This window comes from Arvicola amphibius, chromosome 1 (assembly GCF_903992535.2).
Source record: "Arvicola amphibius chromosome 1, mArvAmp1.2, whole genome shotgun sequence".
In the NCBI taxonomy this organism is placed as follows: Eukaryota; Metazoa; Chordata; class Mammalia; order Rodentia; family Cricetidae; genus Arvicola; species Arvicola amphibius.
In genome coordinates this window covers 149,857,302-149,993,974 of record NC_052047.1, presented here as the reverse complement: position 1 = coordinate 149,993,974, position 136,673 = coordinate 149,857,302, and the positions used below count along the sequence as shown (strand labels likewise).

Below are 136,673 nucleotides of genomic sequence, written 5' to 3'. Positions count from 1 at the left end.
GCTGCGTAGAGAATGTCCTCTGGCCCAGCTGATGGATAGTGAGACGGACATGGTGCGACAGATCCGGGCTCTAGACAGCGACATGCAGACCCTGGTCTATGAGAACTACAACAAGTTCATCTCGGCTACAGGTGATCCCGCTGGGAGACACTCCTCCCAGCCTTACCTCTCCCCTGTGCTGAGAAAAATGGATCAAAGGAAAGAGACCCAGATCATAATTCTGTCCCAACGTTAATCCGCTGTCACGTCTGTCCTGGTCTGTGTGGTTAGACTCTTATGGAAGCGACGGTTACTATGGGAGGGTTGTCCTAACGACCAGAGGGAGGGAGGAAGGATAAAATGAAGTGAGTTTATCTAAAGTGTTTAGGAAGCACTGAGGAGTTTCAGTAAACTTTAGTTTTTGTCTTATTTTTTACATTTATTTATTTTGGATATGTGTGTATCCATGCATGTGTAGCGGTCAGAAGACAACTTTCGGGAGTCAGTTCTCTCCAGCATGTGGGTCCCAGGGATTGAACTCAGGTCATCAGGCAATTAATTTTTTTTTAATTTTATGAGTAGTAACTTTTGTTTCTGGTCAGTCTGCCTCGAGGGTGGACTTGTCACTCCCATCCTTACTCCGTCCTCATTCCTTATGATTTAGTAATGTTTAATTATGTGTGTGGGTATGTACGTGTGAGGGCAGATGTCCTTGGAGGCCAGAGACCAGAGGTGTCAAGTCCCCTGAAGCTGGGCTCCAGTCTCTTGTGGGCTGACTGACATGGCGCTCAGTACTGAACTCAGGTCCTCTCTAAGAGCAGTCTGCACTCCCAGCTGTCGAACTGTCTCTTCAGTCCTAGTGCCTGACTGCTCAGGTCTCCTCCCACTGCCTTTTAGCTTAATTTCAGAAGATATACACTTGATGTTTGTGTAGTAACACTAAACCGCACATCCGGGAGGCAGGCCACAGAGCATGTCATGTCTAGGGGCGTGTTTCCTTACAGGTAGTACTGTTCTCCCAGTGTCACAGTGGCAACTAAGTAGCACATCCTTGCTGCTTCTTTATCTGATTTCGAGCAGGTTCAGTGAGTAGGTGCTTGTCTGTTAATGCTAGCCTCAGATGAAGAGAGACAGTGATTTCTGTGCTGAGGAATTTTCCATAGGAATTTTGCCAGTGTTACATTTTCTCATTTGTTAGAGTATGTATAGTGTTTGACATTTATCTGTTGCTTAATAGAGATGACTTGAGTATTTTTTAACTTTTTTCTAAGGAAAGGAAAACTCATAAAGTGAGTGTTAGGAGAGCTGAGCTCGCTAACCCACAAAGACTAGGCTTGGCAAGATTGCAGTTTTACATTTCCTCAAGAAATACACTGGTATTGGTGACAGTGTCTGTAATCCCAGCATTCCAGAAGCTGAGGGAGAGGGTTAGCATGAGTACAAGGCAAGACAGAGCTACATAGCAGTGGATTTGAAATAGCAGAAGAGCTGGCTGTGGTGAGAGACAGAAGGGTCTCTGTGAATGTGAGGCCAGCCTGGTCTACCTCTGACTGTGAGGACAGCCAGAGCTGTGACACAGCTGTTTAAGAAAAGCCCCCCCCCACACCCCCCCCAAAAAAAAAGAAGGAAAGAAAGAAAAAGAAACCAGAAGGATGAGCAAACTTGAAGATAGGTCAGTTGAGATGATGTAGTATGAAGGGTAGGAAGTAAAAGAAAGTTGAGGGCTGGAGAGGTGGCTCAGAGGTTAAGAGCACTGGCTGCTCTTCCAGAGGCCCTGAGTTCCGTTCCAAGCAACCACATGGTGGCTCACAACCATCTGTAATGAGATCTGGTGCCCTCTTCTGGCATCCAAGCATACATACAGACAGAACACTATATATATAATGAATGAAGAGAGAGAGAGAGAGAGAGAGAGAGAGAGAGAGAGAGAGAGAGAGAGAGAGAAGAACAAAGTGGGCACAACAGAATACCCGCATAATTCAAACAATGAAGAGGTAGAAACAAGAAGTTTAAGGCCAGTCTGAGCTTTAAGAGACTCTGTCTCACAACAAAACAAAACTTTAAATAGATTGTGTGTAGATATGTACCAGAATATGGACTGGAGGTATACCTCAAGAGTTTGCCCAGCAAGCAGAAAGTCCTGCATTTGACTCCCTGCTTTTGCTGTTTCAAGTACCCAGTGGGGATGGCTCAGCAGGTAAAGATGCTTGTTGCCATGCCTAACAACCCAAGTTCAGTCCTTGGGACCCATGTGGCTGAGTAAGAGAACCAACTCCCAAAGGTTGTCCTCCGACCTCTACATGAGAAATGTGGAGTGCACAGGCGCTCACATCCATTACATAATCACATGAATGGAAAATAAGCTCATGGAAAGATGCTCCATATTGTCATTGATTAAGGACATGTGGCTTCTCTGCACACCCACTAGTATTGCCATAATTACATAAATAATAATGTTGGTTGGGATGTGGAAGATACAGAACCCTGATAAAGTAGCAGTGGAAATACAGAGTTGTACCCCCAGTGCAGAAAAGCTTGGCTAGTCCTCAAAAAGCCCACAAAACCCCAAAATCTTTGGCAGTAAATCCTATTGAAAATTAATAGGCTTCCAAGCCAATTAGGGCTACCTAATAAAACCCTGTCTCGCAGACAAAACAAAAAGCAAAAGATCAACAGGCTTTTGGAATATACTCATAATGTGGACGCCACAGAGGGAACACATCCACATAGTTAGCAGCCAGGCCAGAAAGCAACATGCCAATGGCTGGGATGGAGCTCAGTGGTAGAACACTTGTCTAGCATGTGTGAGACCCAGCCTTGCCAAAGGAGTCTTGTTGTTATGTTGTTGTTGTTTTTGTTTTGTTTTTCAAGACAGGATTTAGAGCCTGTCCTGGAACTTGCTCTGTAGACCAGGCTGGCCTTGAACTCACAGAGAGCTGCCTCTGTCTCCTGAGTGCTGAGATTAAAGGCGTGGGCCACCACAGTCCAGCCAAAGGAGTCTTTCTTACCAAACACTGGACACTTTGTGTTTGTTTGGACATGGGACAGCTTTTGTTTTCAGTCGAAGGTTCTATGGCTGTGAAGTCAACAGCAATGATGGTATCTCAATTTGGTCTCCTTCCTTCCTTCCTTCCCTCCTTCCTTCCTTCCTTTTTTTCTTTTTGGTCTTTCGAGACAGGGTTTTTCTGTTATAGCCCTGGCTTTCCTGAAACTTGCTCTATAAACCAGGCTGGGCTCAAATTCACAGAGATCGGCCTGCCCCTGCCTCCCCAGTGCTGGGACTAAGGGCGTGTGCCATCACCGCCTGCCTGTGTTATTGTATTTACACAGCATCTTACTATGTAGTCCTACCGGCCTGAGACTTTAACTGGTAAACTGTCAGGTTGATGCAGCAGGGCTGGGTTGTCTTAGGACAGCCCTGCTCCCCGCTCTGCTGCTCATGTGTAACTTCTATCTTACATTTTTATTTTACCGCTACCTTCCTTGCTATGGCACTATGAACTCAATAAGAATGGGAAGGACGAGGAAGGTGGAATAGACTAGAGCACCAGCCTGGCATGTGAGAGGCCCTGGGGTGGGGGCAGGGTGAATGCTGTGGTTTGATGGATTGTGTGACTGATGTAAAGAGTTCCCTTTGCTATTGGTGCCAACTTCTTTGTGCAAAAAATTACAAAATCTCTTTTTTGCATTATGATTGTTAGCTTTCTGAGTTTTGGTTTTGTTCTTTCTTTTGCTTATTTAAAAAATAATTTTTTTGTGTGTGCTTGTGCATGTGTTTGTGTGTGTGTGTGTGTGTGTGTGTGTGTGTGTGTGTGCCTGAGTGTATGTCCATGTACCACATGCATGTAGTGTCAGCAGGGGCCAGAAGAGGGCATCAGATTCCTTGGTACTGGAGTTACAGCTGGTTGTGAGTTAACATATGGGTGCTGGAAATTAAAACCAGGTCCTTTTTAAGAGCCATAGGTGCTTTTATCTGTTGAACCATCTCTCTGGCCCCATGTGTAGACAGAAGTTTCTGTCCCACCCAGTCCCACAGCCATTCAGTCCCAAATAAACACACAGAGGCTTATATTAATTATAAACTGTTTGGCTTACTGCTCAGGTTTATTACTAATTAGCTCTTACAGCTTAAATTAACCCATAATTCTTGTCTATGTTTAGCCACATGGCTTGGTACCTTTTCTAACTAAGTCATTCTTATTTTGCTTCCTCTGTATCTGATTGGAGACTGACTCTCTGCCTTTCCTCTTCCTAGAATTCTCTTAGTCTAGTTGCCCCACCTATACTTCCTGCGTGGCTGCTGGCCAATCAGTGTTTTATTAAACTAATATGAGTGACAAATCTTTATAGGGTACAAAACATTATTCCACAGCACTATGTTCTTCATGTTTTTAAAGTAAAAAATAGTTGTAAAGGCTGGCAATAGTGGCTTATGCCTTTAATTCCAGCTGCAGGAGGATCTCTGTGAGTTCGAGGCCAGCCTGGTCTACATAGTGCATTCCAGGTCAGAACTACATATTGAGGCCCTGTCTCAAAACAAAAAAACAAACAAACAAAAAGAATAGGTGTTAAACTGGATGTGGTGCTTGAATATAATTCTGGCACTTGGGAGGCAAACACAGGCAGATCACAGTACATTGGAGACTTGCTTGGTCTACATAGCAAGTTGCAGACCAGCCAGGGCTGCATAGGGAAACCATGTCTCAAAAAGCCAGAATAGAAGTAAATGTTAAGCTTGGGTTAGGGTTGTGGGTAGACTGGGTGGTGGGATACAGGAGGCTGAGGTTTTAGATGGAGCAGTGTCTGGTGATGGTCAAGAGACGTGGACTAGTGGAGGCAGAGGTAAGAATAGGTGGAGGTAAGTGACCAGTCACAATGGGCCAAAGGCGCATCTGATTATCAGTGTCCAGGCAGTGTTAGGAAGACTAGGGCAAGAGGAGACCAAGAGGTGTGACAGTAAGTTTGGCAGCAGAAAGGTGAGACATGGTCTTCTAAGATGGGATTTGAAGAGGGAGGCACAGATGGTCTAGAAGCATTAAGGGGCCGAGGTGAAAGGGAGAAAGGGGAAAGGGAAAGAACTTTGGAGAAGATACACCATGTTTTAGAAGTCCAGTGAAAATCTGGGCCATTTGGGAAGGAGGTCGGTCTGAGTGGGCAAGCTTCCTGCCTGTCATGCTGCCTGTAGAGGGTGTCCCAGAAGGGAGCAGACAGGTGCTCCCTGTCTTTGCAGAGCCTTTTGTTTTTATTTTTTCAAGATAGGGTTTCTCTGTGTAGCCCTGTCTGTCCTGGAACTCACTCTGTACACCAGGCTGGCCTCAAACTCACAGATATGCACCTGCCTCTGCCTCCTGAGTGCTGGGATTAAAGATGTGCACCACCACTGCCTGGCTCAGAGCTTATGTTCTATTAAATCTCAAGACTTCCAGTTGGTGTGAAGCGTCTCTGGCTGTTTGATGTTGGGACGGGAGAGATTGGTACCAGAATCCTGTTCTTGGGTTTACGTCTAAGGGTCTTCAAAGAGTAGTTCTGCGCATCCATCATCCTGAGGGATCAGGACAGTAAGGTGAAGTGGGAGTTTCTTCTCCATTTGGCCAACCTGGGGTGACAACTGGTTCTCCACATTTGGAGTCCTAGTCAATAATAGCTCCAGGATTATATATGAAAGGACAAAGGTAGGGAGCCAAGAGGAGCATGCAGCAACCTCTGTCAGTTAAGGGGGTCCTGGAATCCTGAGGTTCACACATGCAAGCTCAGGTCTGGTGGATATTGATAGTGATGGGGATCAGTTCCCTTCCAGAACAAAATGGAACAAAAAGAAAAAAAAAATGGAGAGCAAGTTTGGACAAAATGGAGTCAGTCAGGGTAGTGATTGGGTGTTTTTATTAATTTATTTTTCAACATTTTCCCTCTGATTTTAAGGGGTCTCCCCTTTGCATCAGGTATAGGGGTAAGCAAAGTTTGCTGCACCGTCATAATCCTCTTGCCCATACATGTAGTGGCCAAGACCCAAGCCATTTCATGCAAATCGCTGGTATCAGTGAGAGCCGCACCTTTCTGCCTTGGCCATTTCCGTATTTCCCTCTTGGTACTTGTCCTTCTAGACACCATTCGGAAGATGAAGAATGATTTCCGGAAGATGGAAGATGAGATGGACCGGCTGGCTACCAACATGGCAGTGATCACCAACTTCAGTGCACGCATCAGCGCCACACTACAGGACCGCCATGAGCGCATCACCAAGCTAGCAGGTGGGCTGTGGACCGGCCCGACCCTGTAGCTTGCTCCCCTGAGCTCTGCAGCTCACACGCCCTTCCTGTCCCCTAGGGGTGCATGCTCTGCTGCGGAAGCTTCAGTTCCTTTTTGAGCTGCCATCGCGCCTCACCAAGTGTGTGGAGCTGGGTGCCTATGGGCAGGCTGTGCGTTACCAGGGTCGCGCCAGGGCAGTGCTGCAGCAGTACCAGCACCTGCCCTCCTTCCGCGCCATCCAGGATGACTGCCAGGTCATCACAGCCCGCTTGGCCCAGCAACTGCGGCAGCGTTTCAGGTGTGGTTTCCGGCCTGGTTCTTGTTCTCCAATCACATCAAGAGTTCCCCCACATTTTGTTTCCCTTGTGAAGTGTCTCTGGCTGTTTGGTGTTGGGACGGTAGAGATTGGTACCAGAATCCTGTTCTTGGGTTTAAGTCTAAGGGTCTTCAAAGAGTAGTTCTGCGCATCCATCATCACCCCACCAACTGTCTTCATTGCATCTCTGTCCCCACAGGGAAGGTTGCTCGGGTGCCCCGGAGCAGGCCGAGTGTGTGGAGCTGCTGCTGGCCCTGGGTGAGCCGGCTGAGGAGCTGTGCGAGGAGTTCCTGGCACACGCTCGGGGACGGCTGGAGGAAGAACTGAGGAGCCTGGAGACTGACCTGGGGCCCTCCCCTCCAGCGCCCGACGTGTTAGAGTTCACCGACCGCGGTGGCAATGGCTTTGTGGGTGGCCTCTGCCAGGTGGCAGTGACCTACCAGGAGCTGTTTGCAGCTCAGGGCCCTGCTGGTGCAGAGAAGCTGGTAGCCTTCGCACGGGAGTTGGGTGGCCGCTATTTTGTACTGGTGGAGCGGCGGCTGGCACAGGAGCAGGGCGGCAGTGACAACTCACTGCTGGTACGGGCACTGGATCGCTTCCACCGGCGCCTGCAAGCACCGGGGGCCCTGCTAGCTGCTGCAGGCCTTTCAGAATCGGCCACGGAGATTGTGGAGCGAGTGGCCCGAGAGCGCCTGAGCCACCATCTGCAGGGTCTGAGGGCTGCTTTCCTGAGCTGCCTGACAGATGTTCGCCAGGCCCTGGCGGCACCTCGCCTGGCTGGGAAGGAGGGCCCCAGCCTGGCTGAGTTGCTGGCCAATGTGGCCAGCTCCATCCTGAGCCCCATCAAGGCCTCTCTGGCCTCTGTGCATCTGTTTACTGCCAAGGAAGTGTCCTTCTCCAACAAGCCCTACTTCCGGGTATGTCTCTCTAATCTTTGGTTATTCTTTCTGCGGACTGGCCCTCCCGCACCCTTTTACTAGTGCATGGGGAACTGAGGACAAGTCACAGCCCCACACAGTCCTTTCCCGGCACTCTGGATATGGATGTAGGTCCATAGAAGGCAGTCTGGCAGAGAAAATGCCATGCAGCTGGGCTAAAGATAAAAGAGTGCCAGGGACCTGACTCCTGCCAGCCCCACCACCTGCAAGGCAGGGAAGCAGGATGAGGCTATCCTTTGGAGAAGGGTTAGGGCAAAGGGCCAGGAATAGCCCCATGCTCTGGCCTTGCTGAATCTCCTGCCTGGAGAGAGGACTGGTTGTGGATCTGGGACTCCTTTCACAGGGCGAGTTCTGCAGCCAGGGAGTGCGTGAGGGCCTCATCGTGGGTTTCATCCGCTCCATGTGCCAGACGGCCCAGAGCTTCTGTGACAGCCCTGGAGAAAAGGGAGGTGCCACGCCCCCTGCCCTGCTGCTGCTGCTCTCTCGCCTCTGCCTGGATTATGAGACGGCCACCATCTCCTACATCCTCACACTCACTGATGAGCAGTTTCTGGTGCAGGTGAAACGGCTCAGGAGCGGGAGCGGGAGCTAACGCTGGGAATGCAGGAGGCAGGATAGTCTCTTGTTGCCAGAACCAGGCTGGCAGTCTGTGTCTTTCCCAGGATTTGCTCGCTCACCTCCTAACTGTCCCTGGCACCTATACCACTGTCCTCTGCTCTCCTGGTAGGATCAGTCTCCGGTTACCCCTGTGAGTACCCTGTGTGCAGAGGCCAGAGAGACAGCTCGGCGACTGCTGACGCACTACGTGAAGGTGCAAGGCCTCGTCATATCACAGATGCTACGCAAGAGTGTGGAGACACGGGACTGGCTCAGTACTCTGGAGCCCCGGAACGTGCGCGCAGTCATGAAGCGAGTGGTAGAGGACACTACAGCTATTGACGTACAGGTGCTGCTTCAGGCTGGCTGCTAGAGCCCACATGCGTGTAGGGTCCTGGATAGCAGCTCTCTAAGGGCCAAGCAAAGGGGGTCTGACTGTATCTATATTGTACCACCAGAACCCCCATTTCATACTTATGGGAATGTGGAGGCCCAGAGTCACCCAGAAAGTTTTGGCAGGGATGGGCTGAAATTGGGTTTCAGACTAATTTTTGCCCTGCCCTTGTTCCACTCCGCTGATTGTGTAAGTGGTGACAATACCTATGATTCTTAAACTAGTAGGTAAGGGAATTTGCTGCTTCTAGTACCCAATGCTCGCCTTGCAGCGCCTCTTTTCACCACCAGGTGGGGCTCCTGTATGAAGAGGGTGTCCGTAAAGCCCAGAGCAGCGACTCCAGCAAAAGGACCTTCTCTGTATACAGCAGCTCTCGGCAGCAGAGTCGCTATGCGCCCAGCTACACACCCAGGTCAGGCTGGGAGGACTCCTCCCTGAGGTAGACAAAAGAGGGAGGGTGTGCAAAGTGGGCTCTGACTTCTTCCCTCACCTTCCAGTGCTCCGATGGACACAAACCTCCTGAGCAATATTCAGAAGCTGTTCTCAGAACGCATAGATGTGTTCAGCCCTGTGGAATTCAACAAGGTCTGAACTACCTTCTCGCCTAGATCCCAGGGGGAAGCTTGGCTCCCATAACAGTCCAGGGAGCCCTCATCTGAGCAAAACTGCCACCCTGGCCATCTAGTCTCTGTCTCTAGGGCTTCTAGGCAGTCCAGAGCAAAACCACCTTGCCGCTCCAGCCTGGATGCTGACTTCAAGTCTTCTTTGTCTTGTCTCCAAAATAGTCCTGAGTCTTCAGGGGTTCCCCATCACATATGGATCTCTGCCCCACTGTGGCCCAAGCTCAGGGATATCTTTCCTCCATTTTTACTTTGTAGTCAGTGGAGACTGCTGCCCCATCCCTGATCCGACCACTGTGGCTTATCTGCCCCTGCACCTCCTGGTGGCAACATTGGGTTCTCCCCTCTTCACCTAGGGCCTGGAAATTTCTGTCTTTGTTATTTCCCTAGTCTCTGTTCAGAAGTTAGGTGTATGCCCCTCCCCCAAAGCCTGCAGTTACTGAGCTGCATCCCTGTGTGCCCACTTGCAGGTGTCGGTGTTGACTGGCATCATTAAGATTAGCCTGAAAACTCTCCTGGAGTGTGTGCGGCTGCGCACCTTTGGGCGCTTCGGGCTGCAGCAGGTGCAGGTGGACTGCCACTTCCTGCAGCTCTACTTGTGGCGCTTTGTGGCTGATGAGGAGCTAGTGCACCTGCTGCTAGACGAAGTGGTAGCCTCAGCTGCCCTGCGCTGTCCGGACCCAGTGCCCATGGAACCCAGTGTTGTCGAGGTCATCTGCGAGCGCGGCTAGGCCCTGCCGATGCCGTCACGAGGCAGCCCCATCGTCCTATCCTGCCCTCCCAGCCTGTACCCTGTCCTCACCCCGCTGGCGGGTGTCTGGACCGGTCTAATAAACTTGTGTGTCCTCCTCCCTCTTGCCTGAATGGGCGGGATCTGCCAGGGGTGGGGTTTTGACTCCGAAGTTTCTGAGGCGACAGCGAGGTCCCGCCTCCCAGCACTGATTGGCTACTGTGCTGGGCCCAGGATGGGCAGGGGGCGCGTCCATTTAAATATTGCTGGAAAAGCGCTGTAGCTGTCTCACCTCAGTGTCCTGACTGAAGCTTAACCAGGCCATCAGGATGGGGCTGGATATGTTCCCTTGATCGTTTGTGAACCATCGCTTCCCGACAAAGCAGAGATCATGACTCCTCGTGAGGCCTCCCAGGCCCCACTGGAATTCGGGGGGCCATTGGGTAAATGGGAAGATTGGGGGTGGAGGCTGAACCGATGCCACTTAACGAGAGCAGGGTAGGATACGAGCTAGAAGGCTTTTGGGAAATAAGGAGACAGAAGGGCGGGGTGTGCAGGTGGCAAAATGTCTGCAGAAGAGGATGGACCGGTGCTGGCAGCCGTATAGCAGGGAGTTGGTGGAATGGGAGGCATTTGGAAGAAAAAGCAGGATGGTCTTTGAGAGGACTAAGATGAAAATCAAGGTTGGAGTATGGCGCTAGGAACCTGCTAAGCAGGCAGGAGACCCAAAGCGCCTGTGGACTTGGGAGTGCTCTGGGGAGCGATCATGCGACACAGTGGCCCTCTCCTCAGGCGTCACGGCGATGCTGCTCCTGCTGCCTGCCACCATGTTCCATCTGCTCCTGGCGGCCCGGTCGGGCCCGGCGCGGCTCCTGGGCCCACCTGCTTACCTGCCTGGGCTGGAGGAGCTGTGGAGCCCACGGGTTCTGCTGCTATTGTTCATCTGGCTCGGTCTGCAGGTGGCGCTCTACCTGCTCCCGGCGCGCAAGGTGTGCGCTCTAACACCAGGGAGGAGGGGACAGGGAGGACTCTACGGGGGGGAAGACCTCCCCAACCCTTATACGACCTTTCCTATGCCCGTAGGTGGCCGAAGGGCTGGAATTAAAGGACAAGAGTCGTCTGCGCTACCCTATTAATGGTGCCTGGGGCTTTCCCATCCCGTCCCTGAGTCTGAGTTATACAGGTTGGGGTGGGTTCCGAGTCTAGCGGGAGGTGCTCTGATGACACGCTCCCCTGTGGGAATCTCGCGTTGCTACTCTGTTCCAGGGCACGTCTGCGTGCAGTGTGTGTCGTTTGTGGAAGTATGCTGCTACTCTGTTTCTGTGTGTGCGCGAGCGTGGTCTGTGGAAGGATCAACTCCAGGGTTTACTGTGCTGTGGTAGCTGTGGACGTATGCAGTCCCAGCACTCACTCCTCTGTGGTTCAGGCTTCCAGGCTCTGGTGCTAACAGCCGTGCTGGTGGGGCTGGGGATGTCAGCCGGGCTGCCCCTGGGAGCACTCCCTGGAATGCTCCTGCCCTTGGCATTTGCGACCACTCTCACCAGCTTCATCTTCAGCCTCCTTCTCTATGCGAAGGCTTTGGCAGCTCCTGTCTCTGCCCTGGCCCCTGGAGGAAACTCAGGTGAGAAGGGTTCTGGTGAGGTGGGGGTGAGACAGAGGGGATTGCGACCAGTCCTTCACTCTCTGTTATTTCCCCAGGAAATCACATTTATGATTTCTTTCTGGGACGGGAGCTGAACCCTCGCCTTGGTTCCTTTGACTTCAAGTATTTCTGTGAGCTGAGGCCTGGCCTCATTGGCTGGGTATGCTGGCATGATGGGTTTAACTATGCTGGTATTGGGCCAGAAGGGCAGGGTGGGCTAGCATTGTTGGGTGGCCAGCAATCAACAATATGTTGCTTTGTCATGAAGTTACGGTTTTGCTTTAGTATTAAGACCAAGAGGGGTTTTAATACCAAATCTAAAAAAAAAAATTAGATAGAGAACATTTGGCTACCACACAAAGTCCCTAAACCACAAGACTAAATATATACAGCATGACAGCGATGACAGATTCTGTGGGGAGGAGGCTGGGAGAGCATGTGGAGCTTTGGATGCCGTGGTCAAATACAAACTGACTTCAAAGGCAATGACCAAGTACTGCTTGAAGGCCAAGGCAGCTTGGTTGAAGGCCAAGGCAGCTAGGGCTCGTCGGAGTTAACTTGTCACTGGTAGCCTTAACACCATGGCAGCTGTTCTTGGGTTAAGATCATACATCCATGGCCAGTTGGTGGAGAGTTCCAAAGAGACTCAGGCGAGGCCCTGCTTTTACCTGGGAGATCTTACACAGAGGCAGGAGTGCCAAGTACCCTCTATGAATCTGAGTTTGGGTTTGGTCTGGTTTTGAAACAGGTCTCACTAGGATAGCCCAGGCTAGTCTCAAAATCAGGCTGTCCTCTGCTTCCCTCAGCTACTCACATGACTAGGATGACAGCAGGCCTGGTCCACCATGGGTCTGGAGACTGACCTGCCCACACACCAGACTCGAAGGTTATTTTCTCACCGGAGAAACAGGATGGAATGAAGTTTTCTTCTAAAATTACGATGAGGACTAGGTGGTGTTGCACACCTTTAATTCCAGCACTCAGGAGGCAGAAGCAGGCAGATCTCTGTGACTTCCATGCCAGCCTGGTGTACATAGTCCCAGGCCAACCAAGGCTACTTATTGAGGCTCCCCCCCCCCTTTTTTTTAAAATTAGAGGTACCCTTAATGAAAGTACCATGCCAGTATTACCGAAGAAGTTACAGTTACAGTACCCAGTCCTCTGAAGCTGCTAAAATGAGGGTGCAAAGGACAGGGTCACAAACAAATCTTAGCTCTGTAAGCATTGCGCTATTCTTTAAAAAGCAACTCAAGGCAGGCCTATCCCCATTTTCACACGGCAGTGGCAGAGTGAGCTTTAGCAAGGCTGTGTCCTCTGCCCAAGTGCAGTATAGGCAGTTTCCCCCTGGATCCCTGTGAGCCGACAGCTGAGAAAGGGAGAGGTTGATACTGTTCCACTCCGATGCTCCCACCCAGAGACAATGGCCCTGTCCCCACCTCCCTCAGGTCATCATTAACCTGGCCCTGCTGATGCAGGAGGCAGAGCTGCGGGGGAGTCCTTCACTGGCCATGTGCCTGGTTAACGGTTTCCAGTTGCTGTATGTGGGGGACGCCCTCTGGTATGAGGTGAGGTGGATCGGGCAGGGGAGGCGAATGGGATCCTGAGGATGTCATCTGGACTAAGCCAGGGTGTCTGGGTCCTGTCCCTGCAGGAGTCTGTCCTCACCACCATGGACATAATACATGACGGATTTGGCTTCATGCTGGCCTTTGGAGACCTAGCCTGGGTACCTTTCACCTACAGCCTGCAGGCCCAGTTCCTGCTCTACCATCCACAGCCTCTGGGGTTGCCCATGGCCTTGCTCATCTGCCTCATTAAGGGTCAGTAGGAGGCCTTCGTTCCCCTTCCTCTCATACTTTATTCACTACCATTGGGTAGGTACGGGCGCTGATGTTCCTCTAAAGCGGGAGCCAGCTCCCAGGTGCCATAACACAGCCTAGGATTTGGACAGGCTTGTGGTCAGGGCTAGGCAGAAGACTTGGACTTCCACCTCACTTCCTGATCTTACTTTCCCTCAGCTATTGGCTACTACATCTTCCGTGGTGCTAACTCCCAGAAGAACACATTCCGAAAGAATCCGTCTGACCCCAGTGTGGCTGGTAAGCTGGGTCTCCTGGGGAGCGGCAGGGCTCTGTGGCTTTCTGCTTCATTAGCTGTCTTTCTCCAGGTCTGGAAACCATCCCTACTGCCACAGGGCGGCAGCTGCTGGTGTCTGGATGGTGGGGTATGGTTCGTCACCCCAACTACCTGGGAGACCTCATCATGGCTCTGGCCTGGTCCCTGCCCTGTGGTGAGTGGGTTTGGGACTGGATCAGTGTGGTGACAGAGGCTGTCTGGTGTACCTAGTAGAGGGCTGATCAGGGACTGGAGATGTGCCCAGGGCCTCACTAGGGACACGGGCCTTTTACCGATGACCCTGCTGCCCTGTGCGCCATTAGATGTGAAGGCCTGTACAACCTGGGTGCTGGCTCTGATCGCGTAGCCTCTTCCCTACAGGGGTATCCCACCTGCTGCCCTACTTCTACGTCCTCTACTTTACGGCGCTGCTGGTGCACCGCGAGGCCCGAGATGAGCAGCAGTGCCTCCGCAAGTACGGTCGGGCCTGGCAGGAGTACTGCAAGCGTGTGCCTTACCGAATCCTACCCTATGTCTACTGAAGCAAACCCATCTAGGCGGCAGGCCTGAACACAACTCAGGGGAAGGGATGACCAGCCTCAGAAGAGGTTTGAAGCAAGGAGCCATTGCTTCCATACGGAAATACTTTGACTTGTTGGATAAATGTTTTCAACTTTGTGTTTTTCTTCTGTCCTGGGGTCAGGTTTTTGGAGGGTGCAAGCAGAGGTGGAGGACAAGCTGACTAGGGAAAGCTGAAAAGCGGTTTGTGGGTCCAGAGCCTGAGTGGGTGGAACTGGCTTCTCTGAAGTGGACACTTCAGGGGGGTGTAGCTTAGTTTCAGAGCATGGCTTAATATGCACGAAGCCTCTGACAGTCAACACTGCAGAGTGACTAACACCTGTAATCCTAGCACAGTCAAGGTGGAGGTAAGCTCAGTTCAAGATCACCCTCAGCTACGTACTAACTCCACGAGAGCCTAGGCTAGGGCACTGTCTTTGAAGAAAACAGAGGTACTGCCAACATTTGGGCAGACCAGTGACATCTTTATTAATAACAAAGACATCCATCTCAGCCAGGAAGCTCCTCAATTAGAGTCCTTGGAGCAGGTGGCACAGGGCCTCCCCAAAGCTGTTCCAGCTCCCCAGTAAGGGTTGCCATCTCCTCAGCTGTGACTGCATGATCTCGGTGGGCCCTGGCACAGTCTAGAGCCAGTGGTGTGAGGGCAGCTTCATTTTCGTTGGTCCAGGCCAGCAGGAATTGGCACTTCTTCCGAGCCCGGTAAAGGCGATTTCGCTCCTCTCTGACCACAGCCTGTTTTCGGGCTCGGCCCAGGGTCTGTGCCAGGTGCCCCAGCGCTCTCAGCGTGTAGCCTTTCTGGTTGACAGGACCCTCGCCCAGCAGAATGCGAGCAACCTCTTGCATAGCACCCCGCGTACCCAGGGGTCCAGGTGGGTGTTCGCCCGCTTCCAGCACGTGGGCCGCAGCCTGCAGAGCTTCCTCAGTAGAGTTAAAGACTTGCTGGGTGCCCAGGGCTCCAGAAACATCGAGAAGCGTGGCACAGAAATCAGAGAGCAGAGCGTCGTCGTCCCCTCCGTGATAAAGGGCGAGAGTGTGAGCATAGGCGAACAGCACATTGGGCAGCAGGAAGCGCACGAGCGGCGAGGCCGGGCTGCGGCTCAGGCTGGCCAGTGCTGGGATATGGGCGGGCATCGAGGGCGGCCCAGCGGCCGCGGGGTCTTCAAGTGGCAATGCGGTGCCGGCATCATCCGCAGATTCGGGCGCGGTGCTCGCAGGGGCGGGCTCCGGCTCCGAAAGATCCCTGCCCGCGGCACAGTCCAACTCCACCAGAAAACGCGGGCCGGCCCCGCGGTCCCACCACCACGGCCGCCAAGGAGGCAAAAGGCGTCCAGCTTCGCCACGGCTCAGCAGCCGCTCGAACGCTGCCTTCTCAGCCGGTGCCAAACCTTCCCAGAGTCCGGAAAGGCCGCTCGGCCGCGGGTCGGGCCTCAGGCCTAGTTCCTCGGGCTCATCCTCGGTCTCGCGTTGTTCGCGCAGCCGGCGCAGCGCGCCCGCCAGACGGCTGGGGGAGGCACTCCGGCCGCGGAGCTCCCGCAGCACCTGGTCGCGGTAGAAGTCCTCGGCGCAGGAGCCATGCGTCCGGTAGCAGCGCAGCGAGCAGTAGGGAGCGTTGCAGCGCGGGCAGGTGTAGCGCGCCGGCAGCGCTTCCCCGCCTGGGCAGAAGCCGCAGAGCCCTGCGGGCTCCATGGCAACTGGCGCCGCGTGTCTGACACCACACAGCCGCCGCAGCCCAGCCACTTCCGGCGCTTCTTCGGTTATTTCCGCCTTTGTGCGTGGGGCGACGTAGCCGCCTTTCAGCACATTCCCGAGGCTTCTCGGTAACTTCCGGCTCCCGAGTAGCCCTTTGGGCATGTGCAGAAGCCGGTCAATCGCTTCTCAGCACTGTGGCTCGCAGTTATGTCGTTAAACGTTATGTCGCTGATCCCAGCTTGTTTCCCGTGATTTTACCAAACTGTGCAAAAATAAACTACCTTTTAAACAAAACCAACCAACAACAGAAACTCAGGGTCGCCCGGAGGTGGTGGTGCACGTCTTTAATCCCAGTACTCTGGAGGCAGAGGCAGGCAGATCTTTGTGAGTTCGAGGCCATCCTGGTCTACAAGATCTAGTTCCAGGACATTCAGGGCTGCTACACAGAAAAACCCTGTCTCGAAATGAAACAAAAAACAACCCAGGGTTTTAGCAGTGAATAGACACACAGTTAATCCCAGCATCAGGTCACTAGAGGCAGGCTGATTTCTGTGCGTTCGAGGACTACATAGTTGAGTACCAGGATAGTCAGAGCTACATAGTGAGAAAACAACAAAAAACCAAATTATTATTAATAATAATAAGTAAAACTCCACAAGAATTAAATCGTAAACCACTCGGTAACGAATCTGGAGATAAAATACAAACCAAATCAACATACAAATTGAGGCCAGTCTGGGACTACATGAGACCGTCTCAACTACAAAGCAATAAAAAAAAAAATGGGTAACCCGCCCAAGATGTGCTGAAAAATTTTTTTTTCTTTCTGGGACAGGGTTTCTCTGTATTAACAGCCTTGGCTGTCTAGGAAGTCACTTTGTAGACCAGGGTGGCCTTAAATTCAGAGGCCTGCCTATCTCCCAAGCACTGGGATTAAAGGCATGTGCTGCCACCACCTGGCTTTTTTTTTTTTCTTCCTGAGACTAAGTTTGTATAGTCTTAGCTGTCCTGGAACTAGACCATTTTAGCACTTAGAGGCAGAGACAGGCAGATCTCTGTGAGTTCAAGGTCGGCCTGGTTTACAGAGCAAGTTCCAGAACAGACCCCCAAGCTTCAGAGAAACCATCTTAAAAAAACCACCACCAACAACAAAGTTTAGGGGGCTGGAGAGATGGCTCAGCGGTTAAGAGCACTGCCTGCTCTTCCAAAGGTCCTGAGTTCAATTCCCAGCAACCACATGGTGGCTCACAACCATCTGTAATGAGGTCTGGTGCCCTCTTCTGGCCTGCAGGCATACACACAGACAGAATACTGTATACATAATAAATTAAAAAAAAAAAAAAAAAAAAAAAAACAAAGTTTAAATGGAATGGGGCCTCCCGTAAGGCAAAGTTACTCCATGGTGCATTCCAAAACAGTAGGTTCCAAAGCATAGACGAGAGTGGGGTCTGGGTGTACCAGAAGCCCATTGCTCGGGTGGAACCACAGCTGTGATTAAGCTAGGACAGATAAGATCAGGATGCCAATGAAATCAGGCAATACCAATTTGCAAAGCTGAGGGATCCCATGCTCCTTGTGCTTTGGATTTGATACTACTGCTGGTCCCAAATTCAGTGAAGACCAATTCACCTTCTCTAGAAGCCCTTCCCTCCCTTCCATCGCTGCCTCCACAAAACAAGTTTAAACACTAAATGTGTTTTGTTGGTTGACACAGGGTCTCTGTGTAGACCAGGGAGACCTTCACCAGCCTCTGCCTCCCCAAGTGCTGGAACTTGGGAGGTGTGTACTAGTACCGCCCAGAGAGCTGGTTCTCTTTTACGCTTCCTAACGACCAAGATGCACTTCACTAGCCTAAGAGGTCTATTTCTTACTAAGGCCTCACAAATGAAGAAAGCAGTAACATGTTTGGAGAAAGGGGCTTTATTAGACTGCCAGAATCACAATAGGACTTAGGAATTAGCATTGGGGCCCTTCTTCTTGCCAAAGGTGGGCACAACGTTGACAAAGCGACGGTTGTACTGCATCCGTCGCTTGGCCCGGCCTGTCTTCTTCTTCTTCTTCTCCTGTTTGGCCACCTGGGAAAGGGAAGGACTTGTAAGACTCTGGTTGACCTCTCCCACGCCTGGCACCCTTCCCACCAGCAGCTCCTCTCCATGAAAGAATGCAAACAGACAAGTCAAAGGCCTTGACTTTGCTGCAACAGGAAAAACAAAGTCCAAATACCAACTCTGGCACGCACCTTGGGAGTTTGACCTCTCACTTTTCCAGCACGGGCCAGGGAACCATGAACTTTACCTGTGTAGGGGTTGGAGAAAGGCAGCAGGTAAGAAGCAATGCCCTGCCCAGAACAACTTACTTACATAATCTTTAGGCTTCTAAAGACAAATCTGGGTCCCCAACAAGGAACGAAACCAAGCTGCAGAGGCTGGAGATGGGGTCACAGAATAGCTATCCCAGGTTGGTTCCCATCTCAATGTCACTATGGCCAGTTTATTCAGTGCTGAGGGTTTGATACTAAAGCAAGAACTCTATATCCTTAGCTAACATCTACATACAAAACAAAGACTAGAGCACTCTGAGAACCTTGTAATCCCGATTTTGATTATTACTGTCTTTCCTTCTGATACAGTTTCTCTGTACAACAGGCTGACCTTAAACTCAGAGACCTGCCTGTCTCTGCCTCCCAAGTGCTAAGATTAAAGGCGTACACGCCTACCACACAACTGGATTTTGAGTGGGGACACTGAGAACCAGTCTGGTTAAAGACTTTAGTACCTTTTAGAACCAAACCATAGAAGACACAAGTGTACTGCTACAGAAGTGAGCTTTAGTTACATGCTTTAGTTACACACATCCCATTAGTTCACAGCAAAAAAGCAGTTACCTCCCAGCATGCGGCCAGCTACTTCCAAAGTGGTCAGAGCTTCCACGCCACACTGGCCTAGCGTGGCCTCATCCTCCAGCGGCGAGCCAGCCAGAAGCAGGACTTGATCCTCCGGGGCAATGCCTTCCAGTGAGGTCACATGAGCCTACAGACAAAAACCCAAAGTTTAAAAGTAGACAAGTTTTAGCTGAGGTCCTGGGGATCAAGAAGCACAGTTAGGTCGAGTCAAAGGGCTTTACACACTTACTTTGATCTGGGCGACCGTTTCTTGGCCGGTCACCTCGAGGGTGTGTAGTTCCTGGGCGCGTACGAAGAGCTGCATGTTGGCGACTGAAAAAAGAAAGGTTTCTGAGAGAAGAGAATTAGCGTCCCGGAAGGCAGGCGGACGGGGAGCGGCGCGGGCATGCGCGCCTTCTCACATGCGTTAGGCCGGGCTCGCCAAGGACCTGAACGCGATCGGAGACAAGTCCGCGGAACAGCCCTTGTCCTCCGACTTCCCCGCACCTCTGAGCCCGCAGACGGCCCGCTCTCGAGTGCAACAGGGCCAGCTGCCCCCCGAGTCTCACCTAACCCGCGGACGCCGAGGCTGCTGCCGCGAAGATGGAGTCAAGAAAGAGGAAGAAGTGAGGGCGCGCACGTCCTCACCGCCTGCTGCGTGGCACGTCACTGGTGCGCGACCGCGCTGTTGCTAGTATTAGTACCGTCCACCGCCGTCCTAGCCTGCCCCCTTACGCAATACGCAGGCGTCTTGCTCTGTGGGCGGAGCGCGCCGGAGGGGCGGAGCCGAGCCGGTTGCGCGCGCAGATGGCACGCGCAGTGAGTCAATCAAAGATGGCTGTGACTGTCTTCCGACCCGCTCTGCGAGACTGGGGGTATTGCCTCCGGTGGCGCTACGCGCTTCGGCAACTGGTGAGAGTTCGGAGCGGAGGGCAAAAGACTGTGTGTGAGCCTGTTGCTCATGATAACCCTGATCTCTGCATGCCCTACGAGGCCTAGGTTTTCCTGTATACTCGTGTTGACACTTGTCTGGAGGGTATGTGCAGTGAGGAGAGGGCTGGTGGCAGACACTGGGTATTCCGGGTTTTGGAATAGGGCTGCCGCATACCTCGAGTTGGTTAGGACCGAAAGCAGCTGCCCGTCCCGGCTCGGTGCCCGATCGGCTCAAACACCTTATTCGGAGCTAGAGAGTTCCAACACCATGTTCAGAAGAAATTGCTGAAGAATACTATATTGACTGGTCTTATGATTCATTGGCTTTTCTAAATATGCTGTTTGCTATTTGAGTCCTGGAGAAATCTTGGGATCAGACGTTTGAGCTGTTTCTCCAGTCCGTCTCGGTACCTTGCACTCTGGAAAAGTGTCGGGTGCTTTTCCAGCGCAGGTCTTTTACTTACGCTGTTCCTTCCGCTTGTTTCTTTACCGACTAAAGACCTTCCCTGTTGTGTGAACTAATGGAAAGATGGTTTGTTTTGCTTTAGAGCCAAACCCAGGAGCCTCCTGATAACCCCAGCTTTGTGGAGTCTGTGGATGAATACCAGTTTGTGGAGCGCCTGTTCCCCCCTACCAAAATCCCAGAGCCACCAAAGCATAAACATTATCCCACTCCCAGTGGCTGGCAGCCTCCAAGAGGTGAGCTGAGTGATGGGGGCAGTTTGAAGGCTGTAGACCAGGAAGGTCCTTTGCCCCAGCTGAGTCTTTGGACATGCAGTGAATTTAGGAGTGCTGTTCAGATGTAGGAGGATTAGTATTGTCTCATCCCCAGGGAAGGGCCCAAGAGTAGAACTCTATTTTACTCTGGTGAATTCTTCCCTCGTAATGAGAAAGCATAGAGAAAGAAGACCCGTGTGTTTGGATTTCTCTTCTTCCAAGCCAACTGACCATGTACAATAGAGAATGCAGTTTAGCAAAAGGTAGTCTGTGTTTGAATTCGGCTTTGCCCTTCATTGTTGGTTTGACTTTACTAGTCATTTAGCTTTTTCTAACCTCAAATTCAACAAAATGAGTATAATCTGCTCAGCATATAAAACCTTTTCTACCAACTCCAGTGTGTGATTATGCTTATAAAATCCCACTGCCACTACAAGGTTTAGGCCAGCTGGAGCTCAGCCTCAAAAACAGCAAACCAAGTCGGCTGGAGGTGGCACACATCTTTAGTCTTTAATTCCAGCACTCGGGAGTCAGAGACCAGCCCGATCTAGAGAAACCCTGTCTCAAAACAAGAAGAACCCTAGCAAACCAAACCAAAAGAACCCCTTTAATTCCCATCTCTTTGTTACATAAATTGTCAACCTCATTGGGTTAATGGAAGAGAGTAGTCTTCTAGAGGGAGTTTCCCCAGGATCAGATCTACTCTAATATTTTTATTGTTGTTTTTCTTTTTTTTTCGAGACAGGGTTTCTCTGTGTAGCCTTGGCTGACCTGGAACTTGCTCTGTAGACCAGGCTGGTCTCAAACTCACAGAGATTCATCTATCTCTGCCTCCTGAGTGCTGGGATTAAAGGTGTGGGCCCCAAACTCAGAGATCCACCACCTTCACTCTGCTGGGATTAAAAAAATGTGCCACCATATCTGATTTTTTTACCCCCTGAGTTGGGTTTCCTTGTGTAACAGCCTTGGCCATCCTATAACTCCATTTGTTGACCAGGCTGGCCTTGAACTACAGAGATCTACCTACTTCTGCCTCTTGATTGTTGGAATTAAAGGCGTGCACCACTTTCCTTGGCTTCTGCTTTTTCTTTTTGAGACAGTGTCTAAGGTGGCCCAGACTAGCCTTGAACTATCTGTATATTCTAGGCATGAACAGTCATGCCCAGTGCTTCATTTCTTTTGAGATTTAAATGGTAGCAGACCTGGGTGGGATCTTAAAGCACTAAGGGGAAAATTAGATCCTGGCTATAAACTGAAGGACAGAAGGAAGTCGGAGGTAGTTTTCTCCAGTAGGATTTAACAACCCTCCATACAGCAGACCTTGTCTGTCTCAAAGCAGACCTCCCACCCACACACCCTTTGTAGTTTTTGTGAGGGGAAGGAGCCTTGGCTGAAGCCTAGGATAAGCTGGCTTCCTATACTGTACCCCTTTACAGATCCTCCTCCCAACTTGCCCTACTTTGTTCGACGATCCAGGATGCATAACATCCCTGTCTACAAGGACATTACACATGGCAACCGACAGATGACCGTGATCCGTAAGGTGGAGGGGAACATCTGGGTAAGTGACTTGGGTCTGTCCTGATCCTTCCAGGCTGGAGGGAAGGAGCTCTGGAATTGGAAACTGTTGACTGGAGTTATCTTTCCCCAGGCTCTACAGAAGGACGTGGAAGAGTTTCTGAGCCCACAGCTGGGAAGAACACCCATCACCCAGGTTAATGAGGTGACAGGGACTCTTCGAATCAAGGGCTACTTTGATGAGCAGCTTAAAGCCTGGCTTCTTGAGAAAGGCTTCTGAGATATGATGATCAGCCCCATGGCAGTTCCTCCACAGACTGGCATTCAGAGAGGAAGTTGATTTGGAGTCTCTGGAATGGGATTCAAAAGTACCTAAAGAGCTTTGAGATCAATCCTTGCTTTCATAAAGAGGAAAAAGACCTGGGTGTTTAAGTGTCCACTTGGGGAGAGCTATTCAATTGTGGGAGCCACAAGACAGTCAAGCTAGCAAGAGAGACATTAACTGCTGTCTCTTTAAACACTGTGGTGAATTTCTTAGGTGAGCCATTCTGGAAACAGCCACCCAACCCTGTTCTGGGTACTTCACAGGACAGACCAGTTAGGGACATGCATCCTTGATTTTCTAGTCTTGGTAGCAAATGTGGGAAACATACACAGACAACACAGGACAGTGACATGGACTGCAATGGACAAGACGGATAAAAGGGCATCTTAGGTTCTGAGTGTGTATAATAGGGTTGGGGACATCACCCTGCTGTCCTGGAATCAGCTATATAGAAATTTGAAGACAAGAAAATGAAGTCTTTCTGTCCTGTCTCATCCAATATCAGCCCCTTGTCCAACTTCACCATTGAATTGGTTAAGCAGCATTCAGATCCTGGCTGCCCTGCTTGACTTCAGACCTAAGGTTCTCCATGTGGAAGATGGATATCTAGTTGTTCAGTGACCTTGGCATCCTCATTCCAGGGGACCACAGATCAGTCATGAGTCTACAGGCTGAGCAAGGGAAAGGAGCCTCGCCCTAAGTTACAAGCTCCACCAGTCATTAATGCAAGTTTTTATTTGGCTGTATATACAATTTAAGCTATTAAAATTTGTACAATATTTACAAATTAAATAATCACCTGAAACTGTCTCCAGAAACTCCTGTAACACATAACCAAAAGGAAGAAAGACAGAAGCAGCTAGGCTTTGGCTCCATTGTCCCTGCATGGCCCAGAGCCTGTTCTAAACGGGAAAGTTCAGGTACCTAGCCTCACATCTGCTCTTCCTTCCTGGGGTCAAGCATTCAAATCAAAAAGACAAAAGTAAGCCCAAATCCACTAGGTACAGAAGTAGTTCCAATCCTGAACTCGAGTCCCATGGGTTGGAGGTGGCCTGCCTTGGATTCTGGGGAGCAGTGGTTAAGGAGCAGCACACACCCTCAGCCAGGCCCACCAGGCAGTGGCTGCTGGGTGAGATGGGGGGGAAAGAGCCTGGGGAGGGGCAGGACAGGGTCCCTCAGTGCTGCCCGCCTGTCCCCCCACCCCCAGGCACTCCTTTCCCTGAGTTGTGTGGTTGCCAGTAAGACATGGAAATGCCACAGGGCTTAGGGGGCACAGCCACCATCACAAAGGGGCTTCTGAGATTGGGGTAGAGGAAGGAGACCGGTGTCCGTCTAGGCAGGAGGGTGGGGCAGGTCCTGGTCTGTCTTCAGCCCCTGGGGTCTCCACACTTGGGAACAGAAGTAATACTGTTCGGCACTGCAGCATGGTCCCACACTCACAAGCAGGGCCTGGAGGGGCTTCACCTTCTTCCAGAAAGCAGAGAGGAGGCTTCCCAGAGGTTGAGCCGCTACTTTCAAGGCCCCAGCAGAACACAGCACAAGTGGTAGAGGAAGGTTCGAGCTGAACATCTCCACCTGGCTGCCAGGGCCATCGGGACGGATCAACTATGAACCCAACCACTTTTACTTGGCCTCAGAGATCCTGCCACTTCTTTCTCAGATGGGGGTTACTCCCCGGTACAGACAGCCGGAGCTGGCACTTGGTGGCAGGATGTGTTCCAGAGAGGGCCACTCGAGAGCAGGGCCAGGTCTGGGCAGTGTCAGTGGGCAACAGGGGACTCCAGCTTTTGCAGGCGACGCCGGCGGAGTTCTGCAGCGTCAGGCTCTCCGTCCTCAGGAAGCTCCTCTGCAGCGCCCACCGACTCAGGAGCTGGACAGAGAGGTCACAAGTGGAACCCAGAGAGTCCTTCATCCTCACCCCTCAAGGTTAATCACACCTACCCGGAGGCTTCTCAGCTTCAGGGGCTGGTGAGGAGGCTCCTGGGGATGGGGATGGGGCCTCAGAGCTGGGGACGCTGGTGGAGGGGGCAGCAGATACCACTGCAGAGGCAGCCTCTTCAGTGGGGTTGACTGAAGTAGCTGGCCTGGGGGGCCTGGCAAGAGAAGGGACAAAAGAGGCCTGACCTTGGCATCCTGGGTTAGACATTTTCCCACCATCAAACACTACCACCACCACCATGAGCCTTGCAGGACAAGCTCTAAGGCAAGCTATCTTTGAATTCTTGTGAAAAGCAGACCTAACTGCACACATATGGGTTCGAGTCTCAGGTGACTTAGCCCCATGGATTGTAAATCACTTGCCGGCAGAGACAGCTGACCCGTGTCGTTCTCAGTCTCCACCTAGGGAGCTGGGCACCTTAGAGGGTGTTTAGTGGGTAAGCCAGAGTGCTCAAGCCTTGGACTACAGCTACCTACCAGCCCTTTGCACATGTCCCCTATGACTGGGAATTCAGTTTCTCTTCCACCCCTATTCCAATGTAAAGCAAGCAAGCAATGAGATTAGCACTTGAACATGGAAGAGGCTGGCCTGAAGTGACTTTCTACTATCTGCTCCCTCCCTGAGTGTCAGGCATGTGTAAGGTGATGAGCTGTAGCAGCTAATGTTAGGAATAACCGGAGTTTAGAAAAACGGGACTAAATTCCAAAGTCAGCTCACTAATAAACACTGGCTCTACACAGCTGTGGATGCACATCTTTGAAGGATGAAAGCACTAGGCATGACCAAGAGCTCCTGAACGCGCCTGTAGATAGGTGGCCTGAGGCAGCAGAATGTATCACAGGTACAGGGAAGACAAATGTCACAAACTACATGGGACCTTTTTTGAGCTCTAGAATCTGGCATGCATACCCTAAGGAGGCCAGCACAGTGAGGTACTGGTTGATTTGCAGCATGGCGGCATCCAGTAGTGTGTGTATGTTCCGCAGACTCTGCAGCCGGGCCTCCAGGTGCTGCCGCTCATGGCCCTCCAGTGCCCGCAGCTCCTCTGGGGTCAGGCCGGCAAAGCCCGCAGGGGGCACAGGCATTGGGGGGAAGGCTGGCAGGAGGCAGAGGTCAGTTTGAGCTACCTGGGCCTGACCTCATTACCCTGAACATCCCAGAGAGTAGCCAACTTACCAAAAGGTGGAGGCAGGGGCATACCCATCCAAGGAGGAGGGAAGGGGAAGCCTGGGGCAGGGGCAACCTCTGGGCCAGGGGCAGCACCAGATGCTGGGGCAGAAGTACTGGTGCCAGCAGCTGTGGTGGTGGCTGTTCCACTGGGCCGAGAAACAGCTGGCAAAGCACAGAACAAAAATCGGTCTCCAGATGTGGCTCTGCTACTCCCAGCTGCCTTAGCATGCAAAAGGCTCACCTGCACTGGTGGACGGAGGAGCTGCAGCCTCTCCTGAGCTTGGGGGAGGTGGGACTGGTGGAAAGGGACCCATTGGGGGCCACAGTGGGAACATGCCTGGAGGGAAAGGAGGCAGGAGGCCCTGGGGGACTGCGGAGAAAACGGCAGTGAGAAGAGGGGTGAGTGGGAGTTCCTACTCCCAAGCCCGATGTGTGGCTAGGAGCTGACCTCCACGCCTACAGGCCCCGGAGCTTACCACTGGCCATTTATCTATTTCTCATCTTCTCACCCCTTCCTGCCCAGAATGAGCTTCTGGAGGGCAGACATTTGGAATTCCCCAGCTTTGTCAATACCCAGCCCAAGGCAAGTACCTGAAGGCAGGGAAGGTCATCTGAGGGCAAATGAACCACTTACAGTTGGGAGGCTGTGGCAGCAGTGGTGGAGGATGAGGAGCAGGGGGTGCTCCTTGGTCAGCAGGCTCAGGGGGTGGTGGTGACTGGGCTGGCAAAGATGCTCGCAGGACATCCATACGGCAGGTCGGGCAGGTCTGCTGCCGCTGGAACCAGGAGCGCAGGCAGCTGGGAGCAAGATCAGGCAGTGGTGAGCAGGTCCCCATGAGCCTGTGCCTAATATGTAGTCCCCAGACACTGTCCCACCTGGTATGGAAGATGTGGTTGCAGGGCAGTCTCTTAGCGCCTGTCACCATTTCCTCTCGGCAGATGATGCAGACGTTGTCCATTGCCTGCAGCTCCTCGGGGGTGGCATCTGGGTACCTGGATAACATGTCAGAGCACATGTCAGCACCAGAACCTGCAGCAAAGTGATCAGGACAGAGCTTGGGAGAGTCGCCAGGATGAGCCCACTTACAATGTGTTCATGTTGCGGATGGCTCGGCGAGACATGATGGCGTCTGTCACAGCTTTCTTGAACTGCCTGAAGAGACAAGTCCATGAGTGCAGGCAGGCAGGTGGGGAGAGCAGTCTGGGACAGGGACGGGACAGGCTGGACCCACCTCATAGCCAGGTACATGGGCCGAATGGCGAAGAGTGGGAAGGTGTGCACCTTGATCATGATGGTCATGAATGCCATGTACAGCAGGACTTTGATGAAGCCTGGGGAGGAAAGGAGAGCACAGCTGGCCACAGAGCTGCAGGCACGCAGCATGCTGGCGTGGATCGGGAGAGGCCCCGGCTCCTGTCACCTGTGAACAGCTCCGTGTAGAGCATGTATACAGCCTTATTGTCCCAGGGGTTCTCGCTCTGGAGGTCCACGGAGTGCAGCACATACTTGATGAAGATGGTGAGCACCATGGTCATCAGAATGGCATACTGGAGAGGGACACGAGGCACATGTAAGCACCAGCATCCCCTTGCTCCAGCCAGGCTTCAGTACAGCAGGCACCAGTGGTGCCAACACAGGCTTTGGACACAAGTGGGGTCCTCCCAGCCTATGACTAAAGCAACTGGCTCAACCTCTGTTTGCTCATTTGTAAAACAAAGCATCAACTGTCACCTACAACACAGTTCTGCTGAGTACGAGACGGAACTCATGCATATAGTTCAAGGCCTAGCACGTGGTAAGTCCCCAGCAAATGTGAGCAGGGACGCATCTCCTGGGTGATCTACCCAGCAAGTTTCTCCTATCTACCCATAGCCAGCTGTGGCAGCAGCCTCCAGGAAGGCTGAGGTGCCCAGATCAGGAATCCTCTATTAGCAGCCTTTGTTGTGCCTTCTGCAATCATTTAGCAGTGTGTGAGGGCAGAGGAAAAGATGGCTGCTCCCTGGTGGCCAGTATGGGGGTGGAGACTCCGCAGGTGCTCAGGAAGCCCTTGAAGGACTGCTCACAGCACATGCGGATCCACCTCAACTGTGTCGCCCCCCCCCCCACTCAAACAAGTTTTACCTCAAAGCCAAACACCAGCTGCACAGAAGCCCCCCGGGTGAGGATGCTATGATAAGCGTGGCTGACAAAGAGGAAGTCCAGGATACCCAGGAGGAACATAAGAGCTGTGGAGACCCCCAAATGGAGGAGGAAAGTGAGGTTAGCACTTCCTGCTCTAGGACAGCCCCACCCTCACGTCCACCATGGCCACAGACCCAGCCATCTACTGAGATGTGTACACCCAAGTGGAATCAGCCCTCTGGGAGCTGCTTTTGCCCAGGCAGGGTGTTGGGGCAACCCAGGCCCAGGGGAGAAGGCAGAGAGCTGAGGGCCCAGGCAGTTTAGAAGCCTTGGAGTGGAACAGGGTAGAGACTATGCAAATTAACTTCTTAAATTATCTTTCCTGTCCAGCTGTCCCAAAGGGCGCCAGGGTTCTGGTTTGGACTCCTCAGTGGTGCCATGCCCCTCCAGCAGCCCCCTCCTCTTCACGAGTCTCACTTACAGACAATGCGGCAGTGGAAGAGCCAGGAGATGTTGGGGCTGCGCTCCATCTGCAGCAGAGCAGAGAGGGACACCATCAAGATGCTTGGGGTCACCCTATGCCCCAATCCACCAGATGGCCATCGGCCACTCCCAACTCACAAAGTCCACACGGTCCTCAGCCAACCAATGGAAACACTTGAGGAAGAGGAGGAGAGTAAAGAGCGCCACGAAGCGAGGACTGAAGTCATCCCGAAAAACAGTGAAGGCCAAACAGGTTTCGGTGACAGCGTACCAGGACCGCTCCAAAAGGTGCTGTGGGTTGAGCATGGGACGACATGGAACCCAGTCATTCTTTGCCCGGCTCTGGACCCTGTCCTTTGGGGCCACCAACATATTACCTCCATCTCCGCTGCCCTCAGCTGCCCAAAGAACACCTTGCCCATCACTTTGCCCAAGAGGAAGACAAGGACAAAGGCCTGGATGTACAGGACCTAGGAGTGGGGGAAGTCATAGTTCGAGGTTATTTTCTGCTTTCTTCGGCCCGGGGCTCATCATTCTGACATGCTCCCAAGTCTTGTCATAGATTATTCCAAGTTAGGCAGCCAATGGCTATGTCTCCCCTACTATGACATATAACCCTGTCTCTGACCCACACAGACATTGCCTTCCCGCCCTGGGCAATCCTCCCTCACTGAGCCCTGAACTCACTGCCATGCTGGGGCTGGACTTGGTCAAATACACCACAGTGGGGTAGAACTGGTGTTTGAGGTAGTAGGCATGAGCCACCACTGCCCCAGTCAGCGCCAGGCTGGCCGCCATCATCACTGCGGTGCGGAACATTGCCCTGGCCCAGAGACCTGCACAAGGAAAATGATATTTGTCATGTCCATGCTGTGCAAACCTAGCACAGTCCCTGGCCGAGTGTCAGAAGTAGGGGTAAACTCTCACTTCGCCCTGACAGCCATTAGATTCAGAACAGCATATACTCCCCATTTCACAAGCAAGAAACCAGGACTCATAAGGGTTAAAGGCTCGCACTGATGCAAGGCCTGGAACTTGGGTCAGTCTCGTTTCAAATCTAGGGCTCTTTCCACGCTGCCTGCCAAGCCGCCTCCTCTAGGGAGTCAAAGAGGCAAAGCAGCAATGTTGGGAGGAGGGGGGCTCCTGCAGCTGACCCTCTGTGGGAGCTGGGATGATAAGCTTTAGAGGCGGGAACACTGGGCCTGGCTGGGAGAAGGCAAAACGCAGACAGCACAGCCTGGGAGGCGGAACCACCGGTGACAGCTGTGTCAGGGTGGTCAGCGTAGACGCGCGCCCAGCGGGGTACGTCAGTCTGGAACCCTGGCACCCCCCCCTCCCAGCCCCCGAGCAGTGTCCACTCTGAGCACCGGAGAAACGGCCGACCAGCAGGGTGCAGCGGCGGAACCGAGAGCCACCCGGTCGCCTCGAAGCCGCGCACCTGTGAGCGCTAGGAGTTGCAAACGACTCAGGCGGGGCCCGGCCTCTGGAACGGTGGCCGCGTCGCCGCCTGAGCTCTACAGCCATCTGACAGGCCGAAAACTAGCGGCGGAACGCTGGGGGACGGGCTGATCTCGGTGACCCCAAAGGGCAAGGTCCTGGTCCCCTACCCCCCACCCCAACCACAGCCTGGACCAGACTTCGGCCCACTCACCAGGAGCCCAGCGCCGCGAGCCCGCTCAATCACCGCGACTGCGGCGGCCGCTCCGGTTAACAACACTCCCCACCCCCTGCGAACCGGAACTTCGGGGGTAAGACACCTCACTTCCGGCGGCGCGGGGCGCGGCGGAGTGGACTGTACCAAGTGCACTTTGCGCGTAGCGATCTCGCCGGTGCTTCCGGGCCCGCGCGCACGCAGCCGGGACGAGCAAGAGATGGGGCGCGTGGTCGCGACCAAGAGAGCTGCGGGAAAGGGCTCCCCCCCCCCCTTGTTAGTCACCGTAGTAGGATCATCACCCTAAACCCCGGCAAGACTCCAGCTGTCAAAGTGTCTGGAAGCTGGGACATTCTGCGGGCCGAGCCATTTGGAAGGGGGAGGAGAGCGAGCAAGACCCAGGCTTTACGTCAGGCATAAAAGAAATAAAATGTGTCAGCGCCTCACTCCAGGGACAGGTACGACACGGTGAGCAGTAAAGTGCTTCCTGGGAAAACTGGATGCAGAAAACAGACGTGTCTTCCTAGGTCACTTCCCCAGTGCAGTTTGGGTAGGAGTTGGGTCCCGTGGCTACCGCTGATTGGGTTTGATAAAGTAACGCGGACCAATGAAAAAAAGAATGAAAAAATTCTGGCCTATAGAAAGAGAACAGCAGGTGAGTGGTTGCTAGGGTCCATAGACAGGGTTGCTCTGGGCTCGGTCCCACCGCAGCCAGCGGCCGACCGAGAAAGCGCAGTCAGTAGGTAGGGGGTCCCTATCCTGCCTGGGGGAACGCTTGCCGCGCCCACAAAGGGAGCAGCGCTCGGGTGTGTCCGGACTGACAAGAAGCAGAGCTCCAGTTCTTCCGAGGCTTGGGTGGAGAGTTCCGTGCGGAGAAGTTGACCTCAGCACCCCAAGCGCTCAATCAGCACGCGTGTTCCTTCCTGGGTAGTAGCCACGACCCTCGGTTCTGAGCAGTCCGCTGTTTCAGTCTCAATTTAGGGCTCAGGCAATCACTGTAGTCGCGAACAGAATGGAGACCTAAAGTGTCTACCTTGTGTCCTGAATTTTTCCTTTGCCAACCCATAAAATCGCTCGTCACCCAAGTTTATCATCTGTGTGTGTGTGTGTGTGTGTGTGCGTGCGCGGGTACCTCCCGTTTTTAAGGCGGACTCACTGCAGACTCAGAGACTTAACAAAGCCTATCCTAGGAGTCTTTAGGATCTGACTGCCCTAAGTCCCTGTGCTCTTGGTCTCTGCCATCTTCTCCACCACCCGCTGGTCTTATCGCAGTGTTCTCAACCTTCCTGATGCTATGGCCCTTTAATACAGCTCCTCATGTTGTGGTGACCCCAACCATAAAATTATTTTGATACTACTTCATAGCTATAATTTTGCTGTTATGAATCGTAATGTAAATATCTGATATGTGACGCCCCGTAAGGGTCTCGAGCAACAGGTTGAGAGCCTCTTGCTTACAGATTCAATTTGTAACTAGTCCTAAATTAGCTCATCCCCCATACGCCTATCTGTGACCTTCTATTGGCTCCCTCCAATCCTACAGACTCAGCCTCCCCTATTCTTTTTAATTTTCTTTTTTGTTTTGTTTTGTTTGTTTTTTTGTTTTTCAAGACAGGGTTCCTCTGTGTAGCCCTGGCTGTCCTGGAACTGTGTAGACCAGACTGGTCTCGAATTCACAGAGATCTGTCTGCTTCTGCCTCCTGAGTGCTGGGATTAAAGTCATGCACCACCACTACCCAGCATCTCCCCTATTCTTGAAAATCTCCTAAATTTTGTTACCACCCCCATATATATACATACATATATGTGTGTGTGTGTGTGTGTGTGTGTGTGTGTATATATATATATATATATATATATATATATTCCTCTGCCCATCCTTTTATTTAAATGCTGTATCCATGTTGGCCTCTTTTCTTATATCATTTCCAGTGCTTCTATGGATTCAACTTTTTGGGCTCCAATACGGTGAGGTCTCCCATGTCCGGCCTCCAGCTCAGGTCTCTTCAACTTTTGAAGTAATTCAGTGAGCAGAGCATCGTGGCCAGCTCTTGTAATCCCAGAAGTTGGGGCTAAGGCAGGAAGATCACTAAGTTTGAGGCCAGCCTGGAACTATAGAGTGAGATCCTATCTCAGAAATAAACGAGGGCCATCGAGATGGCTGTAGGGTTAAAGCACTTGCTGCGCTGACTTGAGGAGGAGACCTGGTCAGTTGTCCTCATCAACTTAGACCATGGAACCCAATATGGGCAAGTTCAGCAGAACCGCCATATATGGGCCACCCATGTTTCCTGCATGTTTCAGCATTGCCAGGGCATAAATTTCAAAATTTCAGTCTAATGACTGGAGCCCAATTCCCAAGACCCATACGATAAAAGAATGGACTCCCAACGTTATTCTCTGACCTCTACAGCCTTTTAAACCAGCTGCTACTCAACTTTATCCGCTAGGGGGCGCTCTACCCATGTGTATGAAACTCACACACGTAATTCTAGAACTGAGACAGGCAAGAGCCATCCAGCCTGTAATTCCAGCTCCCCTTAGAAGCAGAAGCAGGACAGTCAAATGTTCAATGCCTGCCTGAGCAAAGTAACATTAGTGAATTACCTAAACATTGGAAGGTAAGAAATGCTACCGTCTGAACAGTGGCAGCAAATACCGTTACCTAGCATTTGGGAGGCAGAGGCAGGCAGATCTCTGAGTTCAAGGCCAGCCTTATGTGAGTAGTTCCAGGACAGTCAGGGCTACACAGAGAAACCCTGTTTCAAAAAAACTGAAAGAAGGAAGGAAGAAGAGAAAACGAAAGAAAGGCTTCTGGAGTGTTGGGAAGAAGACTCAGCAAGTAAACGTGCATGCCATGCAAGCATGAGGACCTGAGTTCGAATCCTTAGACCTGGTGTAAAATGTGCATGCCATGCAAGCATTAGGACCTGAGTTCGGATCCTTAGACCTGATGTAAAATGCGGGGTGTGGCCTCAGCCTATAGTCCTGTACTGTGGAAGACAGAGACAGGAGATCTCTGGGGCTTACTGGCTACCAGCCTTGTTGCAGGTTCAAGTCGGGTCCCAAGAGAGTTGAGAGCAGTAGAGTAAGACACCTGGTGTTCTCCGCTGACCTCCCTGTGCTCACATGGGCAGATAGACGTATACTGCACAGGTAAAATGAGAGTGTATGTGTGTGTATTTTTTTGTTTTTTCCAAGACAAGGTCTCACTATGTAGCTCTGACTGTCGTAGAACTTGATCTGTAGACCAAGCTGGCCTCAAACTCAGAGATCTGCTTGCCTCTCCTTCCCAGATGCTGAGATTAAAAGCATGCACCACCCCATGCCTGGCAAAAAAATAAGTATATTTTTTATTCTCTCTCTCTCTCTCTCTCTCTCTCTCTCTCTCTCTCTCTCTCTCTCTTTCCCTCTCCCCCTCCCCCTCCCTCTCCCTCTCCCTCTCTCTCTTTCTCTCCTCCCTCTCTCTTCTTGGTGTTTTGAGACAGGATTTCTTTGTGTAACAGTCCTGGCTGTCCTGGAACGCACTCTGTAGACCAGACTGGCCTCAAGCTCACTGAGATCCGCCTACCTCTGCCTCCCAAGTGCTGGAATTAAAGTGTGTGCCACCACCACCTGGCTATTTTTTTGTGGGGGGGATGTATTTTTTTAAAAGGTAAAAATGTGCTGGGTGGTGGAAGCAGAGGCAGGGGGATCTCTGTGAGTTTAAGCCCAGTCTGGTCTACAGAGCTAGTTCCAGGATACCCAGGACTACATGGAGAAACCCTGTCTGAAAAAAAAACAAAACCAAAGCAAAATAAAAAAGTAAGAATGTCAGTCAGGTAATCACTAACACAACAATCCAAAATATTCACTGAAAAACAGCTTCAAACTCCACAAAAGCAAAATGTAACTGAAATCTCAGGTAAAACATACCAATCTACAATAGTCAAATGTCTCCATTGTCCATTCCCAATGATGGAGAAAGCAAATAGAACATCAGCAAGACTTTATTAGGTCCCTGGAACACGAGCAACCTGGTAGGCACCATTGACGTTTATACGATGCTCCACCCAACAGCAGACTTTATAATTTTGTTTTTTTGGTTTTTCGAGACAGGGTTTCCCTGTAGCTTTGGAGCCTGTCCTGGAACCAGCTCTTGTAGACTAGGCTGGCCTCGAACTCACAGAGATCTGCCTGCCTCTGCCTCCCGAGTGCGCTACCACGGTCAGGCCTACTCTTACTTGCTCTTTTAGTTTAATTATTGCGGAATATTCTTTTACACTGTATGAAGGTGTGTCACTGTGTTTGGTTTAGTAAAGAGCTGAAGGGCCAATAGCTAGGCAGGAAGAGGTTAGGCGGGACTTCTGGGGACAGAGAGGTTTCCAGGAAGAAGAAAGTCAGAGTTGCCAGCCAAACATGGAGGAAGAAGTACATACAAGAGAAGAGGTGAAAGTCATGAGCCACATGACAGCACATGGATTAATAACAATGGGCTAGTTTAAGTTATAAGAGCTAGTTAGAAACAAGCCTACGCAAAGGCTGAGCTTTCATAATAAGTCTCTGTGTTATGATTTGGGGGCTGGCGGTCCAAAAAAGCCTGCTACATTTAATTTTTATTATGATTAAATACTATGACCAAAACCAAAAGAATTTATTTGGCTTACATGTCTTAACCACAGTCCTTAACGTAGGGAAGTCAGAGCAGGAGCTGAGGCAGTGGCCGTAGAGGGATGCTACCATTAGACCCTACAGGCTTCTTTCTGCTCAGCTACTTTTCTCACTTCCGGAGCCACATGCCCAAAGGTGGTGCTGCTCTAATCAATAATGGACTCTCTAATCAATCATCACTCATGAAAATGTCCCAGCTGGGAGCACATCTTAAATCTAGCACTTGGGAGGCCAAGGAAGGTTGATCTCTCTGGGTTCGAGGTCAGCCTGGTCTACAGAGTGAGTTCCAGGACAGTCATATGGTGAGACGCTGTCTCAAAATAAAAGGCAAAAGAGAGAGAAAATGCTCCCCAGCTCAGATGATGGAGGCATTTTCCCACATTGTTATTGTGTGTGTGTGTGTGTGTGTGTGTGACAGAGAACGACAGACAACCAGTAGACGTCAGCTGTCTCCTGTTGCCTGGGTCATAGGATCTGGCTCAGGTCTTCAGACTTGGCTGTGAACTCCTTCATCTGCTGAGCTTCCCGTTGACTTTGGAGTTATTTTCTCATCTGAGGTTTCCACTTCCCAAATGACCCTTGACAAAAATCTAACCACCACAAAAACTGCCCACCAGAACTAGATAAGACTGTACTGCTAAAGATACTGAGTCCATCGGTTGCATGATGTGGAGAAATTGAGCTGCATCTGAGCTGAAAGTTTCTTCTGCACTGGCCAGCTCTCGGTCTCAGAACGTGCTACACATTGCTTGGGGAGAAAAGGCATCACCTGGCTGAAAACCTGTGAACTCCGAGACCAATCAGCCGGGGGATGCAGTGGCATCCGCCTGTAATCCCAGCCCACCTACAGTGAGCTGGGAGGCAGAGATGGGAAAATCACCTAGAGGCTTGTGGGCCAGTCAACCAGAATACTTACCGTGGCAGAAATAGCAAGAGAGACCTTGTTTAATAAGGTGGAAAGAGAAACCTGACTCTCCAAGGTTAACCACGTTTGTTGTGGCCCAAGAGCACCTGTGTGTGTGCCTGTGCAGGTATTCATGTGTGTGCAGGTGTCTACAGAGGACAGAGGTGTTGGATTACGTGGAGCTGGAGCTACAGGCAGCTGTGAGCCATCTGATGTGGGTGCTGGGAACTCCGGTCCTCTGGAAGAGCCGTATGAGCTCTTAACTGAAGAGCCTTCTCTCCATCACAAAAAAAGGGGAAAATGTTTACGTTTTAAAAAGAAAGGATTGTTACCCAGGCCACAGTGGCGCATGCCTTTAATCCCAGCACATGGGAAGCAAAGGCAGGAGAATCTCTGTGAGTTTGAGACCAGCCTGATCTACAAAGCAAATTCCAGGACAGCCAGAGTGACACAGAAAAACCCTGTCTCGGGAAAAAAAAAAAGAAAAAAAGAAAGTATTGTTTTTGACATAAGCCACCATGCTTAAGATAGTTTGATTTATGGCAATCCTCTGACTTGTCTTCCTGGTCTGGGGGGTGGGCAGATGGGTGGGGTGAGTAGATATTTGACTAGGTAGACAATGGGTAATGAATTGCCTGGAGTCTGACACAATCAGGAAGCAGAGGTCAGTAGCTTTCTGGAGGATGAGGAGAATGTCCACTAGGATTGTTAGAGTTTCCTGGGCAGAGGTCTCACCAGATTTGCTAGATTTGCTCAGGGGTTGCGCGGCACAGGTGGAACACAAGTGGAGCACACCCGGCTGTCCTAGAGAAAACAAGAACTAAGCTGGGTGTGGTGTAACCTCAACACTCAGGGGGCCAAGACAGAAAGAAACAGAGTCTGAGGCTGGCCTGGGCTACAGAGCAAAATCACACACTCAAACATTCTCAGCAGTACAAGAATCTGGAGCCTCCATAGTACAGAGCTGCCAGAGAGCCATGCTGGCTCCACCAGAACCCCGCCCACAGCAGTGGAAGCTGTGAGTCTCACCTGAGGCAGGCTGAGATGTAGAATCAGGGTTTTAACTCCTCCAGCTGTCCAGGACAGAGCTGGGAGAGGCTGGGACACAAGCTGCCCTGACAGAGGCCTCTGTGACTGGCCAGGAGTCCTGCGTGGCCTGCTCCCAGCTTCCCCTGTCCTCAGGCATGCTCTTTGTATCAAACTCTAGCTTGTCCACATCCCCAAACCCCACTTCCCCTCAGTCTGGTTGTCTTCTCTTAGCCCCTCCCTACCCAAAGTACAGTAACTTCCTGCTGTCTTCCACTGGCCCGGAAAACCCTTTCTGTGCAGCTTCGGACATTTCCAGCATTAGGCGTGAACTCAGCGGAGTGAGTCCACGTGCTCAGCATTTGACCCAGTGCAAACACAGGCCTGTATGACCAGAAAGCTCATTCTGTGTGTGGCCTCCCGGGGCAGAGCTCAGAACAATCAAAATATATCTTCCACTTGCTGTGCACAGGAGGATCACAGACTGCCTTGTTGTGGTCAGACTGCGGGCCAGGCACAGTTTTAATCCTCATGCCAATCTCGTGAGCCAGGTGCTGTTATCAGGCCTGTTTCATAGGCGAGGAAACTAAGCCATGGAAATGAAGCAGTTTGCCCAGGTTTGCCCAGCTAACAGGGAACGAGGTGAGACTCAGTGGCACAGCACTAGCCTAGCATGTGCAAGAGCCTGGGTCCATTCCCGGCACCACAAAGGAAATAATGACAATAAAGCTGGGAGTGGGGACTACAGAAATAACTCCTCCACTAAGGGCGCTTAGCTGCTCTTCCAGAGGACCCGGGTGTGGCTCCCTGCACACATAGAGTAGCTCACAACCATCCATAACTCCAGTTCCAGAACTGCCCACTTCTGATCTCCAAAGGTGCCAGGCATGTCCATGGTGCACAGACATATAGATAGGCAAAACATTAATACCCAAGGAAGATAAATGAATTTTAAATTTGGGAGCCTCAAAATACAAGGGTTGTGGATATAGCTGAATTGGTGAAGCGCTTGACTAGCATATATGAAGGCCTGGGTTCAGTTCCCAGTGTAGCATAAACCTGCTGTAGTGTGAGAGAGAGTACATGCCAGTAATGTCAGCACTCAGGAAGTGGGGCCAAGAGGGTCGGAGTTCAAAGTCATCCTCAGAGCAAAAGAAAGGTCAATGCCAGTCTGCATTCATCGAGATCCTGAAAAAATAGACCAGGCCATGGCAGCGCACGCCTTAAATTCCAGGACTCGGGAGCAGGTGAATCTCTGTGAGTTCAGGGCCAACCTGGTCTACAGAGTGAGTTCCAGGGAAGTCAGGACTGTTCCACAGAGAAACCCTGTCTCGAAAAAACAAATAAAGAGAGAATGAATGAATGAATGAATGAATGAATAAGCAACCTAAGAAACAGCTTCATGACAGATGGAGGTGGTGCACACCTTTAATCCCAGCACTTGGGAGGCAGAAGCAGGTGGCTCTCTGTGAATTTGAGGACGGCCTAGTCTACACAGTGAGTTCAACGGCAGCAGGGCTATTTCATAGAGAAACCCTGTCTCGAATACCCCTACCCCAGAAAAAAAAAAAAGCTTAGCAGGACTGGAGAGATGGCTCAGTGGTTAAGAACACCAGTTGTTCTTCTAGAGGACCCAGGTTCAAGTCCCAGCACCCACATGGGAGCTCATAACTGTCTATAATTTCTGTTCTAGGGGATCTGACATCCTCACACAAACGTACTGCGTGTATGGCAGAACACCATCATACATAAAATACAAATAAAAACTATTTAAAGGCGACTGGAGAGATGGCTCAGAGCTTAAAAGCACTGACTGATCTTCCAGAGGTCCTGAGTTCAATTCCCAGCAAACACATGGTGGCTCACAACCATCTGTAATGAGATCTGGTGCACTCTTCTGGCCTGCAGCATACAGGCAGACAGAACCTGTATACATAATAAATAAATAAATAAATAAATAAATAAATAAATAAATAAATAAATCTATTTAAAAAATAGCTTAGCAAATAAAGGGCATTTGCCACCAAGGCTGACAAGCTTTTTGATTCTTGATACCCACATGGTAGGAGAGAACTTACTCCCACAAGTTATCCTCCGATCTTCATATGAGACACACACAGTAAATAAATAAATGTAATAAGTTTTATAAATAAACAAAAAATAAAGACATAAAAAAGATAAAAATGTAGGACCAGTGAGATGGCTCAGCAGGGTAGGTGCTTGCTGGCCAGGCCGACTCACGGTGGGAGGAGAAAACCCACTCCACGGTCCACCCACCCAGGCCCACCATAGTCATGCATGTATATATGCAAACACAAATAGATAAAATATAATAAAAACAAAGCTAATAAAAATATAATAAGCTGGGTGTGGTGTCACACACCTATAGTTTGAACACTCAGGCAGCAGAGGTGGGAGGGTCAGTTCTAGGTCATCCGTAGCTATCCATGATCTTGAGGCCAGTCTTAGCTATATAAAACCTGCCTCCCTGCCAAAAAAGAAAAAAAAAACAGTGAAAAAGAATAAAAAGATAGGGTTGTGTAGTTCGGTGGGAGATGACTTGCCTAGCGTACAACAGGATCTGAGCTCAACCTCCAGTACCACATACATAAGTAAATCCAAGCAGGGTGGTCCCATTCTCACCTCTGCCCTTTGCCACATGTCTGTTTTCTCCATCCAAAGACAGACTGCCATTTTATTGATGAGAAAACAGATACTCAGAGACACTAAGAAGCTTAGCTCATTCTCGCTTGTGCTGGAGAGCGGTGGAACTGGGAGACTGTCTAGTTTCTGGTGCCTCAGGGACCTCAGTCAGGGCCCCTGCAAGTTCCTCTCAGACCTGTGGAGAATCTTGGGGCTAAATTGTCCCCAGAAGTTTCTGGGCAGAGCTGGGAGACAGCCATTTCAGGAACCCAGCAGTTTGCCTGTGCTAGAGGTTATCGGGCCTGAGTTCCCTTGGGCAGTGGAACAGGGTCAAGGAAGCTCATGTGTTTCCCCTGTGTAGCAATTAGCCCAGCTAGCCAAGCAGGTCTGGCCTCTGTGACAGGAAGCAGAATATAGTGAATGCACAGTAACAGGGCTTGTGGTGTGCCAGACAGGGATAGAAAACGGTGGAGTAGGGGGGAGAGCATGACACAGGCCGAGCAAGAAGACACCTTCTGCCTCATACATGAGACTATTTTTGGGGGGGGGGCAGTGATTGTTTGTTTGTTTGGTTGGTTAGTTTTTCGAGACGGTTTCTCTGTGTAGCTCCTAATGAACTGGAATTCGATTTTTAGACCTTTAATCCCAGCATTCAGGCAGCAGAGGCAGACAGATCTCTGTGAGTTCTAGGCCAGCCTGGTCTACAGAGCGAGTTCCAGGATAGGCTCCAAAGCTAGGACCTCATACATCTGGCCCAGCCTTCTCATTCTTCTTTCTTTCTAGATGGGCAGTTTCTCTCCTCCCATTCATTCCCTGGTTCATTCACCTAACAGGTGGCTCATAACCATCTGTTATAACTCCAATTCCAGGGGAGCTGACCCCTCTTCTGACCTCTGCAGGCACTGCACACATGTGATATACAGGCGTATGAGCAGACCAACTCATACACATAAAATCAAGTAATAACCATAAACCTGGTCTCCATGGAATTTATGGTCTATAAAAGATAAACAAAGAAATCAGCCAAGAAATACACAGAACAGCAATGACTAAATGGTAAGGGCAGAGAAGTTGGGCCAGGCTGGGAGGGACCAGAAGCAAGGAAAGGAAAGCAGGGCTAGGTAAGGTGGTGCATGCCTTCAGTGCCAGCAATTGGGAGGTCTCTGTGAGTTGGGCCAGCCTGGTCTACATAGTGAGTTCCAGGACAGACAGGAAACCCTGCCTCAGAAACCAAACCAACAAATAAAGGGAAGCACTTCCATCTCAGCGGCAGGGAAGACAGAAGATAAAGTGTAAACACAGGGGCAGGGAAGACAGAAGATAGAGTGTAAACACAGGGGCAGGGAAGACAGAAGATAGAGTGTAAACACAGGCAGGGAAAGGCCGGTGAGACACTTGATGAGCAGGAGAACTGGGGATCATTTGCCCCAGACAGCAGGAGTACCGGGTTGGAGATGTAGCCCATTTGGGACGTGCGGTGCTTATTTAGCATGCACGAAGCCAGGAGTTAATCCTCAGCGTTACATAATTTGGGTATGGTGGTACATGAACTTAGGAGGTAGACACGGGAGACTCAGGAGACACCCTTGGCTACATAGCAAGTCTGAGGCTAACCTGAACAACATATAAAACAAAACATACGCCGGGCGGTGGTGGCGCACACCTTTAATCCCAGCACTCGGGAGGCAGAGGCAGGCGGATCTCTGTGAGTTCGAGACCAGCCTGGTCTACAAGAGCTAGTTCCAGGACAGACTCCAAAGCCACAGAGAAACCCTGTCTCGAAAAAACAAAACAAAACAAAACAAAACAAAAAAAAAACCTAGGAGCCATCAGGGTTCCCCACTCTATGCTAAGACCAAGGTCCTCCCAACTCCCCCCAGGTCCAGGAAGGTGATCGACCAAGCTGAGTGGGGAGGGAAGGGGGAGAAGGAGGGGAGGGAAGGGGGAGGAGGAGGGGAGGGAGGGGGGAGGAGGAGGGAAGGAGATGGAAATTTTTAAATATAAAAAAAATAAACCATGAGGAAAAAAAAAACCTACAACAGGCCCAGAGGAAGAGCAGTTACAACCCACTGATCACATAAATAGTCCTGGTTAAGCTGAAAGGCTGTGTAATGTGTATGTATCGGGTGCTCAGGGATCAAAGGACAACTCTTGGAGAATAATCATCTTGTGCACTGTGAAGATGCGTTTCTCTCATCTGCTTAATAAAGAGCTAAATGACAGCTAGGCAGAAAGGGGTTAGGCAGGACTTGCAGACAGGGAGAGAGCTCTGTGGGATGAGGGAGGGCAGAGTTGTGGGGAGACACAGGGAGAAGCAAGATAAATTTACCATGCAGACGAAAGGTACTGAGCCATGAGGTACTATGTAGATAAAAATTATGGGCTAATTTAAGCTGTAACAGCCAGTTAGGGACAAACCTAAGCTATCGGCCAGCATTTGTAGTTTATAATAAGTCTCTTATGGTCATTTGGGAGCTGGCAGGTGGGACAGGAAAGTCTACCTACAGACAGCATCTTAAGAGCCAGTTCTCTTCTTCCCCCAAGTGGGACCCAGGTAGCAAACTTAGGTTGCTGGTGTGGGACCATGGTCTGTATTCTGTCAATTATATTTTAAGTAAATGCTGATTGGCCAGTAGCCAGGCAGAAAGTATAGGCAGGAAAACCAGACAGGAAGTAGAGGCAGGTCAATGAGAACAGGAGAATTCTGGGAAGAAGGAAGCCCATTCCTCTGCAGGCCTGTTCCATCCACAGAAGAAGCAAGATGTGATTGCCTTGCTGAAAAAGGTACTGAGCCATGTGGCTAACATATACTAGAATAATGAGCTAATATAAGTTATAAGAGTTAATAAGAAGCCTGAGCTAATGGGCCAACCAGTTTATAGTTAATGTAGACCTCTGTGTGATTTCTTTGGGATTTAATGGCTGTGGAAACTGGGCAGGACAGAAACCCAGTCAACAGGTTGCCAGGTTAGTATCAGGCGCCCTTACCTGCTGAGTGTTGTTGTTGTTGTTGTTGTTTTTAAGAAACATATCTGTTTGGGGGTAGAAAGATGAATCAGTAGTCAAGGGCACTGCCTGCTCTTCCAGAGAACCCAGGTTTGACTCCCAGCACTTGTACGGGAGCTCACAACTGTGATTCCAGTCCGAGCAGATCCAGCATCCTGTTCTGGCCTCCAAGGACACCAAGTGTGCATGTGGTGCACATACATAGATGCAGGCAAAACACTCATACATATGGAATAAAATAATAATGCATACGTTCATACATACATACAGAATAAAATAATAATTCATACAAACAGAATAAAATAATACAAAAGATTGGTTTTTTATATGAGTATTATATCTACTTGTGTGTGTGTGCACCATGTGAAGCTAGAAGAGGTCCCCTGGGACTGAATCAGAGCTGTGAGACACCGTGAGGGTGCTGGGAATCCTCTGTGGGAGCAGCCAGTGCTCTTAGCCACTGAGCCATCTCTCCAGCCCCTCCCCAAAGTCTTTTAATGCTAGTATCTTATATACACAGGACAATTATCAAAACCAAGCTCTTTCCTTCGATTTTAAAAATTATCCGGGTGGGGGGGGCTGGGGAGATGACTCAGTGGTTAAGAGCACCGCCTGCTCTTCCAGAGGTCCTGAGTTCAATTCCCAGCAACCACATGGTGGCTCACAACCATCTGTAATGAGATCTGGTGCCCTCTTCTGGCCTGCAGGGATACATGGAGGCAGAATGTGGTATACATAATAAATAAATAAATCTATTTAAAAAAAAAAACTATCCAGGGGGCTAGAGAGATGATTCAGGTTAAGAGCTAGTTCCAGGACAGGCTCCATAGCTACAGAGAAACCCTATCTCGAAGAGAAAAAAAAAAACACTGAGAACACTGGCTGTTCTTTCGGGGATCAGGGGTTCGATTCCCAGCACCTCTAAATGTATCCCTCATCCTTCTGGAGGCCAGAAGTCCAGAATCTAGATGTCGACAAGGTCACATGCTTTCTTTCAGGGTCCATGGTCTTCTCCACTCTTGGCTTGCTGCTGTGTAGCACTGGTCTCCTCCTTGTTGGTAACTCAGGAGGTTTTCGTGTGTGCTGTTATCTTTACCCAGTGTTCTCTTAGTGTGTTTATCCCTGTCTATTCTTTTCCTGAAGGACTCCATATTGGATTCTGACCTGTTGTGTGCAGGCCCAAGACAGTTTTCTTTATTAACCAACGGCATGCACAGAATACAGAGGGGAATCCCACATCCTGACCCACACTTATTAAGATGAATATGAGAAAGAGAAGAGGGAAAAGGATGAATAAAACCAGGTGTGATGGTCCATTCCTTTAAACCAAGCACTCAGGAAGCAGAGGCAAGAGGATCTCTGAGCTCCAGTTTGAAGCCATCCTGGTCTACATCTCAAGTTATAGGCCGGCCAGTCAAGGTTACATGATGAAACCCTGTCTCAAAAAAAAAAAAAAAAAATAATAGCCGGGCGGTGGTGGCGCACGCCTTTAATCCCAGCACTCAGGAGGCAGAGGCAGGCGGATCTCTGAGTTCGAGGCCAGCCTGGTCTACAAGAGCTAGTTCCAGGACAGGCTCTAGAAACTACAGGAAAACCCTGTCTCGAAAAACCAAATAAAAAAAAAAGATTGTGTTTTAATTTGATTGGCATTTTCAAAGACCCTAGTCCCAATAACATGATGTTCATAGTTATCAGTATAAGGACTTCAACACATCTTCCAGGGGGCATAATTAACCAACAATAGACAGTAAGTATACAGAAGCAAGTTCACAAACTGGTAGTTCTGGATTATACTTGTAATCCCAGCATTTAGGAAGCTGGAGCAGGTGGATTGCCATGAGCTCACGATCAGCCTGAGCCACATAAAGAGTTCCAAGCTAGTCTGGACTGCAGGATGAGCCCGTCGCCAAAAAAACAAATTAAGCCAAGTGTGGTGGTGCATGCCTTCAATCCCAGCACTCAGAGGTCAGCCTGGTCTACGGAGCTAGTTCCAGGATAGCCAGGACTATTACACAGAGAAACTCTGTCTCGGGGAGAAAAAAATTAAACCAAAGCAACACAACAAGAACCCATGTTCAACATCATTATCCAACAGAAAAAAGTCTTCTACCATGTTAGTTTTAGAGATAAGCTCTGGTCTTGAGGCTTGACGACTATTGCCTTAACCCGCTAAGTACCTCGCTGGTCCTATTCTTTTATTTATCCCATTTATTTATTTAGTTTGTTTGTTTAGGCAAGATCTTACTGTGTAGCTCAGGCTGACCTTCAAATCAGAATTCTCCTGCCTCAGCTTCCCAAGTGCTAGGATTACAGGCATTACCACAATTTTCTTTTTCTTTTTTTTCAAGATTTATTTATTTATTATGTATACAGTGTTCTGTCTGTCTGTATGCTTGCTGGCCAGAAGAAGCCACCAGATCTCATTACAGATGACTGTGAGTCACCATGTGGTTGCTGAGAATTGAACTCAGGACCCCCAGAAGAGCAGTCAGTGCTCTTAACCTCTGAGCCATCTTGCCAGCCCCATTACCTCAGTTTTCAACACTAAGATTCTTTTTTGCTTGTTTGTTTTGTTTTTCAAGACAGGGTTTCTCTGTGTAGTCCTGGCTGTCCTGGAACTCTCTCTGTATACCAGGCTGGCCTCAAACTCACAGAGATCCACCTGCCTCTGCCTCCCAAGTGCTAGGATCAAAGATGTACGCCACCACTGCCTGACTTACTGCTAAGATTCTTGAAATGAAAAGATTGGGAAGATGAATGGTTTGAGGCAGGCGTAGATGTCCATGTCTTTCTACAGGAGTTTCTCTGGAGGTGATGATTGTCTTGATTGAAATGCTGGTTACAGGGCTGGAGAGATGGCTCAGAGGTTAAGAGCATTGCCTGCTCTTCCAAAGGTCCTGAGTTCAATTCCCAGCAACCACATGGTGGCTCACAACCATCTGTAATGGGGTCTGGTGCCCTCTTCTGACCTGCAAGTATACACACAGAGAGACAGAATATTGTATACATAATAACTAAATAAATATTAAAAAAAAAGAAATGCTGGTTACAGAGATCTATGCAATAAAAAAAATCACAGAAGTAGGCCTGGCATGGTGACATACACCTGTAATCACAGCGCTAGAGAGGAAGATGCAGGAGGACTGAGGGCTGGAGGCTAGCCTGAGCTACACGGTGAGACCCTACCCAAAAACAAAAACCAGTTTGATGCAGGGCAGTGGTGACGCATGCCTTTAATCCCAGCACTCGGGAGGCAGAGGCAGGTGGATCTCTGTGAGTTTGAGGCCAGCCTGCTCTACAAGAGCTAGTTCCAGGACAGGCTCCAAAGCTACAGAGAAACTCTGTCTTGGGGAAGGAAAAAAAAAACAGTTGGGAGGGACGGCACACACCTTTATCCCAGATCTTGAGAGGCAGGCAAATTTTTATTAGTTACAGGCCTCCCCTGCTCCTGAGTGTATTAAAGGCTGCACCACTATGCCAGCTGACCCTATATTAAACAAAAAGTTTGGGCAGATGGCACAACAGGTGACAAGAACCCAAGTTGAAATCCCTAACACACGTGTACAAAACTGTCATGGCCATATTGTCTCCTGTAAGCCCAGCACTGTGGAGGGAGGATCCTGAGGAATTCCATGGCTTCAATGGCCTAGCTCCAGCGTCAGCGAGGGACCTTGTCTCATGGGAATAAAACACAGAGTGAGAGCAGGATGCCACACACACGCTCACATACACACTTGTAGATATAGAATAAAAAATACATTAAAACCCCCAAAGAAGTGTAGAAAATACATATCATACACAAAGACAAAATGGAAGTGGGAGTACACAGTACCTCAGAGTCTGAGCAATGTCCCAGGCTCCATGCTACACATCAGCTTCCTGTGGTTATAGAAGATGTCACCTCAGAGGAAGCTGGGAGACAAGGATATGGAGATGTTCTTTTTTTAAATATTTATTTATTATGTATACAATATTCAGTCTGTGTGTATGCCTGCAAGCCAGAAGAGTCCACCAGACCCCATTTCAGATGGTTGTGAACCACCATGTGGTTGCTGGGAATTGAACTCAGGACCTTTGGAAGAGCAGGCAGTGCCCTTAACCTCTGAGCCATCTCTCCAGCCCCGAAGATGTTCTTTATATTTTATTTATTTATTGTTTTTTTTCTAGACAGTTTCTCCATTTAACTTTGAAGCCTGTCCTGGAACTAGCTTTTTTTTTTTTTTTTTTTTTTTTTTTTTTGGAACTAGCTCTTGTAGACCAGGCTGGCCTCAAACTCACAGAGATCCACCTGCCTCTGCCTCCCGAGTGCTGGGATTAAAGGTGTGCGCCACCACCTCCCGGCTTGTTCTTTACATTTTTAAGTTAACATTTGTCTGAGTCTAAATTCTTTTCAACATGCTTAGCAGGTAAGGGTGCTTGCTGTCAAGCCTGACCACCCGAGTTCAATCCCCGGGCCCACATAGTGGAGAGAAGCAACCCCACTAAACAAATTTAAATATGTAATTAATGGTGATTTTGTTATTGACCTGCACCAACAGAAAGAGGCTGCGTGTGTGCTGTGGCCTGCCAGGCTTGTGGAGAGGCTTGCTGTTTTCTACCCATAGTGTATAGCAAGACACAGGTGAACACAGATGATAGGACTCACTCTGACTCAGCACCTTCCCTGTGTCAGGCTCTTCTATTAAATGTGTGTATACATATACACATGTACCATGGTGTGTGTGCATGTGCGCACTAACACATATGACCCATGGTGTGTATGAGGAGGTCAGAGGGTAATTTGCAGGAGTCAGCTCTGTCCTCCTACCGTGTGGGTCCTGGGGATTGAACTGAGGATGTCAGGCTTGGCAGCCAGTGCCTTTACCTGCTGAAACCGAAGCTATAGGCCTATACTAGGCTTTGTTGTAGACTATGAGTTGAAAATGTGCTACACTTGTTTATGCTGTGGGACATTTGTTTAATGATGCAAAGATGTGTTGCATTCTTCTATGTTGCATTTGTTTAACTCTGTGAAGCTGTGTTACTTTGCCTGTAACACCTGATTGGTCTAATAAAGAGCTGAATGACCAATAGCTAGGCAGGAGAAAGGATAGACGTGGTTGGCAGGCAGAGAGAATAAATAGGAGGAGAAATCTGGTAAGAGAGAATTGGGGAGCAAGAAAAGGGGGAGAGGAGGACATCAGGGACCAGCCACCCAGCTACACGGCAAGCCACAGAGTAAGAAGTAAAGGTATACAGAAATAGAGAAAGGTAAAAACCCAGAAGCAAAAGGTAGAGGAGATAATTCAAGTTAAGAAAAACTGGCAAGGGGGCTGGAGAGATGGCTCAGAGGTTAAGAGCACTGCCTGCTCTTCCAAAGGTCCTGAGTTCAATTTCCAGCAACCACATGGTGGCTCACAACCATCTGTAATGGGGTCTGGTGCCCTCTTCTGGCCTGCAGGCACACACACAGACATAATATTGTATACATAATAAATAAATAAATATTTTTTTTTTTAAAAAAAGGAAAAACTGGCAAGAAACAAGCCAAGCTGCCGGGCGGTGGTGGTGCACGCCTTTAATCCCAGCACGCGGGAGGCAGAGACAGGCGGATCTCTGTGAGTTCGAGACCAGCCTGGTCTACAGGAGCTAGCTCCAGGACAGGCTCTAAAGCTGCAGAGAAACCCTGTCTCGAAAAACCAAAAAAAAAAGAAAAAAAAAAAGAAAGAAAGAAACAAGCCAAGCTAAGACTGGGCATTCATAAATAAGAATGAGCCTCTGTGTGTGTATTTATTTAGGAGCCGGGTGGCAGGCCCTCAAATAGCCAAAAGAGTAAAAACACAACCAACAAGACTTTGTCTAGAAACATCCTTGGATTAGACAACCAGACCCCAGCCAGGATCACCAGCTGATCCGCTCTGTGGAGGCTGGGCCTGACAGCCGGGTAGACAGTTCTCCCCTTACTGGCTATGTGGTTAGCGGAAAGTTGCTTAACCTCTATGGTTAAAAAAAATTATACTATTGAGTCTTAAGTGGTCTGCCCTAAACGAGACATCTATATAACCCCTTCTAAAACTCAGGGAACGTGGAGGAGGAGAGGGTTGAAAGAATGTCAGGATCCAAAGGACGGGAGCATGGTGAAATTCTGTTCAGGACATGGCATGGCCGTTACACAGGAACTCGAGGCAGCGGTGGCTGCTTGCACAAGACTGGGCCCATTAATGTTTCCTCATGGGGCCTGGAGAGACAGCTCAGCAGTTAGAAGCACTTGCTGCTCTTTCAAAAGATCCAGATTCGGGGCTGGAGAAATGGCTCAGCGGTTAAGAACATTGCCTGCTCTTCCAAAGGTCCTGAGTTCAATTCCCAGCAACCACATGGTGGCTCACAACCATCTGTAATGGGGTCTGGTGCTCTCTTCTGGCCTGCAGGCATACACACAGACAAAATATTGTATACATAATAAATAAATATTTAAAAAAAAGATCCAGATTCAATTCTCAACATCCACATGGGGTTCGCAACCATCCATAGCTCCAGTTCTGTGGGATCCAACCCCTCCCTCCTGACCTCTGCAGACACTAGGCTAACACGTGGTGCACACACATGCACAAAACACTCAGACACACAAAAGGAAAGTTGCAAAAAAAATGATTTTAATTTCATCATGGATGGGGGAGAGGTCCGTGCGGACCCACCCCTCTCCGTGAAACCGTCGATGGTTAGCGATGGTTAGCGACTGCTGGGGACCACAATCCTCAGTGGCGCAGCACTAGGAATCTGCCTCTACTCGGGTAAATAACTCTCATCCACCTTCATGCAAGCAACCTGGGCTAAAATGAACCACGCACAAAAGACATAAAAGATGGAACAGGGATTGCTGGGAACAAGGGTGCTTGTGGGATAGAGCAGGGGGTGGGTGCAGGTAATGGGGGATATGATTAAGGTGTGATATATATGTAAGTAATTGTGAATGAATAAAGAAAACATGGGGAAAAAACCAATTCTCTTTCAGTAGTGTTTTTTTCTCTTGTAAAAATGAGGCTGTTCAACACTGCCTACTTTGTGGGATTTCCTCAGGCAGCACCCTTAGATGCTTAAGACTGTGAGCCGGGGGCTCAGGGCTTCCTTTTTGGAGATGCAGGGGAGGATCATCTGCCATGATGGAGAAAACGCTTGGTTGAGGAAGGCCTTGTGGCACAGGGAGCTGGGGGTGCACAGGCAGAAGACATCGTACACCCCTCAGGGACCTAAGAGGACCATGGACACCAAGGCCCCAGGGACACCTGAAGACTGAGAGGAGAAAGCCATGAAAGGTAGAGACCCAGGGTCCTGAGTCATCAGTTCTGAAATGTCAAGTGTGTAGCACAGGCCTGGAAGCTCGGCCATGCAGGGCACAAGCCTGAGCTACTCGAGTGAGTTCAAGGCCAGTCTGGGACCCTGGGATACTGACTCAAAATGTATAGAAAGGAATGGGGTGGGGTGGGGCAAGCACTGGCTGCTCTTCCAGGGGCCCAAGATGGGGTGGGGTGGGGCAAGCACTGGCTGCTCTTTCAGGACCCACACTGTGGCTTACAATCATCTGTTTCACGGCCAGCGGCTCAGACATCACCTTTTCTAGGCACGGCACACACATGGTGCAACACACTCATCATATACATAAAATAAAAAGAATAATAATAAAACAGAGGGCTGGGTGAGAGAGCAGTTTGCCTAGCACGCTATCTGAGGCTCTGCAGTCAACTCGGGCTTCTTCATTGCATCAGGAGCAAGGAGAGAGAGACAGAGACAGAGACAGAGACAGAGACAGAGACAGAGACGGAGAGAATATTTCTTGGATCCAGATGGGAAAGAACTAGAGATTCAGGAAGGAAGCCCATGGTGACCCAGAAACTAAGAAGAATCTGCACAGACACAGAGACAGAGGAACCCAAAGATCCAGTGAGCTCAAGACTGTTCCAAGGCATCTTGGTGAACACTCACCAGCCAAAGCCAGGCCTCATGAGGGAGCTCAGTATCAATACTGCACCAGAAAAGGGGTCTCAGCTCCCTGTAAATCCAATGGCATTTCAGGCTTGAGCCCCCCCCCCCCCCCCCCCCGTTGGCTTGCCTTTAGCCTCTCTTATGAGCCTGGAAGGCTTTTATGATTATAATTAATTAACTAAGTTTTTATTTTTTTTTAAAAAACAGGACCTCCCTACAGAGCCTTGCCTGTTCTGGAACTCATTATTAGACCAGGCTGACCAGGAACTCAGGGATTTGCCTGCTTCTGCTTCCCAAGTGTTAGGATTAAAACTGTGCCACCACGCTCAGCTGGTCGTCCTTTTTCTAAAACCATCTCAAGTAAGTGGAGGGAACATGAAGTTTTGAGACGCTCCTGGCTAGTCAGTTGTAAGGCAGGAAGGTGACTGGGCTCCTGCTAAGGGGGCAAAGTTATCGGGCATGTTAAGCCCCGCCCCCGCAGCCCCTCCATCCCCACCCACCCCCACCCCAGCGCCTTCCTCTGGAAGGACCCTGGTTGGTCTAAAGGCAGGTGGAGCCACACTAGGCCTATTTAAAATTGCTAGCCTGGGCCCCAGAGGGAACGGTTAAGGATCTATCTAGTAAGGCCCAGAGATGGAGGAGGTTAGGCTATCTGTGTGATTAGGAGGTTAGGCTGTGCCTCCCTCGGAGGATGGGGCAGGGCTTAGCAAAGCAGCTTGCATGTCTGGGGTAGCCCCTTGGCTTGCTCTAAATCCAAGTATTTGGGGTTTGGGATGTACCTCAGTGGTAGAGTGCTAATTTACCAAGGGCAAGACTCTGGATTCCACTCCCAGCCTCCCAAGGGCATGGAGGTGAAGAACTAAATATTAGATAACATTTATTTATTGCGGTCAGAGCAAGGGTTTGCCAAAGTGCAAGGGTGAAGGTCAGAGGCCATCTTGGAAGAGGTGGTTCTCTCTTCCCACCCTGTAGGTCCTGCGAACATCAGGCTTGTGGGGCATAAACCGGAGCCACCTGACTGGCCTATGCTGAGTGTGTAAAATCCTTCTCTCTGGTCCTTAGGTTGTGGGTTTTTTTTTTTTTTTAGTTTTTGTTTTTTGCTTTTTTAATTTTTTGTCTAAATCTGTCTTTACTGCATCTCTATCTTTTGCTAACCACTAAGTCTTTAAACTGCTAAGCAGTGTGGCTATGACCAAAGCAACAGTTTTGGCGACTGGCTCTGCTCCATTACTTGGTTACTGAGAGGCTTGTCTTACGGTAGAGGTACGTTTACCGCCAGCTCTAGGAACAACATTTATAGCTCCAACTCTGTGAAGTTTCTGGATTCATGCCACCACTGAGTAGTTTGCCACCAGCTGCTCATAAAGTGTTGGCAGCAGGGCCTCCTTACCTCCCCCCCCCCCCAGACAGGGTTTCTCTGGTTGTCCTGGAGCTCACTTTATAGACCAGGCTGGCCTCAAATTCATGGCGATCCGTCTGCCTCTGCCTTCTGAGTGCTGGGATTAAAGGTATGTGCCACCACCTGGTAGCAGAGCCTCTTAAAAGAGCCATATTGCTGAGTCAAGAAGCCATCTCTTAAAGGAGCTGCACCTCTGCTCACTGCCAGCAAACAGAGCCCACTAGAGAAAAAGTGGTTGCCAAGGAGCCCAGTTTGACTCTGTTTTTGTGTGTTTAAAATCCTTTTTTAAGTTTTGTGGGTCTTATGTGGAAATTCAGGCCCTATATTGAAGTGCCTTATATAGGCGGAAGCTTCCTGTCTTGGAGTCACTTGGCCCCAAATACCCAGCAGCTACTTCCCAAATTGCCACAAGAGTCTTATATTAATAACAAATGCTCAACCAATAGTTCAGGCTTATTACTAACTAGCTTTTACATCTTGGGTTAACTCATATTCCTTATTTACGCTCTGCCACATGGCAGTACCTTTATGAGCATGGCATGTTCATCTCCAGCTTCCACGGCATCTGGCTGGCATCTCCTGACTCAGCCCTTCTCCATTATCCTTGGTTTGGTTGCCGCCTATACTTCCTGTCTGGCTACTGGCCAATCAGTATTTTATCAAACCAGCTTGACAGACAAATCTTTAGTGTTTAGAGATTGTCCCACAGCAGTCTATTGGCCTCTGGCTCAGATCTGCACACACGGCTCTCCTCAAACTCACACATGTGCTGTGTAGTGCAATTTGTCCTTCACAGAAGCCCTTGAATTATTCAGGAAGCAAGCATGTGAAATTCATGCTAATAAGGTCAGGGTCAGGGCTCCTTGTCAGAAAGACCCACCTGGGACTGGAGAGACAGCTCAGCAGTTAAAGCGCACTTGCCCAGAAATTGTGAGGACCAGAGTTTAGTTCTCAAAATCCATATAAATGGTGAGTGGGCCTGCTGGCTTGCCTGTAATTCCAGCTTTGGAACACGGGATGGGATCCCCAAAGTAAGTTGCCTAGCAAGACTATCCAACAATTTGGTGAGTTCTGGGTTTGATGGAGAGATGCTGCCTCAATGGGCAAGATGGAAGATTGAGAATGATTCTTTATATCAACCTCTGGCTTACACATGCACACACATATACATACACACACATACATATATACACACACACATGATATGCTTCCAAACATGCATACCACACATACATGAGAATGTGAAAAGATCTCAGGGGTCTGAAAATACGGTTTTATATATATGTATGTATGTATATATCTGAATACATATATGCCTAAAGGCAGAGCCAGCCAGTCTAGGACCAGTGAATCCTGTGGCGTTTGGAGCCCAGGTGCTTCTGGAGTTAGGGTGACAGCTGGAGGCTGTTATAGAGAGGCTACAACAGGAAAGTCCCAAACTCCCTCAGAGGGTTGGGAAGAAAAGAAAAGAAAACCTAGCTGGTGGGGTGGTGACTCTGGCGGGAGCTTCTGCGAGCAGCTCCAGCGAGTCCCAGTGGCCGCAAAGCCACGGGCAAGAGACTTTTTCGTGAATTTGTGCTATAAAGTTGGATGCCAATTGCTGCATGAGTTCTAAGTGGCCTTCATAATAAAAGCCCGGAGCCAGATATTGGGGTGAATGCTGAGAGAACAGAGAAAGGAGCAAGCCACAGCCCACGATTACCTTGCTATCTCCTTAGCCAGAAAAGGACTCAGCTCCTGTCTCCTCCCACCTTATAGTTCTCTCTGTCCAGTCATATCACTTCCTGTCTGTCTGTACAGACCTCTAGAACTCTATGGTTAAGTGGTGACTAGCTCCGCCCTCTGATCTTCAGGCAAACTTTATTTGTTAGAGCACAAAGTATCACCACAGTTCTGTCCCTCGCACACACCTTGCCCCGAGTGGCTCTGTCCCTCGCACACACCTTGCCCCGCGTGGCTCTGTCCCTCGCACACACCTTGCTTGCCCTGCGTGGCTCTGCTGTTTGGCTGTCACTGAGCAGTTTTCTTCTTAATGAGCTAGGAGGGAGCGCAGGTCCTACTGCCACAGGCTCTAATCTGGTCAGGGGTTGTAGGAACCCCTAAATTTGTAGTCACTTTGTGTCTCAGTTACGGTTTCTAACACTGTGACCAAAAGAAACTTGGAGAAAAAGGGTTTGTTTCAGTTTTCGTGCCCTGATCACAATCTGAAAGGAAGAAACTGCCATAGAGACCACGGAGGAGCTGCTCGCTGGCTTGTCCTCCTAGCTTGCTTACCTTGCCTTCTCCTCCTCCTTCTTTTGTTTTTTCAAGACAGGGTTTCTCTGTAGCTTTGGAGCCTGACCTGGAACTCGCGCTGTAGACCAGGCTGGCCTCGAACTCACAGAGATCCACCTGCCTCTGCCTCCCGAGTGCTGGGATTAAATACACCACCGCCCGGCTCGCTTTGCCTTCTTATACACCCCAGCACCACCTTCCAGTGGTGGCACTGCCCACAGTAAGCTGAGTCCTCGCACATCAATCATCAATCAAGACAACATCCCACAGACTTGCCCACAGGACAAGTCTTTTGGAGGCATTTTCCTTATTTTATTTTTCTCTGTGTAACAGCCGTGGCTGTCCTGGAATTCACAGAGATCCACCTGCCTCTGCTTCCGGAGTGCTGGGATTAAAGGCGTGTGCCACCACTGCATGGTTGCTGGAAGCATTTTCTTAGTTAAAATATTCTTTTCCCAGATGTGTATAGATTTGTGTCAAGCTGACAGGAACACCAGCACAGAGAGAAATGAGTCTCTTGCCCACCCTGGTTAAGTGTGACCTCTGAGGTGGGAACAGTTATTTGTGAAGGACCCTTTAGCCTGTGTGCTCTCCGCTAACTCTGAAAGTTAATGGCGGAACAGCCGCGCTGCTAACAGTTTTACATCCACTTACTATGTGTGCATCACACATGTGCCACCGACACACATGTGGATGTCAGATTCACTTATGGTGTGTGCATCACACATATGCTGCCAACATGCATGTGGATGCCAGATCTATTTGTGTGTGTGTTACACATGTGCCACTGACATGATGTGCAGGTCTATTCTCCCCTTCTACCATGTGTGCCAGGGATCAAACGAGGTTGCTAGTCTTGGTAGCAAGTGTCTTTACTTACTGAGACATCTCACAGGTCCACACTCTCTCCTAACAAAGCCCAGACTTCACCACTGAGGTAGCACAAACCGGTTATCCCAGCACTTGGAGGTGGAGCTAAGAGGATCCGGAGTTCAAGGTCAGACTGAGCTTCTTGAAACCTCACCTCAGAGGAGGAGTTTGGGGCCTGGACAGATGGCTCAGCAGTTAAGAGCACTCACTGGATCCTGGTTAGAATCCCACACCCACATGACAGCTCATTAACTATCTGTAACCACAGTTAGGGAACTCAATGCCCTTGTTCCGGTCTCCTCGGGCACCAGGCATGCAAGTGATAGACATATATGAAGGCAAAATACCAAAAACAAATAAAAATAGAGTATATTTTATTTGTTTTGTTTTTTAAAATACTTATTTATTTATTATGTATACAATATTCTGTCTGCGTGTATTCCTGCAGGCCAGAAGAGGGCACCAGACCTCATTACAGATGGTTGTGAGCCACCATGTGGTTGCCAGGAATTGAATTCAGGACCTTTGGAAGAGCAGGCAATGCTCTTAACCACTGGAAAGAGTTTCTCTGTGTAGCCCCTGCTATCATGAAACTTATAGACCAGGCTGGCTGTCCAATTTAGAGATCCACCTGCTTCTACCTCCCAAGTGTTGGGATTAAAGCTGTGTGCCACGGCTTCCCAGCTCAGAAAAAAGCTGGGCAGTAGTGGTGCAGCACTCAGGAGGCAGTAGCAGGTAGCTCTCTGAGTTCAAGGCCAGCCCGGACTACAGAGTAAGTTCCAGGACATCCTGGACTTCATAGAAAGAACTTGTGTCAACAAACAAACAAGGTCAAACAATAAAAACCTATCACAGGCCCCCACCCTTACGAGGAGTTCAGAGGAGAGCCGGGAGACCCAATTCTCTTCTACCATGTGGATTCCAGGAACTGAACCCAGGTTGTCAGGCCTGGTGGCAGGTGCCATTACCCACATAGCTATCTTACTGCCACAACCTCCCTTTGAGACAGAGTCTTGTGTATTCCAGGCTGGCTATGAACTCCTGCCTCTGCCTCTGGTGCTCAGGTAACAGGTGTGTACCATTATGGCCAGCTGCCAGCGCATCCTCCAAGCATGGCCTCTGATGTCCCCCAGCTTAGCACATCTTCATCTCATTAGCCCACTCAGAGGCATAAGCTGCACCCCATAGTCTAGAGTTGCATTTGGTACCTCACCATCTTCCAAGAGCCCAATCTGCCAGGAAGTTCCTGTAGGTCTTCTTAATAGTTTTATTGAGGTATCACTGACCCATAACAAACAACAAACAACAAGGCCCTTGATAATGTCTCCCTTTTATCCTTTCAACCCAATAGTTACCTCACCATGCAATACTAAGGTAGTGTGAATTTTCTAAAAATTTCCCCTGCTGCCTCATGATTGTTTGAATGAGAATGGTGCCCAGCCATATATGTTTGAATAGTTGGTCCCCAGTTGGTAGAACTGTTTGGGAAGGGTTAGGGGGTGTGGCCTTGTTGGAGGAGGTGTGCCACTAGAGATGGGCTTTGAGGCTTCAAAAGTTCATGCCATTCTTAGCTGCTGTGCCTGTGCCATGCTCCCACCATGGTGGTTGTTGATTCACCCTCTAAAACCGTAGCCCTACAAACTGTCACTTCTCTAAGTCGGTTTGGCCATGGTGTCTTTTTCTACTTCCCATGTAGATTAGAAAGACTGTATCTTAGAAACAAAACCCACAATGTTACATTACTGTGCTCAGTTTGTTACAATTGTTGGAGCAATAGACACAATGTTATTAGCTAAAGCCCACAGTTCACATGAGGTTGCTAGTGTGGCTGGTTTGTGGGTTTACAGAATCAGTGTCATCACGCTGTCATGCATCCACCATGACATTGGAGTGACATCAGAGACAGTCGCTTTCCAGCCCTGAAAATGCCCTGTGAGCCACCCAGTCACCCTTCTGTTCCTCTCTTTTGGTAACCACTGATGTCTTTATTTTGACTTTACCTCCTCTTTTCCAGGATGTCTGGGACCCCGAATCATTGAAGGTACCATTTTCTAAACAAGGTCTGCAAAATGGCTCAGTGGGTAAAGGCGCTCAATGCCAAGCTTGACAACCTGAGTCTGACCTGGAACACATAGGGTGGGAAGGAAAGAACTGACTCCCAAAAGTTGTTGTTTTACACATGAACACTGACTTCATACACACACACACACACACACACACACACACACACACACACACACACACAAGATCACTTTCACGTTCGTTTCTTTCACTGGAAGATTTATCCAAGATGTGATAACATCCTCATAGTTCACTTCTTCCTTCCTTTCTCTCTCTCTCTTCTGTCCTGGGCATTGAATCGGGAGCTTGAATACTAGACAAAGTGGCCGAGCATTGGCCTACAGTTTTTTTGGTTACATTTTAGACACAGTCTCATTTTATAGCCCTGGCTGGCCTGGAACTTGATAAGTAGACAAGGTTGGCCTTGAACTCTGCCTCTACACCTGAGTATTGGTGGTAAAGGAATGTGTCACCATGCCCAGCCATAGCTTTTTCAGGCAGGGTCTAGTTAAGTTACTCAGGTTGCCCTGAATTCTCTCTGAAGCCCATGCAGGCCTTGAACTTGTGATCCTCCAGCTCAGCCCCCCAAGTGCTGGGAGGATAGGTAACTGATGGCATCATGCCGAGAGCACCTTCCCTTCTAGCACTGAATTTAAAAAAAAAAAAAACCCTGAGGATTCCACTGATGCATTAACCACACTGAAGAAATCGAAGGGTGGAGCCAAAAAGCTCTCACCTTTGTTCCTGCGCTGATTCCCCCTGTGTGTGACAGTCATGGGTCTTGAAATCGGAACTTCCTTAAAATGGATAGCAATGTCTCAAATGCCACCAATACCTCGGCTCCTGTAGAGGCCATCCATATCACCTAGGCATTGAGAAGGGCTTCATGATCACAGTCTCTGTCATTACTACCACCCAGAAGACTATGAGCAGCCTGCCTGGGAAGCTGCTCTGTGATGGCCATCACCCTGCACAGCTGACACTGTCAAGGTCACAGTGAAGGTCATCCCTGAATGGAATGAATGCCCTTCCTGCACCCAACCACAATACCTAGGATCCTACCTGCTGTCAAGAAAAAGTCATAGAGTACAGTGACATCAAGAAGGTAATAAAGAGCCAGGTATGGTGGCACACATCTTCAATCCCAGCAATCAGGAGAAGAGGCAGGAAGGTGAGTCTCTGAATTTGAAGACAGCCTGCTCTACAGAGTGAGTTCAGGACAGCCAGGGCTATGTAGAGTGAAACCTTGTTTAAAAAAAAAAAAAGACGGTGAAGCTGTCTTTGGAGATCCCTGAAGGGATTCTGGGCTACCCTGGGGACCAGTTTGTCCCCTGCAACTTGAAAGTCTGCTCTTTATTCCGCCTTTCATTCTGAAGCTGGCATTACCTTCAATGACCACTTTGTCAAGTTCATTTCCTGGTAGGACAATGAATGTGGGTAGAGCACCAAGGTGGTAACACTTATGGTCCACGTGGCTTCTAGTGACTAAGAGTCTCTGGAGTCTCTGGGCCACCAGGTCAAGAAGTATCAGGAGACAAAGATAAGCCTTGATCTGCTGGAGAATCCCTGACCCTACTGAGCTGCCCAACACACAGAAAATTCCCTTCCTTATCTTACTATACCAAGAATCATTAATAAAGTTCCCTCCCTCCAAAAAGAAAACCCAACCACCAGCCAGGTGGTTGTAGCCCATGCCTTTAATCCCAGCACTCGGGAGGCAGAAGCAGGTGGATCTCTGTGAGTTCGAGACCAGGCTGGTCTACAAGAGTGACTGCCAGGACAGGTTCCAAAGCTACACAGAGAAACTGTCTCAAAAAATAAACAAACAAAAATCAACAACGAAAGAAAGAAAGAAAGAAAGAAAGAAAGAAAGATAGGAAGAAGGAAGGAAGAAAGAAAGAAAGAAAGAAAGAAAGAAAGAAAGAAAGGAAAAGAAAAATCCCCCCACCTCTTTGGTTTGAGCCATACTCCTCTGTCCCTGGATATTTAGAGAATTCTTTTATCTGGTTGCCACCTCTTCTCTTCTCTTGTTCCCTCTAACCCACTCTTTTTTGTTTGTTTGTTTGTTTTTTGGGTTTCGTTTGTTTGTTTTTCAAGACAGGGTTTCTCTGTAGCTTTGGAGCCTGTCCTGGAATCTCCAGTAGAATGAAGTCTAAACTAGCAGAGCTTAGTGGTAGATCCTATAATCACAGCAGTTGGGAGGTGGAGGTGGGATGATTGGGAGCTCAGGGCCAGCCTCAGCTACACTTAGAATACAAAGCCAGCCTAGGCTACGTGAGACCTCATGCGGAAGAGATGACTCAACAGTTAAGTGCAATTGCTGCTCTTCTAGACCTGCCGAGCTCCCAGCATCCACATTAGGCCGCTCATGACTGCCTGTCATTCCAGCTAGAGTCTGAATCCCTTTTTTGCCCTCTAGTGGTTATTTGCGTGCATGTGCACACATACACAAAAATAAAATATATTTTCATTAAATAAAACCAAAAATATCTAAGCCCCTGATTCTGCCTAGCCCTGCTGCTCTCCCCTCTTTTTTTTTTCCTGCTTAAGCAACACCTGGTGCACCTCAGTTCCTCCACCTGCCTAGGCTTCCTTTTAGGCACACATACACACGTGGGCGCATACAACGCCCACCTCTGCCATACTCCCTGTGTCTGGTTAGAACCTCTACTGACACCTGCATTAGGTCAGGCTTCAGTCAGGAACGTGTTATGGAGCAACTCCCAATTAACTATGAAGGCAGAAGCCCTGCCTCTTCACCATCTTAGGCCCTGTTGAGCACAATGCCCAGATACTGAGTGCCAGTTTAGGGAAAGTCAGATGCAGTCAGCTCTTAACTTTTGGGATGTCATGGAGCCTAGAATCCGGGGAGAGGTAGGCACCGTTTATTCAGTGAATGTTTATCCTTACATCTTAGGTAGCCTGTATCGGCCATGCTGTGACCTCCATAACTAGGATGAGCCCTGAGCCTGGGGACAGCTCCAGTCCCTCCGCATCCATGGTTCTCCAACCTCTTACAGGGCGCCAAGAGGAATCTGCGGACCCCAGGTGGGCCCGCAGTGGTGCTCAGGGTTTCTGCTGCTCTCTCCCAGGTCAGGCGACCCCCACAAAGGCCACACTCCCAGGTGGGTAGACCAAGAGCTTGGTAGAGAAGGCCAGAATACCCACATCTCTCAGCTTCTGGATTCAAGAAACTTCAGGACGCCGCTCCACAAAGATTGGAGGCAGTCGTTGTCCCTCTTATTCTGCTGCATGGTTGGGGAAATTAAGGCACGGATTTACCTACGGCCATGCAGGGAATGCGCAAAGACCGCTAGGACGGAGTTCTAGATCTGCGGGACTGCGTCTTAAGGTGCGGGGGTGGGGAGCTGGCCCTAGGACAGGTCCGGGGTGGGGCTGCCGTTTGCCTCGCGTCCGGTAGAGGTCCGCTCGCACCCAGCACGGGCGGCTCCAGAGAGCAGCTGCGGCGGCCGGAGGTAATCTCTGCCTCGCGTGGATCGCAGACTGGCCTGGAGGATCGACAGCTGCGACCCAGGAGGCGCGCCGGGGCGCAGGAGGCGGATCGGGGCTGCGGGGAGTGTGCCACAACCCGGACCGTCCCCAGTACCTTCCCGGAGGGCGACGTGGGGTGGGGCCGGCGGCCCTGCAACTCGAGCTGCGGCCTCAGTTAAAAATACCCCTTGCCCTCCCCTCCCTTTGGCTGGCCGTGCCCTTCTGTCCCAGCCCAACCCTCATCACCCGGACAGGCGCCCGGCTCCTCCCGGGGGACAACTCTGCCTTTTACCAATTTGTCCTCACGCAGAGTTGGCTCAAAGCCTGCCGAGGAAGGGAGGGACCGAGAGACACCCTGAGTAAGAGATAGTAAAAAAAAAAAAAAATAAAAACGTTGTGTGAGAGATAAGAGAGAGCATAGAGGGAGCGGGGTAAAAGCCTCAGGAGTAGGTGGAGGACCAAAGAGGGAGGAACCAGGGCCGAGGGGCGGTGGAGGAGGGCGGGGAGGAGCCCTCTTCCTGGTTGGGCCCTGCCCTGAGCTGCCACCAAGGAAGCCAGCAGCAGGGACTGCAGCAATCTCCCAAACTCCCCTCCCCCAGGTAAGGAGTTGGGTGCCCAGACTGCGATTGTCTGACCCAGGCCACTGCTTCTGAGGCTAGGGTGCTGTCGTTGATCGACCCCTGCTCAGGTCCTCTCGGTGCCTGCGTGAGGGGTTGGGGTCAGGAAGCAGCTCAACGCAGGCGCTCACCCTGTAGCCAGGAGCTGGGCCGGCGTCCAGTGCTCTGATGTTCAGCCGGTCTCAGGAGCCTGTGGAGGGGCATCAGTGCCTGAAGTATTCAGTTACTAAGACGCCAAAAAAGGCAAATGAAGTAGATGCTTGGCAACTTTGTGGAGGGGGCTTCCAGGCAGAAAACAAGGTCGGAGATTCTACCTGAAGTGCTGATGTGGGCTGGCCTCGCCGGACACCACCTACCTGGATGGCTGGCAGAGAACTGTCAACCCTGGATAATGGGAATAGGGGAAAGGAGAGGTGGTGACCGGGTACCTAGAAACTGAGCACCCTTTTCCAGATTTGGGGAGCCTGACAAGGTGGCTGGGAGTCCCAGGATCTGTAAATGGGGTAGTGAAGCAGAGAAACCGTGTCTGGGGAGGAATGGACAGGTCCAGGAAAGCACTAGCAGGCAGGAGCTGCATTCTATTTCTGGGAAGGCCTGGGTTTCTAGCAGGCCCATGTGTCCCCCAGGATGGCAGAGGAGTTCATCACACCTGTGTACTGCACCGGGGTATCAGCCCAAGTGCAAAAACAGCGTGCCAAGGACCTGGGCCTGGGCCGCCATGAAAACGCCATTAAGTACCTGGGCCAGGATTATGAAAAGCTGCGGGCAAGATGCCTGCAGAGTGGGGTCCTCTTCCAAGATGAGGCCTTCCCTCCGGTGACTCACAGCCTGGGCTTCAAAGAACTGGGTCCCAATTCCTCTAAAGCCTACGGCATCAAATGGAAGCGTCCTACGGTAAGAAGGCCACGCTGGGTGGAACTTGGCTCTGCTGATGGGTGAGGAGTGGGACTGGGGCCCCGTTATTAGTGGTGGCTGGGTGGCTGGGTGCCAGTTTCTAAGAGGGACTGGCCCAGGAACAGGACTGTGGGTCTTGTAGGAGCTGCTGTCAAACCCCCAATTCATCGTGGATGGAGCCACCCGAACAGACATCTGCCAGGGAGCACTGGGTAGGCCCCCAGGGCGGGGTTCTGGGTGTTTTTCCCATTGTGGTTCCCCATTCCCGCTCCTTTGGGCACTGCCCCAACTCCTCCCTTCTGCAGGCCCAGACAGGCTCTGGCTATCAGCACAGGTGCTGGTTTGCCCAGATTCCTGGGTCTTTTCTGTAAGCTGAGGGAGATGAAGGGTTCCTCACCCAGGGAATCCCCAGGTTGTCCCCAACATCCCACATAGGCAGCCTCTCCCTCTCCTGAGCAGACCCACAGGGCAAGTCTAATAAGGGTCTTTCTTATCCCAGGGGACTGTTGGCTCCTGGCTGCCATTGCCTCCCTCACCCTCAACGAGACCATTCTACACCGAGTGGTTCCCTACGGCCAGAGCTTTCAGGATGGATATGCTGGCATCTTCCATTTCCAGGTGAAGGGCCCTGCACCCTTCTTGGGGTGGAGGCATACTCGGCATTAGGGCCATGTTCAGGGATGGCCCACAGCACTCTGAAGTTGGGATGTGCCACACCCCGTGGGGGCAGCCCTCCCTCTGGAGGTATTTGACCGCTCCATGCCACCTCTGGTCGGTCATGAGTGAACGGTCAGGCAGGTATTTCAGCTGGCGTTCTTCCTAGGTGAGGCCGTGCTTAGGGAAGAGAGTGTGTGGAGGAGAAAGACTGCTTTGGTTCACAAAGTGATCTTTTGTTTCACCCAAGCCTCAGTTTCCCCAGTTAAGATGGAATATTCTGCTGGGGAAACCCAAGGGCATCTTTGTGGGTCACTTCTCCCTTTCCCAACCTCCCAGCTTTGGCAAGATCTGACAGAGTCTAGGAGAAAAGATAGACTTGGGATTTAAAACTCCTTCTCCTGATGTTTCCAACATGGCCTACTTTTCATGTTACATGAACAAATTCTCCAGGAGCCGGTGTTGAGAGAAGTACACCCCAAAAGTCTTAATTGAGGTCTTCCGGCCATGATGACCCCGCCATGCCTGGAGACTCTCTTCTTTCCTTCTGCCTAGTCAGGGCCCCTACCTCACTCTGCCCTGGCCGAGAAGAAATGGTGGGTGTTACTATGCTGAGATCCTCACACTTAGCCCGCTCTAGCCCACAGGGGCGTAGCCTCACTACCCTTTTCCCCACCCCCCATCCTCAATTCTCCAGTCTTCTCTCCGGCTTTTGATTGACCCCCTCAGTACCTCCTCCCAAATCCTTCAAGGGGCTTCTTCTTACCTCACTATTGTAGGCTTCTCCCTGTGACAGTTATTGGAGCTCTCGGAAGCTTCTGTTCCTAGGCAGCCTGGGTCTGCACCTCACCCTTCTACCCAGGTCCTTGGGCATCTCTAGGGGAAATCCGGTGACTTGGTGAACCAGCCCCACCCACCTATGGTGGAGGGTCTGGGTGCAACATTTTCAACCTACATCTCTCTCTGATGCCCATAATCAGGCTTAGACTAGGGAGGCAAGGAGGGGGCGGGGCCTAGGGGTTGTCTTGAAGAACTTCTTGCCCTTGCTCTCTCAGCTCTCTCCACATCCGAAGGGGAGCCGTATTCCATTTCAGTCTCGAGTTGTAGGTGTCACCTGCACTGTCTTAGTTTCTGTTGTTCCTTTTCCTGGGTAAGAAAACTGAGGCTCAGACCTGAGGCCATGTAAATCATCTCACTGTTGTCTAGGGACTGTCAAGAAACCAGTCTGTACTTGTTCATTTAAGAATTTTAATTACTTACTATTTTTGCAAGTGTCTGCATGTGTGCACACACGTGTGAATGTGTGTTAATGAGGAGTAACAGTGTGTATGTTTATATGCCTGGTGTGTAAAGGTCAGTTCTCTCATTCCACCATGTGGATCCTGGAATTGAACTCAAATTCTCAGGCTTAGTAACAAGCACCTTTATTTCCAGATCCATCTCCGTGGTCCAAATATGTCTTTGTGGAATTGTTGTTTTGTTTTTGAGACCCAGTCTTACTATGTAGCCCTGGCTCTCCTGGAACTTACTGTGTAGATCAGGTTGTCCTTGAACTCACCTTCTGAGTGCTGAGATTAAAGGTGTGTGTAGTTGTGGCACCTGGGGCTGAGGAGGGCTGACTGACTGTGTATACTCTAGTAGACAAAAGCATGCTTCTATGAATGCATGTGTGTTACACATTCACCTGGCATATGGATCTAGACTCATGCATTTAGTAGGCCCAGCTGGAGCTAAAGCCTGGGGGACCCCAGAGTGCTCACTTTGCTCCTCCCCAACAGCTGTGGCAGTTTGGGGAGTGGGTGGACGTGGTCGTGGATGACTTGCTGCCCACCAAGGACGGGAAGTTGGTGTTCGTGCACTCTGCCCAGGGCAACGAGTTCTGGAGTGCCCTGCTTGAGAAGGCCTATGCCAAGTGAGTAGGAACCCCAGGGCACACCATCAGCCTCCAGGGGTGGAAGGGTTGCTCCTGGCTCTCATACCTGGTCCTACCTGTCCTGGAACTGCCCACAGAGTGAATGGCAGCTACGAGGCCCTCTCAGGAGGCTGCACCTCAGAGGCCTTTGAGGATTTTACTGGTGGGGTCACCGAGTGGTATGATCTGCACAAGGCACCAAGCGACCTCTACCAGATCATTCTGAAGGCCCTGGACCGAGGCTCCTTGCTGGGCTGCTCCATTGATGTGAGTGACATCCACGTTCCTCTGCACAGCCCTAACCTCATCCTCAGCCCAGGCTCAGCCTCAATGTAGGTTGTGGATGCAAAACCAGCCCCACCCACCACCTCCTTCCTGTCTTCCACCTCCAAACCTCCGACCTCACCGTGCCCCAGACTAGTTCCCTGATTCCTTCTGCTCCCTTCCCTTGTCAGTTGTTTTGTTTGTTTGTTTATTTGCTTATTTTTTTCGAGACAAGATTTCTCTGTAGCAGCTTTGGCGCCTGTCCTGGAACTCAGTCTAGAACAGGCTGGCCTCAAACTCACAGAAATCCACCTGCCCCTGCCTCAGTGCTGGGACTAAAGGCCTGTGCCAGCACTACCCAGCTCAGTTTTTTTTAATGAATTATTTATTTGCATTTTATATGTATTGTTTTGCCTGTATGAATGTCTATGTGAAGAAGTCAAATCCCCTGGAATTAGAGTTATAGACAGTTGTGAGCCTCCATGTGGGTGCTGGGAATTGAACCCAGGTCCTCTGGATAAGCAGCCAATGCTCTTAACCGTTGAGCCATCCATCTCTCCAGGCAGCACATATATTAAAATTGGAATTATACAGAGAAGATTAACAAGGCCCTTTCTCATTCTTATTCCCTTTCCATGTTCAGAGGCCATCACAGCCCAGTGCTTCCATCTCTGATAAGACCTCTTTCCTACTCTCAGACTTCACCCACTCCTAGCTCTGCCCTCTCCTTTCTCCTTGCTTCCCCTCATTAGCCCCACAATTCCCACAACTGTTTCCAGATCTCCCTAGTCCGCCCCTGATCACTCCATGCCAGCATCATGCAGTCTTCCAGGCCGTCCTTGGCCAAATACTGCTATGTGGCCCAACATGAAATCTCGGAAACTTACTTAAACACTGAGATCTGAAACTCTGGTTTGCCTGGGCTGTTGCTGCCTGTGAACTTCATGATTGACAATGCCACACTACAATGTCTGAAAGGTTAGCTATGGGGCTGGAGAGATGGCTTAGTGGCTAAGAGCACAGACTGCTCTTAGAGAAGTCCCAAGTTCGGTTCCCAGCACCCACATCAAATAACTCACAACCTCCTTGTGACTCCTGCTCCCCTCGGGCTCTGAAGCCACTGCCCACTGAAGGTATCTTCACTTGTAAGTGCACATACCGATGCACAGTCACACAGAGGAAACTTTCTTTTAAAGGCTGTATGAGTCTGCAAGTTTAGCCCCATTTGAATCTGTCTTTTTCTTGCCCTTGCTTGCCTGCACACCAAGTTCCTCTTGGGGGTGGGCTTGATTCTAAGTGTGTGTATGAGCACACTCACCATGTTGCCAGCCCTAACCCGTAGCAGCATAGTGACGGCCTCGAGGTGGATTGGCCCTGCTCCCCAGGAGGTACAGCGTTCCTTTACAACAATGGAGTGGGCAGGATAGGAGTCCCTGGTAGTTTCTCCCACCAGCCTTTGTGTGGGTGAGGTGCCAGGAGGACTGGGTGTACCTTATGACTGCTCCAAGCAGGAATGGCGCCTCATCTGATCACAGTGCATGTTTCCTTCTGCAGATCTCCAATATCCGGGATTTGGAGGCTATTACCTTTAAGAACCTGGTGAGGGGCCATGCGTACTCTGTGACGGCTGCCAAGCAGGTATTTCCTGGGTGGGGCCTGCCCTGAGAGTGGTTCCCACTCCCATGCCTTCTTGGCATCTGACCAGGGTTGTGGGAGGTGGTTTCTCCTTTTTGACCTTCTGGGCTAACCATCCCGTGGTATGCATTGATACTTATCCCAGTGACTCTAGTTCAAGTGTACAGCTGCCTCGCAGGGCTGTATATCCCTAGAGGACTGGCTGTTTGGCCCTGGTATGCTGCTGAGTACTAAGCGGGGTGAGGTGGTAAAGAATGTGGCCAAGGAAGAGGTGTCAAAGGGCATAGCAGTGATATGTAATCTGGGAAACAGGTGATTTACCAGGGCCAGCGGGTGAGCCTAATTCGAATGCGGAACCCCTGGGGCGAAGTGGAATGGAAAGGACCCTGGTGTGATAGGTAAGGGACAGGACAATGGGCACTGGTTTGGGAGGTGTGGGGGTCTGGAGAAATCCCTGACAGGTCTGCCTGGACTGCAGCTGGCTGGAAATGGACTCAGGGTTGAGTAGAGGGGTCCCATCTTGTGTACTTCTTTAGGATTTTGCTCTGACAGACCCACCAAGGCTGTGGGAGCTGGGGCAGCCTGTGGGTATATCAGGGCATCTGATCTCACCTTGATAAGACACCACCCTGGCTGGACGTGGTGGTTTATGCTTGTAATTCTTGTGCTCAGGAAGCTGAGGCAAGAGGATCACTACAAAGTTGAAGCCAGCCTGGGTTGCACAGAGTGAGTTCCAGCTCAGCCTAGGCTCCATGGTCTTTAAGAGGGGATGAGTATGGTACTACATAGTGAGACCGGTCTCAAAAAGAAGAGGGGCCCTTGAGTCGGGACCGACCGACACAGACCCCAAGAGGGCTGCTTCTAGAGAAAGGCCTGACCTGGGCTCTGGAAAACACACCAGGTTGGACAGGACCCAGGGCCAGAAGTTAGCTAAGTCAGTGGTGTCCAGCCCTGGCCGTGCCTGCTTCCCACAGCTCCTCAGAGTGGAACAAAGTGGACCCCTATGAGCGAGAGCAGCTGAGGATCAAGATGGAGGATGGGGAGTTCTGGTGAGCAACCCTTTTCTCTACTTGCTCCCCTAAAACTCAGTTCATGATGGGGAGCTGTGTTTCACCTCTGCGCTTGGGCCCGCAGGATGTCATTCCAAGACTTCACACGTGAGTTCACCAGACTGGAGATCTGCAACCTCACACCTGATGCTCTTAAGAGCAGGACCCTCCGGAACTGGAATACGACACTATATGAGGGCACCTGGCGCCGAGGGAGCACAGCTGGTGGCTGCAGGAACTACCCAGGTGACCTGAGCCGAGAGGCAAGCTGGAAGACAGAGCAGGGGTGTGGGGAAGGCCACCTGCCTGAGCCTGTTCTGTGCCTTGGGAGACAGTATACTTGGGTGTTCCTCACATTAGCCTTGAAGAGTACATCCTTAACTGTCCTTAAGGTACTAAAGGACCATGCTGGACGCTTGGGGCCTGGGTCAGAAAACCTTGTTGTTATCCAAACATCTGCTGGTCATTCCTCATTCCCAGCACCCTTCCCTCCTGACCCACTAACTTCCTGTCCTCTCACCTTTCCCTCTTACAAGTGGGTGACTGTAGCACGTGGCCAATTGCATTGTCCTGTGCCCCTTCCCACATCAACCTTTTCCTGGGCTCCAGCTCCACCTGCCCACCACAGAGCATCATGGGCCTTGCCATTCACTGCTCAGCCCAGTCCAGGAATACATCTGCCTCTGCCCAGGCCTCACTCTCTGGGAACTGACTGATCTTGCGGACTCCCATTTGGATTACTCTACCATTTTGCGCATGCTGTCTGTCTGTCTGTCTGTCTGTTTCTCTCTCTCTCTCTCTCTCTCTCTCTCTCTCTCTCTCTCTCTCATTTTTGTTTGTTTTGATTTTTTTTCTGCGTCAGGGTTTCAGGTAACCCAAGCTAACCTTGAGCTTGCTCTGTAGTCAAGGATGACCTTGAACTTCTGATCCTCCTGTCTGCTTCCAAAATGCTGGGATTATAGGTGGCATTATAACACCTGGCTTATGTGGTATTGGGGATGGAACCCAGGCTTTGCGAATGTGAGACAAGCCCTCTACCAATTGAGACACCGCCCAGTCCCCTTACCCAGATATGAATCATCATCTTAATATATATATATATTACTTGTTTGTTTCCTAAGACAGAGTTTCTCTGTGTAGCCCTGGCTGTCTGGAATGCACTCTGTAGACCAAGCTGAATTCAAATTTGGAGATTTGCCAGCCTCTGCCTCCTGAGTGCTGGGGCTAAAGGACTGTGTTACAGCCACCTGGCTCATTTTAATATATTTTAAAATATTGCATTTATTTATTTTATGGGGGTACATGTGTGCATGTAGAGGGTCAGCTTGCAGGGCTGGTTCTTGTCTTCCAGCATGTGGTCCTGGAGATCTGACTCAGGTAGTCAGACTTGGTGGCAAGTGCCTTTATCCGCTGAGCTGTCCTGCCTGCCCTTGCTGTTTCATCTTGACCTTGCAAACATCTAGTTCCCTGGCCTTTTCCCTCTCTTTGCTCCTGTCACCCCAACACAACCACAATCCCAGTTGAACCAAGCTTTCTACTGAGTCGGAACCACAAAATGTGGCTGGAAAAAAACACAAGTAAGGCTTTTTTCCTTGTAAATTCGTAACCACAAGCCTCTAATTAGCACTTTCCATGGCCCGCACATCCCACTAGGAGCTCTCTACTCTCCTCCGGCTTCCTTTATTGTCTTCTAGGGACCTGGCAAGTCATTGAAAAGAGACCACGTCCCCTGTGGCAACTCATTCTTGTCATTCCAGTGCTTGGGAGGTAGAGACAGAAGGATCAGGAGTTCAAAGCCAGCTTTGAATGTAGAGCAAGTCTGAGGCCAGCCTGGCTGCGTGAGACCCTGTTAGAAAAGAGAGGAAGAGATTGCCCGGCGGCGGTGGCACACACCTTTAATGCCAGCACTCCGCAGACAGAGGCTGGCAGGCAGGTCTCCACCCTCTTCTGCTCTGAATTGCCATGCTGCCATTTCCTCCCTGACAGCGTTGGCTTGACCAAGTTCATCCCTGTGGTATTCCCTCGAGAAGCTCACCGGTGTTTTTTAGAAGCATTTTTCTCCCCACTTTATTTTTCTTCAAACCTTTAAGCGCTGGTTTCCTGTTCCACAGCTGAGCGGCCTGTGCTTCCCTCTGCCGGCCTCTTTATCACCATTGTGCAGTTCCTGATCTTTGTGGGTATTTCTGGCCCTGGTCCAAGAGTCTGTCAATTACTCATTGATGTAATTTTTTTTTTTTTTTTGGTTTTTCGAGACAGGGTTTCTCTGCAGCTTTAGAGCCTGTCCTGGAACTAGCTCTTGTAGACCAGGCTGGTCTCGAACCCCCAGAGGTCCGCCTGCCTCTGCCTCCCGAGTGCTGGGATTAAAGGCATGCGCCACCACCGCCCGGCCATTGATGTAATTGTTATGGATTTATCAGAAGTCCTGTTTTTAGACAAGGTGGATTCCTTCAGGAGTCTCTTTGCTAATTTTTTTAAAAAATTTATTTTAAAATTTATTTATTTTATGTATATGGGTATTTTGCCTACATGTATATCTGTGCACCAAGTGCATGCCTAGTGCCCATGGTCAGAAGAGGGCATCAGATGCCTAGAATTGAACTTATAGAAGTTTGTGAGCCACCATGTGGGTGCTGGGACTCTAATTCCATCCTTTGCAAGAGTAGTATGTATATGTAGCTGCTGAGCCATCTCCCTTGCCCCTCCAATCCCAGGAGAGACAGAGTCCTGTGACCTAAGTTCTATTAGAACTCACGTTCAATTAGAACTCAGTTTGCAGCCAAGGATGACCTAGAACTTCTGAGTCTCCTCCCTCCACCTCTGGCTTTAATCTTTTTGTTGTTGTTGTTGTTGTTTGTTTGGTTTTTTTTAAAGAGAGTTTTTCTGGGCAGGCCTGGCTGAGACGGAAGTCACTCGGTAGACCAGACTGTCCTCACACTCAGAGACCCACCTGACTCTGTCTCCAAGTGCTGGGACTTACAGAGAACATAACCACACTTAAATCTTGCCTTTTGTTTGCTTACAGATTTTGGCATTGGGTTAATAAATCTTTTATTTCCTTCAGAAAACTTGAGGGTCCTGGGTGGTGGTGGTACACACCGTTAATCCCAAGAGGCAGAGGCAGGAGGATCTCCGTGAGTTCGAGGCCAGCCTGGTCTACAGAATGAGTTCCAGGACAGCAAGGGCTGTTGCACAGGGACCCTGTCTCAAAAAAACAAAAAAACAAAAAACTTGGGGGCACTGAAGTATAATTCAGTGGTAGAGTGTTTTCTGGAAAGTACATGGTTCTGGATTCCAGCCCCAGGACAATCTAAAGTAAATAAATGTAATAGTTTATTTTTAAAAGATTTCTGTTTGGGGCCTTCATGGCCAGCCTCAATTTCATAACTAAAATAAAATTAGATCTTATTTGGAATTCTTATTAGATCTACAGATCAGATTTACATTTTTTTTTTTTTTTTTTTTTTTGGTTTTTCGAGACAGGGTTTCCCTGTAGTTTCTAGAGCCTGTCCTGGAACTAGCTCTTGTAGACCAGGCTGGCCTCGAACTCAGCAGATTTACATTTTTATATTTTGAGCCTTTCAGTCTCAGAATGTGGTATATCTTTAGTGTGTGTGTGTGTGTGTGTGTGTGTATGTGCGTGCATGCTTGCTTGCTTGCTCGAGCTCTCATATATGCAGGCACACATATGTGTTCAAATGTTCACTCATGCGTGTGCAAGTGGAAGTCAGAGGTCAGTGTTGGAGGTTCTTCCTTGGCTACTTCCACCTTGTTTTTGAGAGGGCCTAGGCTGGGTGGCCAGAGAATTCAGAGGTGTCCCTCTGTCCCCTTGCCCACTCTGGGATTAGAAGTGGACAATGCCACACTGGGATTTGTTTGTCTGTTTTCAGTTTTTTAAGATTTTTTTTTTGAGACAGGGTTTTACTGTTTAGCTCTGACTGTCCTAGAACTCACTGTGTAGACCAGGCTGGCCTTGAACTCACAGAGATCTACCTGTCTCTGCCTCCTGAGCCAGAATTAAAGGCGTGCGCCACCACTGCCTGGCATCCTGGGTTTTTTAACATGGGTTCTGGAAACTGAACTCATGCTTGCAGGGCAAGAACTTTCCAGATTGAGCTCTCTTTCTAGCCCTTTATTCTGGCCTTCCATTGCTCTTTATAGAAGAATATAATTTTTTTTTTTTTTTTGGTTTTTCGAGACAGGGTTTCTCTGCAGCTTTTAGAGCCTGTCCTAGAACTAGCTCTTGTAGACCAGGCTGGTCTCGAACTCACAGAGATCCGCCTGCCTCTGCCTCCCGAAGGCTGGGATTAAAGGCGTGAGCCACCACCGCCCGGCCAAGAATATAATTTTTAAAAGGGTTTGTATGTCTTTTGAGATCTAGTGCTTGGTGAGCCATCCTTCTACTATAAGAGACTATGTGTGTAGTATCCAACACACTTGTACCAGAAGTGGTTCAGAGTTTATATATTTTTGGCTTTTGACATATTTGTATATGTATATAGTAATATTTTTTATTTTTACATTATGCATATGGGCGTTTTGCCTGCATCTATGTTTGTGTACCACATGCATGCCTGGTATATGTGGAGACCAGAAGAGGGCATTGGTTCCTCTGGGATTGGAGTTACAGACAGTTGTGAGCTGCCATGTGGGTGCTGGGAATTGAACCCAAATCTCCTGAAAGAACAACCATCATTTTTAACCACAGAAACAGTTCTCCAGCCCCAAAATAGCTTTTTTTTTTTTTTTTTTTTTTTGGTTTTTCGAGACAGGGTTTCCCTGTAGTTTCTATAGCCTGTCCTGGAACTAGCTCTTGTAGACCAGGCTGGCCTCAAACTCAGAGATCCGCCTGCCTCTGCCTCCCGAGTGCTGGGATTAAAGGCGTGCGCCACCACCGCCCGGCCCCAAAATAGCTTTTAAAAATAACATTTATTGAGGCAGGTGTGGTGGCACATGGCTTTAGTCCCAGTACTAGGGAGGCAGAGGCAGGCAGATCTCTGAGTTTGAGGCCAGGCTGTTCTATAGAGTGAGTTCCATAACAGCCAAAGCTACACAAAGAAACCCTGTCTTAAAAAAAAAAGCAAAGCCGGGCCGTGGTGGCGCACGCCTTTAATCCCAGCACTCAGGAGACAGAGGCAGGCGGATCTCTGTGAGTTCGAGGCCAGCCTGGTCTACAAGAGCTAGCTCCAGGACAGGCTCTAAAGCTGCAGAGAAACCCTGTCTCGAAAAACCAAAAAAATAAAAAAATAAAAAAAAAAAGCAAAATAAATACATAAACAGATTCTTGCCTCTCAAATGATACTTATGGATACAATAATGCCCAGTTGCCTTTTAAATGTAGTTTGTGTCCACACGTCTCTTCTAGATTCTTTGTGGTTTACTAGCTGGCGCCCAACGAATGACATCACATTTGTGTCATCTTGTCCCACTTCCCCAACTTTCCGTGCGTTTTCTTTCCTACTACAATGACTAGAGTAGAGCATATAGGAGCCGCCATTAAGGGATTCCTGGTTTGGCTTGTCTTTTTGTTGTTGTTTAATTTTCTAATACTGTATTTACTTTGGCAGGGCGGGGTTCACACAGGAGGTCAGAGTACAGATTGTGGGAGTTGTTCTTCTCTTTGCACCCTGTGGAACTTGGGGTGGAACTCAGACGGTCAGGCTTGGTGGCATGCACCCGTAGAGGTCTCCCCAGCTCCAGTAATACATATTTGTGCTAGGTGTCGCTAGAGCAGACTTGCTGGTGGGGGCACTGGGGAATGAAGGGCTTTGTGGGAGGTTCTGTTGTTGCTCTGTGGTCCTAGAAATCAAATCCAGGGCCTTATACATGCTAAACAAGTGTTATGCCCAGAACCACATCCCTGCCTCCCCACTTGCCCCCCAACTTTTTGTTTTTGTTTTTTTTTTTTTTTTAAAAAAGACAGTTTCCAGCCAGGCGATGGTGGCGCATGCCTTTAATCCCAGCACTCGGGAAGCAGAGGCAGGCGGATCTCTGTGAGTTCGAGACCAGCCTGGTCTACAAGAGCTAGCTCCAGGACAGGCTCCAAAGCTGCAGAGAAACCCTGTCTCGAAAAACCAAAAAAAAAAAAAAAGACAGTTTCCATCTTAAAATTCATGGTTGTCCTTCCTCTGCCTCTCAAGCGCGGAGACTGTAAGTCTGTACAGCCATGCGTGGTTTATCGGGTACTGGGGATGGGACCCAGAGCTTTGTGCCATGGTCTACCAGGAGGCAAACAGTCTACCAACTAAGCTACATCCCCACCTGATAAAAGTTTTTAGTTTCATATTTTGTGTATGTATGTGGGTGTTTTGCCTGCATGTATGTCTGTGTACTACATGTATACCTGGTGCCACGGATGCCAGAATCGGGCAACAGATCCCCTTGAACTGGAATTACAGACAGCTGTGAGCCACCTTGTGGAGGCTGGGAATCAGACCAGGCCCTTTGGAAGAGCAGCTGGTGCTCTTAACTGCTGAGCTATCTCTCCAACCCTTTGAACATTCATGCGACAATTTTCATGAGTGAGCTTTGCCTGTTCATTCTTTGCTCGCACTGATCACACTGCTGTGCTCCTGTCTTCTCTATTAGAACAGTCTCTTCCTTTGTGTGCTCCAGTAGAGTTTGCATAAGGATAGATGGTTTGTTTGGTAGAATGTACAGCTGTTGAACCTGCTTTTTCCTTTTCATGAAAATTAGCTTCTTCAGTCTGCAGTCCTAGGGATGGCAACTTGTGTGTAGCGATGAAGCACTCTGTACTGAGATGCATCCCCAGCAGTCCTCATCCCAATGTTTATGTATTTAACTTCTTCTACCTGCCTATCTGCCTATCTATCTATCTATCTATCTATCTATCTATCTATCTATCTATCATCTATCTATCTACCTATCTACCTCTCTCTCTCTCTGATGTGTATGAGTATTTTGCCTGCATTTATATCTGTGCACCACATGCATGCCTGGTGCCCTTAGAGGCCAGAATCGAGCAACAGATCTCCTGGAACTGGAGTTACAGACAGTTGTGAGCTTCCAAATGGATGTTTAGAACTGAACCCGGGTCGTCTGGAAGAACAGTCAGTGCTCTTAATGAACCTCTCCAGCCCCATGGGTGATTTCATAATAGTCTACTTTGAATTTTTTCTTTCTTAAAGATTTATTGTACCTTGGGGTTTTGCCTGCATGTATGTCTGTGTGAGGGTGTCAGATCCCCTGGAACTGGAGTTACAGACAGTTGTGAACTGCCATGTGGGTGCTGGCATTAAACCTGGGTCCTTTGGAAGAACAGCAACTGCTCTTAAACACCTAGCCATCTCTCGTGTACCTTTCATGTTTAGATCACACTTATTTTTATTTGAAGTTGATGGTGTTTCATGTGTCACTGTGAACACATGAAAGTCAGAGGACAACTTTACGGAGGTCACTTTTCTCCTTCCACCATGTGTCTCCATGAGGGGTCAAACTCAGGTCATCAGACTTGGCAGCCAGCACCGTTACCCACGGGCCCTTCACACCGGCTGTACATTAACACTTTTATCTCCATTAATTTGCTTTATCTCCCCTCCCTTCTTTCTTTCCTTTCTTTCTTTCTTTTTTTTTTTGTTTTTTTTTTTTTTTTTTTGTTTTTTCAGACAGGGTTTCTTTGTGTAGCCTTGGCTGTCCTAGAACTAGCTCTGTTGTCTAGGCTGGCTTTGAATTCACAGAGATCTGCTTGCCTCTGCTTCCTGAGGGCTAGGATTTAAAGGTGTGGGCCACCATCACCCAGCTAGACAGGGTCTTACTTGGTAGTCCAGGTTAGCCTGAAATTCACAGTAACCCTCCTGCCCAGTAAGTTTTTCCCACTGTGCATTTGAATGTCTCACGAACACGCCTAATGCATCTTGTTTTGTTTCATTGAGACACAGGGTCTCATGTAACCCAGGACAACCTTAATCTGGTTGTGTAGCTGAGGATGCCCTGGACTTTTTCTTTTTTCTTTCTTTTGTTTGTTTTGTTTTTTGAGATGGGGTTTCTCTGTGTAGCTTTGGAGCCTGTCCTGGAACTCACTCTGTAGACCAGGCTGGTCTCGAACTCACAGAGATCTGCCTGCCTCTGTCTCCAGAGTGCTGGGATAGAAGGCGTGCACCACCACTGCCCTGAGGGCCTTGGACTTCTTATCTTCCTGTCTCTACCTCTAAGTGCTGGAATTACAGCCGCCAGGTTTCGCTTTCCCTTTATGCTTTGTTGCGGTTGTTAGTCTTTTAAATGCTGAGGCTGGCTTCTAGAGGCTCATGAAGGTGACACAGTGCTCTGCCACAGAGTCCAGCCCTATCAACACCCTGTGCCCAGCTGCTCTTCTAAACAAGGTAGAGATTTTAGAGCACCTTCCTTGGCTTGCCCTTCCCTCTATAACATGGCATTTTAATTCTAAACCATGCCATAAATTAAATGCTATGGTCACATGAGCTTGGATTGTCTGGGGATAATGACGGTCATCACATTCTCAACCTGTCATCTGTTCATAATCTCTACTTAAAATGTGTTTTAAAAGTTTTTGCTGGGCTAGGGAGATGGCTCACTGCTCTTCCAGGAGACTCCATTTACTTCCATACCTCTATCAGTAACTCACAATCATCTGTGCCTTCAACTCGCGGGGATGTAATGCCCTCTTCTGCTGCCTGTGGGTACTGCACTCATATGCACATACTCACCAACACAAGCATACAAAACTAAAATCAATCAAACAAGGGCTGGAAAGCTGGCTCTGTTCTTTCAGAGGTCATGAGTTCAATTCCCAGCAACCACGTGATGGCTCACAACCACCTACAGTGGGACAGTGGGATCTGATGCCTTCTTCTGGCTCTCAGGTGGACATGCAGACAGAGCACTTATACATATAAATATAAATATATATATATATATTTGTATGTGTGTACCTGTGTGCTACTATGCCCAACTTGGATGTCTGAGTGGTCTAAGGCTCAACGCTTCTTGTAAAGGCACCGAGGAAGCCAGGCACTGGCTACTCCTTGGGGGCTCAGCTTTGCTGTCACTATTCCAGGCCAATTGCAGCTTCCTCCTCATTTTAGAACCCAGGGCCTTGAGCACACCAGTGTTCACTGAGTTACTATAAATGCTGCAGCTCCTCCAGCTTACTTTCTGAAGCACTAATTAGTCTTACCAATAGAAACCCAGAATCAGATATCAAGGTAAATGTTGAAAGATCAGAGAAGCAAAGGAGTGGCCACAGTCAACTCTTACCTCTTTGGCTCCTCTGACCTAAAGGGCCTGAGATCCTGTCTCCCTAGTGCTGGTATTAAAGGCATGAGATTCCAAGTGCTAGGATCAAAGGTGTGAGCCACCACCTCCTGGCCCTGTTTCTCTGTTAGACTCTTTCAATCTCTGTAGCCCAGGGTGGCCTTGAACTCCTGATCTTCCTGCTTCCTCCTCCCAAATGCTGGGATTAAAGGTATAAGCCACCACTATCTGGCCTATTCTATGGTTAACTAGTAGCTAGTTCTGCCCCCTGATCTCCAGGCAAGCTTTATTTGTCAGAACACAAACAAAACATCACTTTTCTTTGTAGTAATTCTGATATTCACCCACTTCAGCTTCTGAAAGACAAGCCCTGACAGGCAGAGACACTGTCCTGCCCATCTCCTCTCCTGTTTTGTAAGTCAGGGGCCATGTAGAACCGCAGTATTGAACAAGTTTATGAGTGAGTAGACACAGAATGTGGAGACAAGGCTTGGGAAGCCATCCACCCTGCCTGCCTCTGAGCCTTCTCTCTTCCTGCAGCTACCTTCTGGGTGAACCCACAGTTCAAGATCCGGTTGGAGGAGGTGGATGACGAAGATGACTATGACAGGCGCGAGTCGGGCTGCAGCTTCTTGTTGGCGCTCATGCAGAAGAACCGTCGCAGGGAGCGGCGCTTTGGCCGGGACATGGAGACCATTGGTTTCGCGGTGTACGAGGTTAGCCTGAAGGGTGGGCTCACCTCCTCCCACTGCAGGAAGCATCCACGGAAGTGGTTGGTCCAGGAAAGGAGGGTCGCCGTTCTTCTAGAATGTGGGATGTTGCTGTGGAGAAGAGGGAGCTGGGCTGATTTTTTTGTGTGCCACAGCTTCTGGAGTCAGATCATGGGCTCAGCTTTTGGAGCTTTCTGTGGAGCAAGGATGCGAGCAGAGGCCTGTGGAGTTGGTGGGGAGAGTCTGCTTCACTGGAAGAGGCTATTCTAGGCCCTACTTGGTTCCTCCCCTGCATCTTTTTGTTGTTTTGTTTTTGTTTGGGGGGGGTAGGGTTTCTTTGTTTATCCGTGGTTGTCCTAGAACTCACTCTGTAAGACAGGCTGGCCTCAAACTCAGATCCTCCTGTCTCTGCCTCCTGAGTGTTGGAATTGAAAGTGTGTACTACAGGACTGGCTCAGTGGTTAAGAGCACAGAGATCCTGAGTTCAGTCCCAACAACCACATGGTGATTCACAACCATCTATAGTAGGATCTGATGCCCTCTTCTGCCATAAAGGCATGCAGATAGAGCACTCATATATATAAAATAAATTAATTTTAAAAAATGTGTGCACTATCACTGCCCAACTTTCCTTGCTTTTTTCTTTTCTTTTTTTTTTCTTTTTCTTTTCTTTCCTTTTTGTTGAGACACAGGGTTTCTCTGTGTAACAGTCCTGGCTGTCCTGGAACTCACTTTGTAGATTAGTCAGTATGGCCTCGAACTCATTGTTTCCCAAAGGCTGGGATTAAAGGCATATGCCACCACCACCCAGCCTTTCCCTGCTTCTTATTCTGCAGTTCAAGATAGAGATGGAAACTTCTAGATCTCCCTTATCAGGGCAGAGGGAGGCCACAGCATTGGCCTCCATCCAGAAGCCCTCGCAGCGGATGTCCCTGGGCTTTGTCACACTGAGATTGGCCACGTGGCAGCTGTTTTAAGGAGCAGAGGCCTAGGAGGTCACAGGGACAGAGACTTCTGCCCTGTCCTTCCACTGGGAGGATAGGTCTGAGTCACCACTGGCCTGTTTCCTGTCCCCTAGGCTCCCTCCCTGAGAACTCAGGACCTCTACCCGACATGTCTGCCCTAGCTTCCTGGGCAAATACACATTATTCTCTCTGTCTCTCTTGCAGGTCCCACGGGAGGTAGGTGTGGCTCTCTTTCTACTTGGTTCATCAGTCCCTGAACTCACCAGCCTGATGGGGCCTGGAGGGGAGGATCAAGGCTGAAGTCAGCCCTACCCACACCCCACATCCAGCGTCCGGAGATATCGTCTTGTTTGTCACTGCCTGAAAAATGCCCCCCCACCCCCAATACTTGTTCACCAAGTAGGACAGTCATTGTACTCCTGGGGGCAGGTAGCAAAGACTGGATTTGAAACCTGATCCTCAGTCCCCATTCAGCATGCTCACAGGCCAAGTTCTGTCTCGCTGCTCATACTGAGGAAGTGCTAATCAGGCCCTTGGGGTGGGGGGGGGGGCTAGGAGCCGCTGGCTGAGAGGTCTGCACTCTGGAACAGTTGCTGCAGCCCTGGACCTCGGGGGTTGTATGGAGATGTGGCACTTCCCAGCTATGCATGGGGGCACACGTCTGTAATTCCAGCACTTGGGAGGTAAAGGCAGGAGAATCAGGAGATCAATGTTACCCTTGATTGTAAAGAGATGTCAGGGCCAGCCTAGGCTACATAAGGTCCTATTTTAGTGTGTGTGGGGGGAATAGATAGCATTTCCTCTGGAGCTATCAAGATGGTCAGCAAAGTGCCACTGTCAGGTTTCATGCGAGGCACGACATAGGGAAAGTGCCAATGAATGACAGTGGTGTCAGAACTTACATGGCCTCTTAGGTTTCTTTGTCAGTCCTGGATGTGACCCTAGGATCTCACACATGCTAGGCAAGCACTGGGCTACATGCCCTGCCTGCATCAGGTTTTAAATTTTTTTATTGTGTGTGTGTGGGGGGGTGCATGAACCACATCATGAGTGTAGAAATAAGAGGACCTCTTTGTGGAGCTGGGCTCTCCCCTTCGTCCGCCTTTCCATAGTGTCCCAGGATGGGACTCAGGCCACCAGGCCTGTGCAGCAGGTATGTTTACCTGTTGAGCCCTCTCGACAACCTGGCGTCATAGTGTTGTTGAGTCCCTTATCTGCAGTCACGTTGGGCACTCATATTTTCTTTTTATTGTTTTATTTTATTTATTATTTATGTACTTTTGAGATAGGGTTTTATGTAGCCTAGGCTGGCCTTAAACTTGCTTTGTAGCTGAGGGTGACCTTGAATTCCTGGGGTTGCAGGCCCATATTTGATGTAATACAGTGCTGGAGATCAAAGTCAGGGACTGGAATATCTCAGTAGGTAAAGGCACTTGTCCCCAGGCCTGAAGAGCTGAGTTCGATCCTCGGAACCTGCATGGTGAGAGGAGAGAGCAGACTCCCACAAGTTTTCCTCTGACCTCCACTCACACGTGGGCATTCAGGCATCCCCTCCCCCAACCACAGTAAAAAAATGTAAAGATGCTGGGGATGTCCTGTACCACTGATGCCCTGTGCCGCTGGTCCGCATCTCCAGCTGAGGCACCCAAGTTTTGCAGAGGGTGAGTAACTTATCAGGGTCTTGCAGGCTGTGTGCCATGACTTAGCAAGCCGCTTCTCACAGTCTGGGCTCTGGACTGCAGGCCTGGACCCATACCCAAGGGTAGCCTGGGCTCTGGACTGGGGGCCTGGACCAGTATCTGAGGGCAGCCTGCGCGGGCACTGCAGTTCCCCGCTTGCTTCCTTCCTCCTGCCAGCTGGTGGGTCAGCCTGTGCACTTGAAGCGGGACTTCTTCCTGGCCAACTCCTCTCGGGCGCGTTCAGAGACCTTCATCAACCTCCGAGAGGTCAGCAACCGCATCCGCCTCCCGCCGGGGGAGTATGTGGTAGTGCCCTCCACCTTCGAGCCCAACAAGGAGGGTGACTTTGTGTTGCGTTTCTTCTCAGAGAAGAAAGCTGGGACCCAGTGAGTAGTAGATTCCCCTCGCCCCACCTCTCCATTTCCCCTTCTCTCTGCTGCCACTGCCCCAGGCCCTCTGACTGACCTTCTCCACTCTGCAGGGAGCTAGATGAACAGATCCAGGCCAACCTCCCTGATGAGGTATGTGGTCCCCTTATTTCCCCCAGGTTCGTGATGGGATTTGGGTTCCAGCTGGCAGGACAAACTCCCTTCTGATAGAAGTCCTTAAGAACAATATTAGCTAGTCCCTTGTTTGCCTAGCACTTCACAGTTTGCAAGGAACCTGTAATGATGACAGTAGGCAGTTCTTATGCTACGTCTGTGTATCTTGTTTCTTCTCCATAACTACTTCATCTGCCTTCTTCATGATATCACCCTCTGAATGGGAAACACAAGTTCAGAGAGGCTGATGAGTTTGCCTAGTTCACACAGCAGACTCCAGCCCAAACTTTTCAGCACTCACTGACTTGTACCCATCATTTAGGCTACAAGAGTCCTAGACAGAATGCAGATCCCATTTTACAGGTTAGAAAAGTGAGGCTCAGAGAGATGGAGTGACTTGTAATTGTGAGGTCCCACCCCACCTCCAGTGGCTGTTCCTGCAGGCAAGGGCCAGCCCATACCATCCCTGACCTAGTCTCTCCATTTTGGGTACAGAGAGTGCTGTCTGAAGAGGAGATCGATGACACCTTCAAAACCTTGTTCAGCAAGCTGGCAGGGGAGGTACATCAGGGCCTGGTGGGGGTGGTAGGATGGGAACCCCCTGTGTGAAGGGGGAACCCGGTAGATGCCGTACTTCCTCTCCTCCTAGGACATGGAGATCAGTGTCAAGGAGCTGCAGACCATCTTGAACAGGATAATTAGCAAACGTGAGGATATCCAAATGACTGTCCCCACCCCATGTCCTTTCCCCACTCATTCCAATCATCATGGAATTGAACCGCATACCTTGGTCTAGGTGGCTGTCAGGCCTTCTACTGTCTGGCTCCACTCGCAACCATTCCTATCCCAGACTTCTTACTAACCCTGCTCCGCCCCATCTGCTCCCTTGAGCTTTGTGACTTTAGGGAGGACAGACAGCCCTTAGCAGGGCCAGCCGCAGGTGCTTAGTGCTGATGAAAAGGCAAGGACGTAGAGTAAGACTGAATTCCAGGCTCTGGTGTGTGTGGACAAAAGCAGCGACTCCGACCTGCTCTTCCCTTCTGGCCTTGGCTGCTGCACGTTGGCGTGAGCCTGTTCTAGCTGCCAGTGTTTTGCTGTGCCAGGCCTCTGTCTACACACCTCCCTCGGGCCAGTATCTCCCTGGTCCTACCCTGCTTGTTTACCCTCCCCAGCCCACAGTCAGCACCTGCCGGCTCCTCTTCCACCTAATTTCTTGTATGTCTGCCCAGTACTTCCTTCCTTTCATTCGGTGCCAGTTTGTAGATTTGAATCTGGCTCCTGAGGCCCAGGAACGCTCTGTGGTCTCTCAGGAGGACAGCACTGCACCCCATAGTTTGCTGGCCTCAGTGCCTGTGGGCTGGAGCCACACTATCACTGATCACTGCAGGGCTCCTGGCAGGACCAGTCCTGCAAGACCTCTGAATTGAGCCCTGGGACTGGGTTCTTCTCCATCTCTGTCATCTCTCTTGGCAGATAAGGACATCGGGTGCCCTGCTCTATCATTCTCTGTGCCCTCGAGACAGGGTCCCTCACTGAGTGGAGGACCAGGCTGGCAGCCAGCAAGCCCCAGCAATCTTCCTCCCTCTGTCCCCAATGGCTCTGGGGTTACAGACTGTGTGTGTGTGCATGGGGAAGGGATATGAAGGCTGTGGGTTTGTAAGTTTTTATTATATATTTTTATATAAATGTTTGCCTGCACACATGTAAATGTACCACATGTATGAACCGCATCCCCTGATCTGGAGTTATGAGTGGCTGTGGAGCCATTGTGTGGGCGCTGGGACATAAACCTAGGTCCTCTAGGGGGCTGGAGAGATGGCTCAGAGGTTAAGAGCATTGCCTGCTCTTCCAAAGGTCCTGAGTTCAATTCCCAGCAACCACATGGTGGCTCACAACCATCTGTAATGAGGTCTGCTGCCCTCTTCTGGCCTGCAGGCATACACACAGACAGAATATTGTATACATAATAAATAAATAAATATTAAAAAAAAAAACCTAGGTCCTCTGCAAGAGCAGCCAGTATGCTTAATTAATAAGCCATCTTTCCAGCCATCTTTTCTCTTCCTTTCTTTTCTTTTTTAGATAGGGTCTATATATCTGAGGCTGGTCTCGAGCTCCTGATCCTCTGTTCTCCTCCTTCCAACTGCCATGGTTACAGGCCTGCACCACCATGCTTGGTGTATATGATGGGGATCAAACCCAGGGCTTAACGGCTGCCAGGCAACCACCCTCCCAACTAAGTTGCATTCTCAGATCTGTTTGTTTGTTTCAGACAAAGACCTGCGGACCGATGGCTTCAGCTTGGAGTCATGTCGCAGCATGGTGAACCTCATGGACGTATCCTTCCATCTGCTCTTGTCTCCTGTGGAGTTTGAGGTTGAGGGAGATGCTGTGTAACTGTCCTAGGAACAGCTGAGAAGCTTGGGTAGAGCTGGGAGGGTGTGGATGTGATGATGTCTCGTGTTCAAATACTTTCTCAGATATCTTCCAGTTGCCCAGGAAGGGAGACTGATGCACAGGTCTTCTGGGAGATGGAGAAGATCTCAGTCCTAAGGCTGGTACTATTTCTGCACCTCTCTACATCCCAGTTAACTATACCCAACTCAGAGAACCCTGGCCACAGGCTGCAGATGGCCGCTCTGTCTCTCCCTCATGGCCAGGCCCCTTCTCCCCAGCTCCCCCTCTTACACATCTGCTCTAAGTTTCCTTCTTAACATCTGTCAAGCGTGATGGCAATGGGAAGCTGGGCCTGGTGGAATTCAACATCCTGTGGAACCGCATCCGAAATTACCTGGTAGGTGGTCCCTGGCTGGGTTCTCCTGCTCCTCTGTGGCCTCAGTCATGGTGTGGCCAGGCCTGGCGGCAGAGCCCGGCCCAGCTGTGTAGCCAGGCCTCTCTCAGACCTCCTTTCTACATGCAACTCCTTTCCCACCCACGCCCACACGTCTCAGCAAATAAGACCTTCCTGGCCGTTGCCCTCCTCCCTTCCTCTCCCTGGGCAGAAGGTTGTCCTGAAGAGCTGCTGACTCACTGGGTCCACACCCTTTACTCTCCACCCAGACCATTTTCCGGAAGTTTGACCTGGACAAGTCCGGCAGCATGAGCGCCTACGAGATGAGGATGGCCATCGAGGCCGCAGGTGAGGTCCGAGGCTGATGGCCCCACGCTCCTGAGCCCCATGGCTGCCTCTCTGGGGCTGATGGTGCTGATGCTCTGGTTACCGAACTGTCCCTCCCTTTCCTCTCCCTACCAAGAACAAGGGGTTTTTGGTTTGCAGTGTGTATTTGTGTGCATATGTGTGTGCATACATGGAAGCCAGAGGTTGACCTCATCTGTCTGCCTCCGTTGCTCCTTACTGAGACAGGGTCTCTCACTGAACCTGGGTCTCGCAGATTAAGCTGGTTCAGCTATCTAACCTTCCTGCAATCTGCCTTCCAAGTGAATGTTGGGATTGCTGGCCGACTACCACACCCCCCTGGTGTGGATTCTAGGGTCCAAGCTCTGGACCGAGAGTTTTCATGGCAAGTGCTTTATCCATGGAGCCACTAAACAGAGCCCTTTCTTACAGCCCCAATGTAAAGAAGTAATTCTCAGAGGGAGAGCGACTGAGTTCAGGACATATAACCAGGCAGGCAGAGAGAGGATGTCGGGTATCGGCTCCAAGCTCAGGGGAGATAGGTGCAGGACTCTCCCACCTTGGCCTGTGTAAAAACAAGTCCAGAGTGTTTTACCCAAATGCGGCCAGATGCCTAGGTCCTCTGCAGCCACCTCCCGATTTCCTGGAGTGACCTGGAGTGACTCCCAGGCCTGGCCCTCACTTGCCCAGCCCCTCTCCACTTTACCCAAGAGGTCTTTCCAGAGAAGGATGACCCTGTGTATCCTGCCCAGAACAACTCCTCCACTACCCTCCCTGGCTGCATCTGCTCCTCCTCTTCCTCTACCCAGGCTTCAAGCTTAACAAGAAGCTGCATGAACTCATCATCACCCGCTACTCAGAGCCTGACCTGGCCGTGGACTTCGACAACTTCGTGTGTTGCCTCGTACGACTGGAGACCATGTTCCGTGAGTGTCCCTAACTGACCCTACTCTCTTACAGTGCCCGCCATGTGTCCTCATGAGCCAGCGGGAGAGATGGGGGGCAAATAGGATGGAGGCTGAGGAGGGAACAGGGACTTATCCATAAGTACTAGGTGTATGAAGTATGGGCAGAGAAGGGCCTAAGGAGGCCTCTTTGAGCAGGAAGCTTCATGGCTCTAAGAGGCAATAGCTTGGGGTGCATGGGAGGTAGGAGACAGTCTTGTTGGATATTAATTGGCTGGTGTTCCAGGCTATAACTCATCTTTTTCTTGAACACAGGGTTTTTCAAAGCTCTTGACACAGACCTGGATGGTGTTGTGACCTTTGATCTATTTAAGGTGAGATGACCGTTCATGTTCACCTGTTCCTTCCTGGGCAGGAGTCCATAGCCTTGGAACCAGATCTCAGATATGAGCCCTAGTCCTGGAAGCCTTGGATCAGGGGCTTTGGGGGCCAGGGGAGGGATGAAGAACAGGAGGCCAGGCCCCCAGATGTGGGAATCCGCAGACTGGTCCCCTGGACTAGAGAAGTAAGAATGCTCCCCCTGCTGGGCATGATGGTGCACATCTCTAATCCCTACACAGAGGAGGCAGAGGCAGGTGGATCTCTGAGTTTGAGGCCAGCCTGGCTTACAGAGTGAGTTCCAGGACAGCCAGGACTACACAGAGAAACCCTGTCTTAAGAAAAAAAGAAAAAAAAGCACCCCTATCAGCAGAGGGTCCCCCCAAAAAGGGGATGAGGTGTGGATGGCGATGGCTGAGCCCTGGGGCTGGACCCTGGGCTCTGGACGGGTGAAGAAGGAAGCTGAAGGGCCTTGCTGCCCTTCTGTGGCTCCTGGTAACCTGCCCATCTTGCCCTTACAGTGGTTACAGCTGACGATGTTTGCATGAAGAGAGGATTCGACTCCCATTGCCCGGCTCTTCTTTTCCTCTTCTGCCAACCCAAGCCTTCCTGCCATGCCACACCAGACCACATCAGCTGCAAGTGCCTTCCTTGGAACAGGAAGCCACCTTTGTCCTCCTGTCCTTTCTCCTCCCCACTACCTCTATTCAACAGCTCTGGGCAGAGTCATGGGCCCCTCCCTACCTCTGTGGCCAAAGGCTCAGAATGGACAGCCCTGGACCCTGCTCATGGCTAAGACCAGGAAGGCAGCTCCTTGCTTATTCCTTCCTCTGGGGCAGGAGCAGGTACCCCTGCCCCCACCCCCACTAGAGTCTGGTTGTGTGTCCTCCCTAATCTGTAGAGGCTATAATCCTTGCCATCCCCTAGACTTCAGACTTTATAACCACTAGCTAGCTCACACTGTCTGCATCTGGGTACTGAAGGCCTCTCCCCACAAGGGAGCTCCACAGCCAGGATCACCTGTGCCTTCCTGTGCAACAGCCGAGATCCCCTCTGCAAACCAAACCACTCCTCTCCTGCCCCATGTGCCCACCAGGAACTTCCTGGCTTAGCGGGTGCTCAGGCCCTCCCTTCCTCCCCTCCTCCCTTTTTTATATTGGTCATTTTCAAGGGAACGTTTGAGGGGCTAGTGCACTGATTATGGAGGACCAGGCACTGAGGGTGGGGTAGGACGGTCCCTTGTTCAGTGCAGTGGGAAAATAAAAGAAAGGGTGCACATCCGTCTCTGTGTGTTATTCTCCCAAACCTTGATGGTACCAGCAAGCCAGGGCTTAGAGAAGTTGTTAGCTGCATGCCCACTTTGGCTGGAGACTGGGCAGACGGCTGTGGCTACCTCTACCCCTGAGATGTTGAGAAGGGCTGAGTACAAAGATGTGGGCTGGACGGCTCTATTGACAGTCCAGTGTGGGCGGCTTTTCTGGTTTTGCATGCCCTCTTCTGCCAGAGTCAGCAAAGAAACACAAAACCTCTACTGAGCACAGAGCTGCCCCACCAGGAAGCTGGGACAGGCATGTCATCTCTCTGCTGGGCCACACTGGATCAGCCACAGCTTATATAAGCTGTTCTGCCGCTGTTCTGCCTCTGTGGCTCTGCTTGCCAGGAACATGAGTGGGTGGGGCTGGAGGATGAAAACGAGGCACCTGCTAGGGCAAAGGATCCAGGGCCGTGTATTTGATTGGTAGAGGGTTCGTCTAGATAGAGGTATGAAGATTAGAAGGTTATCCTCAACTACATATGGAGTTCCAGGCCAGCCTGGACTATATGAGACCCTGTCTTTTTTTTTTTTTTTTTTTTTTTTTTGGTTTTTCGAGACAGGGTTTCCCTGTAGTTTCTAGAGCCTGTCCTGGAACTAGCTCTTGTAGACCAGGCTGGCCTCGAACTCAGAGATCCGCCTGCCTCTGCCTCCCGATTAAAGGCGTGCGCCACCACCGCCCGGCCTGAGACCCTGTCTTGAGAAGAGGAAAAGAAAGAGAAAGTAAGAAGGAAGGAAATAAGGAAGCAAGGAAGGAGGGACCATCTGGGTGGTGGTGGCTCACGCTTTTAATCCCAGCACTCGGGAGGCAGAGGCAGGAGGATCTTAGTGAGTTTGAGGCCATCTCGGTCTACAGAGTGAGTTCCAGGGCAGCAAGGACTGTTATGCAGAGAAACCCTGTCTCAAAAAACAAAACAAAACAAAAAAACTGTGAGGGACCAGGAAATGAAGACTGCCATATAGAAATAGAACTGAGACTTTTTCTTAAGATTTATTTATTTATTATGTATACAGTGTTCTGCCTACATGCATGCATGCCAGAAGAGGGCACCAGATCTCATTATAGATGGTTGTGAGCCATCATGTGGTTGATGAAGTGGGTGCTGGTGAATTGAACTCAGGACCTCTGGATGAGCAAGCAGTGCTCTTAACCTCTGAGCCATCTCTCCAGTCCCAGAGATACTTTTGATAATCAGGACAACGTCCCGAGCTTGCAGTTTGCCAGTTACCTACTCATGGGGAGCCCGCAGGCCTGGTCTGTATTAGCCTCCTCTCCAGCAGGGGACTGCTTTGGGAGGAAGGTTTTGGAGGGAGGAGGGGGTGGATGATGTCCTGGACTCAGCCCTTTGGCCTTCTCTAGAGTAACTTTAATTTGTTGTGGTGATTGGCCAGTGAGTGAGCATCTGAGGGCATCCCCAGTGAGTGGGCATCTGAGGGCATCCCCAGTGAGTGGGCATCTGAGGGCATCCCGAGACCCCAAGCAAAGGCTGTACCATGACGCTGCTACTTGGTTGCCCTATTTGGATTTGTTTGGTTTTATTTTGTTGTGTTGTATTTGGATTATTTTTTTACTTAAAAAAAATAAATTCGGCAATCTTTGGATGTCAGTGTGGCGATTTCTCAGAAAATTAGGAAACAACCTTCCTCAAGACCCAGTAATACCACTTTTGGGTATATATCCAAAGGATGCTCAATCATACCACAAGGACATGTGCTCAACTATGTTCATAGTAGCTTTGTTTGTCATAGTCAGAACCTGGAAACAACCTAAATGTCCCTCGACTGAAAAATGGATAGGAAAACATGGTACATTTATACAATGGAGTACTACACAGCAGAAAAAATAACAACATCTTAAATTTTGCAGGAAAATGGATGGAGCTAGAAAACATTATTTTGAGTGAGGTAACCCAGACACAGAAAGACAATTATCACATGTACTCACTCATAGGTGGTTTTTAAACATAAAGCAAAGAAAACCAGCCTACAAACTACAATCCCAGAGAATTTAGACAATAATAAGGACACTAAGAGAGACTTACATAGATATAATCTACATGGGAAGTAGAAAAAGACAAGGTCTCCTGAGTAAATTGGGAGTATGGGGACCTTGGGGGAGGGGAGAGACAGGGAGGGGATCAGAGAAAAATCAATTAAAAGAAAAAAGAAAAAAAAAGAAATTCAAGAGCCAGGTACACACCCTTTAATCCCAGCACATGGGAGACAGAGGCAGGTGGATCTCTGAGTTCCAGGCCAGCCTGGTCTGTAAGAATTTCAGGACAGCTAGGGCTACACAGAGAAACTGTCTCAAACAACAAACAAGTGTGTGGTACCAGGGCCATCTTTCTTAAGTGGGTTTAAATGCAGGGCTTTATGCGTGTAAGGTAAGTGAGCTTACTTACTCTGACTTGGCCATCGCCCTAGTGCCCAGCCCATGGTAATAGAGGGAGAAGACTGGAGAAAGGGCCTGGAGGAGGGGCCCCCTGCAGATGTGGGGACATAGACCTCCTGCAAGGTGTAATTGGATCCCTCTGAGCTGCAGGGTTGAGGTCCTGTGTGGTCCTAACCCCTGGCCTGATCCTCCACCTCCCAGTCCCCTCCCCTGCCTTTTTACATAAAGCCTGGGCACACAGGACCTTGGGTAGAGCCCTTGCCATGGCCTTCACAGACCTGCTGGATGCTCTGGGGGGCGTAGGTCGCTTCCAGTTTGTCTATACAGCTTTGCTGCTGCTTCCCTGCGGGCTGCTGGCCTGCCACACCTTCCTGCAGAACTTCACAGCGGCTGCACCCCCTCACCACTGCCAGCATCTTGCCAACGACACAGAAGCTACCACCAATGACTCAGAGGCCTGGCTGAGGGCCACCATACCCCTGAACCAGCCTGGGGTCCCTGAGCCATGCCGGCGCTACACAGAGCCTCAGTGGGCCCTCCTGAAGTCCAACACCTCCTCCCACGGACTGGCCACAGAGGACTGCAAGGATGGTTGGGTCTATGACCGAAGCATCTTCCCATCTACCATCGTGATGGAGGTCAGAGGTGGGTGGGTGGCTTGGGGGCAGGGAGGCTGCTGCCTAAGGACACAGATTAGCATTATTCTCTCCCTAATAGTGGGACCTGGTATGTGAATCCCGTACCCTCCGTGACCTGGCTCAGTCCATCTACATGTCTGGGGTGCTGGTAGGAGCTGCCTTGTTTGGTGGCCTTGCAGACAGGTGAGTGTTTGGGAGAGGTCCTAGTCACCTAGGAAAGCCCTCATGTTCATCTACGTTCCTTTTCTTTCTCGTCTTCCTTTCTTCCCTTTTCTTTTTGTGTATATGTGTGTCTATGTAAACGTAATAAGTTTGTGTATGTATCTGTGAGCATTTCTTCCTTCCTTCTTCCCTTTCTTTCTTTCTTTCTTTCTTTTTTTTGGTTTTTCAAGACAGGGTGTCTCTGTGTAGCCTGGGAACTCACTCTGTAGACCAGGCTGGCCTTGAACTCACAGACATCCTCCTGCCTCTGCCTACCAAGTGCAGGGATTAAAGGCATGCACCACCACCGCCCAGTGAGATTTTTATTTTAATTTTTTGAATTTCTGATCTTTCTGCCTTCTCTTCCCAATGTTGGGATTACAGGGATAGGCCTCGGGGTCTTTTCAAAATCTCTACCTTTCCCCAACCTGGACTAAATCTCTCAGTCTCTGGTTTTCTTCCACATGTCCCTCTATTCGTGACCAGCCTTGGTCCCAGCACTGGGACATCTCATCTTCCCCTTGATTGCTTTGGTGTCTCCACCAAGGCAGAGGGGTCAGGCACAGGTTTTGCTCCCTTGGGGTCATCTGGCCAGTTTGGGATTCCCTAACCCCTCACTCTTTGGCTCAGGTTGGGTCGCAAGGCCCCGCTGGTCTGGTCGTACCTGCAGCTGGCAGTTTCGGGGGCTGCCACAGCTTATGTTGGCTCCTTCAGTGCCTACTGTGTCTTCCGGTTCTTAATGGGCATGACCTTCTCTGGAATCATCCTCAACTCTCTCTCCCTAGGTGAGTCCAGTTCAGGTGGGACCCAGAGGGGCTAGGGTCAGGAGAAGGGGGAATTGCAGCCATCATAGGACATCTTTGTTAATTTTGGGGGTGGGGGTAATTCTCATCCAGAAACCTCAACTCAAAACCTCCACCCAGGGGTCTGGATTTGGAAGACCTGGGTTGGCAGATTGTGTCCATGGTAGTAGTGGCAATGGACCCTGGTGGCCTATCTTGGTTCTGAGTTTCAGTTTACTAATCCATGAACTGCAAGGGTCAGGTTGATTTCATCTGAGTGTTACTCAACAATAGCCACTAATTGTCTACAATGTTCCAGGCTTAGGAGGGGTCACATAGGTGACTGGGACACAGGGCCGTGAGATAGGATGATCTCTAAGGGAGCCAGGTATGGTGGCTCACACGTGTAATCCCAGCACTTGGGAAATGGAAGCGGGAGGATCAGGAGTTCAAGGTCATCCTCAGTTACACAGCAAGTTTGAGTCCGTAAATAAGTAGGGGTGGAGGTGGGGGGCTCATACAATCAAATGATACTATTCTGAAAACCCAAACTCCAACTTTAGGGCAGGGTGCCATGGTGCATGAATATAAACCCAGCTCTCAGGAGGTAGAGGCAGGAGAATCACATATTTGAGGCTAGCATGGTCTACAAAGTGAGTTCCAGGCTAATCAAAAAGTACAGAAGGTGAGACCCTGTCCATAATAAAGAAATAGTCAGGCAGTGGTGACATATGCCTTTGATCCCAGCACTCAGGAGGCAGAGACAAGCAGATCTCTGAGTTCAAAGATAGCTTGGTCTACAGAGAGTCCCAGGATAGTCAAGGCTACACAGAGAAACCCTGTCTCAAAAAAACAGAAAATGAAGGAAGGAAGGGAGGGAGGGAGGGAGGAAGGAAGGAAGGAAGGAAGGAAGGAAGGAAGGAAGGAAGGAAGGAAGGAAAGAGATGGTCCCAAGGACTACAGAGAGCCCTGAGACTGTATGGCTTTAGGGAAGGTGGGCTCGCTAGTCTGCAAAGGCTGGTCATTTTTTTTTTTTTTTTTTTTTTGGTTTTTCGAGACAGGGTTTCCCTGTAGTTTCTAGAGCCTGTCCTGGAGCTAGCTCTTGTAGACCAGGCTGGCCTCGAACTCAGAGATCCGCCTGCCTCTGCCTCCCGAGTGCTGGGATTAAAGGCGTGCGCCACCACCGCCCGGCTGGCTGGTCATTTCTTACTTAGCTCCATGGTAGAAATTTTATCTCCTGGGTGCTAAACAAATAGGAGTGATCTTCAGTGATAAGTGATAAACTGGAGCCTGTAGGTTGTCCTGGTGGAAAGAATCATGGGAGCCCACCCTGGACACAGGGCTGCCACCAGTGTGTGTCTCCTGAACCACTTGGTTTGCTTCTGAAGGCGTCATCAGGCTCAGAAAGGGCCACCACCTTAGCTATCCATAGACAGATGGGCCTTTGATTTCAGGGAGGGAGGGAGGTCTTGGGCTTAGAGAATCAGGTGTGCAGATCAGTATCCCTTTTCTGCTTCTTTCTGAACCAGCATTTGGGTATTGGAAGATGCTAAGCATACATTGGGACCTCAGTAATCCTGTCCCACCCACCTCCTTCTAGAAGGGCAGTGTAGCCGGGCAGTGGTGGCGCACGCCTTTAATCCCAGCACTCGGGAGGCAGAGGCAGACGGATCTCTGTGAGTTCGAGGCCAGCCTGGTCTACAAGAGTTAGTTCCAGGACAGGCTCCAAAGCCACAGAGAAACTCTGTCTCGAAAAACCAAAAAAAAAAAATAAAATAAAATAAATTAAAAAAATTAAAAAAAAAATAGAAGGGCAGTGTACAGTCATGGCTTAGAGCAGGTACCTGGGGTCCTTCAGTCCATCTCATACTAGGATGGCCTCTATACCACACAAATGTTTGCATACTCATGTGCACGTGCACTTGAACACACACACACACACACACACACACACACATGAGAAGGGGACATGCCAACAGAGGCCCCACACTCCGTCTCAGGACACCCAACCTTACAATGAAGACGTTGTGGAGTCTAATTTCCTGTAATAACCCGCCACAGGCCACTCTTAGAGTACTGTCTAGGTAAATCTTGGTGTAGGGTTTAAGTTGCTACAGTCTTGAGGAAGGGACAGGTGAACTGAACAGCTGTGTGGTGGATGAGTCACATAAGTTGGCTGTCTTTCTCCCACAGTTGTAGAGTGGATGCCAACCAGGGGCCGGACAGTGGCAGGCATCTTGCTGGGCTTTTCCTTCACCTTGGGCCAGCTTATCCTGGCTGGCGTGGCCTACCTGATCCGTCCCTGGCGGTGGCTACAGTTTGCTGTTTCTGCTCCTTTCCTGGTCTTTTTCCTCTATTCTTGGTATGTACAGCAGAGGAGGGGATGGGTGGGTATGTGCATCCGTGTGGTTGAGCCCCAACATGGCTTTTTTTGTTTGTTTTGGTTTTTTTTGTTTTTTTGTTTTTTCGAGACAGTTTTTCTGTGTAGCTTTGGAACCTGTCCTGGAACTCGCTCTATAGATAAGGCTGGCCTCAAACTCACAAAAATCCGCCTGCCTCTGCCTCCTGAGTACTGGGATTAAAAGTATGAGCCACCACCACCGGGCTCTGACATGGCTTTTTGATAGGACAGAGTATATAGTGTCTGTGATGTACTGGACACAGAGAACAGAGAGTGTCATGAAGGTCACAGGGGTCCTGGTACTCATGAATAGCTTTAGGGAATCTTTGGAAAACCTCTTTCCTTGGCATAGAGCTCTAGAACACAGAAAATGATCTTGCCTGTATCAGTTCCACTATATTTTATGACAACCCTATGGCATTTGGTAAGAAGAAAACTGAGGTACAGCTCAGAGAGGGACCATGGTTTTTTTCAAAGTCACACAGTAACCGATATTCAATACCAAGTATATCTTAGTTTTGATAGACTCTTCAGTGATTCTCTGTATGATAAACTCCTTTTTTTTTTTTTTTTTTTTTTTTTTTTTTTGAGACAGGGCTTCTCTGCAGCTTTTTTAAGAGCCTGTCCTGGACCTAGCTCTTGTAGACCAGGCTGGCCTCAAACTCACAGAGATCCGCCTGCCTCTGCCTCCCGAGTGCTGGGATTAAAGGCGTGCGCCACCACCGCCCGGCTAAACTCCTTTTTTTAAATAAAAGGAAAATAGGTGGGCAAGATAGCTTAGCAGGTAAAGGTACTTGCCTTCAAGTTTAACAACCAGAATTCAATTTCTGGGACCCACCTACATAGTGGAATTTAAAAAAAATTAAGGAGAGAGTATTGTGTTAGGTGTAGTGGTTGCACACCTAGTTCTCAACACTTTGGAAGCAGAGCCTGAAGGACCAGCCTGGGCTATCTAGGGAGAACCTGTCTCCAAAACAAAACAACAAAGGGATATTGGTGGCACACCCTGGGTGTGAAGCAGGGGACCATGCCACCTGCCTTTAGGGTCTGGTAGAAGACAATGAAGGTATGTTGGGACTGCAGGTGGGAATGATCCTTCTGTGTTCCAGGTGGCTTCCAGAGTCATCCCGATGGCTCCTCCTTCACGGCAAGTCCCAACAAGCTGTGCAGAACCTTCAGAAGGTGGCCATGATAAATGGCAGGAAGGAGGAAGGGGAAAGGCTGACTACAGAGGTAAGCAGCTGTGTGGGTGGAAGGCTGGGGTAGGTTTTCGTGGTAGTAGCTTCTGGTTACACTGGGACTTGTCAGTTGCCCCGGACTTACCTGCCTGCCGTCCCAGCGCAGAGGCTGGTGATGCTCAGGGCAGGCGGAGTATGAAGTGTTGAGTATGGGGGCTGGGGAGTGCCTTAGTGGATAAAGTATTTGCTGTACAAGCATGAGAACCCCAGCTGAATCCCTAGCATGCTCAGGGAAAAGAAGTCAGGTGTGGTGGTATACCCAGAGCTGAAGGGGAGAGGGGGGGAGCAGGGACTTGCGTGCCAGCTGGCCTAGGTTCAGTGACAAGACCTTAAACTTAAAAAATTTTTAAGGGGGGCTGGAGAGATGGCTCAGTGGTTAAGAGCATTGCCTGTTCTTCCAAAGGTCCTGAGTTCAATTCCCGGCAACCACATGGTGGCTCACAACCATCTGTAATGAGGTCTGGTACCCTCTTCTGGCCTTCAGGCATATACACAGACAGAATATTGTATACATAATAATAAATAAATATTTTTAAAAAGAAAAAAAAAAGAAATACACACATAGCCGGTTATGGTGGCACTCACCTTTAGTCCCAGCACTTGGGAGGTAGACGCAGGCAGATCCCTGAGTTCAAAGCCACCCTGATCTACAAAGTGAGTTCCAGGACAGCCAGGGATACACAGTGAAACTCTGCCTCAGGGGAAAAAGGGAAAGAAAGAAATGTACTGTGCACACAAAGCACACACCAGAGTGATTGTCAACATTTGTCCTCACACGCCTCCCACATGTGAGTGCACAAACACATGAACACACTCCTACACCACACACATGAGGAGGGGGAGGAAGAAGAAAAATAAAATCCAGTTGGGGTCAGTGAGACAGCCCAGTGAATTAAGTATTCGCTGGTGACCTGAGCTGAACCCTCAGAACCCACACGAAGGAAGGAGAGACCTGGCTCTCACAGCTGTCCTCTGACCTCCACACATGCTGTAGCACCTGTGTGCTCATGCAGAATAAATAAATGGAACAAAAAGACTGCAAAAAGAGCTGGGCGGTGGTGGCGCACGCCTTTAATCCCAGCATTCAGGAGGCAGAGGCAGGCGGATCTCTGTGAGTTCGAGTCCAGCCAGGTCTGCAAGAGCTAGCTCCAGGACAGGCTCTAAAGCTGCAGAGAAACCCTGTCTCAAAAAAACAACAACAACAACAAAAAAAAAGACTTCAAAAAAAGAGAAAGAAATAGACACTGAGGTTTGGATAGACCCTGTAATTTGCCTCTGAGTGCACGGTATAGTTGTCCTGGAGACGGAAGCTAGGCCTTGCACGTGCTAATGGTGCTTAAACAGCTAATTCCAGTCAGCTGCTTTTAACCACTACCTGATACTATCGTGAAGTTACAGGAATTGAGTGTATCTCTAATGCCTCAGAACCTCAGGATTGTTGGGGTACATGTTGCAGCCCCCATCTCAAAACTGCAAACAGTCTCTAAGGGCCATCAGTTCCTCAGCGGAGATGAGGATAAGCCAGGTATCATCCCAAGAAACACAACTGAAGTTCTCTTTTCTACTGATAAGGTGTCCCAGCAGGAAAATTGGGGTGCCATAGCCCTCAATGCCCCACCCTGATCAGACATTCCTCATTCAGGTGGTGAGCTCCTACATCCAGAGTGAGTTCTCAAGTGTCCGTACTTCCAACTCCGTTTTGGACCTCTTCCGAACCCCGGCCATCAGGAAGGTCACATGCTGCCTCATGGTTATCTGGTAGGTTATGGGCTCATACCCAAGACTATCCTAAGATGGGAGCACACTTTCTGCTCTCATTGGCAAACAATCCTGGTACAATGAGCAGGTGAGTGTGTGAATTTAATCTTAAGTCACACCCTTTCAGCACCAGGTCCTCAGGGCTGGGGTGGCTCAGTGACAAAGAACACTTGCTCTACAAGTGCGAGGACCTGAGTTCAGATCCCCAGTACCCATGTGAAAAGCTGAGCATGGCCGGTGTGCCTGTAACATTGAATATAAGCAGATCCTGAGAACTTGCTGAGCGGTCAGCCTCACTGAGCTGAGCTAAAGTGAGCTTCAGGTTCCGGTCTAAGGGAATAAGGCATCAGAAGATAGAGGAAAACACCCAGTGACCTCTGGCCTTTATATGTGTACACATAGGTTAGCACATTGGCACACACACACACACACACACACACACACACACACACACAGGTCATCCCCAGGGGCTCAAGAGATGGCCCAGCAGTTTAGAGTACTTGCTGCTCTTGCAGAGGACCCTGGTTCAATTGCCAACACCTACATGGTGGCTCAAAACCATCTGTAAATGCAATTCCAGAGGATCTGCCCCTGTGGAATCTCCATGTGAGTTATTTGGGAACTAGCGGGTGGGAAAGGAAAGTCCGCCAACATCTGCCAACCAGACAGATGTGGAGCACATGTGTACATGCCGGCAGAACATTCATACATGAAAATATTGTTTTAAATTAAGGTTACACCTGGGTGCTGATGGCACATGCCTTTGATCCCAATACTCAGGAGGCAGAGGCAGATGGATCTCTCTCTCCCTCTCTCTGTGAGTTCAAGGTCAGCCTGGTCTACATAGTGAGCTCCAGGACAGCCAGGGTTACACAGAGAAACCCTGTCTCTGAGGAAAAAAAAAAAAAGGTTACACCTAGCACCTAGTACTCTGTGGCAGCACTGACTGGCAGCACAGATGAGACATTATATTGGTCTAGGGTGTCACATTTGAGCAGGATCTTACCTGCACACGTGTACACATAAACTCACACATACATGCACAACTAAAAGTAAGCAAAACTTTAAAAATTAATAAAATAGCAAATAAAAATAAACAATTTAACATATAAATTTATAATTAATATTTTTTATAATTTAACAAATAAATTTTTGAAAGGGGATCTCAGAATGTAGCCCAGTCCTGAGTACTTGCCCAGCATGTATAAGCTGCTAGGGTCAATCCCCAAATGAAACCAAACAACAAAGCAGGCAGTCTCATTTATTATTACACAAACTGGTAGGGGCAAGCTGAAAAAAATGAGTATCTTTGCCCCTCTCCTCCACATTCCCTGGACGTTAAATATTTTTTTTTTTTTTGGGTTTTTCGAGACAGGGTTTCTCTGTAGCTTTGGAGCCTGTCCTGGAACTAGCTCTTGTAGACCAGGCTGGCCTCGAACTCACAGAGATCCACCTGCCTCTGCCTCCCGAGTGCTGGGATTAAAGGCGTGCGCCACCGCCGCCCGGCTATTTTTTTTTAAATATTTATTTATTTATTATGTATACAATATTCTGTCTGTGTGTATGTCTGCAGGCCAGAAAAGGGCACCAGACCTCATTACAGATGGTTGTGAGCCACCATGTGGTTGCCGGGAATTGAACTCAGGACCTTTGGAAGAGCAGGCAATGCTCTTAACCTCTGAGCCATCTCTCCAGCCCAACATTAAATATTTGAAGCTGACATTTATGAGGCAGGGAGATAGACAATGATTTAGCTCCGATTGCAGTTTGGTCCTTGTGAGTCTCAAAGTTGAGATATGCCAAGAACTTTCAGTGTTTTTGACCCCTGATCCCTGACATTCTGTTACCTGATTTGGGATGTGTCGCTTGGGCTCTGGGAATACAGAGGTGTCTCCCACTCTGGAGGTGGAGAGAACTTGATGATCTGACTCTGGGCCGCGAGGGAGACTTGGTGACCCCAAGACCTCACTGAGGTGTGTTGTGACATCCCCCACATCCCCAGCTGAGCCTGCCCCTCTGGTGTTCAGACATTTCCTCACCTTCCTCTTCCTGCCAGAAAGACACAAACTACCAACTCCAAACTCAGAGGTTGAAAACCCTCTTTTGGATCCTTCTAGAGAGAATTAGCAACGGCCCATTCTTGTTAAGAGGCAGCAATCCACAGCTCAGGCAGAGGTGGGGCCTCAGGTCTTGCTGCAAGATTCTCCAACCATCCTAAACCCCTTGAAGCCTCCCAGCTAGGGCAATTTCAGTTTATACAGAAAATCTTGGCCATTTCAGGGCTCCCCTGAAGCCCTGGAGCCCCACCAGGCTGCATCTGGGTCCAATTACACCATTTCTGGAGTGTGGAGAGAGGCCCCCTAGGCTCAGCTGGGGCGGGGGCAGGACTCCTAGGGTCCCAGGAGGACTGGGAGGATGAAAAGGGAGCTGAGAACTGGTCAGCTTGCATAAATGTCGCCAATCCCTGTTATTTCTTGTCCTGGCTAATTTACAAATTACAAAAGCAATGCATACTCAATGTGCAAAGAAAAGAAAAGAAAAGAAAAGAAAAGAAAAGAAAAGAAAAGAAAAGAAAAGAAAGAAGGAAGGAAGGAAGGAAGGAAAGAAAGAAAGAAAGAAAGAAAGAAAGAAAGAAAGAAAGAAAGAAAGAAAGAAAGACAGACAAGACCCTGAGGAGTTAATGGCTTGAATTTTGATCTCAGCACCATTATTTATACTGTTTGATCCTGACCATGTTAACCTCTGGGTTCCTCAGTTTCCCCATCAGTCATGTGGCTTTATAATGCCCATCTCATGGTGCTGCTGGAAAGATTAGAAGAGTAAATGACTTAGAAGGGATACCTGGGAGAAACGTGAATGTTCTCTGCTGGTTTTGGTGGTGCATGCCTTTGAACCCAGTACTGCAATCAGACGTAAGCGGATCTCTGAGATTTCAAGGCTAGCCTGGTCTACACAAAGAGTACCAGGCAACTCAGGGCTACACAGTAAAACCCCATCTTAAAATAAATAGTGACTATCCCCTCATTCTTGCCCTTTCCTGGAGATTGACCCCGCGGACACCATGTATACATGTATGCATATACACTTATGTTTCTACAAAAATAGATTAACACTCTGTTCTGCTACTTGTTTTTACTTTAAATAACATTTAAAAAATCATATCTGAAATACCTTTTATTGTTAAGCAAAGCCATGGAAAATGTGGTAGATTTGTAGTAAATATTTTATAAGCCAGAGAATAATGCTTGAACAAAGGAAGGGATGTGAGAGCTTTGTCAGGTACAGGGATGTCAGACAGAAAGGAAAACATCTATCTAGTCCGTTCCTGCTGTGCTGGGATCCAGCTTGACGTGACTGCAGCCATCCTGACTGTGGCCCCGTTTGTGGCCACTCCTACAGTTCCCCAGCACGCATCTAAACTTAGTGGGGTGAAACAAACTTGATTGGGTAATCAGTCGCGCATTTAATGGCAAGCACTGAGCCAAGGACCGCTCCTTACCTGACAGTTGATATGAGAATGTTTTTTGAGACTGTCCGAGTACATCCCAACTGGCCCTGATCCATTTTGGCATAGATTAGAAAAAAAGAAAAAACTAAACTCTTCCTCTTGCCCCTGGGCACCAAGACATGCTTCCATCACAGGTCCAGAATAACCTGAAGCCTGCCAGTCCTGGACTAGTCTGTCTCTTGGCACTTTTTATTCTTGGTAGCCAATTCTCAAACACCAGGTATTTCCAGAACATTGCCAATACCTGTCCCACCTGGATGGCGCTCCAAGTCTCTGTGGGAAGACCATTTCGAGAGCAAAGCCACCTCTTATCGTCCCTGCTAGCTGTACCAACAACATGCCCTCAGGAACATGAAAATGAACCTGGTGGCTTTTTCCTGGTTCTTTGGCTTTCTCAAAGGCCACTATGACCAGGCTTCCCACACCTATGAAGCATCCACCCTGCAGGCTGAAGTGCCGGCCAGAGGCCGCTGGGTCCCCACACGGCTCTCACAAGGCTGAGTTGAAGGAGTCTATCTAGCTCAGTGCTTTGGCAGAGTCTTTGCGGAAGAATTCATTTGGCAGGGTTGTGCTCTCTGCAGCTGTAGGCTGGATGTCTCTGCTGACCATCTCAATTCCAAGAGACCACCTACATTCCTGGCCGGGTGACAGTCTCCATTTTAGTGGAGACTCTCACATCAGATTACTCTCTGCCTGGGTGAAGAGGCACACCCGTAGCCTCAGTAGGGGGGAAGTGGAAACAGAAGAATCAGGGGTTCAAGGTTAGCCTCTGAAAAATAACAAGTTCAAGTCCAGCTTGGGCTATATGAGACCCGATCGCATAAAACTGAAAGAAAAATGTGTCTTAGGCTCTGGATCTCTAGCTCTCTGCCGTTGACTTATAGGCCCAGGCTTAAAGGACTCGTGTGATTGGATCAGCTTCCCTCACCCACCCTGTCTTCACGTCCCTTCATCACACAGGCAAAATCCTTTCAAAACAACAACTAACATTGGTGTTTGGATGACTAGGAGAGGGTTTGCGTTAACCTTGGCCAGGAATAAGGTGGACCACGTTAGACTTACGCCCTTCCAGTCACCATTTTTGTCGTTTTGGTTGGCTGTTTAAGACGGGGGTCTCTCTCTGTAGCCCAGGTAGGCATTGAGCTCTGGATTTTGCTGTCTTGGCCTCTCCGGTGCTGGTATTACAGGTGCATGCCACTCTTACCTTGCTTTGAAAGCACATACCAAAATGTGCATGGCTTAGCTTGATAGATTTTCATGTTTGATCCGGAAACAGAACACAACTAGGTACTTGGCTCTTGCCTATAATCCCAGAACTTGGGAGGTTGAGGGAGGGAGACTGCTGTGATATTTAAGCCAGCCTGGGCTACATGGTGAGTTCCAGGCCAGCTTGAGCTATGTTGCAAGACCCTGTCAGAGAGAGAAAGGGGAGGGGAGAGAGCTCCATCAAATTAGGAGATCCTGTCTCAGAAAATAAGGTGGCAATACTAAATGATAGCTCTGCAGGTCAAAGCACTCACGCAACAACCTGACATCCATCCCAGGAACCCAAAGCAGAAGGAGAGAACCGACTCCCCAAAAGCTATCCTCTGGGCTGGAGAGATGGCTCAGTGGTTAAGAGCACTGCCTGCCTTCCAAAAGTCCTGAGTTCAATTCCTGGCAACCACATGGTGGCTCACAACCATCTGTAATGAGGTCTGGTGCCTTCTTCTGGTCTGCAGACATACATACAGACAGAATATTGTATACATAATAAATAAATAATTTTAAAAAAAGCTATCCTCTGACCTCCACATGTGTACAGATGCACAGACTAGAACAAAAATTAATTAATAAAATGAAGACAACGTGGAGAGTGGTTGAGGAAGATACCACACATATGAATACATATGCACACATATGCCACACAATCACACACACAAATAAACAAAGATAAGCTTTTGAGACAGGGTCTCACTGTGTAGCCCAGGCTGTCCTTGGCCTTCCGAGTGTTGGGACTACCGGCCTGGGCTGGCCTGAACTAGGCTCCTGTGTTATGTAACTTGTGTCTGTCTTCTATCTTTATTCTTTAGCACAGTTTTAGTGCCAGCCCTGAAGTTACACTGACAGTGAAAACCAAACTTAGCCCAGAGCTCAGAGCCTGAGCTCAGAGAAAAGGGTAGGGAGAAAGATATAGTGGGAAAGTGTCCCAAAGTCAGAGGCTTAGGGGACCGGAAGATGCTGCTGGAGGTCAGGGGATTTGAGCTCCCCAAGAGGAGGATCCCCAGGTCACACAGCCTGTATCTCTTGCCTTGAGTCTCAGCGGAGTGGGCCATTCTGCTGCCTTTCCCAGGTTCTCTAACTCCGTGGCTTACTACGGCCTGGCCATGGACCTGCAGAAGTTTGGGCTCAGCATCTACCTGGTACAGGCCCTGTTTGGGATCATCGACATCCCAGCCATGCTGGTCGCCACTACCACCATGATTTATGTGGGACGCCGGGCCACAGTGGCCTCCTTCCTCATCCTAGCCGGGCTCATGGTCATCGCCAACATGTTTGTGCCTGAGGGTGAGTCATCATGTCTGCCCTGTGGTAACCACATAGACACGGATTCCAGGAACAGCGGAAGTCCCTCTGGAGCCTGACCAGCAGCACACCTGTTATTCTAGCCCTTGGAAGGCTGAGGCAGGGAGATCATCAGCTCTGGGCCAGACTGGACTACAAAGTGAGACCCTGTCCCAAAAGGAACGAAAAGGAAACTTAAGCCACCATGCCAAAGAAGAATTGGTATAATTGATGCCAAGCTGGTTTGGGTGTAGGTGATCTCAGGATGCATGCCAGCTAACACCAACCTAAAGCTGGTCCCACAGTTTCTTTGAGCACCTAATGTGAGACATTTGAGTCAGGGTTTGCGATTCATAAAAGCATCAGGATGAACATGCTAATGGCATAACAGAAATGCTACGTGAGCCCCAAACAGTTTGCACTAGTGACATATGCCCACCCAACAACACATCTACATAACCGTGCAAAGCAGGGCTAATATGTCCCTTACTGGCAGGATAGAGAAGCTGGGAGATGGGCGGTCTCTGTGGCTAGGTCACCTACCTGGATCAGAGCTAAGGTCTGAACTGAAGCCTGACTTCAAACCTTGTCTCGTCTCCACAGCAGCCATGGTGACAGACGCAAATAAACAAGAAAGCAGAGGTCAGATGGGGCAAAACAGGATTTTGGAATCCCAGGCAGAGACTTGCCCACCCCTGCCTTCCAAGGACTGGGATTAAAGGCATCAGCTCATGGCTTTTTCTTGTACCCCCGCCTTTGCCCTGAGCTTTACCCATTGGTCCTCTTCTCAATCCCAGGGTCCCCCAACCTTCCATTACACCCTTACTCCAGCCTCCACTCCCCACAGCTCCACCTTCCTCTTTGCCTCTTTAGATCTACAGACCCTGCGGACAGTGCAGGCAGCACTGGGAAAAGGCTGCCTGGCCAGCTCCTTCATCTGCGTGTACCTGTTCACGGGAGAGCTCTATCCCACGGAGATCAGGTGGGTCTGAGGAATGGTGCCCAGGCAGGGGTCTACTCTCCTCTCTGACACCCACAAGGTCTGACTCTTTGGGGGCCCAGCCCCAGCTGCTGATAGACCTGCACTTCCCACAGGCAGATGGGAATGGGCTTTGCCTCAGTCAGTGCCCGCCTTGGAGGCTTGGCAGCTCCCCTGGTCACCACACTTGGTGAGATCAGCCCCGTCCTTCCGCCTGTGTCCTTTGGTGCAACTTCAGTCTTGGCTGGAATGGCTGTTGCCTGCTTCCTGACTGAGACCCGAAATGTGCCACTGGTGGAAACCATCGTAGCAATGGAAAGAAGGTGAGTGCCCTCCAGCACGGCAGAGAGCGGGGTCAGATGGTTACTCCCCAGACCCCTGCAAGTCAGAGAAATCTTCCACAACTGTGCACAACATCCCACCTCTGCCTCCCTCTACAATGGCTTCCTCCCAACCAGAACAGGTCCAACGATGATGAAGAAGAGAAAGACTAGAGTTAGACCAGGAGACAAAGGAAGGGGGGTTGGAGGGACTCAGGAGGCAACACAGTGGTAGTTTGCTTGCCTGGAACACAGGAAACCCCAGCATCACATAAACCAGGTATGGTAGCACACACCATTAATCCCAGTACACAGGAGGCAGACAGGTGGACCTCTGTGAGTTCAAGCCCAGTCTGGTCTAAATAGTGAATTCCAAGTCAACCACAGATACCTAATGAGACCTGTTTCAGACAGACAAAACAAAAACTGAAAAAAAAAAAGATTTGAACACTGAGATTTTTCTAAAAATGGAACCTGTTGGGAAGAGTCGGCAGAGGAGTGGGCACGTGGGCAAGTCAGGACTGAAACAGAAGTTCCTATTTGCCTTTGAGCAGAGTCAAAGAAGGCCGACCCAAAACAGACACAGAACGTAAGAGCGAAGAAATTTCTCTTCAGCAGCTGGGGGCTTCTCCCCTCAAAGAAACCATTTGAGCTGCCAAAAGCCTGGCACTGAGCTGGCTAGAGCTCAGCCTGTGCTGGCAGGGAGAGTGAGTGTCCAAGTCCCCCTAGAGGACCCTGGTGCAGAACTTCACACAGAGCCAGAGAACATCATGGACTTTCCTGCAGAGCCACACCCAAGCCCAAGCAGACCTCAGAAGCAGCATGCGGGGACTGAAGGAAAGCCTGCTGCCTGCTGCCTGCTGCAATGAGGGCCACTTTTCAGATCCACCAGAGATGCTGGGTCTTTGCACGGTCACAGCGACATCAGCACTCTGTGCTTTCCCTGGCCAATTTTCTCCACTCCCCTGCAATATTCCAGAACCACTTCCCTCCTTTAGAGAGTATGACCAGTCCTTCTGACTTTATGGGAGAAAAGCTCATTTTTCCTGGGAGCATGGTGGAGGGATGGGCGGTGTCTCCACAGGGTGGGTCTTCATGCCTACAGGGGGCCCTGCAGCTGGTGGACTAGCCGATGAGCCAACAGTGAGGCAAGCGTCAGGAATGCATGGACATTCGCCCGTTATTTACAGCCAGAACAATAGCACTTTGCAGAAGTTAGATCTGGTCCAGTTTCCCAGAAGTCATAAAAGGAGCAGGGAATGTCCCTGCCGTTCACGGTCTCTCTCTGACCTCAGGTCTGCATACATCCACACTTCGGCCATATTCCCATAGCCTTGACCTGAAGTTTGCTCTGTAGATCAGGCTGGGCATGGACTCACAGAGATCTGCATGCTTCTGTCTCCAAAATTCTGGGCTTAAAGGTATGTGCCACCTCACCAGGCCATATTTTAAATTTTTTATTATATTTTTAAAGATTCTATATCTCTGAATATATGGTAGCCACCCAGACATGGAGGACATGAATTCAAGAGACTGTCCTGTCCAGAGCAATCTCAAGAAATCTGACCCATGACTGCACAACAAATCCTTCCAGGGGTTAGCAGATTAGACCAACAAACAAGATTCCTTCCAGGTTCTATGGGTCAGGAACTCATAGGATCCTCATGACATCCTCTGGTTCAGGGACTTCTCTGAGCCTGCGGGCTTCTCATTGACCAGAACTGTTTCACAGCAGCTGCTAACTCCAGTTCCAGGGGCTCTGGTGCCCTCTTCTGGCCTCTTCAAACACTGCACTCTGCCTGCCTGTCTCTCTGTCTCTTGTCTCTGTCTCTGTCTGTCTGTCTGTCTGTCTGTCTGTCTGTCTGTCTGTCTGTCTCTCTCTCTCTCTCTCTCTCTCTCTCTCTCTCACACACACACACACACACACACACAATTAAAAATTTTAAATCACTCTGGGCAGTGGTGGCACACTCCTTTAATCCCAGCACTCGGGAGACAGAGGCAGGTGGATCTCTGTGAGTCTGAGGCCAGCCTGGTGGTCTACAAGAGCTACTTCCAGGACAGCTAAGACTGTTACACAGAAAAACCCTGTCTCAAAATATTAAAAAAAATTAAAATCACTCCTGGTCATTTGTGCCAAAGCGCTAAAATGAGTTACTAAGATTTGTTCCTGGTAGGAGGAGGGAAATGGACCCTGTGTTTTCAAGAGAGGGGATTCAAAGATCTTGGAAGGTATCTTTAAACCATGATGACAGAAATTATGTAATCAGTTCTCGACAGATGCTGTGGTGGCACACACACACAGCACTCAGGAGGTGGAGGCAGGAGGATCGGCAGTCCATGACTTGTAGTTGGCCTTTTACTCTTTGGGGGTCCACCACCCAACTCCCAAATAAATACACAGAGATTTATTCTTACTTATGAATGCCCAGCCTTTTTTTTTTTGCTAGCTTTTCTAACTTAAATTATCCCGTCTCTCTTTAATTACTTTTTGTCTCTGGGCTTCTTACCTCTCTTTATTCTATATATCTTTCTCTCCTTACTTTGTGGCTAGCTCCTGGTGTCCTCCTTCTCCTCCTTCTCTCACTCCTCTCTCTTCTCTTCTTCTATTCTCTCTGCCTGGCAGCCCCACCTACCTCTCTCCTGCCTCACTATTGGCCATTCAGCTCTTTATTAGACCAATCAGGCGTTTTAGGCAGGCGAAGTAACACAACTTTACAGAGTTAAACAAATGCAACATAAAAGAATGCAACACATCTTTGCATCATTAAACAAATGTTCCACAGCATAAAGGAATGTAACACATCTTCAACTAATATTCCACAACAGGGGCTCCATAAAGAGTTTGAGGCCAGCCTGGGCTACAGCAGATCCAGTCTCAAAACTAAAAAAGAAACAATGTGGAAACCAGATGTGGTGGTGCATGCTCACAGGCTCCACTGTCTGAGCGCGCCTGTAATCCTAGCACTTGGGAAGCCCGAGCTAGGAGGATTACAGGTTTTAAGCCAGAATGGGCTACATAGTGAGTTCCTGTGTCAAACATAAAAAATAAAGAAATCTGCTGTTTTCCAATTGCTTTTCACCTAGTCAATATGCTAAAAAAAAAACCTTATGCTTAATTTCTTCAACATATTATAGGACACAAGTCATTTTATTTAGTCCAACATATTCAGAATATTATCACTTAAACAGTCACCAGTACAAGTTTTTTGGAGATAGGATCTTTCCATATAAGTCCTGGATGACCTAGAACTTGCCATGTAGAAGAAGCTGGCCTTGAACTCAGAAATCCACGTGCCTCTGCCTCTCAAGCACTGGGATTAAAGAGTGCGCCACCGCCCAGCTTTATTACTGTTCTTTTGTTACACTCAAAGTGGAACATGGGTGTTATTCCATTTTGATGGAGAGGGTGGCACAGGGATTTGTGTAGCTATATCTTTGACTCATTGGTTCGTTTCATTTTTGTGGGCACTCTGAGGTCTGCCAGCAGCCCTTACCCTCAATTTCATACTTACCTGACGAACTAGGATACTGACATGCGTGGGTCAGATGACCTGTCCAGGGTCAGAAAGGACTCAAACCCAATAGAAGTGCAGGGGGTGCAAATCTGTGCCAAGGCGGGGGAGACTCTCCCCTGGCTAGGGGACCCTAAGCCAGTTCCCCTGACCAGTCAGCTTCCCCAGCTGGTGTGTAGCTGCTGATGGTCTGTCAGGAACCAGGTGTCAGGGCAGAACAGGGAGTGTTCCGACAGAAAAATACCAGTCCAAATGTGAACAGGATGCAAGCCCAGTGGGAACGAAGGTGAGGAAGAAGAGGCCTCAGGGCCAGGCGAGATGACCCGGGGAAAATGATGAGAGATGAGACAGGAAAGGAGGAGCTGGAACATTCCAGGAGGGTACAGGGAGGGACAGCTCGACAGCTGTGGAGAGGAAGAATTGGAGAGGAGCCCACTAGGAGGGTTGGGCTGATGGGTCACACATGAATTTGTCAGAGGTTACAGTGGCCTCAACAGGGAGTGAGCTTGTAGGGGCTGGGGACGTGGCTTAGCCGTAGTGTGCTCCCTTGGAGTAAAGATGATAGATGCAAAGCTGAGTGGAGAGCATGCTTGGTGACCTCAGCTGCTGCACCTATCCCTCCTAGTTCCTACCTCAGGGCCACAGAGGGTAGGGCCATAAAGTTATGGCTTCCTTCCTTCCTTCCTTCCTTCCTTCCTTCCTTCCTTCCTTCCTTCCTTCCTTCCTCCTTCCTTCCTTTCTTCCTTCTTTCCTTCCTTCTTCCCTCCATTCCTCCCTCCCTCCCTTCCTTGTACTTTTTCCATGTGGTGGAGGCATAGGCCTTTAATCCCAGCACCCAGGAGGCAGGGGCAGGCAGATTCTGTGACTTCTAGGCTGGCCCAGTCTACAGAGCCAGTTCCAGGATCCAAGGCTTCACAAAGGGACCTATGTCGAAAAACCAAACCAAGTCAAACAAAATAAAAACAACACACTACTTTTATTAGGCATGGTAGTGCACAATTTTAATCTCAGCACTTAGGAGGCAGAGGCAAGTGGATATCTGAGTTCAAGACCAGCCTGGTCTACAGGGTGAGTTCCAGGACAGTCAGAGCTACACAGAGAAACCTTGTTTTGAAACAAAACAAAACACTATTTTGGGGGCTACAGAGATGGCTCAGCATCTTAAGAGACTTGCTGCTCTTGCAAGGACCCAGGTTCAATTCCCAGCATCTACGTGGTGGCTTACAACTGTCCTTAACTCCAGCTCCAGTGGAACAGATGCCCCCTTCTGGCCTCCTCAGCATCAGGCATGAACACAGTACACAGACATACATGAAAGCAAAACACTCATATGCATAAAATAATAAAATAATAAGAGTCAAAAGAAACATAACTTTGTCTTATTTATCCATTCATTTCTGAGACAGGGTCTCCTAAAGCCCAGGCTGATGTTGAACTCCTTATGTAGCTAAGGATATCTTCTGGTCCTCCTGCCTTCATTCCCAAGTACTGGGATTACAAATGTGCCAACATCTTCATTCATCAGATGCTGGGGGTCAAATCCAAGGCTTGCTAAGCAAGCACTCTTCCACTTGAGCTACAACCCTCATCTCTATGAACAACTGCTAGTTGGTCCAAGGTTCATGACCTCTCATTATCAAGAAAGACTTGGTGGCAGTGGTTGCTCATGCCTTTAAACCCAGCACTCAGGAGGCAGAGGCAGGTGGATCTCTGTGAGTTCGAGGCCAGCCTGGACTACATAGTGACTTCCAGGACAGTAGGACTGTTTCACAGAGAAACCCTGTCTCGAAAGAAACAAAAAAGGCTTAAGTCTTAGGTATCAGGTGTGCAGTAGCCCTAACACTAAACCCAGCTGCTGTGCTATCTGCTGCTAGTACTTTGGTTACTGGTGTGAACAATCAGTAAGACTTTGTTTTGTTTTTCTCTTCAATAGTCTTAGACTGTGACCCAGGCTGGCCACAAACTCCTGACAACCCGTCTGCCTCAGCCTCTCAAATGTTGGGATTGCAGATATGAACCACCATGCCCAGTTTAGTGAGACTTTTTTTTAAAAAAGTTTATTCACTTTTGTTTTGAGACAGGGTTTCACTGTGTAGCCCTGGCTGTCTGGTCTCAAACTTGGAGGTCCACTTGCCTCTGCCTCCCGAGTGCTGGGGCTAGAGGTGTGTTAAGGGTGTTTGTGAGCACCTGGGTAAATGTGTGCTTCATGTGCACGTAGGAGCCTGCGGAGGCCAGTCCCCTGGAACTGGAGTGATTGGTGGTTGTGAGCCACCACGTGAGTGCTGGAACCAAACCCAGGTCCTTTATGAGAACAGTAAGCATAACTGCCAAGCCATCTCTGTAGCTCCTATTTGGTGTTTTTCTGTTTGTTGAGACCGAGTCTCTCTATACAGCCTTGGCTGGAACTTGCAGAAATCTTCTATCATGGTCTGCGGCGAGCGAGCCCCGACCAGCAGGGAAAGATCACCACCGACACAGGATTCTTCTCTGATCACACTTTATTGAAGCGCTGCTTGGTTGAGGGAGAGCTGGAAGCAGGGGGCCCCGAGCCGGGCTGGGTGGCGGCTTATATACAGGAGGACGGGGCGTGTCTACTGATTAGGTGACGTGGCAGAAAAGGATTGGTGGAAACCTGTTGCTAGGCAGATGTGGCGCGAAAAGTTCGCGCCACATACTTGTTTACTTTAGCCCTCGGCGCCATCTTGTAATGGCGAAATGTAAGTGCGGCCGCCACAGTTCCCCCTTTTAATTTTATGAAATTTAAAAGACAGTCAAGGCTGAGGTCAGAGGACCTTACCCTGAAAATGTAGACATGTCCCGTTTTTCTCAGGGATGGGAAAAATAAGCGGGACTACCTATATGCATAAGGTCATGATCTCCTGAGTGGATCTACTCAGTGCACTCTTAGGTGCCAAACCTCCTGTCCAGGACAACACATCCCCAGATTCAGGGGAACCTCATCGATCCCTCTTTCCGAGTGCAATGGCTCAATGGCCTTCGGGTGCAAAAGCAGGGATTAGGGTCAGGAGTCCTGTAAGATGCTGATCCAAGCTTGGGGGGAGTTACCGGCCTCCAAGGCTGCGAGGGCACGTGCAATGGCCACCTTTTCCCGTTTCCTTACCCGAATCAGCCTTAGAATCAGAAACAACGCCAATATCACTCCCGAAGTTAATATTAATCCTAGCACGCCAACCCCTGCCCATTCCTTAATATATGAAAAGGTATCTACCAGCCAATCTGTAAATTCCCCCAGCGAAACCTTAGTCACCTGGGTTTGATTCAAAGCCAAAATCTTCAAACTAAAATTTGCTTGCAATTGTTCCAATTCCCTTGTCCAATTGCCATTTAGATATTGAGAAATCGCTCGGGATTCATTAAGGGTAGCAGTATAGGGGGTAACACACAAGTGCTTAGTACGATCCACACAACCAAAGGTAACTATATCAAACATTTCTAACATATTTCTTTCCACCAAATCAACTCTCTTATTTAACAATAAAATACCTGACATTAATTGATGGTTAATCTTTTCTTGTAGATACATAGCGTCCGAGGTTTTTTGAACCACAGAATTGATAATAGTAACTGTCTGAACTTGATTGGCCATAGCTACTCCTGCAGTAACAGCCGCCGCAGCAGACACTGCAATAGCCATCACAATAGTTGCTGTAATGCCAAAATCCCTTTTCCGGCGAACCAGGGTGGCTAATGGGAAGTTCTTAGGATTGGCTTTTACAGGCAAAAACACAAAGGTAGGGATGCGCATAACAATCGCACCTGAATGGTAGAAATTCCAACATTGTGACAGAGAGCAATTATCCTTCTTGCAATCAACTGCAGTATTATTTGAACTCCCTGTAGTATTAAACAAAAGCCAGACAAAGGGAGGATCCAGGCAAACTCTGGTTTGCCGTAGAGTAGTATTATGTTTTTTCTCTACACTAGTTATATTAATTTCTTTAGAAGTGTGATTCATAATCCCTGTATAATTATTTAACATAATTATTCCAGAGCGAACAAATGTAGCAAATGGAGACAACTCAGTTATAGCTCCTCTGGAATTCATAAGTATCCACGGAGTAAAGGGTGATCCAACCTTTATCATAAGTTTTCTTTTAACCTTAAAATGGTTAAGATTCCTAAGAACCCATCCAGAATTATTGTAAAACTTATCATATCGTCCTCTGCAATCCACAAATTCAGGGGGATAGCTCAAATCATTACCAGAGCATCTAGGGACAGACCAAGAAAAAATATTATTACTAGTATGATTACTATTGCCAACCTGTGAATCACTATTATTAACCTTGCTAACCTGTACCCAATTGGGCATTGTAAGGTTGCAACTGATCCCATAAGTGGTAACATTAACAGTATCATTGGAACCGGAATAGGAGCCAGATCCAGATTTAGCTCCAGATCTGACCTGAGGCAGGGCTACGCTAATGGCTTTTCTCAAAAAATTGGGGGTATCTTCTAAAAATGGATCTCTAGCTACAGTAAGATTCATGGCATCTAGCAAGATGCAGTCTGAGATAGAAGTGCTCTGATTTGTGGTAAAACATAAAGTTCCTGCTAGGGGCACTACAGTTTGATTAAATTTTTGTTCCTGTGCATCCACCTTTTTGCAAACTAAGTTCAATTGGCAACTATCAACAAAAAATTGTGGCAATATTGTGGACTCATTGTGAACAGGAATTGGAATGGGCCACGTACGGGCCACAGCCCAGAAATAAGATTCTTCAGATTCAACTGGAACCGGCAGGTTCACCAACAGGATCAGGAGCAGCAACATCTCCTTGCTCTTCGTCAGGCTGTTCCAGTGTTGTCACGATCCTTGTCAGTCTGGTAGGGATCCACACCGGATCTGGCCGATTCGGCGCCGACCGCTTCGTGTGTAGAGTTCTGAATCCTCTTCGGCCCCCCGTGTGTGTCCGCCGAAGTTCCCGGGTTTCGGCACCAGCTGTGGCGAGCGAGCCCCGACCAGCAGGGAAAGATCACCACCGACACAGGATTCTTCTCTGATCACACTTTATTGAAGCGCTGCTTGGTTGAGGGAGAGCTGGAAGCAGGGGGCCCCGAGCCGGGCTGGGTGGCGGCTTATATACAGGAGGACGGGGCGTGTCTACTGATTAGGTGACGTGGCAGAAAAGGATTGGTGGAAACCTGTTGCTAGGCAGATGTGGTGCGAAAAGTTCGCGCCACATACTTGTTTACTTTAGCCCTCGGCGCCATCTTGTAATGGCGAAATGTAAGTGCGGCCGCCACAATGGTCTCAAAGTAATGAGATTACAGGTGTGTGCTACCAGATCCAGCTTCAAACTGCTTGCACTTTCTTTGGTTTTTGGTTTTGGTTTTTCGAGATAGGGTTTTTCTGTGTACCTGTGGAGCCTGTCCTGGAACTCACTATGTATCCCAGACTGGCCTTGAACTCACAAAGATCCACCTGCCTCTGCTTCCTGAGTGCTGGGATTAAAAGCCTCATCACGCTGTTTTCTTAAAAGATTGTCAGGGCTCAATTCCATTCTTGGTGCATGGTGACACAGGTCACTTGACTAATCCAAACCAAGGCAGATTTTGGTTTAAAAAGTTAGGAAATGTTTCAGGGGGAGAATGCACTCCTCATTTTACAGACCAAGTCAGCGGTTCTCAACACGACCCCTTTGGGGATCCAACGGCCTTTTCACAGGGGTGGTTTATCAGATATTCTGCATATCAGATATTTACATTACGATTCATAACAGTAGCAAAATTACAGTTATGAAGTAGCAACGAAATAATTTCATGGTTGGAGATACCACAACATGAGGAACTGTATTAGAGGGTCGCAGCTTTACAAAGGTTGAGAACCACTGCCCTAAGGGCTTCCCTTCAGTGATCTGCCCTCTGGTTGCCCACTTCTGAATTTCGGCCTGGAAATCCTTACTAGTCAGCTTTTCACTCCATCCACAAAAATGTCACAGGCTCAGAAAAACAGGCCTGTCCCTGTAGATGACAATCACAACAGCTTTAACAACCATATTCCCTACGAAAGCCCCCTGTTCGACCAGGATGAACCAAGGCACAGCAGAATGGAGATGCTGGGGTGGAGTGGGAAGGAGCCAAGGCGCCCTGCATGCTCGGCACAGCAAGTTTCAGCCACTGCAAGTAACGGACGAACAGCGCCTCCTGCCCAGTTAAAAAATACAAACAAGCAACGCAGAGCTTCGCAGAGCAGGCGACCCCCGAAACACTCTACCGCAGGACAAGGCCAAGACTCTCCATTTCCCCGCGTAAAGGACAGCGGGCGCTTTCTGCGCAGCCGCAATGGGACGGACCGACGCGTGCACGCGGAGGGCGGGGCTGACCCGGTCCTCGCGCAAGCGCGCGCCGGCCAAAGCGTTTGGCGGGTTTTTCCTGCCTGTGCGCCTCACTGAGGAGCTGAGCAGTAGCTTCGGTAGCAAGTTTTTCTCTCCGGAGCTAGACCGTTCAAGTTTTCTTTTTGTTGGCGCGTTTCTCTGTGACCTGGTGGCTGGGGTCTTCTGAGGGCCCGCGTCCCTGTTACCTTCGCCCAAAGCGAAAGGACAAGCCTCTGCTGAGCAGACTTGAACCGAGGTAGGAGCTGAGGCGCCGGCCCCCGCGCCGGGACACCCCGCCCGGACACCATGGCCGTGTCTACCCAGCAGTTGGCGGAGGAGCTCCAGATCTTCGGCCTGGACTGCGAGGACGCTCTAATGGAGAAACGTGAGTCCCGGACCGAGGGGTCCCTTCCAAGTTGCATATGTTCGTGGGGTACCGCTCGGATCCTGATTAAACGACAGGTGACATTGCCAAAAGGAGACACTGGAACCATTTACAGCTCACATCTCATTATCTGTCGCTCTGTGGCTTTTCTCATCAGAGTTCCTTTTCAAAGACAGGGTTTGCTTCTGTAGCCCTGGCTGTCCTAGAAGTCACTGTGTAGACCACTGGGCTGTCCGACCTCGGATTCTCAAAGCGCACCCGCCTCTGCTTCCCGAGTGCTGCAGGATTAAAGTGTGCACCGCCGTGCCTCAGTCAGTATGGTTTAGCGGTCTGTGCAAATAGGAGCTCCTCGAGGTGGATCCCTAATACGTTATTTTCGCTTTGGAAGAAACTTCAGGGGCCTCTTGACTCTATAGATGGAGGAACACATGCAAGGAGAATGAATTGTGTAAGCTGTGTGCCAGTCCCTGTCTCTTGCTCTGGAGTCCGTGCCTTACCCTCACCATACTGGTCCCTAGAGTCCACAGGGAAAGACCTCAATCACACATCTCAGTGAGTCGGCTTCAGAACAGCACTCCGTGTACCCTCACCTGAGCCACTCTCAGCATTTTGAACTTCCGGTTTTGGGAACTAAAACCATAGTGTAAATGGACTTGCCTGTTATCCCAGCACTTGGGAGACTGAGGCCGGAGGGTCTTAGAGAATGCCAGACCAGCTAGGGCTGGACACTGAGCTCCTGTCTGCTTTGCTTTTAAAGGTTAAAAAAAAAAAAAAAAGCACAAGCTAGTGTGTGATGCACTTCTTTTGTGGAGACTGAAATACTTCAAGTCCTTGTGAGGACTTAAAACAAATCTGTTCTTGCTTAAAATTTCTTGAGACAGGGCCTCTTTTTGTAGCCCAGATTGGCCTCAAACTAGCAGAGATCCGCCTGCCTCTGCCTCCTGAGTGCTGGGATTATTTATGTGAATGAGTGTGTGTACGTGTGTACATGTGTATGCATGGCTACACCCAATGTATGATGAGCCCTCAAAAGCCAGAAGAGGGAGTCGGCTTCTGGAGCTAGAGTTAGTGCCGCTCGCACGCATGTCAGGAGCACATACTACATACTGGCTGTAGCTTCCCTGCCACCACTCCTGGGTGGCCTTTGGATTTTCTCACCACCACTTCTCAGCCTTTAAAGATTCATTTTTGATGGGCAGTGGTGGTGTACGTCTCTAATCCCAGCATTTGGGAGGCAGAGGCCAGCGGATCTCTGTGAGTTCAAGGCCAACCTGGTCTACAAGAGCTAGTTCCAGGACAGGCTCCAAAGCTACAGAGAAACTCTGTCTCAAAACAACAACAACAAAAATTCATCTTCATGTGAATGGCCAGGACTCAGCCAGAATCGCTTCCTGCTACGTACATCACTCCTGTGTGATACTCTTAGTCCTCCTGGGTCACTCTTAATCTGATTGGTCAGCTTGCTCCCGGCATTCCCTGTCTTTGCCTTCCAAACGCTGGGATTTATAGACATGCCACGTGCCCACTGCCCTCCTGTCTTCACGCTTGTCTTCAGCGCTTGTGTGACAAGCACTTTGCCTGCCAAGGCCTGTCCCCAGCCTTCCTGTATTTAAATGGCCAGACTCCCTCTTCGCTCTGTGATCCCTTTCCCCACAGCTTCATTTTTCTGCATCGCACCTTTGAGCATCTCAGGTACTGTGTACTTTCTTGTTCTATCTTCACCCCACTAGTGAGCTTCCTGTGAACAAGAACAAAACTTCTGTTCACTGCTGTGTTCCCAGGGCCTGCGAATAGGCAGTAACTGGATAACAGGAGACTATTTCGCCTCAATATGAAAGCAAAAAGAAGTGAATGAGGGGGCTGGAGAGAAGGCTCAGAGGTTAAGAGCACTGGCTGCTCTTCCAGAGGTCCTGAGTTCAATGCCCAGCAACCACATGGTGGCTCACAGCCATCTGTAATGAGGTCTGCTGCCCTGTTCTGTTTCTTGCCGGTAGAACACTATATACATAATACATAAGTAAATCTTTAAAAGAAACGAGCTAGGTTCTTCCTTGCCCGATTTTTCTTCCCGCAGTGGCAGAGCTGTGTGTTCTGTACAGACAAACTGAGGAGGGAATGGTAAGCGAGCTTATTGCCTTCTGCACCAGCACGGGGAAAGTGTGCCTTACTCCAGAGATCCTGAGCTCTTTCGAACACGAGGTAAGAGCAAATGTGAGTTAAATGATGGCATTCTGCTGCATGAAGGTGTGCACTATAGGGAAAGATGCAGGCTCGCGCCCCAGTGTCAGCTGGGTCTTTTACTTCCTTTCTTCCCTTTGTTTCTTTCTATCATAGTGTCTTTCAGTTCTGTACATTTATTCATGTTGTGTATGTGCATGCACACCTTGCTACAGAACTTAGAGGACAGCTATGAAAAATTAGTTGTCGTCAGATGGTGGTAGTTCACATCTTTAATACTAGAGAGGCAGGCGGATCTCTGAGTTTGAGGCCTGGTCTATGTAGTAAGTTCCAGGACAGCCAGAGCTACATAGTGAGACCCTGTCTGGAAATGAAAAAAGAAAAGTTGACTCTCTCCTTCTACTAAGTGGGTTCTGGGATTCAGATCCAGCTCAGCAGTAACCATTAGGCTCAGCAGAGGTGCCTTTGCCCATGTCACTTACTATTTTTTCTTTTTTTTTCTTTTTTTTTTTTTTTTTTTGGTTTTTCGAGACAGGGTTTCTCTGCAGCTTTTTTAGAGCCTGTCCTGGAACTAGCTCTTGTAGACCAGGCTGGCCTCGAACTCACAGAGATCCGCCTGCCTCTGCCTCCCGAGTGCTGGGATTAAAGGCGTGCGCCACTACCGCCCGGCTGTCACTTACTATTTTTGAGCCTTGTTTTTTTTTTTTCCTTCTGTCCAGTTCTGATAACCTATGTTTTTAATATGATTGTTGTAAAAATTGATGGCAGGTGTGAAAGAGAATTATTACTAGGATTATATGTTGTCAGCAGACAGTTATTGGAGAAGCTTTTTGGTTTTTATTTACTTTTATTATTATTCTAATATGTGTATGTGTGCATGAGTGCAGGTGCCTGCAGAGGCCGATCCCCAGACCCGGAGTTACAGGCGGTTGTAAGCTGAGTGTGTGTACTAATCCTGATCCTCTTTCTCCCAAATGCTAGGCACGATCCACCACGCCCAGCCTGTCATCGTTTGGTTTGTTTTAGATCAGGCTGACCTTGAACTCACAGACCCACCTGCGCCTGCCTCCCAGTGTTGGGATTAAAGCTGTGCACTAACAGATACTTAACACTTTTTGGAGTAGTTTATCTTTGACTCTGTGAGAATGGGGTGATACTGGAATTGAACCCAGGGCCTCTTGCATATCCCTGTTTTTTTTCTGCTTACATTTGGAATGCCTGTTATTTCTTCAAATGGGAAATGCCCTTCCTATTATCAGACTATGGAATAATATATTCATCATCTGCTTTTATTCTATTCCTCAGGTTCTAAACAAAAAATTATCCAAAGCCTGGCACAGTGCCTCCAAAGACAGTGGCCATGCAGGAGCCAGAGACATTGTTTCTATACAAGAGCTGTATCCTTTTATGCAGAAGGCCTTTGTACTAAGCCACATATATGTATTTTGTAATTTCTCAACAGTTGTATATATAATTAAAAACAAATTTAAAAAAAAAAAAACCTAACTTTCAGTTTCTCAACTCATCTCATGTAATTGCTCTCCTTGACTAGTGTTTTCAGGATTGAGGTGGAGGAAGAAGAGGAGACCCTTTTGAACTCTTACACCACACCCTCTAAGGTGAGCATGTGATGTCTGGAAACTGCATTCTACAAGTAACATTCTTAAAAACATATCACAAAGCTGGGCTTGATGGTGCACACCTTTAAACCCAGCACTTGGGAGGCGGAGGCAAGTAGATCTCTGTGATTTCTAGGACAGCCTGGTCTCACCAGAGAAAGTAAGTTCACAGCTCCTTACTAAGGTTCACAGTCTGAACAACATGTGTGAGGATATGTCCACCATGGTCCCATCTGCCACTCCTGCCACACTGGTTTTCGTGTTCGTCTTCAGGCATATAGATATACACTCACCTCGTGGCCTCTTGCCAGGGGCAGCTAGCCTGTCTAAAGTAGCGCTTGCTTCCTTCCTCTCCCTCTCCTGTCTCTGTTCTCTTGCTTCACCTTTCACCATGGGCCGGAATTCTGTCCCATCACTCCATTACAGATGTTCCCAGACCATGGATGCTGCTTCATTCACTGTTCTTTCCCCAGGGCCTGGCCCATGGCAGCTGTAGAATTCGTGTGTTAGAGGAATCTATTTGGAAAACAGCTAGAGAAAATGTATCAAAACCCCAAAGTCATGTTTATCCTTTGTCTTACTCGTTCTTCCTGGTGAAACATCTCCTGAGAAATGGGAGTGTAGCCTGGGGGTACATGTTCAACGTGTGCAAGGCCCTGGAGTCCATTCCCAGCAGCTCCCTAAATACCTAAGGAAATTATCCAAATCATGGAAAAGCTATATGCATGATGAGGTGCACCATAGCATTATTTATAATCACAAGAAATTAAAAATAACCTGTAATCTAGCAGTAGAGAAGGAGGCAGAGAAATTATGAATTCAATCATATAACAGGACTAAAGATTGTACCAGTGTAGGAGGATGCATATAGAACTTAAAAATGAGTCTGTAAAATGCTGTAAGTTTTTTCTGTTTGTTTATGTATTTATTTTGTTTTTTTGAGACAGGGTTTCTCTGTGGCTTTGGAGCCTGTCCTGGAACTAGCTCTTGTAGACCAGGCTGATCTCGAACTCACAGAGATTCGCCTGCCTCTGCCTCCTGAGTGCTGGGATTAAAGGCATGCACCACCACCGCCCGGCTTTGTAAGCTTTATTTTTAAATTAGGGTAATTTTTTGTTGAGGCAGGGTTTTGCTGTGTAGCCCTACCTAGCTAAAATAACCATTCCTTGTTTCTTAATATCTTTCAACTTCATATATAAATTAAAATAGTTGCTCTGGCTGAGCGGTTGTGGCACGTACATTTAATCCCAGCATTCAGGAGACAGAGGCAGGCAGATCTTTGTGAGTTTGAGGCCAACGTGGTCTATAAAGCAAGTTCCAGTACAGCCAGGGCTGTTACACACTGAGAAATCCTGTCTCAAATAAATAAATAATAAATAGTTGCCCTAGCCAGGCAGTGGTGTACACACTTTGAATTCCAGGGAGGCAGAGTAGCAGGATCTCTGAATTCAAGGTAGTCTGGTTTACATAATGAGTTCTGGGTGCAGTCAGGACTATCCAGAGAGACTGTGTTAAAAAAAAAAAAAAAAAAAAAAAAAAAAAAACCCAAGATATTTTAGAGGAGCTTGCAGTGTGCGTGTATGGCTATTAGAGGACCAGTGGGAGGGCTCAGTGAGCAGAGACACTTTCAGCGCAGGCCTGGTGACCTGACTTTGCTCCCCAGAACCTACAAAAGGAGGATGGAGAGAAGCAGCTCCACAGCATTGTCCTCTCTGCACTTACACCGGGGCACCTGTGCACACACCCGTAAGCCAAGTGTGTGTGGACTTCAATAGCTGAGACTGTCTCCAACAGAAACAGCCCGGATCTCAATGCTTTAGCAGAGGACCCACACCAGGCAGTTCACAGCTGCGTGTAACTCCAGCTCCAGGGGTCCTCCCCAGGCACCTTCACCTGCATGCACATGATAACATATGCATAAATAAAATCTTTAAATAAATAAAACCACCGATATTTGAAAGTCTAATTTCTGGTTGTTTCTGTGTTTTGAGTCAGGGTCTCACTCTGTAGCGCAGGCTGACCTGGAAGCTAGATGACCTCTGCAGTACAGCTTCCCAAAGCTAGGATCTCAAGTACGAGCCATCATGCCTGTCTTAGTGATGGCTCTGAGTCTGTTCTCACCTTGGGTCCCATAGACTACCAGCTGATAGCATGATGGTGGCATTTCCTTAAATGACCAGCAGGAAGAGCCCTTGAGTCAGAAATGTTCCTGCATACGAACTGTATGAGCCCTTGGGCTGGGCTCAACATTTGTCTTTGGTGTTAACACACCCCATTATCCAATTTCTTGGGAATGAGGTCCTGTGATTGGTTTTTATCCTTTACCCTGCACTTATCTTTGACTTCTTATTGGTGAGTGCAAAAAGAAAAAAAAAAAAGTAGTGGAAGAGAGAGAAGAAATGAAAAAAAAAAACCCAGATGTCACCATTAGTGAGGTGTTCGCTGACTACTCTCTCCAAGTATGAGCTCAACCACCTTATCTGCCTGGAGTTATTCCAGGCTTTAATTTGGAAAATGTGTGGTAGACTGGGCCAAAAGAAGTGTAACAGAGTCCCATCCCCTCCGGAGAATGTGTGCACGCAGGTCAGAGTCATGCATTGCCAAACTCGGGCCTTTTCTAAAAGCACAGAGGATGGGGATGGAGATGTGAGTGCCGGTTGACAGGTCAGGTGGCCGGGCTGGCCATCTCCTTTGGGAAATGTTTGCATTCTTTTCATGACAGCCTTCAGAGTGCAGATAGTGTCCTGGTGGGTGTTGGGTTGCTGTTGAGGGTTTATGTGATCACTGCTGGAGACGGCTCCTGAGGGTCCTGGGCCACTGTGGTGGGTTTTGGGTTGCTGCTGGAGACGGCTCCTGAGGGTCCCGGGCCACTCTGTCCTTCCCAAGGAACTGCAGCAGCTCTACACTACCTAGAGCCAGAGTGACTGCGATTTTGTTTGTCCGTCTTGTTTCTAGGGTCCTCATAAGCGAACTAGCAGCACCCCAGAAACCCCCCTAATGAAAAGGAGTGTCTCTACTCGTAGCCCACATCAGCTTCTCTCTCCATCAAGTTTCTCCCCGAGGTATGTATCATAATCCATCCAAGTGCAGAGAAAGCTGCGCCTTTCTCTGCAGACAAGGCGAACTGCAAGTAACTTATTAACTGCCTAAGGAGTAGGCCGTCAGCTGCAAACTAGCTGGAAAGCCCGTGGTTCTCCGCCTTGTGGAAAGTTACTGTTTTGTTTAGTAATTACGGAAACTTGCTTTCCACCTACTTCTCTAGGGCTCATTTCCTAGATGGGGAACTGATATCTCCTATTGAAAACAGCCGGGCTATTCAGAAACTCAGGCATCTGGTGCATCTGGTCAGTCAAGGCAAATAGGCTCTCACCTGCTCCTACTCGTTTGCGTTTACTTGGGTTTCTTTTTGTAATCTGAAGTATTTTTTAAAGGAAAAGTATGCGCCTTTGTCCGCAGCATTGCGTAACCTGTTCATCCCGTGCTCAGGTGACAGCTGGTTTCGGAATGTTTTTCTCATCGCCGCATCTCCTGCCTTCACAGGCTCAGTTGATACTTCCTCATGGCTGCCACCACTGTCCAGAAATGAGCAGAGATCACGTGTGACTCTGAAATCCATAAGTGATAGATCTCCATTAGAGAAGCCCACGGATGAGTGCTCTGCTGAGGAGACATGATTATAGGGCTCTCCCATCAGGATGGGGCTCAGGAACAGCATGTCAGCCATTTAGGGAGCTACCAGCCTCTGGGTCCTTCTAAACCAACCAGAGTGTAGGTTTCTCGGTTCTCAGTGACGGGCTGGAGAGACTTGGCAGGGAACACAAGCTTGGTTCTCAGCCTCCACATTGTTTCTCCAGTTCCATGGATCCACGAGCTCTCTGCCTCTGCAAATACCAGGCACGCAGATGGTGCATATTCAGGCAAAATACTCAGTGCACATAGAATACAGATCTTAAAACACAGGGGCAGTGACTGAAGGCTCTATGGCCATTGACTGTGGTGGTTACTGGATCCTCAAGGACAGTTCGGTTTCACTGTGGTCCACCTGGTCTGGGGAGATCTCAAAAGTTCCCAAAGTCAACTTGCTAGACTTAAACGGGCACCTCTGAAACCTACGAGGGTTCAGATAGTTGTTGCAGAGCCATGGTGGGAGTTAGCCTCTCTAAGCAGGAAGGTCTTTAAATCTGTTTCTGTGGCTATGTTTGTGGCTGTCCACTGTGAGCGTCTGATGGTGCTGGCAGGCTGCAGTGATGCATGCCCCTTCACGGGTGGAGCCCAGAGGAACTTCCCCGCCTGATCATTTGTTTAATGTACACTTAAGAAGGCTGACATCAGAGACTCGTTTTGTAATTTGTGAAAGCAGCCTGTAAATTATGTAGGTAGAGGCAGCCCTGGAGATAAAGGTAATGAGCTGAGCTGTTTTCTGTAGCTCTTCTGCAGAGGAGGGATGCTGGCAGCAATTCCGACCATGCACCTTGGGAAGTGAGTTCCTACAGAGTTAGTGTGCCAAGTGTAGTATATTTCTAGGCCTTTCTGTAAGCAAATTACAAGCAGATTACCAGCCTCCAAGTATTTGTGATTTACCAATCAGAGTGAACATAGAATTGGCCAGTGCAGCCTTGGAGTGAGGGTAAGGGGTGCTTGCTCCCTTTTAACCATTTGTTCATTTGGTTGAACTTTATTTTAATGTCATTTGTTCTTTGAACTAACTGTACTGTGAGGTTTTTATGTTATTTTATTTATTTATTTATTTATTTATTTTTGAGGTAGGGTCTTATGTAGCTTAGGCTGGTCTCAGACTTGGCTGAGATGGGCCATGAAGTCCCCATCCTGCCTTGGATTTCTGAGCACTAAGATTGCAGATGTGTGCCACCATGCCTGGATTCAGCTGTACGTAGGTGTTTGTATTTGCTCAGCAATCTCTGACCCGTTCACTGTTTCAGGATCAAATGATGGGTTGGTGACCGTGGGTGACTCACAAGAAGAAAGAAAAATAGTTGAAACTTGCCCCTGCCGTCAATTCAGAGTGCCTTTTGTTTTGCTTCATTTAGTTTTTATGTTTTTGTCTTTAAACTTCTAAATTTTTGTATTCTGGTGTTCCTCGGAGCCTCATTCCCGGAATTCCTGAAAGGTCAGAGTACTGCGGCCCCTCCACTTTGATTAGATCTTTAAGACAGTTTGCCTTTTCTCCAGGACTCCCAACCTCGCCTCCTTGTGTTCCTTTCTCAGGTAGCTAGAGGCACAGCAATACTAATCCAACTAATCTGTTCTGTTCCCGGCAGTGCTGCCCCTTCCCAGAAATACAGCTCCAGAACCAACCGAGGAGAAGTGGTCACCACCTTTGGCTCAGTACAGGGCGTGTCTTGGTCCGGGAGAGGAGGCTCTGGAAGTGTCAGCCTGAAGGTCATAGGGTACCCAGAGCCACTCACGAGCAGCTACAAATCCATGTTTCAGAAGCTCTCAGATATTCGTGAAGGTAACTGGTTTCCTCTCAGACGGTTGAGTGGGTTTAAAGCCCATGGGAGGACTGAGAGAAGTGAAGTAACGAAGCCTGGCTCGGCTGGTAGAATAGTTCCCTGTTGGCCTTTGATTCCAGAAGTTGGTCAGTGTTCCTCTGGCTGCTCTTTCAGTGACGGGGAAGGATGCTGGGTGATGCTGCTGTGAAGTTCAGCTCTTGAGTTGTGAACACTCGCCACTGCTTCCTTGAAAACCAAATTAGTAATCATGTCAGAAAATGACCTGAGATTCAGACTGGATAGATGTCCATGTTCCTCCATCCTGTAGGATGATGGTGATCCTGGACGGTGTGCTCTGTCTTTTCGTGCCGAGGGAATTTCTTACTGACAGCACCCTGTCGCCTTTGGATTGCAGTTCTGACCTGTAAAATAGAAGAGCTTGGCAGTGAGCTGAAGGAGCATTACAAGATTGAGGCTTTTACTCCTCTTCTAGAACCAGCACAGGTAAGAGCCATCTGAAGAGTTCTCTAATTACCACTACTCTAATTCCTGATGAAACCATGCTGGCTTTGGTGTTTTTTTTTTTTTTTTTTTTTTTTTTTTTTTTTTTTTTTTTTTTTTGGTTTTTTTCGAGACAGGGTTTCCCTGTAGTTTCTAGAGCCTGTCCTGGAACTAGCTCTTGTAGACCAGGCTGGCCTTGAACTCAGAGATCCGCCTGCCTCTGCCTCCCGAGTGCTGGGATTAAAGGCGTGCGCCACCACCGCCCGGCCCATGCTGGCTTTGAACTGAGAAACCTGCCAGTCTCTGCCTCGAGTGCATGTGCCACCACATGTATCTCAGACTATTACGACTCTCGGAAGTCAGTGGGGAGCTCTTCTCCACTCACCAGTGTTCTAGTTCATCAGCCTTGGTTGGCTCTGGTGAAAACGGCTCCCTCTAAAAAAACACACGTGATCCCCGGCTGTGTTGCCAGACTTCCTTTCCTACCTCGTGGACTGGGTCTTATATACATGCAAAGGTTGAAACCTTGGTTTCTCATTGGTGGAGGGTATTGTCTCTGGAGAGCCCCTGCCTGTAGAAGTGTCTGGGTTTGCCAGGTGAGAGCGGGAGGCTGGAAATTCTCTCCTTGCCTGGACGATTCCTCTGGTTGAGCACTGGCGCAGATCGGTGGCTGCCTCTGGCATCCAGAGTGACATCATGCTTTAGTTCTGGTGCGGATGCTTTCTCTGGAGCATTGCTAGTCTAAGAGATGTGTCCTAAATAGTCCTTGATTGAGTGTGCCTTTGTCCTCTGTTTGCCTCCAGGGACAAGCAACCACACATAAGTGCACACCTTTACTCCCAGCACTCAGGAGGCAGAGGCAGGTGGAACTCTGAGTTTGAGGCCAGCCTGGTCTACAAAGCTAGTTCGAAGACAGCCAGGACTGTTACACAGAGAAACCCTGTCTTGAAAATAAAAAAAAGGAAAAAAAAAATCTTTGCCCTGTAGGAAGTTTTGGAGAAATTGACAGGAAGTGTGGGGGCAGGGCCGCACATGAGGGAAAGATCAGATGTACTCAGTTTGTTCCCAAGAGTGGAAGCCCTACACAGGAAGTTGTTAGAGATTTCAGTTCCGTCTATGAAGGGCTTCCTGTGGAAGTGGTAAAGTGATGTCCCACATGGTATCTGGGTACTTGGGAGCCCAAGGCAGGAGGATTGAGAGTCCAAGATAGACTGACTGTGTTGTGTAGTAAAACCCTGTGGGGAGGCAGGAGCATGTATGTACCAAGAGGTACTCTAGCGTGGCTGAGAATTTGGCTCTGAAGCCAACTTCTGGCCTTTGGTCCAGGCTTCACTATTGTTGACCTTAATGAAGTTAATTATATGGCCCCGCCTCTTGTTCCTGGGTGTAGCCGTAGCTACGGTGGTCGTGAGGGTTGAATGAGTTAATACATGTCAGCTGAGAACAGTGTGTGGCAGACTCAGTGAATGTGATCTATTAATAGCTGTGGTTTGCCAAAAGTGCTGTGGGCTGCAGGGCTTGGGATTCCCTCAGGCTGGGAATGCTCACGTTCAGGCAGCCTCTCCGAGCACACCTGGTAGGCAGTAGGTGGACTAGACACCCCTGAAGGGTCCATCCACTTTTAATGGTGCTTCTGGGATCACCCCCCCCAAAACATTCCATTTGGAGTCTCGCTGTGACGTCATTCTTATGTTGCTCTCTTTCGTTGGTAGGAGCCTGTCATCCTGCTGGGCCAGATTGGATGTGACAGCAATGGGAAGCTGAACAGCAAGTCAGTGATTCTTGAGGGAGACCGGGAACATTCCTCGGGCACTCAGATTCCAGTGGATCTGTCTGACCTCAAGGAATATTCTCTCTTTCCTGGGCAGGTGAGACTGTGGAGCCTCTGGGATGCAGACCTGAGAGCTTGGTTTCCATCTCTGTTGCTATGAGATTGGGTTGTATAGGGCCTCTGTCTTAGGAACTGTTTTTTCCTCTCCTTGGTCCAACCTTGGCCCTGGGTCCAACTGCTCAGGTTCAGATCCCAGCTCCACCTGAGGTGTGTGGCTGTGGGTAAGGTACTTGACCTCGAAGTCAGGGAGTCTTCATCCACAAAATGTAATACAGATTCTTACTTTCTGGGATTGTTGTGAGAATCAGGTTTTTTGTACAGGGCGTAATTGTGACTGATAGAGCCCCTTTCGCTTATTCTCTCAAAAATGCCAGGATCATAATTACCAAAGGTAGCATATCTCAGACCTCTCGTTTATCTCTCCTAGTCAGCAGTCTTGTGTTTCTTGTCTTTCAGGTTGTAATTATGGAAGGATTCAACACCACTGGTAGGAGACTTACTGCCACCAAACTCTATGAGGTACAGGATGGGTCCTCTGCCAGTCCAAGTTTGCTCCAGGCTCAGTATATGTAGTTCTGGTAGAAGAAACTAGTCTTTTCAGTCTCTGAATGTTTGCTAGTAGTTTTTGTCTCTAGACTTGGAACTCACCTCCAAGCTGTGACTTAGCAAACTGTTTAGAGAGCTAAGGGGCAGATGTTTTAGACCATAAGGTCACACATGTGTCTGTATCATTATAGTGCCAATGCAGCCATAGGCCACACATAAACAAATGACTCTGGGGAAGTCCCATCAAAACTTCATTTACAAAGATTGCTGCAGTTGCTGGGCAGGGTGGCACATGCCCTTAATCCTAGCACTTGGTAAGTAAAAGCAGGCGATCTCTGAGTGAGGCCAGTCTGGTCTACAGAGTGAGTTCCAGCACAGTCAAAGATATGCAAAGAAACACTGTCTCGAAAAAACAAAAACCAACCAAACTAAAAATAATGGCTGCAGTCAAATTTGGCCTCAAGCTGTAGCTTACTTATCTCTGCTCTCAACTAAGGTTCTTACAGATTTCCATAGGATGCCAGGAAGAGCAGTGAACTCTCTTCTTCCACCTTCACCCCGCATGCCAGAGACACAGCCATCCACTTTGCATGGCATGGCCAAGTGTCTTGTGTTTTCCCATTGCCTGGTCTGCTTAGTCACGGTGAGCTAGGAAAGTGGCAGAATCTGGCTCTACCTGTGATTCCCAAGAGCAAGGCAGAGATATGTCCTCTCCTTGCTTCTCACAGTCCTCCCACTGTACCTGCAAACACTCAGAGCCATCCATTACCAAAGCAATGGCGGGAACAAGACCTCAGCTGAGCTCTTTCTGTTCCAGGGTGTGCCGCTTCCATTCTATCAGCCCACTGAAGAGGATGGAGGTGAGTTTTGGTTCAAATTTTTTCTTGCCAATAATGGGGGTGATAAGGAGAGTCCTAGACAAAGTTGCCCAGGTTCAAGGAAACAACAGAAGCTGTGTGGGAGAGGCATACAGAACAGTAAGACCACAGCTAATCAGTGGACTTACAGGCCTTTTCTGCAAGAGCCACTAGGGGGTCCGAACCTCCTGAGCACTCACAGTGGCATTATCTGGGCTCTGGTGATAAAGTAAACACCTGTAATCCGGATGCTAACAGGGAAGAATTGCAGAACAATTGGCGTGGATGGGAAAAAGCAAGATAATAAAAATATTTTTTTATTATCACCGGGCAGTGGTGATGCATGCCTTTAATCCCAGCATTTGGGAGGCAGAGGTAGAGGCTGGCCTGGTCTACAGAGTGATTTCCAGGACAGGCATCAAAGCTACAGAGAGACCCTGTCTGAAAAAACCTAAAAAATAATTTTTTTTAAGTTAACAAACTTTGTTTTAAAATTCCCATAAACTGGGGTGGCAGTGTTGCTGGGTTGATAACATGTGTGCAGCACATGTGAGGCTCTGGCTTCGATCCCCTGCTGCCACAAATGAAAAAGAGGATGGGAGCTGGAGAGATGGCTGAGTGGTTAAGAGCAGTAGCTGCTCTTCCAGAGGACCCGAGTTCAATTCCCAGCACCCTCATGGTGGCTCACAGCTGTCTCTAGTGGGATCTGTTGCCTTGTTCTGTCTGATGCCATCGTCTCTCATGTAGGCATATGTGCAAATAGAGCCAATAAATCGTTTTTTAACAAAAAAGAGGAGGGGAAAGGAAAGTATTTTTAAGCACTTTTGTAAGCAGAGTAGAACAAACACCAGTAAAGATTTTCAATAAAATGCCAATGCTGGCATATTGCCAGTACCCCACACACGTTGATGGCATATGAAGTCATTCTTGAGATGTCATGGAATCAATTCATGGCATTGTACATAGTCTCAAAAACTATCTGTGTGGGGGATAAAGGTAGGTTCTTCCTGGTCTCAGTCCTGAGGCAGCCTGAATATCACTTCCATGATCCCATGAGGCCTGTGAACATGTTACTTTACATGATATGAGTGGCGTGATAGTATGCAACCTTAGTCTTAGTACTTAGGAAGCAGAGGCAGGCAGATCTTTGTACGTTCAAGTCAAGCCTGGTCTACATAATGAATCTTTTGGACGGGATTATACAGGTGGGTTGAGTGCAACCACATGGGTCCTCATGCACACGAATGGCAGAAGGATCAGAGTCAGGGGACAGAAACCTCAGACCACTGGCTTTAGCCTCAGATCTGTCAGAGCCCTGCTGACACCGTGACCGCTGCACTACAGTGACCAGAGCTGTAGACAGTAAATTGCTTTAGCTTCCAAGTTTGGAGTAAAACATTTTTTTATTTTTATTGTTGTAAGATTTATTTTGTTTGTTTTTATGTGTGTTGTGTATGGGTATGTTCACTTGTGAGTGCGGGTACCTGTGGAGACCAGAAGAGGGTGTCGGGTCCCCAGGGCAACAGTTATAGGCAGTTGTAAGCTGCCTGATGTGCTTGCTGTGAACCGAACTTGGGTCCCCAAGAACAATAGCAAGCACTCTGAACTGCTGAGCCATCTCTCAATTTCTAAAATAATTTCTTTCAGAACCAGTATGAAAGTAATTTCTACATATTAGAAAATTTGAGGGATTTTGGAGGTTTGTTGTATAAGCTACAGGAGCTAGCTCAGACTGACTTTAAAAACTCAAACCCAGATAGTTCTCGGGCTAGACAGGGACTGGAAACCCAAGCTTGGGGTGGGGGGCACAAGCCTAGCAGCTTTAGTGTCCAGGTAGCATGAGAATCCAGCAGAGCCATCCAACGTCTGGCCCTCCAACAGTCTGCCCTTCTGAACCCACATTCTCCCACTGCACTGAACCCCCAGATGGTCCTAACTTCTGCACAGTGTGAGCACATGTTACTTTGATGATTCGTCCTCACTGACATTCTGCTCACACTGCCCAGTTTTTACTTGGTTCAGTGTTCCTGGGGAGGGATGAGGGCCTCAGCTTCATTCCTCAGACCTGCACTCGTGGGACCTGATGTGCATTTTCCCCCAGTGGCCGGCCCTTCCTTCTCTCTCCACCAGTATCAGTTTTCTTCTTTCTTCTCATGACCTTGCAATGCCTTCTGTCTCAGATTTTGAGCAAACTATGGTTTTGGTTGCCTGTGGGCCTTATACCACTTCTGACAGCATCACATACGACCCCCTGCTTGATCTGATCACCATCATCAACCATGACCGGCCAGATGTCTGCATCCTGGTAGGTCCCCTGGGTAGTGGTGTGCAGGGAGGCTGTAGGGGTAGGAATGAATCGGCCTTGGAAAGGGTTGTAATGCTATTCTAAGTTTTTAAGAAACATTGATCTGTCTCATTTTACAAAGACGTTTTATTTTTAACTCTTTCCTTATTTTTGGTGTTTTTTTTGTTGTTGTTGTTATTGTTGTTTTGTTTTGAGACGGGGTCTCACTACATAGCCCTGACTGGCCTGGAACTCACTATGTAGAGCAGGCTGGTCTCAAACTCTCAGAGATCTGCCTGTCTTTGCCTCTCAAGTGCTAGAATTTTTTAATTCTCAATCTGTACCTCTGGACGTATATATGTAATCCATAGCCATCACTAAGGCCAGAGGGCCAGCAGTATTGTCTTCTTCCCTGATTTTGCAGCATTCTTGCTCTGTCTTGGTACTCTGATCCTAATCTAATCTCTTTTTATGGCTAAGATACTACTGGTAACATAGTGGTCTGTTGTTCTTGCTAGGTGTAAAAAACAGAAGAGAGCCCAGTGTCATTTGGGGCAGCCACAGGGGTTATAGGGCCCTGGGAAGCCCCCCTGAGGGAACAGAATTCAGATGCTCCTTGGTCCATCTGTCACCTTCCCAGGCTCTCCAGGCAACCTTGGAGGGACAGGTGGACCAGGGCAAGGAACTGTTTTTAGACAGTTTGTCTAAAAGCCTTTGCAGACATGGAAGATGCTAATTTTTTCTTTGGTGCTTTGTTTCCCTACCTCTGCTCGTTTGCAGTTTGGACCGTTCCTGGATGCTAAACATGAGCAGGTGGAGGTAAGTGCCTGGGGAGGGGAGCGGAGGGGAGGCGCTGAGTGCCTGCACTCAACCTAGACTCTTTGAGTTTCCTCTTTTGGAGTTTATCTATGTCTGCAGCAGGCTTACATCAACCCTCTGGCTAACGAGGAAAATATTGTCCCTGGCCGTATTCATTAAATATGGCCATACTTTGAATTTGAAGACTATTGCACTAGTACATAAAACCATCTAGAAGCCAGGGAGGGAGATGGAAATAGGTGGTTCTTTTGTCTACCCCAAGTCACTACTTAGATGCAAAAATAGTAACAAAAGCAGATGGGCTTCAGCCATGGGTCTGGCTGTCTGGTCTCAGTGCCTATGAAACTGATATACTAGCCTCTTCATGCAAGAGGCAGGTTCTGTGGAATCCTTTATTCGGCCATTGCCCAAGCTCACAGCTCATGGCATAGGTCCTCTAATACATAAATCACGGTTCTTCCTAGGACCTCGGTCTAGGGCCTGGGCCTCCTGCCCTTTGTTTGCTGGGTATTTCACCTTCATAAACAAGATTTCAATGCAGGCTTCATCCTAGACTATTCTGTGCACATGCAAGAGAATTAATTATTCCCTTATCTAGCCTCTGCTTCTTGCAGATGGACAGCCCACCCCACCCCCGTTTTTTGTTTGTTTGTGATAGCATCTTACCCTAGAACTGAACTGACTTAGAATTCAGTCTGTCCTGGGCTGGCCTGGAGCTCACAGCAGTGCTGGGATTACAGAGCATGAACCCCCGTGCCTGGCTCCATCTTTCTCATCGTCACATCTCTGTCCACTCACGCCCCTCGGGGTCATCCTGCAAGCCTTGGCACTTCTCCAAGTGCAGCTCCTTTCCTTTCTTGTAGAACTGTCGGCTGACAAGCCCATTTGAAGACGTTTTCAAGCAGTGCCTGAGAACCGTTATCGAAGGAACAAGAAGGTCAGTGTTCCAGATGGAGGGCAGACCTGGAGCTTTCTAGGTTCTTCCAGGACATGACAGTAGGAAACTGAAACTGCTTGGACCATGTTTGTTCCCATCCTTTCTGTCCTTTTGGACTTAGAGATCAGATAGAGAGCCCTTGAACTCCTGTGCTCAGTGGGTAAACAGGCGTCTTTGTAAGTCAGATAAACAAACTTGGAAGGACAAACTTCACACACGCCCATCCTTTGGTCTCTCTCTTTACTTCCTTTTCTCACTTCCCCTTGTGTAAACTGTTACTCCAAGGGAATATTCCCAGGGTGGTTTGTGAAAGAATTTGATTGGCAGTGAAATTCTGAGAGGCCCCAAGCCTCTCATTGCATGAAGGGAATGTTTTGGGGTAAGCCCAACTTTCTTCCCTGAGTCAGTGCTTCCCAGTGGTGGTAGATGGCCGCCAAGGGCTAGAATGATGGACAAAGAGACTCCAGTGAGGGTGGATCCTGAATCCTCAACCTAGCTCGGAAGACAGGACTGAAAGGCCACAGCACTGACACAAGCACTGTGGTTCTAGTGTGTGCAGGCCTCCCGATCCCAGGAAGGGTTTAGAGCTAGCTGCAGAGAGTCATCAGGGAGCTGGCCCCTCGGCCAAGTCAGAAAGAAAATGTCGATTTGCTGCCTGTTGCTGAACTCATAATAAACAAACATTCCTGAGGCTGAGATTTAAAAACAGACCTGTAACAAAGGTGGTTTTTTAAAGGTCTTCCTTCCGCCTTCTGTCCTGAGAACAGATCCCAGGTTGATTAGTTGTAATACAACCTTGTGCGCTGGCATCAGGCCTGGAGCCAGGAGACTTGAGCCCTTGGCTGCTTCCATTCCCCTCCCCTCTCGACTGGAGGGTTACATATACCTTCCCTCTTCTCACAGGTTTGTTAGGGCCCCAGCTGAGTTCATGAAACCAGGGAAAAGCTGAGGTCCTCAGAGATAAACCCCTAGCCTCCCAAAGCAGGGACAAGCACAGGAGCAGCACCCAGCACTGACTGGTGCTTCCAACATGAGTTTGGGTTCTGATTTTGGTTCCTCATCCCATGTGCTATTGATAGCAGTGATACAAACAAAGAATAGACCAAGCATTGTTACCCTGGGAGCCAGTACCCAGCACCACCAGGCACTTTCATCTGTGGCTAGTGTGAGCTGCAGAGCAGGACGCAGCCCCACCCTGCCAGAGCTGTATATAAATGGCACTAGGTCAGAAATGCAGAGCACCACGCTCTCGCTCTCGGCAGAACTCGGCAGATGTGGCAGCAGAAGGCCCTGATGCACCGCTCTCTCAAGAGACACTCCCACCATCTGATGTATGAAGTTGTGCAATACTGCACATAGTTGGAATTTTCTTCCTGGCCCCTCCCCCTATATCCAGCTCCAAGCCTTGAGCAGAGGCTGCTTCCTCCTTAACCATTGCTCTTCTGAAGCCAGTCCTGAACAGCAGTCTGGTCCCGTGAGGACAAACAGCTTAGCCTCAGTCCTTTGTACCTTCAGACTCCCATTCCTGGAGGCCTGGAGCATAATTTCAGCTCACTCTCTGGCTTGTTCACCAGACTCTAGCACCCACATGGTGGATTTGGACAATGGCAGCGAACTTGGTGTCAAAGAGACTGAATGATATGCAGAGTACCTTTCCCAAGATTGTGATGCCCAGTTACAGTGGACCAGTCCCCGGTGTCTGGTCATATGTTCAAAGTCCCTGTGCAGGGTTGGAAAGATGGCTCAGCAGTTAAGAACTATTGCTTTAGCCGGTGGTGGTGGCACAGGCCTCTAATTCCAGCATTTGGGAGGTGGAGGAAGGTGGATCTCTCTTGAGTTCGAGGCCAGCCTGATCTACAGAGAGAGTTCCAGAACAGCCAGGGCTACACAGAGAAACCCTGTCTTGAAAAACCAAAAAAAGAAAGGAAAAAGAAGTATTGCTGCTGTTAGGGCTGGAGGTTGGCTCCCAGCACCCACATCAAGCTGCTCGCAACCCCTGTAACTCCAGCTCCGGGAATCGGTATCCGTCCCACGGTTTAAGCACAAGAAGGAAGCGACTACAAGTGAGAGCTGCTGGCCGCTGCCAGGCTTGCCCTCAGCAGCAGTTGATGCCTGCTTGGTTTACAGTGGCCCTTCTGCCAAGGACAGACAAGGGGGCCAAACAGCAGGTTTGCCCTTTCTCTTTTGTGTGGTTGTAGAAACAGTTGGCCCTTGGAACCACAGCTTTCTTCTCTGCTCCATGTTGTAACCCTAGAGACTCTCCTGTCCCCATCAAAGGAACAGCTGCCTCTGCCGTTGCTTTGCGGTATTTCTTTAACATTAGTCTGCTGAGGAGTAGAAACTGTGGCTTCCTGATGTGAGTGGGGAGGTGAGTGTCTTCAGTGTCCAGGAGACCCAGCACTTGGCTGCCTGAACGGTTTGGTTTGAGGAGCAGCCTTGGGACCTGACCTCACTTGTTTGACCTGAGTCGTGTCTGCAGAGAACTGTATTGTCCACAGGCCACCTATACCTGTAGAGTGGAGTGAAGCTTAAGCTCGGTTCCAGTCCCGAGACTTCCTCCTTAACAGGGTCTCACTCTGTAGTCAGGCTAGCCCCACACTCGGAACAGCCCTCTCTGACCTCCCCAGGGCTGGGGTTGCCAGTATGTGCCGTCCATGCCCAGCTCTAGATCTCAGTTCCCCCACTTTTCCCACCAGACAAGAGTTCCCCTCTGTAGTGGGAAGCCACACAAAGCAAGGGGCTGTGTGTCCTGAGCTGTATGGACCAGCTCCAGTTGGACGTGTATATGTGACAGCAGATTGCTTTTCCCTCGCAGGGGCCCTGGGAGACAGTGTCTGCTCAGAGTGGAATGCCATCCAGGTCTTCCTGGAGGGCTGCTGGATGAAGGACATGCTTACACCTTTAGCCTTTGGCCCAGTTCTGCTGACTCACCTCTTGTCCCTCTTGTGCTTGTGTTTTGACAAAGCAGCTCCGGCTCCCAACTTGTCTTTGTCCCATCTCTGAGGGACGTGCATCATGAACCAGTATACCCACAGCCACCTTTTACCTTCTCGGAGCTGCCTCGAGAGGACAAAAAGGTACCAGTGCCTCCTCTGGCCAGTGAGCAGCGGTGGGGTGAAGACGACCCTGTGGGTGAGGGGAGAGAGTCCCAGCTCTGTGGGGAGGCGCTCTCTAGCTGTTGTATGCAGATGTTCATGTCAGAGGCTTCTCATTTCAGCGAGTGCAGTTTGTGTCAGAGCCGTGCAGCCTCTCCATAAATGGAGTGATGTTTGGCTTGACATCCACAGACCTGCTGTTCCACATCGGGGCCGAGGAGATCTGTAGGTAAGAAACATTCCTTGTCAGCTGCAGACAGCTGGCTCCTGACGTCACCAAGACGCCGCCCCCCACCACATCATGCCACTTGACAGTCTTGACAAGAAGTCCTGAGAGCCACACTTTATACCAAAATCTTAGGCCTTTTCTTTTCTGCTAAAGGTAGCAGTCCGATAAATGTATTTGTTATTGTCACGAGTTTGCCATGTCTGAGACCCCAAAGAACCAAGTCTGTTGTGTCTACATGAAACACTAGGCAACGGAATCCATATTTTTGGTTCCAGTCTCTTTTTCTTTACCTTCTTGTTTGTGACCCAAGTACTCGAGTGTCCTCAAGACTTACCGTGGATTTATCAGACAGTAAATGTGGGGCCCTCAGAGAACCAGACACTGCTGGACCTGGTGTCTAGGCTAGGCAGTTGGTTCTTCCGTCAAACCTTCCTTGCCAGGAGAGGGATGAGCTGAAGTTAAGTGGGTGTGTGCTTTGGCTGTGGTTTGATCTTTGGGGTTGCCTGGCTGTGTGTGGCTTCATGGTGCAGAGAATGTGTCCTCTTGTGCAAGATGGTGCAGCTCCAGTGCCGAGGCCTCCTATATCCTGATTCCTAGGATTCTTCTTTCCCTCTAAGCCCCGTGCCCTGCTGCCCTGTCCTGGAAAAGAGCCAGCCGCTTGCAGTGTCTCTGAGCTTCCCCCGTAGCTGTGTTCTTGCCGTTTAGCTTCTCTCTGGTTGGCTTGAGTCCTCGGGTCCTCCCTGAAGAGGACTGACTGAGAACCTGGTTCTGCCCTTCTTTCTAGCTCTTCTGGGACTTCAGACAGATTCAGCCGAATCCTCAAGCATATCCTGACACAGAGAAGGTGAGCGTGCCAGCTCATAAACATGGGCAGTGTGTAGACTGGGAGTGGGGCCTCCCCAGGTTCCTACATTGATTGCTACTAGAGTCTCTTTCATCTCTGCAGCTACTACCCACTCTACCCGCCCCACGAGGACATGGCCATAGACTATGAGAATTTCTATACCTACGCCCAGCTGCTGGTCACCCCTGATGTCTTCATAGTGCCATCGGAGCTGAGGTACTTTGTGAAGGTAGGTTTGAACTGACTTTTTTGCAGAGACATCAGAACCTGACTTTTCCTTCCAGATTACCTGGCACTTGCTCAACCTGGGCCTATTTAATGGGACAGTGTCCGCTTGGGGCCAGCACAAGGGCTGATTATTGGGGTCGTGGGGTGACAAATAGTCTAAGCGTGGAATGAAGCAGGAACAAGCCACATGTGCCCACCTGAGTAGAGCCTAGGTGTCAAGGAGTGAGGACTTTAGGCCATGTCAAGGTGACCTGGGAAGATGTTGCTTACCTGCCTGTCTTTCCCCGAGTTCTGACCTGACCTCCCCGTGACCTCAGCTAGTACCTTGAAGAAGCTCTTGATCTGCTGTGCACACCCAGCCGCCTCAGGCTGGAGTCCCTGGCAGGAGTCCACCACACCAGTTTTTAAAGCTGGGTCCAGTCCACTCTTAAACAGTGGTTTGTCTGCTTCTCAAGAGAAGGTGTCTTTGAGGCTAGGTCTGTGCAGCCCGGGACGTCCTGGGGCTCTCACTTTCCTGCCTCAGCCTCCTGAGTGCTGAGATTACAGCGTGACGCTCACTCAACTCCTAAGTCTTTCTTCATGTGGAAGAACAAGAAACTGTTGGGATCAATTTTTTCCCCAAGCATAGGAGCTCCTTATCTGCCAGGTCTTGGCGTTCTCTGTTCTGCCCTAGAGAGTCTCTAGTTACAAGTGAACACATTTGCCTGAGTGCTTGCCTTCGTTTCTGTTTCTAAATCTCGGTGTAAGATTCTGACGATGTCACACCCAGTTGAGAGCCTCTAAACCCAGTGTCCTTTCTTTCCTAGGATATCCTTGGCTGTGTCTGTATGAATCCTGGGCGACTCACCAAAGGACAAGTGGGTGGCACCTTTGGCCGCCTCTACCTCAGGAGGCAGCCCGGGGCTGCGGACAGTAAGGGCAGGCAGGGCTTGAGTGTGGCCGCGCAGGTGGTCAGAATCTGAGTCTTTAGCCTAGGTCGTGTGACCTCACAGACACCAAGAGCCCAGGTACGACCCTCTGATGACCAGACTATTGGAGCACCTGACAAGGATAGGGACAGGACTGCAGGGTTGGGACCCCTGTGCCGTTGGGCCTAGATCTGAATCGTGCATCTCACCTTTCTTGCTTCACAAGGGACGTAGGGTGTCGAGAAGTGAACCATCTATGGAGACAGCCTGCCTAGAAAGGCAGGAAAACTTCATGATTTTCTGTATAAATCAAACACAGCATTTGAAGAAATAAATATAAATTTTTAGTATAACTGATTTTAATCTTCTACTTTTTTTTTCCTGAGTAGTGTCCTAGGAATGTTGTCTACTTGACCTATGTCCAGAGAAGGCAGGGCTTTGGTCACACTGGGCTCCATCCAGCCCCTTGGAACTCTCCCAGCCCTACCCTGCATCCTCCCAAAGTCCCTCGACTACAGTTGCTGAGGAAGAAACTTGGCTTTGGCTACAGAACTGGGCTGCAGAGCAAGCAGCTGGCAACCTGCCTGACTCTCCCTGTGCCTCGTCTCATATACCGTGTCTCACATGCTTGCTGTGGTCTCAGCCCCACCTCTCCATCTGGAGGAGGCAGCCCTGATGAGCCCTTTTGTAGCTGTAGTCTCCAGTCAGTCCGCCACTCTGCCAGGTCCAACAGTAGCCTTGCCTGTAACCCAGAGCTCTCAGGTAAGGTCAGGGATCCCAGGACATCCCCACGCCCATACATTCTGGCATTGAGGAAAGCGTGCAGAGAGTTAAATTTGGACAGGTTTCAGTCCCACATAAGCAGGCTGGCCTCCTTTGCATGCCAAAGGCAAGGTAGGAGCACCCAAGCTGCCAGGCCCTAGGAAGTGTGAGGAGTAGCAGCTCTGAGTGACAGAAATAGGGGACCTGACAAAGCCAGCCTGTGCGCCTCACCTCTGATGGAGGAGGCATCAGGGAACAGTTTGCCCACCATGAGAACTTCCTTCCACTTTTTGTGAAAGTACATGGGAGGCTGCTTTTAATCCCAGCATGAGGAAGGTAGAGGCAAGCAGATCTCTTTGAGTTTGAGACCAGCCTGGTCTACATAGTCATGTTCCAAAAAGAGTACCTTCAAGGAAAGACTTAGAAACAGTCCTCAACTTGAGGAGGCAATAACCCTTGTCCTCTGGCTTCTGAACAGGAAACTTGGTTTGTTTTTGATGGAATTTCTCTGTGTATCCCTGGCTGTCCAGGAACTCACTCTGTAGACCAGGCTAGCCTCAAACTCAGAGCTCTATCTGCCTCTGCCTCCCAGGTTCTGCAGTTAAAAGTGTACATCACCACGCCTGGCCCCAGGAAACATTTAATGGTCCACATTACGACGTGACTGGTCAGCCTCACGGTGGTATGCATGGCACAAGAGCTTTGTGTCTTAACCACGCCAAACATCAGCTCTCAGCCTGCCCCGCCCTCGCCTTAGAAACAGGGCCTGGGAAGATGAAACCATCAGGGCCATGATAAACAAGCTCTAGCTACATCTGGGGAGCTGCAGCACTTA

The 136,673-nt window shown here is 49.3% G+C and overlaps 9 protein-coding genes across 10 annotated transcripts in view; 6 read left to right on the top strand and 3 right to left on the bottom strand.

Moving 5' to 3' along the window:
- The window catches only part of Vps51 (VPS51 subunit of GARP complex), a 10,711-nt gene extending 772 nt beyond the window's left edge, over positions 1-9,939 (top strand). The window contains exons 2-10 of the mRNA XM_038334966.2: positions 2-131; positions 6,081-6,227; positions 6,304-6,523; positions 6,741-7,458; positions 7,823-8,038; positions 8,207-8,425; positions 8,761-8,882; positions 8,968-9,055; positions 9,561-9,939. Of these exons, the coding sequence (XP_038190894.1) occupies positions 2-131; positions 6,081-6,227; positions 6,304-6,523; positions 6,741-7,458; positions 7,823-8,038; positions 8,207-8,425; positions 8,761-8,882; positions 8,968-9,055; positions 9,561-9,821 (2,121 nt within the window). The 3' untranslated portion in view covers positions 9,822-9,939. The remainder of the gene's footprint in view (position 1; positions 132-6,080; positions 6,228-6,303; positions 6,524-6,740; positions 7,459-7,822; positions 8,039-8,206; positions 8,426-8,760; positions 8,883-8,967; positions 9,056-9,560) is intronic.
- Positions 9,940-10,098: 159 nt separating this feature from the next.
- Positions 10,099-14,255, top strand: Tm7sf2 (transmembrane 7 superfamily member 2). Its single transcript, XM_038334976.2, has 10 exons — positions 10,099-10,263; positions 10,613-10,809; positions 10,904-10,958; positions 11,247-11,441; positions 11,519-11,622; positions 12,908-13,027; positions 13,114-13,282; positions 13,481-13,561; positions 13,630-13,752; positions 13,959-14,255. The coding sequence occupies exons 1-10, from the start codon at positions 10,212-10,214 to the stop codon at positions 14,117-14,119; spliced, it is 1,257 nt and encodes a 418-aa protein (XP_038190904.1). The 5' UTR covers positions 10,099-10,211; the 3' UTR covers positions 14,120-14,255.
- Positions 14,256-14,599: 344 nt separating this feature from the next.
- Znhit2 (zinc finger HIT-type containing 2) lies at positions 14,600-15,901 on the bottom strand. Its single transcript, XM_038334988.1, has one exon. The coding sequence runs from the start codon at positions 15,840-15,842 to the stop codon at positions 14,646-14,648; it is 1,197 nt and encodes a 398-aa protein (XP_038190916.1). The 5' UTR covers positions 15,843-15,901; the 3' UTR covers positions 14,600-14,645.
- A 1,846-nt stretch (positions 15,902-17,747) lies between these two features.
- Positions 17,748-19,441, bottom strand: Fau (FAU ubiquitin like and ribosomal protein S30 fusion). Its single transcript, XM_038333828.1, has 5 exons — positions 19,296-19,441; positions 18,977-19,059; positions 18,730-18,874; positions 18,085-18,140; positions 17,748-17,920 (listed from the first exon to the last, which is right to left on the bottom strand). The coding sequence occupies exons 2-5, from the start codon at positions 19,049-19,051 to the stop codon at positions 17,795-17,797; spliced, it is 402 nt and encodes a 133-aa protein (XP_038189756.1). The 5' UTR covers positions 19,052-19,059; positions 19,296-19,441; the 3' UTR covers positions 17,748-17,794.
- Positions 19,442-19,486: 45 nt separating this feature from the next.
- Mrpl49 (mitochondrial ribosomal protein L49) lies at positions 19,487-22,314 on the top strand. Its single transcript, XM_038333814.2, has 4 exons — positions 19,487-19,638; positions 20,208-20,358; positions 21,813-21,937; positions 22,028-22,314. The coding sequence occupies exons 1-4, from the start codon at positions 19,534-19,536 to the stop codon at positions 22,172-22,174; spliced, it is 528 nt and encodes a 175-aa protein (XP_038189742.1). The 5' UTR covers positions 19,487-19,533; the 3' UTR covers positions 22,175-22,314.
- Positions 22,315-22,936: 622 nt separating this feature from the next.
- Positions 22,937-30,098, bottom strand: Syvn1 (synoviolin 1). Of its 2 annotated transcripts, none has more exons than XM_038333784.2 (16): positions 29,585-30,098; positions 28,621-28,769; positions 28,311-28,403; positions 28,072-28,224; positions 27,932-27,980; positions 27,451-27,554; positions 26,750-26,876; positions 26,561-26,660; positions 26,416-26,481; positions 26,205-26,321; positions 25,963-26,126; positions 25,570-25,698; positions 25,335-25,490; positions 25,068-25,254; positions 24,161-24,312; positions 22,937-24,089 (listed from the first exon to the last, which is right to left on the bottom strand). In XM_038333784.2, exons 2-16 carry the CDS (start codon positions 28,750-28,752, stop codon positions 23,980-23,982), a joined length of 1,839 nt encoding a protein of 612 aa, XP_038189712.1. In that variant the 5' UTR covers positions 28,753-28,769; positions 29,585-30,098; the 3' UTR covers positions 22,937-23,979. The 2 variants fall into 2 exon arrangements, with proteins under 2 accessions (XP_038189712.1, XP_038189729.1); XM_038333801.2 differs by lacking the exon at positions 29,585-30,098 and adding an exon at positions 29,372-29,490.
- Positions 30,099-60,168: 30,070 nt separating this feature from the next.
- Positions 60,169-85,717, top strand: Capn1 (calpain 1). Its single transcript, XM_038349191.1, has 22 exons — positions 60,169-60,467; positions 61,112-61,379; positions 61,522-61,591; positions 61,879-61,997; positions 63,812-63,945; positions 64,044-64,212; positions 65,764-65,847; positions 66,157-66,242; positions 66,819-66,893; positions 66,979-67,139; positions 76,662-76,837; positions 78,001-78,012; positions 79,653-79,861; positions 79,957-79,996; positions 80,513-80,578; positions 80,667-80,724; positions 82,290-82,354; positions 82,743-82,811; positions 83,078-83,156; positions 83,963-84,079; positions 84,374-84,432; positions 84,958-85,717. Exons 2-22 carry the CDS (start codon positions 61,113-61,115, stop codon positions 84,982-84,984), a joined length of 2,142 nt encoding a protein of 713 aa, XP_038205119.1. The 5' UTR covers positions 60,169-60,467; position 61,112; the 3' UTR covers positions 84,985-85,717.
- A 2,686-nt stretch (positions 85,718-88,403) lies between these two features.
- Positions 88,404-103,160, top strand: LOC119805211 (solute carrier family 22 member 20). The gene is made up of 10 exons (XM_038317120.1): positions 88,404-88,778; positions 88,858-88,961; positions 89,610-89,764; positions 91,955-92,123; positions 93,272-93,395; positions 95,043-95,158; positions 100,999-101,213; positions 102,084-102,192; positions 102,306-102,512; positions 103,064-103,160. The coding sequence occupies exons 1-10, from the start codon at positions 88,404-88,406 to the stop codon at positions 103,158-103,160; spliced, it is 1,671 nt and encodes a 556-aa protein (XP_038173048.1).
- A 9,250-nt stretch (positions 103,161-112,410) lies between these two features.
- On the top strand, positions 112,411-135,326 carry Pola2 (DNA polymerase alpha 2, accessory subunit). The gene is made up of 18 exons (XM_038339958.1): positions 112,411-112,747; positions 114,822-114,946; positions 116,231-116,322; positions 116,487-116,544; positions 119,500-119,606; positions 121,824-122,017; positions 122,413-122,501; positions 124,211-124,366; positions 124,786-124,848; positions 125,693-125,735; positions 127,913-128,037; positions 128,797-128,835; positions 129,699-129,772; positions 132,741-132,849; positions 132,990-133,096; positions 133,881-133,940; positions 134,043-134,169; positions 134,975-135,326. The coding sequence occupies exons 1-18, from the start codon at positions 112,669-112,671 to the stop codon at positions 135,128-135,130; spliced, it is 1,803 nt and encodes a 600-aa protein (XP_038195886.1). The 5' UTR covers positions 112,411-112,668; the 3' UTR covers positions 135,131-135,326.
- Positions 135,327-136,673: the final 1,347 nt, after the last annotated feature.

Excerpts from the sequence above, each read along its gene's own strand:
- Tm7sf2 (XM_038334976.2), top strand. The coding sequence starts at position 10,212 with ATGACTCCTCGTGAGGCCTCCCAGGCCCCACTGGAATTCGGGGGGCCA. Across the intron at positions 10,959-11,246 it reads TCTGCGCTACCCTATTAATG|GCTTCCAGGCTCTGGTGCTA; the intron begins GTGCCTGGGGCT and ends TCTGTGGTTCAG. Across the intron at positions 13,283-13,480 it reads GCTCATCTGCCTCATTAAGG|CTATTGGCTACTACATCTTC; the intron begins GTCAGTAGGAGG and ends ACTTTCCCTCAG.
- Znhit2 (XM_038334988.1), bottom strand. The coding sequence starts at position 15,842 with ATGGAGCCCGCAGGGCTCTGCGGCTTCTGCCCAGGCGGGGAAGCGCTG.
- Fau (XM_038333828.1), bottom strand. The coding sequence starts at position 19,051 with ATGCAGCTCTTCGTACGCGCCCAGGAACTACACACCCTCGAGGTGACC. Across the intron at positions 18,141-18,729 it reads AGCTGGCCGCATGCTGGGAG|GTAAAGTTCATGGTTCCCTG; the intron begins GTAACTGCTTTT and ends ACCCCTACACAG. Across the intron at positions 17,921-18,084 it reads TGAGAGGTCAAACTCCCAAG|GTGGCCAAACAGGAGAAGAA; the intron begins GTGCGTGCCAGA and ends TCCCTTTCCCAG.
- Mrpl49 (XM_038333814.2), top strand. The coding sequence starts at position 19,534 with ATGGCACGCGCAGTGAGTCAATCAAAGATGGCTGTGACTGTCTTCCGA. Across the intron at positions 20,359-21,812 it reads TGGCTGGCAGCCTCCAAGAG|ATCCTCCTCCCAACTTGCCC; the intron begins GTGAGCTGAGTG and ends ACCCCTTTACAG. Across the intron at positions 21,938-22,027 it reads AGGTGGAGGGGAACATCTGG|GCTCTACAGAAGGACGTGGA; the intron begins GTAAGTGACTTG and ends ATCTTTCCCCAG.
- Syvn1 (XM_038333784.2), bottom strand. The coding sequence starts at position 28,752 with ATGTTCCGCACCGCAGTGATGATGGCGGCCAGCCTGGCGCTGACTGGG. Across the intron at positions 26,127-26,204 it reads AACCACATCTTCCATACCAG|CTGCCTGCGCTCCTGGTTCC; the intron begins GTGGGACAGTGT and ends TCTTGCTCCCAG. Across the intron at positions 25,255-25,334 it reads GCCCCTGCCTCCACCTTTTG|CCTTCCCCCCAATGCCTGTG; the intron begins GTAAGTTGGCTA and ends GCCTCCTGCCAG.
- Capn1 (XM_038349191.1), top strand. The coding sequence starts at position 61,113 with ATGGCAGAGGAGTTCATCACACCTGTGTACTGCACCGGGGTATCAGCC. Across the intron at positions 66,243-66,818 it reads AAAGGACCCTGGTGTGATAG|CTCCTCAGAGTGGAACAAAG; the intron begins GTAAGGGACAGG and ends TGCTTCCCACAG. Across the intron at positions 83,157-83,962 it reads GATGGCCATCGAGGCCGCAG|GCTTCAAGCTTAACAAGAAG; the intron begins GTGAGGTCCGAG and ends TCCTCTACCCAG.
- LOC119805211 (XM_038317120.1), top strand. The coding sequence starts at position 88,404 with ATGGCCTTCACAGACCTGCTGGATGCTCTGGGGGGCGTAGGTCGCTTC. Across the intron at positions 93,396-95,042 it reads GGGAAAGGCTGACTACAGAG|GTGGTGAGCTCCTACATCCA; the intron begins GTAAGCAGCTGT and ends TTCCTCATTCAG. Across the intron at positions 102,193-102,305 it reads CTCTATCCCACGGAGATCAG|GCAGATGGGAATGGGCTTTG; the intron begins GTGGGTCTGAGG and ends CACTTCCCACAG.
- Pola2 (XM_038339958.1), top strand. The coding sequence starts at position 112,669 with ATGGCCGTGTCTACCCAGCAGTTGGCGGAGGAGCTCCAGATCTTCGGC. Across the intron at positions 124,367-124,785 it reads ATTCTCTCTTTCCTGGGCAG|GTTGTAATTATGGAAGGATT; the intron begins GTGAGACTGTGG and ends CTTGTCTTTCAG. Across the intron at positions 132,850-132,989 it reads TGCCTCGAGAGGACAAAAAG|CGAGTGCAGTTTGTGTCAGA; the intron begins GTACCAGTGCCT and ends TTCTCATTTCAG.